Raw genomic sequence first — 144,179 nt, forward strand, 5'->3', positions numbered from 1 at the left:
TAATCTCTAGAGGTCTTGTCTCCCCGTGTGGTCATTAGGACTACTAGTGAGGAGAGAACGACCCAAGTGGTAGCGAGGAAAACCCACCTCTTCTAAACCACTACAAATAACTGTATCCATGGTGAAAGCCATGGGTAACATGTGCTAATCAGTTCATACCAACACTATGTCTCCTCATAAACCCGTTTGATCAAATTTATTTGATCAGTTGTAGGGCGTAACCCCTATCGGCTGGGAGCCTTCTGTATTTACAAAGCTGAAAGTGCCACATGTATGGCCACACAAGTGGATGCCCTTACTAGCACCTTTTTGTTTTAGAAAGCCAAAACACTTTTAGTTGTTGGGGCAGGAGGTCGGACCTCTGGAGCAACCCACACACATACGGTTCTTAGTAGAGATACAAAGTATGCCACAAAGAGTTTTCGTGGGGACTGATGCTTGGCTTCCCTGAAGAAGTGAGTGTCGAGGGTGGAGCCAGTGGGGTCAAGCATCTAAGTATCCACTCTAAATAGCGTAGCCTCAGGGGAAACCCCATGTGGGATCAACAACTATTGTCCTGGCCAGCCATAAGAATTGTATTTGTCTTCTTTTGAACATTCAAACATTCAAAACCAAACATCAAAACATTGTGTCTTCTGTGTCTTCAAGTGTATGCAAAACATTTTTACATCAAACAACACACTTTTCTTTGAGTCATTTTGAGTCTAAACACTTACAAACATTGAGTCTTCATCAACATTATGTCCTCTTGTCACGGAAAAACAGTCAAAAATTCAGATTTGGTCACAACAAACAACTTTACAAATTGGAAAAATTGCAATCAGTTTCCAGAAATGCGTTTGTGTCTGACAGAAACACGTTTGTGAAGTACAGAAACACGTTTGTGTCATCCTAAAGAAAATTGCATTCAAAAAATCTCAGAAACGTGTTTGTGCAGTGTTCAACCACGTCTGTGTCATTTAACCGCGTCTGTGAAGTATACAGGCACGTTTGTGTTCAGAATTGGAAAAATTTACAGTCCAGCAAACAAGAGCAGTCAGTTTCAGACTTATTGAGCTTCCTAGGTTATCTCTTTGTGTTTTCATCTAGAATTTAGCCTATTTCTAGGTCTCACAAAGTCCATCATTTCTTTACACCTTGCATTACATTCACATTTGTCTAAACTTGAGTCAAAAGGTCACTTGCTTGTCCTCATCTTACTTTGTCAACACAATACATACAACAACATTTTTCTAAGTGGTCCTCATCAAGGTCTATCACCTTTGGGTCCCATTTGATCTTACTTAGAGTCAAGGTCAACTTACCTCATCAAAAGAAACTATCATCTCTTTGGAAGCCACACCTACTCTACTACATACATACTTGGTCTTACACTTTGAACATTGCAAGTAAACTTCAGATTCATTTACATTCCATCCAAACTCTCGGTCTTCCATACTCTTTCCATTTTCATCAAGTCCTTGATCTAGATCTCACATACAACATATTGCTAGGACGTCCATGTATTCATGAGATGAGCACAGTACCATCTACATATCATCGATGTATCAAGTTTCCACATGATGGAGTTGAAGTGACCATCAAAGCTAACCCAAACCCATTCATATATTGCAACAATCTACGACCTAGATCAGAAATAGCAATCCCAGTCAATCGAGAAGTTATTCCTTCATCATCATATGTAGATCCATAATCATTGAAAGCCTCTACACCAAAACAAACAGAGCTCAAAGAAAAATTCAAGGTTAAAGACATGGGATGTGGTGAGTATATATTTCATGTTGATCAACTCCCACTATCTCATAAGGTATTTAGTCGACAGGAACAATCTATAAACAATTTACAAGGAATTGGGTGTGAACCACCTAGTGTTGTGGCTACTAATTTTGAATGCAAATCTCCTCTAGTGGTGCAAGAAACTCTTGATATCAATAGTCCTAAGAGTGGTTCCAATGAAGAATCTATTGAGTGTATCGCCAGCCCTCTTCAAATTTCACATAGCTTTACCATTTCATCTGCTCATTCCATTTTCACTCCACTTCCAGACTTGGATAAACAAGAATTATAAAAGCCCTTACTAATTGAGGATGAAAAATCAAAGTATGAACAGAAAAATTTAAAAGTCAAAAATAAAGAAAAGTCCTTTAGTCCAAATCAAAATCAAAAGCTATTGGACTCTGCAAAAATCAAGGTCAAGGATAAAAATCCTATGAAAGAAAAAAAGAAAGAGATGATCTCCCCTAATATCAAAATAACTGGTGGCAAAAGTTATAAAATTTCAAGCCGAAAAGTATACTTGTTGATCCTAAGTCTCCATCAAGTCATCCTACTTTCACTTCTTTTCGCAATCATAAGCCTTCATAACTCATCCACTTGTTTCACACATTCATTCTCTTTTGGCGATACACCATGGACCTTTAATGGAGCTTCCTCGAGGGACTTTGTTATCAAGGATGCCCAAACTTCTTTAGGTGACACGTATATGGGCCTACGTAGTTCACACACTAGTAATTATATCTCAGTTCCTTTATCAAGAAAGACAATCACTCAAACTACATGTCATTCATTCAAGGAACATCGAAGCTACAATCATAAGGTAAATCCTCATACATTTGAGGTGGGTGACTTATTTCTCAGAGAAATCCTAAAAATCAACAAGACAAAGAGAATAAGGGCAAGTTTGAACCAAATTGGCTTGGTCCTTACATCATCACAACAGTTTATGGATTAGGTGCATATCAGCTTTCAACCCCAGATGGCGAACCTTTGGAAGATCCTATCAACAACATGCACCTTCACAGGTTTTACACATAGCTCTTCAAAATATCCTAATTCAAAAATACAAAAAAATCAAAAAAATCAAAATTACAAAAAAATCAAAAAAATCATAAAAAATAAAAAAATAAAAAAATCATAAAAATAAAAAATCGTTACTTGGTGAAAACCTGGCAAACTGGCGCCTTGTGACACAAAAAAATTGAAAAAATCAAAAAAAGCAAAGAGAAATAAATTCGTCCAACGGTGAAAACCACTTTGGTGGCACCCTGGGCAAGTACCATGGTGAAAACTGGGTCACCAGCACCATGTGTAGAGGCATTGCTCCTCCCTCCTTCAGGATTCTCTTTCAACACTTCACTTTGCACACACTCACAACCTATCCATCCATAATAAACTTACCCATTCCCACCATGACTTGTTATTGATCTTCTCAAGATTGGTTAGCCATTCATAATAATCCCTCCTTTTCACCCCTTTCCATCTATAATAAATCGGCTCCTATATGTGGCTAAGGCAAATCCTAAGTCTAGTGATGGGTGTGGAACTGAGAGCATCACATGTTTTGAGGAGTACAATTTTTTCCAATTTTCTTCAGTCTATCCGCGTACAATCCATAATAAAGCAACATTTGCATCGCCAATCCACAATAAAGTTTTGTTTTCTCCACAATAAAGTATCAGTTTCAGATGAGACACACCAACAACAATGGGCTTTAACAAATCAAATCTTTCAATAGACTCAGGCAACATTATGGTTCAGTCCTATCTATCCTTTTGTGAAAGTAAACATTGTGACCACAATCAAATAGACTTATACAAGTGACAAGGGACACTAAACTTGAGGACTACAATAGATGTTGGTGTCGAGTCTTAGTTTTCTTTTGATTTTATCTTTTGGTGACATGTCTTTTAGCTTTTCCGGGATGTCTCTGACTAGAGATTTTATCTCCAAAATGTCTTTGACTAGAAAAGTGAGGATGGGGTATCGTCACCTATTTTTCTTTGTTGTTTGTGGATTGTCTCTTAGTAATGCTATGACTTGTCCAAGGATATGAGGACACTATGAGTCTAGTATGAATTGGGGCATTCTTTGTTTGCGACTGTCTGATCTCCATGCAAACAAGTACAATGACTTTCTGGGTCGAGCATATACCTCGATTGTCATAACCTATTTGCCATAATAAAGCTCAATGATGATAATGCACAAGAAGCTCTTTCACTTCCATATCTTCTATCTTTCATCCCCCTTTCTTGATTGACCTCCATCGTCCTTCTTGAGTCCGTGTAGCCTACTATCATATGACTGAGTATAATGACACACCAAAAACATTTGCATTTCATGTAGTTTGCACCTACATTACCACATATTAGCATTTCATACATACATATATATATCACAATTGCACCACATCCTGCACACAACACATGTTAGCACATTTTACATTCTCATCATGTAAATAGTTATTTGCATTATCATGTTCATCTGCATTTCATACATTCACATTCACATTTGCATAACATACAAAACATAAAAGAACAAAAATATTGCATTGCATCATGTACATATTTGCATTCATATTAAAAGCATCACATATAAACATGCATTAACACATAGCGACATCACATAGGTACACATGCATATAGCTGCCGCAAGGATGAATCATCTCATATATATATCAAAATCATAAGTGTCATGATACAATGATGTCAAAATACATATGGCTACAATCACCCGAAGGTGTCATCATACAAAATAGTACAAAATTGATACATAGGGAGCCCTCTAAGGCTATGATGAACTCCCTCCCTCGGAGCCGGTTGGCCTCGATGGAGTCTGAGCCCTAGAAGGACCCGCCCCAAGATCATCTCTCTTTCCCCCCCTATCTGGTGGTGGTGGAGGACCCATAACCCCATCGCTAGACGCCTGTCTCCTGTCTCTCCCTCCAAAGGTCATTGCAGTTTGTGATGGTCTCTGAAAGCTCCTAGCCCGCTGATCTGGTGGTACCACTCCATAGTACAGGTCTCTCCAGTAGGCTATCTCCTCCCCTTCCTGCATAACATAGGCATATCCGACCCTTGTGTCCTCTGCTGCCTGCCTCCCCACCCTCAGTACTGTCTTAGCCTCTGTATAGCGCTAAACAACCTAATCCCTCTCCCGCTCAGTATCCCTCAACTATCTCCTGAGCCTAGCTATCTCCCTCTCCAGATCTTGGATCTCATCTACCTGTCCCTGACAGATCTCCCTCAAGGATAATAACTCATCCTCCTCCTCTCTCCTCTCACCCTATCCCTGTCCCTGTGGCTGCTCCTGTCCCTGTCCCTGTCCCTATACCTATCTAGGAGCCTGTACCTGTCTGGGAACCTGTGTTGTTGGCACCTGTAACGGCAATCCACCTCTTCCCCTCACTACATGAGCTTGTTGAGCCTGTCTCTCCTCTCCGCCCTCTCTCCTCGGAGCCACTCTCCTCTCTACCACTGCGCCCCACCTCCGCCATCGACCTCTACCTCCACCATCTCCACTATCATCTCCATCACCTCCACCATTTCCCTGTATCGGCTCCCTGGGTCGTGGAAATTGATGCTCTCCCTAATATGCAGTGTACTCTGCATCCATCCCTGCATCCTTTATATCTTCCCATATATCCCAAGGCATGGGAACCATCTCTACCATTTGTGTCACAACATGATTATAAGAAAGCAATGGTCCCAAATACACCTGATCCCTCACTGTTTGTGCATACATCCCTAAACCCCATGGCATCCATTGTATCCTGTTGAATTGCATGCATACCCTGTCGATCAACTACCGCTCAATGATATACGGTGTCCTCCCTATCAAATACTTGCTCCAGAATACATACGACAGCTTTACTGCGTCATCGTTCCACTCCTCACAGTCTAAGTAAGGCCTCCATACCACACTGTCTATCTCATCGATAACCCTGCGCCAAACTCCAGTCTCCCAATCTGTGGCTGTGATGTAATCACATCATATAAGTGTACATAGCTACGCCCACGTCCTCTGCCCATGAAGTGTAACCGGTAGATGCTCATATGCCCATACCTGCAACAATGTCACTCTGCATCCCAATCCTGTTGATCTGTGATACACAAATTGATGCAACTCATAATACAAGTGTGCCAACAGACACAGCCCCCATTCAAACCTGGTGTGCTCAGACACCAATGTCTCCAAAGTCCTCCCCCATCCCACAGCCAACCCTCGTGTCGCTCTATCTGGATAGAGGAACCCACTGATAACTCCTGCCAGTACCGCTGGTAGCGCCAATCCTGTTGTTGTCATAGTGTCCCAAGCCACATGTCTAGCCCTCATCTCCAGTCCTGGATCCTGAAACACTCATCTTAGCACATCCCTGTCTCCATCTCGATCGTAAGGAACTAACTCCCCATTGATTGGTATCCTCAGTATCCTATATACATCCTCCAAGGTGACTATCATCTCACCCATTGACAAATGAAACTTGCAAGTCTTTGAGTGCCATCTCTCAACTAGTACAGTCAACAATCCCATGTTTGCCCGAAACTCGGGCACATATAGAATATATCGCAAGCCCATAGCCTGAACTGCTACTCTATCCTCAAATGTCAGCTCTGGTCGTAAACTCTAAGTCGAAGGGAATCTCTCCCGTGACTCCAGCATCAGTAGGTCCTCCTGCAGTCAAGCAAATCAACTGTGTCAATCCTAGTGGTACTCCCTGTTCATCACAAAGTGCTGCTTTTTATCCTAGTGCTTATATCTATCATATGTCACTCTATCCTAGTGGTACTCCTTGTTTATCACAAAGTGTTGCTTCTTATCCTAGTGGTACTCCCTGTTCATCACAAAGTGTTGCTTCCTATCCTAGTGGTACTCCCTATTCATCACAAATTGTTGCTTTGATCATATCTTTTAGGGCACCTACTTGAGTGTATCCTCTTGAGTAGCTTATCCAATTGACAACATATGTTCTATCGTAGAATTGTCAATTTTAGCCTGATCCAATTGGCAACATATGTTCTATCACAAAATTGTCAATTTCTTTGGTACTCCTTGTTCATCACAAAGTGCCTCGATCTATCCTATTCTAGGGCCTCTACTTGAGTGTATCCTCTTGAGTAGTTTTCTAATTGGCAACGTATGTTATATCACAAAATTGTCAATCCTAGCCCTATCTGCTATCCTAGTCTTCCCTAGAGGACTTGCTTGAGTGTATCCTCTCAGTAGCTTATCCAATCGACAACATATGTTTATCACAGAACTGTCGATTTGACCTTGAAGACATAAACACGCATTCATGACGTAAACGTGCTTACATGCTTCACAAACATGCCTATCCTACATAAACGCGCCTGAAAAGCACAGACACGCTCACATCTGACATAGACACTACTAGAATCGTAGACGCGCCTGACACCAACACAGAGGCGCCTAGCCTGCCCAGACGTGGCTGGCACCAACGTAGACGCACCTTAACATTTTTCCTCCGCTTGATATTTTTCTAGACCTACCTAGGGCGCATTTATTGCAATACCTAGCATGCATTTATGACAACAATTAACGCAACAAAGTACAAGGAGGTTTTCTGGTACTCACTGACTCTCCTACATCTGCTAGCCTCTGAAATCGGTGAATACGATCGAATCTATGCACCAATGCCATCGCTACTATCTGTTGACTGCTCTCTGCTCTCTCTGCACTCTAATCTCTTAGATGTGTGGATGACAATGAGGATGTTTTCCCTCGTAGTCTATCTTATATACTACCCTGGCCCTAGTCTCCCGAGTCAATCTTCTTTATCCCATGACTCTGTCACTCTATCCTATCTTGTTAGTCCTTTCTAGCCTTTCTTCTTATTGAGAGATTGTTTGCGATCTTTCCAGACATTTTCATCCAATCTCTCGAGGGGGCATATCATTCCCATCTTGGGGCAATTTTGTATCAATTTATCTTATCTTCTTTGAAACAACGCGACAAACTGCATTGTCTCAAAGAGGGGCAAAATGTAGACACCTAAAATTGTCGAGTCTAATTAAATAAATATCTTTATTTATTTAATTATTTTAAGCCTAATTCTTCTATTAATTAAATAAATCTTTATTTATTTAATTAATTCATTTATCCTCTTCTAGCCTTATTTCTCATTTAAAAAAATAAATTATTTATTTATTTAAATTGTCCTTTCCTAAATTAAATACATATTTAATTTATTTAATTGATCCCACTTCTTCTATTAATTAAATAAATCTTTATTTATTTAATTAATTCATTATCCTTTTCCACCTATGACACATGTCATTCATCTCTTAATTCCTACATTACCTACCCTCTCATTATTTTCTTATTTCCTCTACCTACCCTCTAATCCTAGCTGACCATTTATCTTTTACACCTCTTAATCTTATCCCTCCATTTCTTATAGTGTCTTCTATATAAGGAGACACTTCCTTCATTATCAACACTAATCATTCTATTCAACTAATAGCCCCAACTACGCTTTCAAACTTTCATATGCGATCAAGTCTACTTGCAACCACATTTCCGTTCTTTGTTGAACTCTTGTGCATACATAAAATCCGAGAGCAAATATATCAAGCAAGATCAATGGAGATAGGAAGAATGGAGATCCAAACCCTATTGGACATGTGATGGTATAATCTTTGTGATATCATTTGATTTGCATTGTCTTGGGTAATATTCATATGTTATGGTGGGTTTTTGTTGTTGTTAGGCTAGGGTTTTGTGGTTGAATCTATTTAGTCTTTCAATATTGTTGTTTCCATTTTTACCATAAACAATTACTGCTCTTCCTTCTTGACTCAAGACTACTCCTATTGTTGTTCCACTTGCATCACAATCCACTTGAAATACCTTATTGAAATCCGGTAAAGACAACACAGGCTGCTCAATCACTTTCTACTTCAATAGTTCAAAACTTTTGTTTTCTCTGGTGGTTCACTTGAATTCCTTTCGATCTCCCCTCATGGTCTTAGTCATAGGGTTACAAACTAAACATAAATTTATGATAAACTTCTGATAAAAACTAGCCAATCCATGAAATGATCTTACCTCTCCAATGCTTTCCAGTGTAGGCCATTCAACTATTGCTTTCACTTTCTCAAGGTCCATCTTCAAACCATACTTGGATATCACAAATCCCAAATAGACTAGCTCATCCTTCATGAAAGTACACTTCTTCATATTGATCAGTAACTTCTCCTCTCTCAACCTCTGCAAAACTTGTCTTAACTGCAACAAATGCTCCTCTCTTGTCTTACTGAAAATCATAATGTCATCCAAATACACTAACAAACTTACCCAATAATTTCTTCAATACCTCATTCATCAGCCTCATGAAAGTACATGGTGCATTAGTCAATCCAAAAGGCATCACCAACCATTCATATAGTCCTTCATTTATCTTAGATGTTGTCTTCCACTTATCACCTTCTCTGATCCTGATCTGATGATATCCACTCTTCAAATTTATCTTTGTAAAGTATTTTGCTCCACTCAAACATTCCATTATGTCATCCATCCTAGGCAAAGGAAATCGGTATTTCACTGTGATCTTGTTCATTGCTCTGGAATCCGTACAAATTCTCCACTCTCCATTCTTCTTAGGTGCTAATATTGTTGGTATTGCATAAGGGCTCAAGCTTTCCCTGATCAAACCTTTCTTCAACAACTCCTTCACTTGTCTATTCAGTTCTTCATTCTCTGTCGGTGTCAACCGGTGTGAAACGTTGTTAGGAAAACTAGCTCCGGGAACCAATTCCATGCAATGACTAATACTTCTCACAGGTGGCAATCCATCAGGTACATTATCCGAAATGATGTCCTCATATTATGTTAGCAAATCTCTTATCTCTTCCGGGTGTTCTCCTTTTGGTTGGACGGTCTCTCAGTCTTCTTAGGAATTAAGGCAAAGCACACATTCTCATGTCTTAGTCTATCCATGAATTTCGTTCCATCTACTAAATAGATTCTAGCATTCGTACAAACTTCATTCTTCAAAGGTTTCTCCAAAGGCAACAAGGTTTGCTTCATCCCATTGGCCACAATAGTGTATGTATTATTCCTCCCATCATGTACTGCCTATCTATCAAACTGCCAAGGTCTACCCAATAAAAGATGACAAATATCCATAGGCATAATATCACATGAGACTTCATCATGATAATCCCCAATTTTCAATTTCACCAAACATTGTTCACTTACTAACAACTTATGTTCATTTTGAATCCATCCTATCTGATAAGGCTTAGGGTGTTTCAATCTCTCCAATTTCAATTTATTCACCATTTCTTTTGAAACAAGATTATTTGAACTACCACTATCAATAACAACTTTACAACACTTACTGGATACCTTAAATCTAGTTTTGAAAAAAATATTCCTCTGCAAGGGCTCTTCATCTCCTCCGGTATGACACAAAGCTCTCCTCATCATCAATAGCTCTCCATCTTCCAGTTTATTGTCTGATCGGGTAGGGTTTTCTTCCACCACAACTGCTCTTCTGGTAGTTTATGTCTTCTTACACTTGAATGGATGATGTCCTTCTCCTCCACACTTAAAGCAGGTTCCTCTAAATGTCCTCTTGTCATGTCTTCCAAAATTCTCATTCCGGTAACCATCCGGTTCTCTCCTCCGAGAGAAATTTCTATCACCCTTCTAGTATAAATTACCTTATTTTCTCACTTCCTTGTCCTTGTTCTAATCTGTACTGGTTCCTCTTCCTTTGGTATATCCTCTTCCTCCTTGAAATCTTCCTCCAGTAAACCTTCCACCTCTACCTCTTTGTTTCTGCTCATGTCTTTTGTTTAACTTTTCTTCTGCCTTTAGGGCATACTAGTAAGCCTATTCATCACTCTCCAATTTGATCAAACTCAGTTCATCTTGTATAGACATCCACAATCCATTCAAATATCTTGCAAATTGTTCAACTTCATCATCAACATGTCCTGATCTGATATTCAACTTGTAAAATGCTTCAATGTACTCCTTCACACTAGATTCCTTTTATCTCAAATTCTGCAACTTCCAAAACAAATCCACTTGATAATTCGCTAGCACAAACTTTGACTTCAACTTAGCAATCATCTAATCCCATGCCTTAATCTTCTCTTTACCTTTTCTTTTTCTATCAACTTGCAAATGCTCCCACCAAAGAGATGCATGACCTTTCAACTGGGTACATGCATATTTCACCTTCCTCTCTTCTGCAATGTTTTCAAAATCAAAATACTTCTCCATCTCCAAGATCCAATCCATCAATTCATCCGCATCTAACTTCCCATCATATTCTGGTGGGGTAAATGGGGTTTAGTATTCATCCTACTCAAAACCCTCAAAAACCTTTCCTCATCCGGATAAACCGGCGGTAGGTTTGCTTGTTCTGTTGGGGCTTCTTCTCCTTCATCTTCACTTACATCTTCAATATGTCAGCCTCTTCTTTGGGTTGTCTCCATGGATTCTAACCGGGCTGCTATTCCTCGTAACATCTCCATCACAATAGGGTTTGCATTCCCACACACTCCACCATTCCTAGCTCCTCTTCCCGCTATCGTTCATGATAGTCCTTTGCAGTTGTAGGTCGTATTCGCAATCTGCCACCCTACAACAAAATTTCGGGACACGCAACCTCCGGAAAGAAACTTCGCTTTGAAACCACCTGAAGCAGTCACTGGTGAGGAGGGACCTCAAAGAGATCAATCCGGACCGGCCAACAAGAGTAAACACAACGTAAACACAAAGATATGATGGAGGCACGGCAAAATAGATTGTTTTATTGCATGAAATTTGATTACATCCAACCGGTAACAACCGGGTTACAACATACCAGCTCACAGGCTTGGTATAATAGGTCGCAACCGGGACCTTAAATCTTATGATCTATCTTCTACGCACAGTCTAGCTACTTCCTTCTCCGATTGATTACATTCTAATGCGTAATTACTGTAAAGCGGAAAATCGTTGTCGAACCCTAGTTGGTCTCCCCTCTTCTAACTCCGAGGAGAGAGAAGGGAGGTTCGCTAGGATTCGATGGGTTTTCACTTAGGGGGAAGACTTTACATTCAAAAGAGGGGTTGAAACTCATAAGATCCAATCCCACACAAGGTAAGATTGGATGCTAGATGAATTTCAAGGGTTTGGAAAGCAAAGCTACCCTCTTTTGTAAAGAATGTTGATTAAGGAAATTAAGCTAAGGATGCATAGAAAGTCATAAAGATTCGCTTATAAACTGAGTTTAGGTTATAGGATGAAGCTGCGGACCTGGAATTAGCAGTAAAATGTCGATACGGCGCTGTCCTGCAAATTTGAGAAAAAGCTGTCGGGACGATGGCGCCCGGCGCCACGGTCCTCCGAAAAATCCGCGAAACGAAGGGGGATCGGTTTGTCTCTGCACAAGGATTCCAGATCTTCAATCTCAGCCGCGTACCTGCAACCTACACACAGAAAAGCGAAGACGATGGGGGGTTAGGGATTAGGGGTTTGCCTTTAGGTCAAACCCCGGTTTTGGAATTTAACCAAGAAATGAGCAAGAGCTGTAAATGTAAATGACTGTAATGTAAAACAAGTACTAATACCTTGTTCTAAGGATGTTGGTATCCTTATGTGCGAAGGTTTAGATGTTGTATGTTGTAGTATGTAGCATGTAATAAGTGATCTCCTCTTCAATGGTTGAATCCTTGACTTGAATGCAACACTTAGCCTTGAATGGAGACTTGAAATGATCAATTGCTTGAATGCTTGAATGCTTGAGTATAGTTTCCACGCCTTTTCCATCATCATCGAATGTAAGAGGAAAATGTAGTTTATATACTTGTCAATTAGGGCTGATAGACTGATTTTCCCGACCTTAGGCCGACCAGGGAAGTATATTTCCAAATTGCAATCAAAAAGACCCGATATCACTTAGGAGACCGGGCCCAAAATAGGACCCAAGGACCCGGGCGCTGGGCGCTCTGGTCCTGAGGGACCAGGGCGCTGGGCGCTCTGGTCCCACCTCCGGGACAGCGGGGTGCAAGGAGGTTCAGGCCAATGGTGCTTGAAAAATGCAGTTTTTGGTGTCGTGAGCAAGTTTTGGGGTCTCCATTCAGGTTGCGTGTTGCGTCGCCATCGTGAAGACCGAAATGCAGTCGAAATTGCAAGTGTCGCAATTTTAGGACGCTACATTTAGCCCCCACTTTAGCGGGAGTATGTATGCTCATACTTCCGGTAAAGTACAAGGAAACAACATTGAAAGACTTTCACCACGTCAAGGAGGCAAGACACACCAAGCCCCCAGTGGACTAAGGATCTTACGACTTCGATTGACAAAGTAAAAGGGAAGATCATGAGGGAGAACCATGACTGTCAGTAGTAAGGTTCCCTCACTATGAGTCATGCAAAAGAAATACCAAAAATTTTCAAGACAAAGCTAAGTTCACCAAGAAATTTTCAAGTATCGTGAAGGGATAGACAGGGTGTATGCCCCCCTACGTTAAAGCGATCGCACACGCCTCAGCGGGGGTGATTGTTTTAACGTAGTGATACACATAGAAAATGAGAAAGGAAAGGAGCACGTTATCGCAAAGATTTAGCCCCCCAAGTATGAGATAAACCTAAGGATAATGAACACAAACACAAAGCACGAGGTGACTTTGCTTTCCTCGGGGTCAGTATGCTGTATGATAAGTCATGTATATATCATATGTATGTATGCATAATTGTTCTTCATTCCCCAATCAAGGAAGGTCACCTAGAAGAAGGGAACACATGTGTCTTTTGAGTCAACATGAGAGAGACCAAAGAGATCTCAATGCTTTGCATCGTCCTCAAGTAGACAACACTAAGGACAACAAATAGAAGAATGAGAATAACATATAGAAGAAGTAACAAAAGAGAGGGGGAGAGAATCTGCCATGCTAATGTAACTAGTCTAGCAAGTCATCTACCCCCCGATCTTGCTGATCAATGTTTCGGGAAGGCAGGGAACACGCTAGAGGAGGAACATCCAACACAGCAGATGGAGCTATCACAAGATCCAAACAAGGGCTATGTTCATGTTCCGAGCCACATTGTTCTTGTCTAGGAGCTAGGATAAGTGCTTTAGAAAATTCATTAGATAAATGGTTGTCAATATCAACAAGTTCATATTCACTATCAGAAGCAAGAGGAGTAACATTATCATCATGAATAACATCATCAAGATTTATAAAAATAGGATCTTTAACTCGCACAGGATCAAGACCATCATGCATCTTATGTTTAGGAGATTTAGGCTCAATATCCGGCTGAGGAGAAAATGGAATAATGCTTGTTGAAGGTGTTTTTGGAGATTGTAAATTTTGAGAAGCAGCTGCTTGAGCCCTAAGACGACGCTTTCGTCGGCGTTCACGTGCAGAACGATTACGTCTAGTCTTAGTAGGAAGTGGAGAAGATTGAGGAGGAGGAATGTTCTCATCCTTAGCACTTGGGTGTTTAGGTTGTGGTCTCTTCGGTTGAATAATAGGAGAAGAAGAAGGTCTCTTCTCTCTATAAAAGGCAGGAGGAGGAACTGCTCCATATAAAGGAGGAATTTTTGGTTTAGGGAGAAGACCAAGTCCATCATGACGAGGAGGTATAGATCTACTCTTAAAAGATTTATTAGGCATAGACATAGTTACATCCATGGGGACGGGTTGGGCATCTTCTTGGGGAAAGACATTAGTTTTGTCTTTCAAAGGAAGAATTTCCTTCTCAAGAATGATAGGAATGTCAAGTTTAGGTGTTCTAGGTTCACTTAGAGATAGGATCATATCTGTTTTCCACTTTTGATAAGATTTGAAAAGATGATCACTTCGCGGAGGAAGAGATTGGAATTGTTTAGGCCAAAAGTAATCAATAGGAACACTAGAGGTTCTTTCAGCTGGTTTAAAGAGACTATGATTGACAGTAACAACTTCACCATTATGGGGAAATTTCAAACACTTATGTATAGGAGAAGCAATAGCCTTCATGGAAGATAGCCAAGGATAGCCAAGCTTCACACGAAATTGTTCGGAAGAAGGAATAATAGCAAAGTTCACATCAAGAGATTTATTATGGACCTCAATAGGCAATGTAATACAACCAATTGCAGGAGAAGAAAATGCATCAAATAGTTTCACAATCACATCTGTTTTGTCATAGATCACTTGATTCAATTGCAAAGTAAAAAGAAATTCTTCAGTAATAACATTAATCATGCACGAAGGGTCAATAAGCACTCCACGACAAGGTGTATTTTTGACTTTTGCAACTATGTATAAAGGACCATCAGGTGCTCTAATGGTTTCACTAGAATTAAACGTGATGGAAGGTTCTTTAGGGATTTCTTGCTGCTCTACAAAGTTAATCACATTCGGAGTCATAGACACAAGACCATCAGATGAAAGAGAGGAGTCATTAGCCTCAATTGCATTAGAGGTATGAGAAGGCAATGGATCAGTAAAAATCTGAAGATTTTGGTTAGGAGGAGCTACAGATGTGTTGCCTTTATCATTCACTCCAGAAACAGAGATAGTATTATTATCAATCAAATCTTGAATTTTACCCTTTAAAGAAAAACATTTTTCAGTATCATGACCAGGCTGACGATGAAAATGACAAAAAGCTTTGTGATCAAAATAAGGGGAAGTAATTTTTGCAGGATCAATTTGTCTTATAGGAGGAAGAGTAAGCACATTTTGTCCCAATAACTTATTTATAATATCATGCAATGATTCATTCAAAGGAGTATACTTTCTTTCTTTCCTGAAAAATTTAGAAATAGGAGGCACACCTGATGCTGCATTCACATTGTTGTTGATGATGTTTTCATTGAATTTGATGGAATCTCTGTTCGGTTTAAACTTCCCAAATGGTTGTTGACTGCTATCACCCTTATCACTCGGAGCCATAGGATGTGATTGTTCCATTTGACTCACAGTCAGTTGATAATTGTGAAGAGTGGCACACAACTGTTGGAAAGAAGTAAACTCAGAAAACAGAAGTTTGTCTCGAATATCTTTTTGTAAATTAGAAATAAAGATTCTTTGAATATCATTATCAGGCACTGGAAAAGAAATTTGAGCACACAAATGCTTATATCTACCAATGAAATCAGTCACTTTTTCTTTAACACCTTGTTTACAATGCATTAAGTCAATCAAAGTAACTTTAGGACTTATATTGTTTTGAAATTGTTGAATGAAAGCATTTGCAAGTTGTTCGAAAGAAGTAATAGAATAAGAAGGCAACGAGCAATACCATTGTAGGGCTTTGTCTCTTAATGTTCTAGTGAATAGTTTTGCAAGCAACCTTTGGTCATAAGCAAAATCAGTACAAATTGTTTGAAAAGTCTTAACATGTGTTAGAGGATCTCCTTTACCATTATAAAGCTCCAGATGCGGGATTTCAACATGTTTAGGAGGGATAGCTCGAACAATATCAAGAGAAAGTGGGCTCGCAACATCAAATGTGGGCACACTAAACTTAGATTGATTCATAGAGGCAATTTGTTGCTGTAAAGAAGAGACAGTTTGTGCAAGATTATTAATGGTCGCTTCAGTCGAAGAGTTCATATTAGGTGTGTTAGATTGAGATGGAGGTGTGATGTTATTGAAAGAGGGTAAAGAATAAGGTGGTGGGACCCTATGATAGTCAACCATAGGGGATGATTGGATAGGAGGAACACTACAAGGAGGAATGGAATGGTTAAATGAATTGCCCCCTTGCGTCATGTTCATTTGTGAAGATGTAATAGGAACACTCATTGAAGGAATGTACGAAGAAGTTGGATTGAATGAAGGAAGAGGATTAACTAAAGAAGGAGGATTGCCCCCATGACTGGTAATCACAGGAGGAATGTCTTGTATAGAAGTAGCCATGATGTTTGATGTAAAGGTAGGTATACTAGCAATAGGAGTGGTCAAAGGAATAGAATGATTAACTTGTGTAGGAGGTTGTGTATAACCTAAAGATTCAGCACAACTCTTCATAGGCATCATATTCGAATCCACAATATGTGCGATACCACGTAAAACATCAATTCCATTCTTATCACTTTGAAGCATGCGTTTTAGACCCTCAATTAAAGGAAGAGCTTGACTATCGGGATACTCATGAGACATCCATTGGTGAAAATCGTCAAATTGGTTATCCAATTTGGAAAGTTGTTCAACGGAAACTTCATGGGGAGCTTCTTCATCATTAGGAGGATTAGAGGAATTTCCCATATCCTTGTTAAAAAGGCCACTCAAATTAGGTTCCATCTCCTCAGTAGTTAAACCTCGGAAGGACTTAATTCTACGGCTTCGTCTAACGGGAATAGTGTAAGTAGGACTTGTTGTTGTAAAACTCATGCACTAGAGAGAGAAAAGATTTTGATCTTAGAGGTAGCAATTTTCAGTAAAACCAGCCAATCTTCCAAATTTAAGCTGTTAAATGCAATCACAACAGTCTCCCGAAATTTCGGAAAAAATGTTCGGGACCGTGGCGCTCGGAGTGCAACACGGTCCTTGCAACTTTTTTCGAAATTTGCAGGGATGAAAGGTATGATGATTTTAGAGCTAATCTGAAAAAATTGAGGGATTTTACGATCTGTAGATAGGCCAAATTAAAGTTGCAATCTCAAAATTGAACCCTATCAAGATTGTCGAAAAATGCAAAATTTGAATTTTGAAAAAGAGAGGGAAACTGAAATTTTGAATTTTATGATTTTAGAGGGAATGTCAAAAGCAGTGCAAGTTTTGAATTTTAAAAATTGACTCAATTTCACACAAAATTCAATTTTGAAAGCGGAAATCAAAGTTGTTGTAATTAAGCACTTAATTTCAAAAGTCATAAATTGCAAGAATTTGAATAAAGCACTGAAATTTCGAATGAATGTAGACACACTTTTCAGATTTAAGACAGTAAGAACACAATTTTGACACAAAATTTCAATTTCAATGATTTTTGAATGATTAGAAGCCTTAAACCAAGCAATCACAAGACCAACTTTGACTGTAATTTTGAGAGTGTTATAATTGACAAAATCAGCCAAAATTCTGGATTTTAGCAGGAAAATACAGCAAGATCTCGCTCCCGAAATTTTGGAAAAAATGTCAGGGACGATGGCGCTCGGAGTGCAACACGGTCCTCACAACTTTTTTCCAAATTTTCAGGGATGAAAGATATTGTGATTTTATTACAGAATCCAAAGTTACAGCTGATTTGGAGATGTTTTGATCGGTCAAATTGTCGGACAAAGGTTGAATTAAGAGGGTTTCAAAAATTAGGGTTTTGACATTTAACCACTTAATTTTCAAAATTAAAGTACAGATATGAATTGATAATTTATAATAGAAAAGCAGATCTGAAGCAAGCATTAATAATTAAACATTTCACAAGCTTAATTTTCAAAAAGAAATTTTAGGGTTTTTATGCAATCACCTCTAAAATTTTGCAAAGATCAAACATGGAAATGTAATCAAGGAATCAATTTTCAGATCTAAGCATGAAAAATCAGAAAGGATGTTCACGTCGGGTTCACCAAAATGTAAAGCGGAAAATCACTGTCGAACCCTAGTTGGTCTCCCCTCTTCTAACTCCGAGGAGAGAGAAGGGAGGTTCGCTAGGATTCGATGGGTTTTCACTTAGGGGGAAGACTTTACATTCAAAAGAGGGGTTGAAACTCATAAGATCCAATCCCACACAAGGTAAGATTAGATGCTAGATGAATTTCAAGGGTTTGGAAAGCAAAGCTACCCTCTTTTGTAAAGAATGTTGATTAAGGAAATTAAGCTAAGGATGCATAGAAAGTCATAAAGATTCGCTTATAAACTGAGTTTAGGTTATAGGATGAAGCTGCGGACCTGGAATTAGCAGTAAAATGTCGATACGGCGCTGTCCTGCAAATTTGAGAAAAAGCTGTCGGGACGATGGCGCCTGGTGCCACGGTCCTCCGAAAAATCCGCGAAACGAAGGGGGATCGGTTTGTCTCTACACAAGGATTCCAGATCTTCAATCTCAGCCGCGTACCTGCAACCTACACACAGAAAAGTGAAGACGATGGGGGGTTAGGGATTAGGGGTTTGCCTTTAGGTCAAACCCCGGTTTTGGAATTTAACCAAGAAATGAGCAAGAGCTGTAAATGTAAATGACTGTAATGTAAAACAAGTACTAATACCTTGTTCTAAGGATGTTGGTATCCTTATGTGCGAAGGTTTAGATGTTGTATGTTGTAGTATGTAGCATGTAATAAGTGATCTCCTCTTCAATGGTTGAATCCTTGACTTGAATGCAACACTTAGCCTTGAATGGAGACTTGAAATGATCAATTGCTTGAATGCTTGAATGCTTGAGTATAGTTTCCACGCCTTTTCCATCATCATCGAATGTAAGAGGAAAATGTAGTTTATATACTTGTCAATTAGGGCTGATAGACTGATTTTCCCGACCTTAGGCCGACCAGGGAAGTATATTTCCAAATTGCAATAAAAAAGACCCGATATCACTTAGGAGACCGGGCCCAAAATAGGACCCAGGGACCAGGGCGCTGGGCGCTCTGGTCCCACCTCCGGGACAACGGGGTGCAAGGAGGTTCAGGCCAATGGTGCTTGAAAAATGCAGTTTTTGGTGTCGTGAGCAAGTTTTGGGGTCTCCATTCAGGTTGCGTGTTGCGTCGCCATCGTGAAGACCGAAATGCAGTCGAAATTGCAAGTGTCGCAATTTTAGGACGCTACAATTACATATATATATATATATATATATATATATATCGATCCAAAGGATCCAGTCGACCCAAGAGGGATCAAAACCCAAAGAACAAGACCTAATATGTAAAATAACAAGGTCGGCCTCCGCCAAGAGATTCCTCTGAAAAATCCGAAGGATGAAATGTAGATCATGGGAAAAGGTCGGCCACAAGCCAAGGAACATCGAAATCAATGCCCAAGGCTCCACAAGATTCATAATGGGTTCCAGTAGATCACCAGAATAGGTTCAGACAACCGATAACACGAAACTGTCATGGAAACCGATAGTGATATCTTGCCGAAAAATGATCCAAATGCGATGTGGTCTGGAAGAAAGAAAGATGATCAAGTATTCAAGTAGAATCCAACTCCACAAGATCCAGTGAGCCAAAATCAAGACACACATAAAAGAAAATTGAAACTGCAAACATAAAAACAAAATAGAAAGGAAAATGTTTTTGGTTGATGCAAGATTGTTGTGAACTGGGGATTCTCCTGCATCATGAACCCATGCAAAAGTTTGAGGTATTACACATGAACCTATCAATAATTTAAGACCATTTTGTGCATGCAAAACTAATACAAAAGTTCTTCATATATCATTTGGTGGAATAATTCATCTCTATTTTATATTTTTAGTATGAAACTCCTTCCCCTTTCTCATGATGAAAACATAGTAGCATAGAGTAGTTTCAATTATAGAGAATATAAATATGTAGGGAACCAACCCTTTATCTAGAGGTTGATCTCAACTTTCAAGTCCCGCAACTCAAGAGATCATGTCATGTTTCGTTGAATAGTTGAGTGTTCAACACAGGTGCATATTCTTAGTGATAACAATAACCATGCATATAATGGACCTCCAAAATAATAAAATACTTAGTAGTTGACTTATGGATGCAAAATACAAGTATCTTAGCATAATTAGGAGAGAGAATATACAAATCAATATAGATAAAAATATCATGGAACCACTCACTAGTAAATATAACACAAACCAATCAAAAAGTACCATGTATTTTTGGTTGGCAAAATATGAATAAGAAATATGAAATGAAGGTTACTATCATCCATACTTAAAGTAATATTGCATTATCCATGACATCAACATGTCTATTTTCCTTGCAAGAAATAACATAAATAGTAAATGAGTTAAAATAACAAAGTAATCTTAATGCCAACTCATGGTATACTGTACAAACATAGCACAATTAGTCATATAATGACCAATAATTATCTTGCCACTAATTATGAATCACCATGTATATTATAGATTTAATTTTCTAATAAATAGATGCACATAACCTCATAATCAATGTCGTGTACTCACCTATATTATTATTGTATGAAAAATCCAATTGAAAAAATAGAAATTTAGCTAATTGTGGTATTAATATCATGTTTACCCCTAAAATTTCCATGCCTCTAGAACCATTAAAAAACAAGGTTCAAGGGTATGAATAATCTATACGTGATATATTTAAAAAAAAAGAAGCATCTATAGGCACATGATAATGGCATAGTTTAGTGGTAAATTGATCTACTACTACTTGCACCTTAATATTTTTGTGAGAAATAAACTTGAGATTTAAATTTTAAAATAACATATTTCGTTATGTCACACGCACACACACACACGCACAACTTTATAAATCATACATTTCAAAGAACATCCTCTATCATCACACTCATCACAATGTGTAACATACAATGCCTTGAATATTGTGAATAAAATATGATGAACACAAATGATTTTATATATGAATTCCTATGACTCATAATCCAATTAAGTGTGATTGATATAATAGATAATATGTTCTTTACCCTTCTCATCATTTTGTGTCAATATCCCACCAATATGAGAACCGACAATGAAAACATATACCAATGAATGTTTACCATGAATAACAAGCATACAAACTAGTGGACTCATCAAATATTGTTTCATATCATCAAAATATTTTTGTAATTTTACATTCCATCGAAATTTAACATCTTTTTTTTTAAAATTTAGTGAAAGGTTATGTATGATCGATTTATTACAAAATAGAGTGTCAAACATCCTAGATTTTTCCTTGAGATTATTAAGTTTTTATAATTTCAAGGTGGAGGTATTTAACAATAACATTAATTTTCTTAGTATCAAATCTTATTACCTTTTCTAGGTATAATGAACCCCAAAAATAAATCACTTTCTACAACAAATATGCATTTCTCAAGATTCTAATGAAATTGATATTGTCACAATCTCTTAAAGATGACCCCCAAGTCTTATAGATGATTAATTAATTTATTTGATTTACTTAAAATCTAATCCACACAATCTTCTAAGAAATTATGCATCAAATCATGGAAAATAAAAGTCATGGCCTTTTGATACTTGTAGTATCAACATATTTCAAGCTAGAAGGCATGACTGCACAACAAAATGTAACCCACATATATTAGTGAAAACAATCTAATGTTGATCTTAGAGGTTGATATAAATTTGATTATAAATAAAAAAATGAATTCATAAATGATGAAATTACACATCTAAAGGCACAATACATTCTTATGTCAATATTATGCAATGTGAGTTATCTTTAGGCAATGCCTCTTTTAGATTTTTAAAATAATTAAATATAACGTGTCTACCAATTTTGGCCACGAGAATTATATCGAAAATCCATGGAGAGTAATTGATTGATAAATAAATACAATTTTTTTTAAAAAAAAAATTTCATCTTTAACCATCAAGGAATTTTTTGGATGCATCTTTCTAATTTTTTATTCAATAAGTTTAGGATTTGGCTCAAGAATAGTTTTGTGCATAACAATATCACTTAAAATGCTTGACATGTTTTGCTAAAAAAATAGAAGCAAATGATTGTAATCAATTGAAGTAGTGTAGAAATGTGTCATTGAAAAATGTTCATCCATTAACCAATATTGAACACTTTATCTTTCCCAACATCAAAAGCACTATGGTCCATAACAAGCATAATTCTATCCTTAACAGGTGGTCTAATGGGCAAGTCATTTAATAAATTTAATGAATCACCTAGTAAAGGAGAGGTCTCACTAAAATAAGAGAAAAAATTAAGATATTATGATATCTCTATCACGATGGAGCTAGGAAAACCGTCATAAACACTCAAGAAGTCAATACGAGATTCATCTTTGCTAAAAGTGTCTGGAGGACGAGTGGAATTTGGCACATCCATATAAATTAATTCATGATGTATCAATTGTGAGTCCAACTCTTGATTAACTATGTAATTTGACTAAAATATTATTTGATGTAAAATAGTCCAAATCAATAGTTTTGCACTTTTGTGATACCTGTAATTGAAGCCTTACTCCTTTAAAACTAAACTTTTCATAGTACAACCAAGGTTTTATGGAATAGAAAAAAATACCACATTGGTTAGCTAACTAGGAAAAAGATAAACCACAATCAAAATTACTAGTAGTTTAGAACCCTCATTTGTTGTAGTATCCTCATGAAAAGATGAAGGTGTTCAATCATATATAGTGGGATCTATACATAAAAGAATGAAATAATCTTTATCATTTTCTCTATGTTCTCGGGTCATAAAAGTGTAAAGTCAAGAGGACCCCAATCATCCTTAAGACCAATGTGAGGTGTTCACGAAAGATAAGTTTTTTATGATAATGTAGGTATAATCAATCAATTGCAAGGAACCAAAGTATTCTACTTTTTACATATATTCTTATTATTTTGAATTAATTTTAAAGTTTGATGAGATGTAGAATGTCCAACATTGATAGTTCATGATTCTAAAGACCATTTAAAATAATATTATATATTGAAGAGGTAGGCATGATGTGGAGCATAATATAAGGTGTAACAAGTCCAAGAATAATAGACAAAACCAAGAGATTCATGAACCACACTATCAAACCCTTTTATGTTGACTTTAGATTTTAGTAATTTAGTAGAATTGACTATGTCATAAACATCTTTGCTATAAATATGTAAACCCAACCCTTTATCAATTAAATCTATCTTATCTAGGTTTATATTATAGCCATAATGTGCAATGGTTGATGCTCTTGCATAATATGGGAAGATGAAATTCATGAGATAAAGATAATTTTTTTGAATTATTTTAACAAATAAGTTCAAGAATGATAACCATCCTTACAAAAATAATATTAGAAGGAATAATGAATTTAGCTGAATCTTGCCTCAAATTATTTTTCTGTCTTAAATGAATGCATCAAATATCAAAGAGATATTTAGTTGGAGTATTCTTACATTGATCAAGTTAATTGTATTCTTTGGTCATATGTTTAATTACTTATTAATTATGTGGAGTAGTTAAGGCATGAAAAGTAGGTATATTCTTAGGAGTAGATGGCCCAATATGAAAGGTAGGTCATGAATATGCATGTCATATGAATAGTAGGAAAAGAGGTATATAAATAGGACCATGAGGATAAATAGGAGTGCTCGAAGACAAAACATTAAGGAATGAGCAAAAACCTTGAAAGAAATAGTATCACACAGAGTATGAATGAATCCTTAAGGTACTTTGAAGATTCAAACCCCATAAAAAAAAAATAAAAATGAAGCAAGTTAATCTACATCAAATTAGGTCATATGCAAATGCACACATAAGAATAAACATGGAATAACATATTGTAGCATGGTACAAAGCATATAATCACACATAGGTAGCCAACAATATAATGACATGTACATGGTATGAACAATATCTATGAAAGTAGATACACACATAAATATCACGTCCTAGTTAGGATCATAAGAATATTTTCATTATGAAAACCATACACATATTAAGGAACCACAATCAAGATAACTTAGAAGGAGTCAACATAAATACACAATCATTTCCTGTGATGTCATCATGACTTGGGGGAGAAATAATAATCAAATTGTAAAGAGGAAGTCATGATAACAATAAAATCTAATATGAGGAGAAAAATTAGCAAAGATCAATCTTGAAAACCAAAGCTAAAACTCTAAATCCAAAGGGTACGAGGGTAGGTATTCAAGAGATAAATTTTAAATCTTGACAGATTGACAATGTAATAATAAATTCCAAATCCTTATCAACTATGAAATAATTAAAAAAAATAAATATTAGATCTAAAACCCTAACAAAGAATGAGTAAGCTTTGAAGATAAAACCTCAGCGAACATAAGAAAGTTTGGTTCACCAAAATTGTTGGGGAATAAATCACACACAAAAATACTTGGGCTACTTAAATTATTAAAGAAATTACATAAATGATCAAAATAGATTTATGAATTATGATTGATATTAAAATTAAATGAAGTAATTGAGATACTTGCTTGAGATTCAATGATCGAATATCTCATTTAACATGTTAGGAATGTGTTTGCCAATCCACAAAAAAAATAGAATTTATTAAGTTGATTGCATTTCCTTCTATTTGATATGTGCATCTACAAAACTAATTTTTGTGCATATGAAAGTGAGTTCACTTGTGAGCTTGAATATATGTCCATAAAACTAAATTGCTAAAAAAATGATGGATAGGAAATAGTTCTCATTTGATCTTTTAATGTTTGAATCATAGAAAGGAAACAATGTTGCTTACAAATACATTTAGACAATTTAGTGAATTGTGAAGGTCATGTTATTCCACGTTAGGCTCTTAAGTGGACTGGTTCAATGATGATGAACTAAGGTAAAATGTTAGGCTCTTAAGTGGCTAAGGTAAAATATAATAGTTGCAAGCACACAATATGCTTAGGATGATGATGCAATGCTAACGTAACGATTATTATCCTTTCTCTCTTTGAGATGCTTTAAATGAATTAGGGTTAGTCTTTAAATACATCATCATACCATGCAATTTGAAATAAGTCGCACTTTAGTTAGCTCACAATGATTAGAAAGCAAGTGGAACATTCATCCAAATTAAGATTTGCAACTTTAAAAATTCAAAATTCAAATTTGCAAACATAAAAAATGACCTAGGTCAATTCTACAATTGTGGATATGAACCAAATCAAGGTGCATAATCAAATATACATCATAAAAATGTGCAATGATGGGAACAAATTAGGATAAATTTATCTACTAACTTCTACACGAATAATTCACCTTTCACTCTGATCAATATATAAAAGACAACCCAATCATCATAAATTCAAAACTTAAAAAAAACACACATATTTATACAATTTTCAACATTATAATATTGAATCAATAAAATTCTCCATTTTAAAATCAATATTTAATATATTACATGTAGCTTGTTTAAAAAGATTCACTCAATCTAAAAATATAACAAACAAAAAGAATAACAATGAATTTTGATTATACCTATATATATATACACAATACTGAAAAATAAAAATTATAATGCATATAGCTTATATAAGAAAAATTCACACAATCTAAAAATATACAAAATAAAAGAGAATAAAGTGAATTTTGATTATACCTATATATATAAAATAAAGAACAGAAAATAAAAATTATAAGTTTAGGACGTTTGAAGAAAAAGGCCTCTTTCAACATGGAGTCTGCTACCAAGCTGGTATGCTATTGGGGTGAGTTGTTAGGGCACAAGTAGGAGCTTGCCACAGCACTGTATCATCACCCTGCAACCTCGACATACTAAACATGATGGCTGTTAAGAGAAAAGCGGAGGATGATCCCCTCGGCACTCCTCTGCAAAAGAAGCACCAAGAAGAAGAACAACAGCATGACCAGGAGGGTACTGTCACATGCCTTCATGACGTGTCTTATCCAGAAGGTTACATACCCTTGCCTAAGGTACCCACTTCTTCAAAGCCTGCCAAGGACTATTCTTTCAAGCTCGACCCCTTCCAGAGCGAAGCCATCCAGTGCTTGGAGCACGGCGAGTCTGTTCTGGTTTGCATCTTTACTATCCTCTTTTACCATTACAATTTTAAAATTATCAAAACAAGGAATTTATGTTGAAATAATCGAGTGGCAAGAATTAAAAATGATTATCATTATTGTGGCTTCCATATGATATTTGTTATTGAACTTTATGGTTCACTTTTTGTTACTTCCCAGTGAGATTATGTCATGTCGACAATAAGATTACAATTTATAGAGCATATATGATGAGTGACAGTATCCAGCAGCTAAATTTAGTGATAGATGGAAATATGCTTTATGCCTAGAGGCTGAATTTCAATTTCAAATTGTGTGCTAGATCTTATGTCAGCATTTAGTTTTTTCAATATGCTACATATTTATCAACATGTCTACGGTTGTTCTCTTTATAACAGCTTCTCCATGACTGACTCTTGGTAACAAATAGTAATTTTTTTTGAACTTCAATCATAGTCCATACCTACTATCTTGACAGTTGTACTGAGGAGATTACAACACACATGTCACTTATAATATCATGCAGTGCGGGATTGGGTACCCTAAACGGGTAGCCAATCCAGGCAGCCTTTAGAGAATATACACTCAGAATTATTGAAACCGCAAGCCCCAGAAAGATTGATTAAGTTCAGAAAACCAATTATACATAAATAGCTTCAAGCTTAGCTGTCAATACTACAAAACATGTATGCCTCATAATTCATATTTTAGGCTTGATATCACTCCAGACTTCCAGAATTTTTCAGGAAAGTTACACTTCTGAAAACCCCGTCATACATATCTGATATCTCTGCTACAGACATATAAAACTAGTGAAATCTTGCTACATACACACTCCCATATGCTTATATTTAGAAACAAACAACTAAAAACTCAAGGAATTCCAATGTAGGATTTGACAAAAACAAAAAGAAAGACTGCATACAACTATTCTTGCTCTTCCATACATGCAACGGTACAAAATTCTGCAATAATGACTCCTACGGACTGATGGCTCACAGGTCAAAACCTTTCAAAAATTGCTTTTGCATTGCCTAAGACTGGGGTCTTCCAAGAAAATCACTCTTGCCATATCCTTCACACCTATCATATGCAGAAAGTCATCCTTTTCCTTCTCTTTTTCCTCCGTGTACATATGTGCTCCTCATTAATTCTATCTGCTCCCAGTCAAACAAAAAGGCATAATTTGGCATTGTGGATATCCATGATGGTCCCAAATAGCATGAATGGTGGTAAACAAAGAAGGAATCTACTCAGATGGCAAAACCATAGCCATAACTTCAATTGCCCGCACCATATGTGGCTGAGATTTTAAGAAGAGGTTATGCCAAAGAAGGAACCTGCCACAAATCAAACAGACCAGACAAAATCACAAAATTCAGAATAAGATCTGCACTAGCAAGCATGAAAAAAAAAAGGAACAGAAAAGAAACAAAAATTGTGAGTTTGGAAGAACAATGCTCTTGCATTATGATATATATGTATTATCAATTATTGCACTACGAGCCTGCATAAATTCTTTATCCTAAGGAAGGCTGATCCTTTAACAGATGCTTTGAACCGAATACTGTACTCTCTTTTCAAGGGAATTAAATTTGTTCAATAGTTTTTAGTGAATTTCCAAACAGGATTTAGCTAACAATTGGCATGTTCAGTTATACAGGATGCTCAAAGGAGCTCTGGAATCCAGTAAAATGCCACCCAAATGAACTATTTTCAAAATCTCCTTCCCTAAATTAAATCCATCCTTTACTGAGTTCAGAAGCAACAAGATAGAGGGTTTAGTTTACATGTTATAACTCAGCTGATAAGGGGCCACTTAATGTTGTTTGTAACTATCACAGTGTATTGCTGGACGTAACGTATGACATTTTATGTAAAGCTAAACATTCATTCTTAGTCTGAATTTGTAAAGATTATTCTTGTTTCAGCTAGTGAATTTCAACTCACAGTTCAAAACCTTTTAAAAATTGCTTTTGCATCAACTAAGATTGGGGTCTCTAAGAAAATCACTCTTGCCATTCCCTTCACACCCATGATATGCAGAAACTCATCCTTTTCCTTCGCTTTCTCCTCTGTGTACATATGTGCTCCTCATTAATTCTATCTGCTCCCAGAAAAACAAAAAGGCACAACTTGGCATTGTGGGTTTCATGATGATCGCAAATAGTATGAATGGTGGTAAATAAAGAAGGAATCCACTCAGCCGCCAAATCCATAGCCACGAGTTTAATTGCCTGCACCATATGTGGATGAGATTTTAAGAAGAGGTTATGCCAAAGAAAAAACCTGCGAAAAATCAAACAGACCAGACAAAATCAGAAAATCCAGAATAAGATCTGCACCAGCAAGCACAAAAAAAAATTAGAACAGAAAAGAAACAAAAATTGTGCGGTTGGAGCCTCAATGCTCTTGCATTATAATATATATGTATGATCAATCATTGTGCTATGAGCCTGCATAAATACTTTATCTTAAGGAAGGCTGATCCTATAACAGATGCTTTGAACCATAGTTGAACTACTCGCCAAAAGAAAGAACTTGCCAAGGCCCAAAAAGAAAACTCGGCAAAAACTCAGCAACTTAAAAATTTGCTTAAATAAAATTAGAAATGCTTTTTTTTTTTGCAAAATTCAATGAGGAGATGCATCCAACGAGTCAATGAAGAGTACACAAAAAAAACAAGCCGAGTCTAGATATATTTGATTTATTTAAGTGCAAATTGGGTACAAAATGGCATCCTCTTGTGGAATGCTGATGACTAATAGACTGAAACAAAATGAAATAGCAAATTGTTTTTGTAAAACTAAAAGTAAATACTACATCAAAACATTTTACATCTTCCTTTTCCCAGCTCTAGTGAAAACTAGGGGAGAGATAGAACTAGAGGGTCTAGTCCTAGGAGTCCGATGCGGCTCCACCACTTTGCCAAAATGACGTTGAGGGTAGCACCTCTCGTGGGGGTCTGAGGGTGTGAGAGAGAGTGGTAGAGATATAGGTCTAGATCTTGGGGGAGAGAGGAGATAGTGAGATAGAGAGGGGATAGAGGAAGAGAGATAGGGAGATAGGACTAGAATTTGTGGCAGATAAAGTGAGTGAGATAGATAGAGCGAAAGAATGCTGATAGGAGCCTACTGGTTACTGAAATTTGACAATATCTGAAAATTTAAAAGATCTTTTAAAACCTAGATTTTGCATTATAACTCCTAGAGATCTGAAACCACTCTCAAACATCCTGCCAATATATACATGAAATATAACTTATTTTCCTTTTTAATACTTAAATGTTATATTTCATGTTTATATTCTGATGAAGAGAATGAAACTGACTTGAAAAAAAAATTTAGATAATTTTTTGATGTGTTTGGGCCTCTTTTTTTTACGTGGCTGAGTTTTTGCCAGAGACTTGCCAAGTTTTTGTGAAAAGTTTGCCAAACACTGGGTGATTTTTTCCCAAAAACTCTGAGTTTTTGTGTGAGTTAATGGCGTAAATACTCGCGGAGCAAAAAAACTTCTCTGCGAGTATTGCATCTATGCTTTGAACCAAATACCATTCTCTCTTTCGAGGGAATTAAACCTGTTCAATAGTTTTTAGTGAATTTCCCTACAAGGTTTAGCTAATAATTGGCATGTTTAATTATATAGAATTCTCAAAGGAGCTCTAGAATCCAGTAGAATGCCACCCAAATGAATTGGTTCTTGAATCCCCTTGCCTAAATTAAATCCGTCCTTTTCAAAAGCAACGAGATAGAGGGTTTAGTTTACATGTTATATCTCAGCTGATAAGGGGCCACTAAATGTTGTTTGTTACTATCACGGTGTATTGCTGGACGGAACGTATGACAATTTATGTAAAGTTAAACATTCATTCTTAATCTGAATTTGTAATGATTATTCTTGTTGCAGCTACTGAATTTAAATCCAAATACTTGTTTATTCTGTAAAACAATCTAACTAGATCAAGTTATAATCATAGAGTATACTTCTGCAACTAGATCAAGTTATAGTTATTGAGTATGCATAGTAGTTTCTGTAATAAGGTCAAGTTGTAACATTGACAACTTGGAACTGAGACATTTTCACTAATTCAATCTGTATTAGTATATATGTTACAAATGCACAGGTTTCAGGTACTTGCAGAATTCTTTATGGGGCATCCATTATCGATACACTGATCTCTGTGATTGGATATGTTTAATGCATCCTGAAGAACAATGTATATAAGGATTACACTTCACTGGAACTTATGTCAATTACAGCAACTTATCGGAGGCTTTCTTCATGATATAAATGATAGAATACCATACGCTACAATATTAATACTTTGGCAGCAGAGGCAATAGACTTGTTTTCAGCAAAATCTTATCACTTGTGTGGTTTTTGATTACTGACTATAGAAGCATACAACACAAACTACTGGTTTGAGCCAAATGGATACTGCCTAAAGAGAAGTCCAGAAATTTTAAATTTTGCTAGACTTTTACAGCTTATCAGATCTTGTTAATTTTTCAAGTAATTCTGTCTTAATGCCTATTATGAAATGACCAACTACATTCATAGACACATTTTTATGATATGAAAAAACCTAATGTACCTTAGTGTTAGGGGTTTTTTAGAAGTGTTAGTATTTCATTTTTGTTAGCTGGCCAAGTGTATTAAAGTTAGTGCAATTTTGTTTGTTAGAAAATAAAAAAACTTTAAGTTGCTCATCTCACATTCATAAAGTGAAAGGGCTCACAAAGGGGAAGTGACTATAAAGTAACTTTAAGATATTCCACGTGCAACAGATTAAGAGATATATCAGAGAAAATGTGATAACAAACTCTTATGTAATAGAGCAACAAAAAATGAAAAATGAAAAGCCATACAATCTGGCACAAATTTAAAGAATTCAACTACTAGATGAAAGAGCATGTGCTTATATTCTACGATTTTTTTCTTATTTTATTACTTTGATCAATATTGAAAGCCATTGTTTAGGTATAAGCTATTAACAAATAGACTTTAGTCTTGATTGACTTTTACTCTTGCTTAGGTACAACCAAATTCCCATCCTACATTTCAACCAATTGCTTTTTTAGAATCTAATAGAGTTTTGAAATGATGGGTGGGAACAGCAGTATTTATCTGAGTTTCAAGGATGAGGGATGTGGTTCTTAAGTTGAAAAAATTTTCTTAGAATTTTGAGATGGTGGGGGGAGGGCTGTTAAAACAATATATAAATCTAATATTAACTTTTTTGAATTGCAAATAAATAAAAATAACTTAAATAAACTGATAGAAAGAAAAATCTATAAAAGGTAAGTACTAATTACAATGCATTTATGTGATGACAATTTGTTGATCCCATAGTCCATTTGCTAATTATAATATCAATATGAGTTAGAAATAAGATATTGAAAATTACCAAAAAAGAGAAATAATGGTTGTATAGCTATATTGAGCAACAAGCTAATAAATTGGAATTATCATCTAATGGATATCTTGGGAATTGCCCATTACTATAACTATTAGAACTACCTCCTTCAATGAGACCCCAACCATTCCTAGCTGCACAACCCAGTCCTCATCAATTTGCATAGGCTTGCTGGGTTCGACATGTTACCGTGCTACTAGGTCCTTTTTTTTACTCTAGTGTCTTGTGGTCAAGGAGACACAAGATATTGTGTATTTTAGTATGCTTTTCTACTCATCGAAAAGTTCATTCCTCTTAGTTGAGTAGCTAAATCTATATGTTGACCAATTCCTCTTAGAGGAACTAGAAAACTATGAGAGGAGAATGACAATCACATGTAATAGTCTTGGAGGCCCTCATGGTCACTATTAACTGATTGGCTTTTCCTATGCTATAGTGAGTGTGCCTATCTTTGTTGAACTCTTGTAGTCATCGAGTTCAATAAATCTGATCTACCAAGCTTTGACTTTTGAAGCTTCCCTTGGATTTAACAATTTCTTGATGGCCTTTATTAAGCCTTTCACCTCCTTGTCATTAGTGGGGATAGCTTTTTGGCCTTTGTACATACCATTTTATATTCATTGCATATGCAACCATGTGTAAAAATGTGTTAAGCTTCTCCCACCTTTATTGAATGATGAGATCAACATACTACTAGCATTAGAAGTTAGAACTATACCAACAAAAATCTTTTTAGGGAAAAAGCGGAGAAATAAAAAAGATAAATATTTCTTTCAAAAATCTATATTGATTTAATTGGGAAAAATTAAGAAAAATTCAGGGTAGGATTTTCAAAAAGCTGCAATAGAAAAATCAGGTTAGGGTTTTCAAAAAATTGAAAAATTTGCATTATATAGTCCAGAAACCACCAAGGATTGCTAAAAATTGCGATTTTTTATGGTCAAAGGCCTTGATCCCGCCTCTATTAAAAAAATGTCTTTCTAAGTGATTTTTGATTTATTGCAAAGTGTTGTGATCTTTTAATGATGTTTGTCATCATGAACTCTAGGGTAAGGTACCCCTCATGAATGATGACCATATAATGTCCCCTTCCAAATTTGCTCTAGAATTTGCCCTAGAATCACATTTGCAACAGGTTAGGGTTAGGGTTACATCTTTACCAAGAAAGAGATCTCTTGAAACTGTGCAATCCTGGATTTGAATCCTATAACACTAACCAAGGGAACATATGCATATATATATATATATATATATCTCCAACTATTAGGGCTAGACAACAACACACAATATTCATATAATATCTATAATATTATTCAAACACGTTAGGGTTTTGGAGGAAGAGACATGATAGGTCTGCTCAAAGCAATTTCCACACTAAGCCCAAGAGAAGGCAACATGGACATCCACCGGGGTGGCCTACTTAGTGGGGTGCTTGTACCTGCTTTCCCCATCTACAGAACAAGTTGCAGCAGAAGCGACATAAAAACAACCTTCATATCTTTAGTGATTCTGCTTGAATATCAAGCACAAAAAGGGCTTTGAGCAAACCTTTGGTCCAAGCTCCTCTACCCATGTTCAATACTTGTAAAGATGAGGTCAACCCTTAGCCTAAATCTTACAAAAATCTAAATTAGACTTTACAAAAAACTATATGGGACTGCATCGTGGTAAGATCATTGCTGACTAATACTTGTAAGATGAACTCTTGTATTGTTTGGTGCATTTGTGTGTACTGCATGAAGCTGAGTGTGGAAAGTCAATATCAGAGGTTCATATCAACAATGTTGCAGGTCATTTTGGAGTTGAGAAAAAACTGTATGGAAAAATATTTTTTTGACCACATTTCAGTTTTGATGCAAAATACATCAAATTCTAGTCTTCTGCCATAGCCAAGCTGACTAACATAAACAAGGATTGTATGCTCCTTTGGTATTGAACAAACCTTGGGAATCAGCTTTCATGGTTTTTCTTTCAGTTTTACCTCTGCTTTGCATGATAATGGTTGTATCTATGTAGTAGCTGACAAATTTTTAAAGATAAATAAGTCTCATGCCTTATAAGTTTATTTCAATTTTAGATTTTTTTATATATAATGTATAGGCTCACATTGGATTAGCAACTACCATCATATCTTCTATCGACATAGCTACAACTGAGTTTTACATAGATCTACTCAGCACAGCCCTTTTTTTGGATTTCCACTCTTTGGCACTTGCCAGTGTTGCTTATCCTATGGCGCCATTTACAACCTCTACTCCTTCAGCTCAAAAAGACGATGTCAAAGCTGCTAAATTCATTGAGCATATTCAGCATATTCAACAGATTTTCTCTACTTAAACATACCTATCTTTTTTGGTTTCGCTTGGGTTTCCAACTGCTGGCACCTATTAATGTAGCTTATTGTATGCTGCCATCTGCAACATTGACTCCTTTAGCTCAAAAGGAAGTTGTAATAGCCACTAAATTATTGAACACATTTAATTGTTGGGAAATGTACAGGTTCAATACCAAATATTGTGAAGATCAATCTCTATCCAATAAACCGATCAAAGGACGAGATACATAGCTTGGACAACTACAACATGAAAATCTGAAACTTATATACAAATGTGAAGTTGCCTTTAATGTGGAAAACCATGCTTTGATCCTTCTTAATTATGCCAAAAAACAGCCTACAGATCATGCTTAATATTCCTATCTTATGCAAACTTCTAACAACAATAAATAAAGAATATCATCACCATAAAATAGCAGCAATGAGGCATGAATCAGCAACATAAGACCACTACATAACACAGGATTTGTGGGGAAACCCTTACGGGAAGAAAATCCACCAAGAAGAGAGGCCAAATATGCATTATCAACAATAAATGTGATTACAATACATTCACTTCCATTCTCCTCTTTGCCTCCAACATGGCAGCACTTGTGTACTTATGAACAACCTCCTTATGCCTCCCACCTGCCCTTGTTCCTGCAAATTACATTCAATCGTTTTTCATAATTTCTACATCGAAATAGATATATTTATAGAATTGCAAGAGCTCCAAAACCACTAAATAAGGCATCCAATGAAGACTCTTCATTCCAAACATCCCCAACCCTTGGATTGCCTCCACAGATTTGAAAGGACACCAGTTTTGGCTCCAATACTTTCCTCTAACTTGGGTGCTCAATCTTGTAAGATAAACATTACATTAAATGTTATAAATGACGAAATACCAAGAGACACTTGTTGCCTCTTCCAATCCCCCACTTGGATAAGCCCAAAGGTCATTCATTTGTCCTCTTCCTAAGTCATTAATTATCCTATATTAGGCATCCACGTGGGGAAAACAATATTAAATAATTGTGTTCACAACCCACCTTTACTGCTGCTAGTGGAACCCATCAACCCCTTATGAATGTGTTACAAACAATAGTAAGAATAAATATTACAAAATATTTTCCCAATACACCCCGGACACTTTCCAAGGATGTTGGAACCATGTCATACGATTTACAAGGTAGATGGCACCTTAATCCTAACATCAACATATTAAGTAGCAAGGGTAAGCATTTTGTAGAATTCTAATGCCAAATACAAGCAATGCCATGATCAATATCAAGATGCACAAACCTTTTAGGTTGGTGATAGAGAATGGCTTCATTTGCATAAGGAAAGACTCTTTGGACCTTTCAACATTGAGAAGCACAAACCTTTTAGGTTGGTGATAGAGAATGACTTCATCTGCATAAGGAGAGACTCTTTGGACCTTAACACAAACAAGATCTGTTCTCTTTGGTATAGCCTATACATTATCATTAAGAACGTTGGAGATAATGCCTTCAACTTTAATGTTCCAGCTTGTTTTGGTGTGCATTTAGTTTTTGATGCGGAAATTGTGCCATTACCTCAAATTCCCATCTTTGTTGGACATACCGAATGTTGCATAAGAACTTCAACTATTAGAGATCAATCTTGATTGTAGTACTCAATTTGAAGTGGATCAAGTTGATGATGCCAAGATCAAAGTTGAGATTCCTCATTATTTGATTGTCAAAGTAGGTCAAGTACCTTAATGGAAAATGGTTTACAAGCTCAAGTTGCAAACAACTTTCCACATCTTGTTTTGTGACTTGCCACAATGGGGATTGTAGCTTTTGAAGGAAGGATGGTTGATCCAAGAGGATTTATTACTTTAATTGAATCACAGTGAAAAGGCATTACTTAGCACCATATTGTCTTTCACCAATAACTTTTGGACCTCTCCTAGACTCTGGAAATATATCAAATTCATAACTCCTCTCCATTTGTTCTGCATCTCTCTGATAGTGTCAACGTTGTTGTGCACAACTGTTCTACAGTGTTCCCAAAATATGACAAAACGGAGGTGCAAGTTGATAGAAGGCAAATGTGTGCATTTCTTTTAAATGCTAAGGTGTCCCTTTGTCTGGCACTCTTATATATTATTGATCCATTCCTAGAGATGTCACACGGTTTACATCCAATCTTTTGAATTTTATTTAGAACTACTGCATAATACAAACTGTAGGTTCCTACACAAACCAGTGTCTTCTGTTGCAGAAATTGGTTTCTGCAGTGTATATAATTATAGATCTTGTTCTCAGCTACTTTGTATACTCTGAATGAAGGTCTAGGGTGAATGACATTATGTGTAGTGTCTGTACTTGTTCATGTTCTGAAATTAGAAATTCAGAAGTCAACTCAGCATGATATAATCATTTAAACCATGGTCATACCTTATTATTTCACAATGAAAGGTTCCTTATGTAAATTTTACTAGATTTTATAATTGTCCAATCACATCTAGAATGAATTGCAAAATCTTCTTGTGTTGCTTCCTAATCTTCCATTTGAGGTTTGTGAGCTTTTTTTCTTTTTCTTTTTCAAGATGCTCAATTTCAAGCTTTACAATGTAAACTCTTTATTTAGTATTAAGTTGTGCCATCTTTTTCTTGGAGATATATGTCATCATCAGATTGTTGCCTAAATCTAAGGCTGAGACTGTTGGGAATAAACATACCTTTAGAAGGGCTATATTAATTTTAAAAGACTTATGTGGAGAAATGTATACCTCAGATTAATGGGGATTAAGTGCTTATTCTCATAGCTATTCTGTAGAACAACTAATATTTTTCATATTTTATGCAGTAGCTAGGTTGCTGATGCAAGTTTTGTTTTTCTAATAAGACCTAAGACAACAGTATAGTTTTTTTGCATGCAGCCAAACATTTTTAGATTCCTGCCATTTGATGCATGGGTGTTTCAACCTTTCTTGGGACAATCTGATATCAATGATGCTGCCTAGTTTAAATTCACGAGCTTGGGAATCTGATTTGTCCACGTTACTGCCTAAAATACTAGTAATATCATACTAAAAATGCAGATTTTTGTTCGATAATTTGTCTGGTGCTGTAACTTAACAAAATATTAATTGATTGTATCCATGCTCTTGGTCTCTGTTGATTAATGAATTGCATACATATTTGCTAGAGGTAGTTTTTGTTTCTTTGTATGCATATGTAGTTGTAAACAGTGGACTACATTTAACATTGGAAAGATATATATATTATATACAGTTCAGGATTCAGTTTTTATTTTAGCAATTGTTTTTTTACTAAAGCTATTAGATTTGAATTGTTCCTTGAAATCTGATACAGGTGTCAGCTCATACATCTGCTGGAAAAACTGTTGTGGCTCTTTATGCTATAGCCATGTCGTTAAGAGATAAGCAACGAGTTATATACACTTCTCCAATTAAGGCACTTAGCAACCAAAAGTTCAGGGAATTCAGTGAGGAGTTCTCAGATGTTGGTCTGATGACTGGTGATATCACAATTGCGCCAAATGCATCTTGCCTGGTATATATATATATATTGTTGTAGCTGCATACAATGCAAATTTAGGGATTTTTTTTGAGTTTTGGATGTATGAAATTGGAATGTCAATATGCAAGAGTCATAGAGATATGTAAATGAGTGGTTGTGCTTCAGGTAATGACAACAGAGATCTTACGGAGCATGCAATACAGGGGTTCTGAGATTATGCGTGAAGTGGCTTGGATAATCTTTGATGAAGTGCATTACATGCGTGATAGAGAAAGGGGTGTGGTCTGGGAAGAAAGCATTGTTATGGCTCCAAAAAATTCTAGATTTGTGTTTCTCTCTGCAACTGTGCCAAATGCGAAGGAGTTTGCTGATTGGGTTGCAAAGGTACTTCTCTGCCCATTTTCATAAATGTCATCCTTTCTCTACCTTTGAATTTAACAGGTCAACAAGTGTGCTTGTTTGAGAACTATGCAAGGCACTTAAATTTCATTTTTATAATTTTTATTTGGACTGCATTCTTTTTGCTGCATATTCAAATATATCCTCACAACTCTAAAATGGATGGATTAGCTCATTATCTAGCATTTTGGATTTTGATTTCTGCAAATTTTTTGCGATGTTTGAGCAAACGAAAGTTTAGTTACATAGCTACAAATTGAAATGATTGTTGTCTTGATGGTTTGTCACTGCAGGTACATCAGCAACCTTGTCACATTGTTTATACAGATTTTCGACCTACGCCTTTGCAGCATTATCTCTTTCCCTCTGGTGGAGATGGCTTGTTCTTAGTAGTAGATGAGCAAGGCACTTTCCGGGAAGACAGCTTTCAGAAAGCAGTAAATGCTCTTTGTGATAATGGAAACAAGAAAACTGGGAATTGGCAAAAGGGAATGAATGCAGGTAAATCTGGCGAAGAAAGTGACATTTTCAAGATTGTTAAAATGATAATGCAACGGCAGTATGATCCAGTTATTGTATTCAGTTTCAGCAAGAGGGATTGTGAAATTCTGGCTATGCAGGTATGGTGGTTTCCATTACATTTAATTCCAAGAATACAGGGTATGTGGAGAAGAAACTGCACAATGCATTCAGTTTACCTAAATTTTGTCAGCTAATGTAATATACATGGTAATTAAATTATCTGTATTTATTATAACTAATAAAAGCTTTGCATGATAGAATAAAATCCTTTTTCTAATTTTGATTGGTAATATATGAATTTGACTCCTCATTATGTAAGAGATTAGTATTTTGGACTACCGTCATGCCATTCCCATAGTGCGCACAGTGTTTTGCTTTGTTCTTTTTTTTAAGCTAGGGAATTGCATTTCATGAAGTAGATGATTTGTGAATGCTTTTAGTGCATACCAGGTTTGAAAGTTGTCATTCTTGAGACAAAATTTCACTTTTGCTTGGTCCAATCAACTGCATGACCTTAGAGCAATGAGTTTTGTAAATATTCACAGGAGGTTTACTAAAGGCTAAATGCTGATACTTTGTTCTGGTTTTAGAAATAAGAGAAAGTCTTACATTATTATAACCAATTTTTAAGAGGTATTCTGAGAATGACTATTTTGGGGACATATGATTGTCAACAATAAGAGATGTTTTGAGAATGACTATTTACTGACATATGAGTATCCTTCAGGATACGAGTAGACAAGTACTTCATTATAAGTTCAAAAGATATCTTTTTTTGACACTAAATGTTGACAGACAGAGATAGGTAGTGGTAAACATCTTGAGTCTCAAATTTGTTTTGGTGGGGTGAGCAGAGGGGAACACTTTAGAACACCCTACAAGCCCTTTGAGGGAAATTATCTTCAGTCATTCCTGATATTGGTTGGCAGAAAATGTTTGGCTTAGCAGATGAACTTCATATACCATAGTGATGTTTATTTAATAAGAGAGATTTATTAGTCATGGATTTATTTCAAGGGTAAACTGCAAAAGTGATTTGTGAGCACATTTGCAAAAATAATGTCCATTTCAATTTTCTGCTTAAGGTAGTCACAGCTAGAGTGTCCCAAGGTCTGTCCAACTATGCAGCTTCCACAAACAAACACACACAAGCAGAAAGGAACACCACAAATAACACCAGATTTACCCTCAGAAAACCCTCATCGAGGTAAAAAGCCAGCCACCAAAGATCTCAAGTTTTTATCAATTTCACAAACTCAGTTACAATCTGCCACAATGGCTTTCCTAACATACATAAACACATAGCTACCTCCAGAGTTGCTGCTTAGGTTACAACATAACACTACAGAATCCTTACATGATCCACTCTCTTGTTTGTACATAACATCATGCTCCTTGTTGCCATGCTCACCTCTTAGTTCTCACTTAGTTGCTACTGCCTCACTGTAACTCCACTACTTCCTCTAGTCTTCTTGGCTTGCTTCCAAATGTCTCGAAATCTCATATTTATACCTTTCTCTAGCTTCCCAAATAATCTGCATCATCCTCAAGATAGTGTAAGGCCTGAAACCACATGAAATGTGTCACTGGCCTACAATAACAAAATAATGAATTTCCATGGCTCAGTGGTGGATGATCTCCACACTGTTCATCACACACCTTCCTAATGGCCTACACAACCTTCTAGAACATCTATCCTTTGTCACAAACTCAAAATAACCATCCGCAAATTAGAACAGTTTCAATTGAACATTTCTGTCAACCTGTAGACACTCATTTGCTAAATCACAGAACCAAACTCATTCAAATTATCTCTAATGTCACCTGATCACACAAAAAACTCTCCCTGAAGCCATGACACTTAGTTACCTAGTATGGTGATTGTGTCCACTTTTCTTCATCACAGATCATCAAGTATCTGTCAAACACATTGTTTAACTCAGATTATCATCTTTTCAGACGGTGTAGATTCACCAAGACACCCTCAGGATGCCTGCTACCCCAATAGTGAATTTGTGAAACATCTTAGAAAGCTTCTACTTATATTTCTTTGGAAAAAATTGAAATTATTATTGTTTCATACTTGAAGCAATCAAATAAAGACCAATCTATAGATCAAATCTCGATAATTGTGACGAAAGGATTAAAGTACTCAAATACTATTTCCATCAAGACATGGGTGAATGTATTTGTCAAAATTAACTTGTCTCTATCAAAGGTGGTTTCACTCAAGCAAAATTCAATTCGACTCAGCCAAAAATAAGAAGAAAAACAAATACTAACATATTAAATGTATTACTTTTGTATAAATATCCATGTTCTACCCTAGAGTCCACCCTAGAGTCCCTTGTATCTGTGTTGATAAGGTCCAAGTACCTCCCAAGTTATTATTCCAGGTACCTCGCATTACATATATATTTTTGGGAAGTATATTATCTGGGTCCCTAAAATGTTCTTTTTCCTTGTGCTTGGTGTATTGCTTTGAATTTATTTCTAGCATCATTTTTCTTTTTTAATTTGAAATATATTTTCTCGGATGAGTTTAGTAGTCCTGCAAGTGATCCAAGTGTGACTCAAAACTTTGATTTGGTGCAAATGCTCTTGCAACAGCTTCATGATCAACAACAATGAAAAAAGTGTAAAGAAGTTTCAGCTGTAACTCATACAACAAACAACTAGCACGCTCCTGTAATTCCTAGGTTAACAGGAGGCTTACAGATTTATTCCTTGTGCCATCTCATTTGCCTAACCTTCTCTCACGTTGGATATTAAAATAAGCATTCCTCATCTGGATGGCAAAATTGATGGGGCTTAGCTGGATTCTTGGATTTGTAGCCTAGAGACATACTTCAAGATTCAGATAAATCTCATTGAGACCCATGGCATTATGATCACCTAAGTTCATATTATTTGTCAAAGCATTCACCAGCTGCCACTTTAGCCACGAGAAATTAAGCAACCTTCAAAAAGGCGTGTCACCCTCACCCCTAGTACAATGATAACATATTTGCACACTGTTTCCATCATTATCTTTATTTTGGACTTTTGATCTGATTTTATTTTGATACATTCAGTTGTCTCTCTATCAAGCTAGCTGTATGAAACATTTGCAAAGTCCTTTGCTTCAAGTTTATTTCGAGGTTGTTTTCTTGTATTTAACAAGAGTTGGAGTTCCTCACCATTATTTCTTTAGGGCATTCTTTTCAGGTTGTTTTAAGGTGTAGGCATAGCAGAAAAAGGGATGTATAAAGGTCAAATAGTCTTTTGCATTTTACAAGATCATATCTTTTTCCCTTGCCTGCTCCTGTTATCCTTCTATCTCATCAACGAAGAATGGACAACCTGCACAAATATAACCAAACACTTATTGCAGAGAATCTCCTCGTCATTCAGTATTGAACAAAGAACAGACTGAGTGGTATTCATCATAGATTTCAGTGCTCTCAACAAAATCACTTTGAAGAATCAGCACCACTTCTTAGGATTTATGATTCTGGACTAGCTTTAGGGTGTTGAGTACTTCAGTAAACTGAACATGACCTATGGATACTACTAAACCTGAATGGAGCTTTGTGATGTCTAGAGGAATTTCAAGCTCAACTTTGGGTCCTATGAGTGGTTGCTTGTGCCTTTTAGCCTTAGCAATGCACCCGTCACATGTGTGCATTGCCGATAATTCTTGTAGGCCCCATATTGGCAAACTTTGTGTTGTCCATTCAGATGACATCTTGGTCTACAACAAGACCAGGGAGAACCACCTGGCCCATTTGTAGACAATTCTAGATCCTTGTTACCATCGTCAACTTTAATGATTAATCTAAGATGAAGTCACCCTTTTGGCAAACCTCCTACAATTTCTTGGAATTCCTCATTCATGAGCCAGAGCATATATAAATCAAGGTGCTTTGTGAGTGGTCTGTTCAATTGAACATTTGAGATCTAAAGAAATTTCTTGGGGGTTTGAAACTGGATAGGAAGTTCATTCATAACTACTCACATGTTGCTGCCCACTTCACCGACTTTCCAAATCCGAATGCTTCAGGTTTGAGTCCATGGGCCCCACTCAAGCTTCTAGCTGTTTTTGAAAAAGGTTCTTTGCTTGGCTCTGGTGCTTGCTTTCACTTGCAGCAACTTGAACCTGAGATCAACACTTCCCAGAAGCCACGGGCCCAATACATTGAGCCTCTGTTTGTTTGAAATAACTTTATTGCTTTCCTATTCTTTGGTGCTTGTTTTTGAACTTTGAGATCACCACTACCCTTATTTAGAGGGATGACATTGAGTGGCCTATCATCTAGTGTTCTTGTGAGCAGCCATCTTTAATTTAGCACATATGACAAGGAGTTCTTTGCTGTGTTTGAACAATTTTCAAGAGGTCAGTAATGATCCCCATCTCCTTCAAACTTAATTCTTAAATCTAATATTCAAGAACAATTACTTGAAGTTAGCATCCTACATTCACGAGTTTCATTTGGTGACCAAGCATAATAAGGGTATTTATATACAAAGTTAGAAATTTTCTTGCTTTGTTGAGTGCTTAGCATCTTGGATTCTTGTTGAACAACATATGATGACTGAAGACATCTCTACTACACAAATTCCTTGCTTGTCTGGTTGTTTGATATTTTGCAGTATCTTGTTGTGATCAATTGGACACCTTTCATTGACTATAGTCTGCAGACTGAATGTTTTACCAACTCATTCATGATGGAAAGTTTTGTTTGCAAAAGACCTAGCAACGTCATCAACACAGCTTCAATTGGTCTTATAAGCAGAATAAGCTGTCATACATTCGTGCTTTCTTTGCAGTCAATGAATATATTCTTTTATTATGGGGATCCATTGCTATAGGCTTTATTTGTGGTATACCATGTGCTTAAGCTTATAATGACTGCATCTTTCTGGTTGTTTGTTGGTTTTGTCTCTGTGACATGCACTAAGATGATGTTCCACAGGCTGCCAACTTGTTCAGTAGGCATACGTGGAGCAAATTTTTTGATTACAAATCAACATTCTTGAATCACATTTTGAAATCATTTTGAAAGCTCTTGGTTGTCAGATGATCTACAATGAGTAGAATAAGCTTAATGAGATTCCATTGTTTTATCTAGCTCCACATCTGTCCCCAAATCAAAAGAAGAAATGCAAAGCTAATCCCCTTATGCAAAAATTGGACAAGCTCTCATTCCCTAATGTGAAAATTGGACAAGCTTCATATCAAACAGGGTACTTTCCAATAGACCAAGATTAAAATCTGGACAGTTCATAATTGTGTTTGGTGCCTCATTTAAAAAAAATGGTGATGATGTTTTCCTTCATTTGGAGAAGTAGGTGATTTTAGAATAAACAACATCACAGGCTATGGGCCTTACACCATCCTCCAATTGTGGGCTTTACTGTTCAGTAAAATCTCTCAGCTTAGCTTGGCATCTGTGTTTATCTCAAATGGATACAGATTACATTTTGGATCCATCTCACTTGGAGGAGGTTTTCATCACTCATCCTTAGGCTACCATTCCACACTTCCAACATCTGTTGGCTGAGAACAGCTCTCCAGATATATGAATTCACACTAGTTGAACAAAGCAAACCACTAGTTACGTGGTTGTCTACAAAGGCACCTTCAAACCATAAGCTGAGTGGTTGTCTGGGGCAGCTTTTGCAGAGAAGTTCTTTCAATACATGTATGATGTAGGAGTTGGTGACCTGCTACTCAGCATCACCAAATTCTCCTCAGCAGAGAGGAAATGCGAAGAAAGATTCTTGTATCTCCTCTCATATACTTATCTACATCAGTTTAAATATCCTATGGACCCTTGTTGTAGTTTGCTGGAGCCTTATTGCCTGCATGAAGTTAAACTGAGGTAGATTGCAAATGCTCAATTCTGAGGCAGTTTGTATGTGGTTAGCCTTAGAAGGTCAGCACACATTCTACACCTTCTAATTTAAAACAGTTTAACCTGTTGTAAAAAAAGAGTGTACAACATCAGTTTTGGTGGCAATTGCCTTATTCCATTTTTGCATAAAATGGAAGTCAGGCAGTTCATCTAATCTAGTGAAATTATAGAAGACTTAAAAAAAGCATTCACTTCAAAATTTCAATGCTATAATTGCACCAACAATATGCTACTGGAGAGAAGATCTAATTTCTACATATGGTAGAAATTTTTTCATGTAAAAGAGGCACTACAGTTACCAGAATGTGTGAATTCTATATTCTTCCAATTGAGCATAAAATGCAGTAAATAGCCTAAGCAACCTTGCAGGCATTAGAGGTTATTTCCTCAATATTCTTTATATGTTAGGACTCTGAAAAATTCTATTTTATCATCTGTGAAAATATTTGTATGATCTATTTCTTATTTTTAAGAGTCTGAAGATTTTACAATTCATAATTAAGGAAGAGAATTGTACTACAAATAATTTTATTACAATTGGAACAAATTCATTTATCATTCACACCTGCTTCAACTTCCTTTGCTTACTTGACTGAGAACTGAGGAAGAGAAGAATCTGAAATTCCTCTTGTATTTCTCATGTGATATTGCCGGAGGTACTCTTTCTTTAAATGGAAGGATTGGTTGTTTTACAAAGAACTTCTTGGGCTAGGTTGCTTGTGGGGTTCGTGATAGAGAGACTAATAAGAAAAATTAATTACAAGGAAGTCCATCATGGTAACATTTGTACTTACTGAATGTTGATTAATGAGGACAGTTGTGGATATGCATCGATAAAAGTATTACAACTCATTTCCTGAGGGCTACCTTTAATTATCTATCAAATCAAACGGGTTCCAACAAGTGAACTGTTTGTAATCTTCCCATTCATTGGGATTTATGGTAACCAAGATGTCATTCTGTATACAGTTTAAACTCTCTTTTTCATGACTACTTTTGGTAAGGGGAACCAAAGAAAGATAATTTTTACTGTGTTTGGCAGGTAAAGCATTTGCTAATGTTATCATCTGTGCTATGCATGCATTATGTTAAGATTTACTCAGTTGGACAGACTTGTGAACTAATTGATTTTTATCCCATTCCTAATAGCTTGTAGCTTTCTTTGCAGATGGCAAAGTTGGATTTGAATGTTGAAGATGAGAAAAAGCTTGTGGATACCATCTTCTCTAGTGCCATGGATTCACTTTCAGACGATGACAAGAAACTCCCACAAGTGAGTATTACTTACACAACTTTTATTAGGTGATGGTAATATGTAAAACAAACTACCAGCAACAGCTGGAGGATGTAATTGGAAAAGATACTTGGTGTAATTTTCAATTGACATGACTTTCGAATTTGGATTACATAAGTAGCTTAAAATATTAATTTAATTGGCATTCCCAAACTTGAGAAGCACTAGACTGAAGCTAATTCATTGTACATTGAGGTTTTATATTATTTTGTTCCTGACATGTAATACGTGTTTTGCTTGTAGAATATTTCACCCTAGATTTATATGAAGTCCGTATGAGGTGGCTCAATTTATCGATTTTTTTGCATTGCATTTTGCAAAGTAATATCAAGGACAAGAAGTAAATTTTTAATGCTTGTTTGCTGAAATATTTTAACTAAGCATCTCTTCTTTAGGCTATCAGAAATGGTTCTTATTTGGAAGAGAACCTATATGTGCTATAGGCCTACATTTAATCTCTAATTAACAGAATTTGAGGGCATATAACCTTGATAGTAGGAATTATCATCTATCAGAAAGATTGAGAAGGCTCTAAATGCCTGGTGCTTTGGGGCTGGCTGAAAATTTTCACTGCAAATGGAGCCTTTCTCTCTCTTGGGACTTTGAGGGGATTGGTAAGGTTGAATCATCATTTGAAATAATACTCCCGTGTTACATCATTTTTTATTTTTTCTGATTATAACATAAAAAGGGGATTAGTTAGGGCCTCAATTTTTCGATAACCAACTAGTATGCCCAAAATATTTTTCACCTGGATTCCAGGGAGACCAAATTCTGATACACCTATACACAGTCACACACACACCTCGCCCCACCCACATCTGAGTAAAATGGAGTCATACTCTTAAGAATCAAATTTATATTATATATTGGTGTTTATTCAACTGGCATCGTTCCTGAAAACTGAATCTATGCAATTAGAAATTTTTTGTGTATGCTTGAACCTGAGCAAGATGGAGTCTGTGTGTCCAGAATGAGACTTATATAAGGGTTTATTCTACAAGCAGTCAGGACAACTAAGGCTGTGTACCCAAGTGCATGGTGTATTCTAAGTGGTTTAGAATCTTAGATGCTGCTTAGGAATCAATCAAACTAGAGAGCAATGAAGTTTGACAGCAACATGAGATTATGCTTGAACCACTTAAGAATACCAACTTGCTAAGTTTGAAACCACTGTTGAAATTGTTGGATTAGGACTTGCTGAGAGACATGGAGCGTAATAATTCTAAGCAAGTTGTAATTGCAGAAAGAAAATCAGAGACAAATGAAGAACTTCATACAGGATCATGATTACTGAGAACTTGATTTTTTTAGTGACTGCTTTTAATCTGTGTTATTTTTGAGTTGCTCAAAATTATGGAATCTATATTTCTGCAACTTTAGTTCTGAGTCATTCTGTTGTCTCAATTATGAATCATATATTTTTGTTTGCATTTTATTGTAGGTTTCTCGTATTTTACCCCTACTCCGGCGAGGCATAGGAGTGCATCATTCTGGTCTGCTTCCTATTCTCAAGGAAGTGATTGAGATACTCTTTCAAGAAGGATTAATCAAGGTTGGTGCTACAGTGTTCTGCCCCTCTTTTTAATATTTTTTATGTTTCTCACCTCAATAAACTATTGACATATTCATAAGTGGCAAGTTTTTAAAGTTTTTTGATTTCTTGCAAATAATGCTGAATTTTAGTGTTTGTAGAAAATGATACTATTTATTAATGCTTTCCCGAATAGAAATCTATATTTGCCACCCTTGCTTTGTAGCAGAATCCGACTCAGCTATTTAGAAGAAGGCTAGTTGCCAATAATTACAGAGAGAATTAAATAGTGTCACTTTGCATGTATTAGCATACATATTTATTCTTATTCAGAAGGAAAAATTCTGAAGTCCAACACATTATGCTGACAAGACACAAGTGGTGTTCTGAACATCTAATATTTAGCTTGTCGAATATGTAATGTTGCTTTATGGAAGGAAAATATTCTCCCAATAAAATACTAGGTAATTAAGGTTCAAGGGCAAGCAAAGTGAATGTATTTCTTTGTTGAACCTTTCACAAGTTTTATCCTTCGCTCATTTCCCAAGGTACAAAATACTTTGAGGTACCCTTGTTGAGTCCATATCCAGATATGTATACTGATACATCAACATTTGTGCATGATCTGTATAGGCAGCATTATAGGTCATATTCCAGCACATCAAAAAATTATTGACTTTAGAGTCATATAGTTGCACTTTTGGATTTCTAAGAGGCCATTGCAGTGGAATGTGATGCATCAATATAACAGCTGTCTGATGCCGAAAAATGATCAATCACTTTGGCAAGTAGGAAGCTTATTGGCAAGTATGAGTTCCTGATATAAGAGGGTCACTTGCTATCATTACTCATTGTCATAGAAATTTCTGGGCTCTTTAACTTTGAGAATTAAGACATCAATGTTTGTAGGCACTAGTTGATAAAGTGCATTCTTTATTCTAATCATTTGAAAGAAAGAATTTATATCAATGTCCATGAATGACCAAGAATAGGTCAAAGGAATCAGAACTCACGATAATTACAATAACAATGTGCTAGGGAAAAAGGGGGTTCTAGCCTCAAAGCAATTACAATAAAGTAAGAAAAGCTGGAGAAATAAAAAAAATGGACAAATGGGGGCTAACCTTAAAACCTAAAAGATAACCCCCCAAATGTAAAAGTATGAATAAATGAGTTGCGGAGGACCTTGGGAGCAGTGAAAGCAAATGAAAACGACCTAGGAAAGGAACAAAACTCATTAAGTGTTTGTATTTTGGGACATGTTGAAGGAGCCAACTATCTTTTCATCAATCACTGGACGAGTACCAATGTAGAATCCAAGAATATTCATTGGGGAAAGTCTAGGGCTAAGGGGGCTAGGCTAGACAATCGTAGGAGGTAGTTGATTATGCATGGAACCTTCCTAATACTCAAGGTTGAAGAACTCTTGGTGGTGTTGGGTCTCAAAACCACTACTGTACTTCTTAGATCATTGAGGTTTAAAGGGCAACTCTACAAGAGTGAGTTTCATCAAGCTCAGCTTAGACTCAAGAGGGTGTTCCCAAGGGTATAACTTAATAGGTTTTGAAATCACACAAAGTAGACCATCACAAATTAATGATAGCCAAATCTAGCCTATTGACTTGGCCCCAAAGATTGTCACTGAATCAAGTGCAATTAGCTGTCTCAAAACCCCTATATAGCTGATATGACTTTGCAAGCACGACCCACATAAAATTTATCAACAGCATGTTCACTCAAGAAGAATTCCTTGGTTATATTGACAGTCATAGGTGCATATGAAGCATTCACTTATCACTAACTAAACTACTGATTGATGTTTTTGTTCGAGCGATTTGAGATTGGTTAGGTGGATCAAAGACTGGTGTCTATCCTATTGGGTTATAGAGTCACATATAACAAGAAAGAAAACAATGAAAGGAAACATAGACGAATTGATCTAGGAGGCCCATGTGCCATCAAATTACAAGTATCATACACAAAGCATTCTTAGTGATCTTGAATTGAAATGCATTAATCCATATGAATTGAACAAATGATTATTACAATAGTTGTAATATTTTAAAATGTTGTCACATTTGCAAATGCCCAATACAACCATTTCAACAAATGTGGCAAGAGAACCCTTACAATTTTGAAGATTTCCCTAGAGAGATACAAACAGTCTGTAAACATTATATGCATAATAGTTGTAGCATTTTATTCTACAATTGCTTCAATGATTCATTACCTTTTTTAAATTGGATGTGGTGTGATTGAAGCCCTAGTCAGACTTTGCATCTATACTATCTCTATTTGCCACTAGAAGAACCAAGCTCCTCTCAAAATGAACAAAAATCCCCACTTTAACAATAGTAGGTTGAAAACTGATCCACAACATTGTTGCACCAACAAGATCCATGGTCTAAAGGCAATCTCGCCCAAAATGGCATTCTAGATTAAAAGGTAACATGGGCATTGATTGCACATAGCTGGGTGACCCTTAACATTTATGGCTAGTAGTTGGGACAAGACATCATCATTATGACTTGTAAATGCACAACACCATTTCATTTGGCGTCCAAATTCTCTTGAAATGTCTTCTGAAATAACAAGGGCTTTTTGGAAAGTATTTTGCCTTATTAGAAGCTTATGCTTGTGCACTTTTGGTGCACTCAGTGCTTGGTATGGACAAGGTTCACAACCATAATAAATGGCACAAGCCCTCCGACTCTCGGCACTTGGCATCAGCAATCAAACTTATATCAACAACTTGGGGTGGTTCTAGAACTATCCCCAACTGTTGTTGCAACATCTCCTTCATTTTCCTTCTTTACACGTGGGCAAAAAGATGGCTTCCCACAACCTAGTTGGCATCTGCCCAAGGTTATGGATTCATGACAAAAAGAACCCTCTAGAATCTCTATATAAACAATGGTACCTTTGATGGATTTCATAGCATATAGGATACTAAAATATATAATGCTCCTTAGCCTCAACGGCTTGGAGAGAAAAATGGGGGTATATCATGGTCTGTCTCAACTCGAAGTTGATGCGAGTGCATCTACAACTGGCCAAGGGGAATCCTTAGACATGAGACCAACAATGCTGAAGATAGTTGGCCTAAACAATGGTCTTGCCAACAACCTAGAAGAAGTGCTTAGTGTAGAAAGCTAATTTGAAGTTGAGCAAATTTAGAGGGGAGGTCCAACTAAATTGAATGTATTGATAGTGAATGTCCTTTCTGATGGATTGATTGAGCACGTCTTTCCTTGGAAGGAGATAAGGGGCACATAAGGGGAACTTGAAAGGAGGTAGCCTACTCAAAGAAGCACTAATAAACCGGAATAGCAAACTAATCTTGAAGAACTAGCATTCTCAACAATCAAAGAGACACAAGAAGCAATCTCCTCTAAAGTACAAAGCACAAAGAAATGATAGCTCGCAATGGATGGAGTGAAATCACAATGGATTTAAGCTTGTGTATGAATCAAGTGAGTTCGAAGAGATAAGTGAGTCAAAGTGTTGGTGTTGGAAATAAGCCACACCCGGACCGACGATGGACTGGTCCAAGAGGGGCCAGTAGCTCAGTGGTAGAGCACTCCAGCAGCATATGGAAGGTCCTAGGTTCGAGTCCTAGCTGGTCCATGTCTCAACATGGTATCAGAGCCAGGTCCAGGCTAGGAGCCCCAAGCACACGAGAGGTGTGGCTTAAGGGGGGGTGTTGGTGTTGTAAATAAGCCACACCTGGACCGACGATGGACTGGTCCAAGAGGGGCCAGTAGCTCAGTGGTAGAGCACTCCAGCAGCGTATGGAAGGTCCTAGGTTCGAGTCCTAGCTGGTCCATGTCTCAACACAAAGGGTGTTAGATAACAAATTTGGCTTGGTTAGTAATAAGTATGGTAAGGAATTGTTCACTTGCACCAGATCATATACCAAAGAATAATCATCTGAACCCTCTCAATCTAAAGCCTAGTCACAAGACCCCTAGCTAGGGCTGCAAACCTCAAAACCATACAACATTGTGGGCCTAATCATTGCATCAACAATGCACATATTTAAAGGGATATCTTGGAAATGTAATTGAAAGTAATGATGCTCAAAAATAGAGAATGAGGTGTGCCCCTTGCAAAGATGACAATGAGAAGTTGGCCACAAGAAAATATGGCTTAGAAATCGAATCTCTAGATAGCAATAAGTAGTGTGATCTCCACAAGCCTCCCTTTGTAGAAAAAACTAAAATCGGAAAGAATGTCCTTGGTGTTGAAGACCATAACCTTTGTTATGCTAAGGTTGAACACTATTTGACGAGGTTCACAAAACATAGAAAGGGCATCAATTTGTCTCTATAAACTGTCAAGAGAATGACAGATGACCTATTAAGAATTCTTTGGATGCTATAGTTGTGCAAGTGGACGGGGATATATCAATTAGCTAGTGATTTTTTCTATCAGCATCTTTTGAGTATCTCAATTTTCTTATGTGTGCACTATGTATCATGGGCTTATTGCTTTTCATTATAGAAGGTCAATTATTGTTCAAGTTCCCCATCCTCTTCCCACAACACACACACACAATATCTTTGAAAATGCACAATACTAATTCCCTTTCTATTTTTGAAGAATCATCAACCATGGATGATAGGAAAGACTACTAGGGACATTCCCTTTGCCTTTCGATGTTTGCTAGGTTAGGAAATTCTCACGTAGACATGATTAGATCTCGTATTTTCTTTATATCATTAGTTGATGAGGATGCCATTTCTTTTTCTCATTTGGTTCTGCACAGGGTTGGCTTTGACTTCCAACAATGGTCTTCATTAGTCTTATCTTCTTGAAAAACATGTAATATATGATTTTTTTGGACTTGTTTAGGGTTTCTAAATAATTGGAGCTTCCATAGGGTAGTATTATTTAGATATTTTAGTTTTGCAGAATTTTCATTTTGGTGTGTCTTAATACTTTATTCATTTTTTTGATGATAATTTCCATGATGGCCATTTTTTCTATAACTTTTGACTCAAGTACATTGGTAAGAAATGCAAGGAAATAAAAATCACTATGCACACAAACACCTATAAGCAATGATAATATCATAGAAGAGGAGAATGTTACCACATCCACTGGAGGACTTGCAGCCCAAAGTCTTATTTAAAGATTGACAAAGACTTTGGTGCATTAATGCTCTGTACTTCAACGTGGGATATTTTCCTAGTTCTATGGAGTTACTTGATAGGGGGACGACGGGATGGGTGCAACAACACAAATACATATAGTAGTTGAAAATTTAGTTATAAAAAGATGTATAAGGAATAAGTATGAGAATTACAAATGAAACTTTGCAGGCTAGTAAAACTACTAAAGATTAAACTTTAAAGTTATAAAGACATTGCAATGATTGCATTAAACTTTTAAATTTTGAAGTGAATATTAACAATGAAAATGTCGAATTCAAAATTTATATTAATTTTCAAACTTACATAATGACAATTACAGCGATAAATGTTCAAAAATAACTAAATGGAGTGAAGTGACGCTTCTTATTACCCTTAAACTCCTCATCACTAGAACTGTTGAACTCCACAAGCTCAAGCTCCTCCAAATCAATACAAACAAGCCATGTCTCTGTAGCGTCATCATCAACTTGTGTTGGCTCCTCTAGCTCTACATCCCATGCAATGTTGGACTCTCCTTGTATGAAAGAGTGTTGCGATCAATGAAATGCAAGGCACTATGTATAGCCACAAGCTCCTCTTACCTCCTAGAGATAAGCCTGTTCCTCTTAATGGAGTGGGTGAAGCTATAAGTAGATGTAATGTCTCCATTTGGAGGGTTACTCAGTCTATTCCTGAGACAGCAATTCCAAATCAAAATGAGAATTGTAATTATATAATTTCATTAAATCTGAAAACATTTCATTTTAAAATTTCACTTAAAGTTCGAAGACTAGTTCTGAAAATAGAACTTATCTTGATGGCCTTCTCTAATTTGACAGTGGGACTATGTAATGATGGACTCTGCTATACTCCAACATTCTTCTTAATAATCCTTCTGTTAATGTTTCCAAAGTCTGCTCATATTTCCCCTTAAATTCTGCTCATATACTCCCTTTAATGACTGATTAATAATAAACAGATCGAGGACACAATCCTCAGTTGTGTATAATTATTCTGGAACTGAAAATGTGTATCTGGTATACAGTGTATGTCTACGAATGGATGGAATCCTCCTCTGATATTTATATATACAATTATTCTGAACTGAAAATATACTTTTATATACGTATATTGGATCTCTTATGCCCTTTCAAACTGAAAGGTGGCATCATTTGGATTTGATGAGTCATCCCTATTCATAACCGACTTCTTCATAATTATTGATTTGCTTGACCCAAGAATCATAGTCATTGTCTCTGATATTTCACTATATACAAACCACCGTATTATTGTCACGGGCTCATTTGCTCCATTTCGGTGATCCAATAAAGATCCCAATAAGAAAGTAGAACTACAAAATACACATCGAACTCCAACATTTCTCATAAGAATTGACCGAGCATATTTGTATTAGTAGTTGGTTGTTGCAAAGGTAGACAATTCTGACATGCGTCAGATTTGGTCTGCCTTTATGTGTTTTTCCATTCCATAGCCAATATATTTCCCCCCTTTTTTAATCAATATTTCCTTCTTCAATAAATATTCTAGGCACCGAATGGCTGTATCTTATGGAGAATAGTCATGCCATTTAACAATGATTATTTAATAATTTAATTCTTATCCCCTCTGTTAATTGCCTGCTTATGATAGTCGATAATAATCATTGGTTTATAATTAACTGACCAATCACCGTTCTTAATATTAGTTTACTCGCTGCCATTACTAATTTAATTCGTGCCTCTTTATAGCATAACCCAATCGGTAGTAACATAGTAGCTGTCTTCCTTCGATACTTTGATGATTAATATTTATCAATTATAATTTGTATTGATCCTTTTGATTTGTCATCTTCACTTATCGCTGCCCTCAGGATAGTTGACCACTGGCAATAACACTCTTCATAATATAAATCACTGTCATAATATCGTGCTCCTTTAGGTTAGTTGCTTGATAACATTCTTCCCTTAATCGTTAATGTTTAATGTTATATAAGTTGTTGACTGCTGTTTGATAATTATCAATACTTAGTTAATCACATTTCCTCTCAGCGCTTAGTCAGTAACATATTCTCATCGTGGTTCCTTCATTCAGTATGCTTTGCTGTCTTAATAAACTTACGTCTTTATTTTCAATTAATCTGTGTTACTTACATAAGGCGTTGCTTCCAATTGTGATCATTACCAATGATCATTAATACCGTAATTGTTTCCTTTAAGCGATATCTCAGACTGTAATTACCGTGACGTCTCCTGATCACCTAATTAAGTATAACTATGATACATATTGCAGATTATTATTATTACTATTAAATTCTGCATAAGAACATTATTTAGGCTTCATAAATTAAGCATATCACCAAGAACACAGATGTTTCTGCCTGTAACTTAATAACAATTCTGAACTGATCTGATCGATGGTTCTTCATCATAATTATCGCTGCTCCTTATTATTAAGTGTTTCCTTCTTCATATATCTTTGCAAGAGTTCATTTGTGCCTTGTATTATCTTTAAAGATAATACAAGGAGCTTTCCTTTATTTATTTGGTTCCAGAGTTCTAACATATGGATGGGGACATCACAGTAGACCAGTTCCTCTTAGTAGTAGAAAAACTAGAAACCTGAGATAGCAAACAAATGGCTAGAGAGTTAGTCAAAGAAGTCGTACCATACATAGTCCACTACAAAATTGGGTCCTCTTGTGCTATAACTTCTAAGAATGGCAAATTTTGCCCACTTAGAATGAATGATGTTGGCATCTGAAGAATCATACGTCTTTTGGATAGCTTTCATGAACTCTGCCTTCACCTCAACATCCTATATGGGTTTAATTCTATGGGGCCTTTGATCATACCATTTCAACAAGTTCAATGCATAGGAAGCCATGTGCAAGGGAGTGTTGAGCTTCTCCCATCTCTGATGAATGATTGGATGAATGTGTTCATTGCAGAATTGCAAGGGGGGGTCTTTTTGTCGCACAACATCCTTCATTTTCTCAAGCATATAATTAATGCACTCATACACCTGTCCAAGTCTAGGTGCGTTGGCATCCCCATATCTAATTATTTTGAAGATTGGAGTAATAATGGAGACAATATGTTCTGCGTCACCCCAAAAAATATCGCTCTTCACCACATCCTTCATCCTCTTCCCCTGCATTGTCTTGGAGCTAGGCCATGTTGGAATATTGTCATTGATGTCAAAGGCCAGCGATTAAGATGATTATTAGAAGCAAAATTTAAAGAGCATTAACGAGTAGATATGTTATAGATAAGGAACAGATATAAATAAGGAAGATGGATAATTAACTAATGCAACATTATATAGGCAGCGTCATGGTCGACTTGTGTTGGAGATTTCAAATGCAATAAAATAAAGAAAATATGAGGGCCGACTCATGTTAAGCAAGTTAAGAGGAGAAAATATTAATTATTATGCAAAAAATAATTATTGGTGAACCCCCTTCTGGTGCCCCAAAGAGGGACGACCTCTTTAGGAAATTAATTTTTGGAGTCTCCCAAGTGGTCCAACCTCCCTAGAAGCTAGCGCCCATTCTTTTGCAAAGGAAAACAAATAAATAAAAATAAATGCTTGGTTCTTGGGCCGACCAGATTGGAGGGGTACAACTCTTGGGTAAGGGATGTCTTGGCAAGGTATAAATAGAAGTTTGTTGAGGCTCACTTCTACATCAGTTCATTGAATATCTTTCCTATACTTGAGAGCAGATATATGAGTGGTACATTGAATATTTTATACCTAGTACTGTTTATTTGTAAGTAATTTGAGTTGCCAAGTTGAGTCCAGGTCCGAATTTTCAAACTATGCTTTCAAGTGTCACTAATGTAGTTTTGTCATATGTTGGCATCAACAATTTCTCTTTCTTAGGAGGACAATATATTCAAAGTTCAAAGGCCCTCCCAACTCTATTGATGATGAGACTGTGTTCATATGGTTCCAAAGCACGTTTTGGTCACGAGAACAAATTGAGGGTAAACTGTTTACCAAAGCACCTCATTTAGTTGAATGATGTGTCCTTGGAGTATGATACGTGGAAGACTGACACTTACATCCATAGAGGATGCTATTGGAGAAGGCCAAGAATCACATTCTTTGAGGATGCTACATGGGAATGTGTAGAAGTGCTATAACATTTGGCATTCCAACTGGTTTGGGACTGAACAACTCAAGAATTGGGGACAGTTATTATATCTGAAGGCTATATAGCTTTTTGCAGCCTAGAAGAACTGCCAGCATTGGTGCTTAGCCATGAAGGAAATCAACTGGGGAAGTTAAAATTTTTGTCAAGGAATAACATAGGGTAAAATATTTAAAATTGCCATGATTAGTCCGTATGCCACAGTGCCACTTTACAAGTTTTAGAAGATAGCATATGTTTCCACTTTTTGCCCACTCATTACTGTATACTGCATTGGTGCATGCTTGGATGGCAAAACTAATCCAATTTATGATTTATGTACTGAGCTTTTTCCTTATGATACTGTCTTCACAAAATTTTGCATCTTAAATGGTGCTTATGGCTTCCTTTGGCCATATTGCTAGAACTATTTTTAGAGGGGTCTGGTAGGTGAATTTCAGTAAAGATCAATCTTTGATTGGCTAACAAATCTTTGGAATATCTAAAAAAGGATGATGAGATATTCTAGAAAGCCCACTATTGCTACTTGCATTATTGGTTTTGCCTTGGTTTTTTGTCATTCTTTTGCTTTCTATACAAAAACGCCTCATATCATACATTGGTGGTTTTGCATTAGTATTATGTGACATTTGTGCTCATCTCAGCCCCCTTGTGCACAGTTTCTCAATATTTTTTAGACTTGCAGGACAGCTTCACTTAGATTTGTCTAGACTTTGAATAGTTTTACGAAATTTTCAAGTTTTTTGTGGAACTTGCTTGTATTCTATTAAACTCGGTCGTGACTGCCATTTCTGGATGTGTGTGTGTGTGTGTGTGTGCATGCATACGCACACATATAGAGCTACTGCCATAATCATACATTTTATTAATTATAATATTTCCCTCACGCTATAGTTATTCCTTGAAAAAAATTGTGTTTATATATATGAATGTAGTTCTTAGGTCTGTTCCTTATTTGTAGTTCTTATTGTCAAATTTTGGTTTTAAATTTCTAAATAAACAAATATACAGTCCTTGTAAGTATAACATTTCAAGCTTTTTACTTGAATCTGTTCATTTTATTTTCTTATGTATAGTAATTGTTTTGGATTTTGAGATTATATTTGTTATATTTTTGTTGAATTTTTTTAATGGGAACTAGATTATGATTGAACATTTAATTAATTTCTTGAGAGATAACAGCTTCTCTATGACAGTGTTTGTTTGCGACAGAAACATTCAGCATAGGTCTGAACATGCCTGCAAAGACAGTCGTATTTACAAATGTGCGCAAATTTGATGGTGACAAGTTCCGCTGGATATCTAGTGGAGAGTATATTCAGATGAGTGGACGTGCTGGAAGGCGAGGTCTTGATGCACGTGGTATTTGCATTTTAATGATTGATGAGAAACTGGAACCGTCTACTGCAAAAATGATGGTTAAAGGTAGTGCCGATCCTCTCAACAGGTAAATATTGAAAAATATCATTGATTAATTTGTTTGCTCTTTTCAGTTGTCCTTTAATGGGAAAATTCTTACACTGTTATTGTCTTATACTTTGTCAAAAGACTTAAAACTTTGTTTTCTGGTTGGTACTTTGAGTTATCAGGAGTATCATCCATTTGTTTATGTAATTGAAAATCTGATTTTCATGTAGCATTGCTCCCATATGCTTCCAAGCAAATTGTGAAGTACTCAAGCATATCATTGTATCATGTGAATGGGTTATGGAGTAACTGTTTGTGGTGCCCATAATACATTCTAACAATGGACTCGCCACGAACTCGGCAAACCAAAAAATTGGACTCAGACTTTAGAAAAAAAACATAAAGAAATTAATGCATTTAGAGAACATAAGAGCCATAATTGAAACGTTACACTTGTCATATGATCTACAAACACTCAATATTTGAAATTTCATCATTCATACTCATAGTTTCAAACTTTAAAATGTATAATAGCAGCATAAGTTTATAATTGTTTACAAAATTACATATAGTGATATGTCCAAATGTGAAAAACAATAATGAACAAACTAAAGAGAAGACTACATCTTCCTCTTCTCAGCTCTAGTGAAAACCAAGGGGAGATAGGACAAGAGGGTCTAGTTCTAGGAGTCCGATGTGGCTTCTCCAGCTCGCCAAAATTAGGTTGAGGGTAGCACCACTTACTGGGGTTTGAGGGTGAGAGAGAGAGGGGTAGAGAGACAGGTCTAGATCTTGGGGGAGAGAGGAGAGAGTGAGATAGAGAGTGGTAGAGAGAGGGGATAGAGGAAGAGTGATAGGGAGATAGATAGGTCTAAAATTTGGGGCAGATAAAGTGAGTGAGATAGAGAGTGCGAGACAATGCTAATAGGAGCCTACTGATTACTGAAATTTGACTAAGTGTGAAAATTTAAAAGATATTCATGTATATATTCTGATGAAGAGAATGAGGCTGTATTAATCTTGATTCCTCTCCTCCTTCAAACCCTACAAACCTGTTTTCAGCAAGCAACAATGCCAAATGAGTGAAAAAAGAAAAAAAAAACCACTTTAAATCGTGGTTGGGCATGCAAACTGGGCGACGCGAGTCCATGTAAAAAACTCGCAAGTCTGAGTAAAAAACTCGTGCAAGTCAATTAGAAAGACTCACGAGTCTTTCATTTGGACTCGCCAGGACTCGGTTCACGAGTCTTTCATTTGGACTCGCCAAGACTCGGCTCACGAGTATTTGGCAAGTCGACTCGGCCCGCCAATGGACTCGCAAGTCCGTGGCGAGTCCACGAGTTTTAAAACTATGCATTCTAAGATAGAATAGGTCCAATGAATATCTTTTGTAGTGGATCAAATGGGTAACTTGGAAAATATCCTATAATTGGTATTAGTTGGCCTAGTGTTATTAGGAGAGATAAGAGCTTATCCTTCCACTAGTATTATCAGATGAGAGACTAGGAGTAAAGGCATCTAAAATTACAAAGAATAATGGAAAAATCTTATTTAATTTAGAAGCATTTTTTGGTATTGCCCTACCTTAGAGTTATTTTTAATATTGCAGTACATTGATTATGAGGGCACAATTTTACCAACTATATAGCTTGAGTTGTTTTGTTTTGTTTCTGCATCTCTACAATCAATAGTTTGGATCTCATCAAGTCTAGGACAGAAGAACTGCTGAATCTTTTAGAAACGACAAACTATAAAGCATATGGTTTTCAGGGCACCCTATTGCAACCTCTCTCCTATCATGATGCATAAGTACAGGGGGACCAATCATAAAAGGGAAGGAGAAGGTTGGCAAGATGAGGGGATAACGGAAAGTGGGCATCTCACTGGGTAGGCCACCTCATCTGGATGGCATGGGCCACATGAGGCCAAGAGGGATGGTATATCTGCTCTTGGGTCCAAGGTAGAGGGTCCGAGACACCCCATCGAGGTCACTTTCCCCTATGCTCTCCTATGGTTGAGCCTCCAAGACATTTAGAGTATTTAATGGATGAATTACTAATTCTGTTACTGATTATGATCTAAATATATATAAATTAATTCTAAATAATGCTGCTGGGAATTCACTAATCTGATCTCTGTTCTGCTAATCTGATTACTGTTCTGCTATGATTTCACAAATCTGATTTCTGAGATATTGTTGTAAGAAGTTTCTAATCTGCTGCAGGGTTTCAATTGTGTGAAAGGTATTTCCTAAATCCACTTAACCGCTTGGAAATTAAGAAATTAGGGCAAACTTAGGGCATACCCAATTAGGGGACATTACATTATGGGTCCAACCACATAACCAGAAACCTCCCACATGATATCCTTTTTGGCTTCCTTGGTAGGGTTTGGTGGAGGTAGCCTTGCTAATTGTTAGCCCTATATTTTTGCTCATGCTTAAAACCTCATGATCAGCTAAAAACCAACTATTGCTAATGTTTTAATGTTGAAAGTGTTGGTCACCTTGGTTCAAACTTTCAAAGCACCCTCTTGGACATCCCCTACCTGCCAGTCACAAAGAAGTCATTGTTTTTAAAATTCTGTGAAAGATGACATAAAATCTTTTTGCAAAGATAATTGTAACATCCTCCTCTCCAAAATGACCAGTTTTTATGGCCAAACTCCATGTCAGCTAGGAGATTTTAATTGTTTAAATTTTGGGTTACCCATATGCCCAAACGATTAAATCTCAATTTTTATGTGTCATATGCAAAAATGATTTCTGGGTTATGCTCTACTTAGCTTATTTATTCTACAGTTAAAATTTCATAAAAAACGGAACTCCCAGTAAAAAGTTATGCAAGTTTTTCTATGGCAGCCCAAAAGAACAACTGTCATTGAATTTGAATCTTGAACCTTTTCAAAGTTCAAAGTTCAGGTTCAAGTTCAAAGTTCGAATTTAACTGGAGCAGGCTTTGTAATTTTTGTTCATTGAACTTGAACTATTGAACCTTTTTGGTTCAAGCGCGCAAGTTCAAAAAGTTCATAGTTCAAATTTTGGGCTTTGTAATTTGTGGTCATTGAACTTGAACTATTGAACCTCGCAGGTTCCAGGATCAAGGTTCGAAGTTCGCAGGTTCAGAATGTGGATTTTTCTGAGACAGAAAAATTAGTCTCGGTACGGGGGGCATAACTTTTAATTGCACCGTTGGATCGGACTCAAATTTTGACAGGTTTTTTAAATCCTCACCGGAGCGATTGAACAAATAATATTCCGTTCAAAAGTTATTAATCTTTGAGTACGGGTCTATTAAAAATTTTGAGATAAAAGATTCGAAGCAGAAAAAAAAGATGAAAGATAAAAGAAAAGATTAATTAATAATCTTTTCAAGAATCAGTTATTGATAACTGAAATTCTCAGTTATATATATGTAATGAAAGAAAGGAGAGAGGGTTCTTCTTTTCTTTTCTTTTTCTTTCTGTTGTAAAAAAGGAAGAGGCAGCATTATTTTTTGGACTGCACAGTTTTGTTTTTCAGAAGTGTTGAGTCTGTGAGCTCACATTTTTTGGCATTGATAGAATAAAGAAGATTTTGTTGATCTGTGGATTTGTCAATATTTTCTTTTGATTACAATGAGCTTTGTCTCTCTCGTAATTTCCTTTCATTGTCTTTTCTGTTACATCAAACTGTGTATATGCATTTGATTCTGAAACTTTGATTTCAGAATTAATTTGTATTTGGAAAGAAATCTGTTGTTAACTCTTTGTTTGGGTATTCTGATCCCCCTTGTCCTTTGAGGCATGAGAGAGAATCGATAAGAGTCCAGAGCATTTTTACTTATTGGAAAGGGTATTTTCCTGGGTGTGGATAATTAAACTGTGTTTTAATTGTCTTCATTCACTTCATTATAAATCTGCTATTCGCATTTGTGTCATGGCTATGAGCAGATGTTAGTTGCCTTTATTGCTTTCCGGTTAAAAGCATATTCAAAAAATATACATTTTTATCCAAAGTTGGGAGCTGTACCTTCATATCCAAATTCAGAGAGCACTTGCACTCACCATTGCAAGTGACTCAACTGTTGGTTCTAGTTTTCGTCTTTCAATTTGGGCATTTGGGCATTTGGGAGTCATTGTTGAAAGGTATTTAAGAAGGACAAATCTGTTTACCAATAGATTTTTGGCAACTCTGCTAGGGAATTCGAAATCAAAAGATCAGTCATTTTTATTTTTTTTCCCCATGTTTTAAAGACATCTTTGTGTGAAAGAAGATTGGCGACTCTGTTTATGTTTGGTTGAAGAATTCCAGTCTGAAATTATGGCTTTAGTTGCAGCTTAGCCATGGGGGACTCATTTTGGTCCATTTGCTTTGCCCCAATATTCAGCCCTTCCTAAAGGATCAAGAGAATGCTTTCCAAAGTTTGCTGGAGATAAGAATCAAGATCCCGATGATCACATAAAAGTAGTCATGGTTACCTGTGGGATTCTTGGAGTGCAAGAAGAGAATGTCTTTGTGAGACTGTTTGTGGACAGCCTTGTTGGAAATGCCGCTGAATGGTTTCAGAATTTGCAAGATGGATGCATTACTAGCTGGGATGACTTAAAGGTAAAATTCCTTGGAAGATTTCAGCCTGTGGTTGATACTTATAAGTTACTGTTGAATTTCTTTCAAATTCAGATGAAAAATGATGAATCTATGAGAGGTTTTATTGATAGATTTAATAGATGTATTGGTAAAATTCTTCAAGCTTGCCAACCAACTGAAAGTAATCAGCTATGTGTTTTTATTGCTGCATTGCAAACTGAAATTAAATTTCAGTTGAAGCGTAACAAAATACAAAATTTGAAAGATGCACAAAAAGAGGCTATTGAGGTAGATGATGATATGTTGTTAAGTGGAATGAAATGCATGGATGAATGTGTTGTGAGGGAGCCACAATCTGAATTTTGTCTTTATAATCAGAATTTTTATCAAAAGAAAGAGATTTTACAAAATAAACTTGCTATGAAATCAGCAAAATCAGCACTACCTATCTCTTATTCTCAAAATTTAACAGTATTTAATGATGGACATTTCCAAGAACCTCCTATGATTGAAAATAGCTCTCCTAGCATTGCAGGGATTTGTCATTTGTATGTTGAAAATGATAATTCATTTAAAGATGAGGGTGATCAAACTGCACAATTAGAAATTTTAATGACTTGCTCAGATGCTCCTTCTATGGAGCAAGGATTTGATGATGAGCAATTAGATGGAAGTTTGCTGGAAAATGTTTCTTTTTCAGAATTTGAATCTTTTTCATTTGATACTTCTAATGCCATTTCAGCTAATGATTTTAATCAGGGAAGCATAACAGATCAGCATAAACAAGAGATGCATTATGGTGAAAAAGTAGGGGGTATCTCTCATATTGATATGCAGGCAAGGTATGAGTCTTTTCAGTTTGATTGCATGCAAGATATTGAGGAATTGTTGCAGCCCAAAACATTGCAGAATTTTGAGAATACTGAAATGCAAAATAAGGGAAACTCGATCACCTCTGTTATGATATCACACAGGCGATCTGAATTAGAGATATTCAAATTTGATTGTGAAGATGAGTTGTTTGATAGTCATCCTATGTTGGAATCATTTTGTTTTGAAGCGAATGTTTATAATGAATTCTTGGAAAATGAACGTCTAGAGAGTCAAATTTCAGATTTAGATAGAGACTTTCTCACAGATCATTCTTGCACTTTTGAAGAAGGTTGTCCTATTAAAAGCATGGCTTATTTTTCTGGAAGAATGTGGTATTTCTAGTATGAATCAGCTCACTCAAGATGGTGTTGACATGTTGCAACCAGAAGTCTATGATGCAGAGTGGCTCTTTGGACCTGATATGTTTTTGAGGAAGTTTTTACAATGGGTTGTTATTGGATCCTTCTTTACAATGGTTGCAGGTTATTTATTGGGAATGATTCTACTTACATATCAACCACTTTTCCGCATTGGCACGTACTTTTCACAACCAGTCGATGGCTTTACATGAACAACCAGTTGCATTCTTGGAGGCATGGGTTGTTTGTCCGATCTTTTGTAAATAAATTTTTGGTGTGATTTGGGTGTAGCTTATCTTAGTTTTCAGCCTTGTTTTAGTGTGGGTTTTCGCTTGTTAGTTTTGTTTTGTTGTCTCTTCCCTCGTCTGCAAGAAGATCCCTGTGCTTTGTTTGTCTTGACTCTGTTACCCAATGGCTAGGCACTATTCTTCTTCTCTAGTAGAGACATTCTGGATTCTCCTAGTCCTTTACAATCTTGCTCCCCAATCAGAGCCAATGTTAGCCCTATATTTTTGCTCGTGCTTAAAACCTCATGATCAACTAAAAACCAGCTATTGCTAATGTTTTAATGTTGAAAGTGTTGGTCACCTTTGTTCAAACTTTCAAAGCACCCTCTTGGACATCCCCTACCTGCCAGTCACAAAGAAGTCATTGTTTTTAAAATTCTGTGAAAGATGACATAAAATCCTTTTGCAAAGGTAATTTTAACATCCTCTTCTCCAAAATGACCAGTTTTTATGGCCAAACTCCATGTCAGCTAGGAGATTTTAATTGTTTAATTTTTGGGTTACCCATATGTCCAAACAATTAAATCTCAATTTTTATGTGTCATATGCAAAAATGATTTCTGGGTTATGCTCTACTCAGCTTATTTATTCTACAGTTAAAATTTAATAAAAAACGGAGCTCTCAGTAAAAAGTTATGCAAGTTTTTCTATGGTAGCCCAAAAGAACAACTGTCATTGAACTTGAACTTTGAACCTTTTCAAAGTTCAAAGTTCGGGTTCAAGTTCAAAGTTCGAATTTAATTGGAGCAGGCTTTGTAATTTTTGTTCATTGAACTTGAACTATTGAACCTTTTTGGTTCAAGCCAGCAGGTTCAAGCGCGCAGGTTCAAAAAGTTCAAAGTTCAAATTTTGGGCTTTGTAATTTGTGGTCATTGAACTTGAACTATTGAACCTCGTAGGTTCAAGGATCAAGGTTCGAAGTTCGCAGGTTCAGAATGTAGATTTTTCTGAGACAGAAAAATCAGTCTCGGTGCAGGGGGCATAACTTTTAATTGCACCGTTGGATCGGGCTCAAATTTTGACAGGTTTTAGAAAACCTAGTTTTTTAAATCCTCACCGGAGCGATTGAACAAATAATATTCCGTTCAAAAATTATTAATCTTTGAGTATGGGTCTATTAAAAATTCTGAGATAAAAGATTCGAAGCAGAAAAAAAAGATGAAAGATAAAAGAAAAGATTAATTAATAATCTTTTCAAGAATCAGTTATTGATAACTGAAATTCTCAGTTATATATATGTAATGAAAGAAAGGAGAGAGGATTCTTCTTTTCTTTTCTTTCTTTTTATGTTGTAAAAAAGGAAGAGGCAACATTATTTTCTGGACTGCACAGTTTTGTTTTTCAGAAGTGTGGAGTCTGTGAGCTCACATTTTTTGGCATTGATAGAATAAAGAAGATTTTGTTGATTTGTGGATTTGTCAATATTTTCTTTTGATTACAATGAGCTTTGTCTCTCTCGTAATTTCCTTTCATTGTCTTTTCTGTTACATCAAACTGTGTATATGCATTTGATTCTGAAACTTTGATTTCAGAATTAATTTGTATTTGGAAAGAAATCTATTGTTAACTCTTTGTCTGGGTATTGTGATCCCCCTTGTCCTTTGAGGCATGAGAGAGAATTGATTAGAGTCCAGAGCATTTTTACTTATTGGAAAGGGTATTTTCTTGGGTGTGGATAATTAAACTGTGTTTTAATTGTCTTCATTCACTTCATTATAAATCTGCTATTCGCATTTGTGTCATGGCTATGAGCAGATGTTAGTTGCCTTTATTGCTTTCTAGTTAAAAGCATATTTAGAAAATATACATTTTTATCCAACGAAGGGAGCTGTACCTTCATATCCAAATTCAGAGAGCACTTGCACTCACCATTGCAAGTGACTCAACTGTTGGTTCTAGTTTTCGTCTTTTAATTTGGGCATTCGGGAGTCATTGTTGAAAGGTATTTAAGAAGGACAAATCTGTTTACCAACACTAATGGAAGGTGAATTGGAGACATGAGGAGGCACCTATAAACTGCAAAATTCTAAGTTTTTTAGTGCACTATGATTAACACTGTTTTGGAAAAATTATGGAAACACGAAACTAATTTTCTGCCTGTAGATATAGAGGGATTGTTAAATACCTAAAGAGATTTTGATATGACTCCAAATTTTGGCAATGGTTGCCAAAATTTGGATTCATATCAAAATCTCTTTAGGTATTTAACAATGCCTCTATATAACTTGATATTATAAGAAAGAATAAACCTATGTTCCATGGAGTCTTGATATGGGGGGACGATGGCGGGGGGAGGTTCGGGGGCGAAGGCGGGGGGAGGTTCGGGGGCGAAGCCCTCAGTAGGGTCAAGGGCCTTAAAAAGTACACAAACCTTCATGGCACATGCCATTTTCACAATTTTATCAGTATGTACTTTTGCAATGACCAGGTCATTACTATTTCTGAAACTTGGGAGTGATTTAGAATAGATTGATGCTTAGATGCCTATTTATAGGATTTTGTTATTGCTTAGGGTGTGGGTGGGGTCCACAGATTATTAGGGTAAGGGTTTGTGTTTTTTTTTTTAAATTGACCTTTTCACAAATTTCCTTTGAGGGATGCTCGGGAGTCTTGGGTGTGGTCAGGAGATGATTGGGAGTATGGGGTGTGATCAGGAGATGCTTGGGAGTCTTGGGTGCGGTTAGGAGTTTCTTGGGAGTCTTGGGTGTTGTTAGGAGACAGTTGGGAGACCCTTGAGTGTCTTGACGGTGTCTCTAAACCATGCGGATGATGGTATGATGAAAGAATAAGTATCCGGTCAACTACTGAGAGGGGGGGGGGTGGTGAATTAGTAGATAGAAAAACTGATACAAACTTCACCAATCTTAGAAATCAATCTCTCAATGTAAACTTAGAACTAACAATGTAATACCACTGTCAAGATAAAAACTCATAAGATAAACCGGTTGACTGTTACAACAAATTAATAGTAAACAACTTCTTCATTTTTCAATACTTCCGGTTATCATGACTTATCAAAATAGTTAAGTAAAGTAAATCAACCATGAAAACATAACCACAAAAACATTCACCACTTGACACATATTTTTGACGTGGAAACCAAAATAGGTAAAAACCACGGTGAGATGAGACTCACAAGATAACTATTTGAACTCTTCTGAAGTTCGCCCTGTTAGGAGCCTAGCCTGTTTTAGCTTTACAAAAAGTCATGTTAAGAACTGATCCTATTAGGAATCACCCAGTTAAGGGATTGACTACAAATGCCTTGTTAGAAGCAATACCCTGTAAGGAGTAACCTCGGTAGAGGATTTGAAAATCCAATCTAGTGGACCGCCTTGTTAGAGGATTTGAATAGTACCAAGTTGTTAGAGCTTACCCGGTTAGGGGATTTCAATTTTTCTGTAATTGTTAGAAAACAACAGGAGTTTGCTGATCTGTCTGAATAGCACTACAATTGCTTGATTAGATTCATTTAATGCTCCTATTTGCCTTTACTCAAACTGCAGATACATCATCCGGTTCGGCAACCACACACTCAACTGAACTGTGTCTATCTCTTTGCCAACTCATTAAACTAAACAACTTCATCGACCTTAAGTACAAATCAATTAGGTCGATAACACAACAAAAACCTAATTCTCATAGAGATTACAAACAAATCGGTTCAAGTGTGACCGTTGGATTACATAGCAATCTTTGCACATCAATCAAGAAAACCTCGATCGCTCCTTGATCACCGCTTCATCGAACTTAAAAACTCATCACGCGCTTTGCATTAGATGCAATACATTTGCTCATTCCCTAGACAAAACCGTTACAACAACTTGCCAAAATCTCTTTGAATTGTCTTCATACAATATTCATATGTGTCATAATCATTACCACTCATCATTAGATCATAAATCAATATAACCAATTCACCAGACTTAATCGGTTAGGGTTTATCAAAAACAACAGGTAGGGTTTACCGGTTACAACAATAGATAAGGTTTACACCGGTTACCGGTTCACTCCACAAATTCTTCCTACCGGTTACAGTAACAATATTACAACAACATCAACAATATCATTACCGGTTTAATTGACATCAATGACAATATAACATTTCATTAATGCAATCTTCATGCAAATGCCAACAGCGGATGCCTTAGAAACATTCCTGGGTACGTGGTGGCAGTGGTGGAACTACAGGGAGATGTTACCCCCAAGTCTCCATGTCTCCAAAACATCCACATTCTGGAAATGCTTGGTTTTAGGGGGGGTATGCATCCATGTGGAACAAGGGACACCCACTGTTCGTTATTACCTATTGTCAACCTTTGTCTCTAGATATGTGGTGAATCTTTTCTGCAACTGAAATTTAATTTGTCAAGATAAGGAAACAATTGTGTGGGATTGATTTTAAAGCTAGTGTGCATACATCAAGTGATAAATTGGATGAGAAGCTAAGGGATATATTCTATTTTGTTTCAGTGCCTTCCATCTGAGCTACAACATGCTATTGAATCAGATGCGTTGTGAAGATGGTGATCCAGAGACGTTATTGAGACAGTCATTCTACCAGTTCCAATCTGATCGTGCACTTCCCAGTCTCCAGGTTCATTATTTACGTTACAAGCATATATTTAGTTTTGTTTTTGCATGTATTTATTGCGACAACTCGAATGCTTGTCTGCAAGGTTATTAAAAAAAACAGTCGTCGTTTTATTTGTCAAAGTTTTGTACTCTGAAAGAAACCTTTTTAAGTTAGTTAACTGGCTCTATCTTGAAAGGGCATTTCTCTTGAATCTCACATTATATGTTACACTTGTCATAATGTTCTATAACATCCCAATGGTAGAGTGGTTTATGCTCCATGGTGATATTTATTGCTTGTTTGTTTACATGGATGCAGAAACACGTGAAAGATCTGGAGGAGGAAAGAAACTCTATTGTGATTGAGGAAGAAGATAAATTAAAAGATTATTACTCTGTACTGGAACAGTTCAGGAACTTCAAAAGTGATATCCGTAAAATTGTATTTTCACCTAGGCATTGTTTGCCATTTCTGCAGCCTGGAAGGCTTGTCCGTGTACTAAGCTCAAGTGGAGAAAAAGACAACCCATCTATCTCACAGGATGAGCAGTTGACCTGGGGCATAATTGTTAACTTTGAGAAAGTCAACAATAAATTCAAAGGTACAATTCACCAAGTTTAATCATTTAATTAGTCTTAATTTTCTTTTACTTTGGGAATTATATCAATAATGATGCAATTTGTTGAATTTTATTTGCTCAGAAGCAGGTGTGTTTTTGGCTCTGTTGCCAATTTTTTTTTTCTGCAATACTGACCTTGTTTTGCAGAAGTTGATACAGCCTTACAGGACTATTCAACAGTGAAACACCATATAGTGACAATTGAGTGATCCAATAATAAAAATTGATTGAAACAATGGTTCTTTGAAATTTTCAATGTTAATTTTTCCCTCAATATAAATCATCATGTGAAAACCACTTTCCTACAAAGGGTTATTGGTGATTTCAAAACTAGATTCTGAGAAATTTGAAGAGTTTTTTTCATAGGATGGACTTATGATTAGAATCAAGTTTCATAATTCACGCCACAGAGCTCCAATAAAATGTGATTTATGGCACAGGGGCTGAAGGATCCATCACAGCTTCTTCCAAATATTCGTCATAGTCAAAATGTGTACAGACTATTAACTAAGCAGAAGGAATATTCGATTTTCATTTGCACATGACTTAAGATGAATTGAGAACAATATTCCATGTCTGACCAGGATTACAGCAGCAGAATCTTTTAAAAATGTCAAATCATCATTGTAAACACAAACATTCCAGAACGAAAGAAATTTCTGATAGATAGCCAGGAGTTTAAAAGTCTCTCAAGCATAGACATGACCTTTGTATAAGAAATCGGGAGTCCCTTAGTACTCTCAGTTTCATTAGATAGATCCAGAAGGGCATAAACATGAAGATCTTCGAGCCAAGACCAAGCAGGACAATATGGTTAAATTTTATATTAAGTATAAGAGCTTGTAGCAGCAGGTAAAAAGAGTCCTATCAGACATTAGAGGAAAATCTACAGATATTCAGACACCAAAAATGTCAATATGCAGAGAGAAATGGTTAAGAAATATTCTAAACCAAAGGACAAAGGTGTGCTTTAGAAGTTAGTAGTGAGACTCAATGATAACAACACTTTTAGAAAGGAGAACACGAGATCAGCAGATTCAGCACATCCTCTGAAATGGTCACAGCATGCTCAAATAGATCAAAGAGGTTAAAAGTAAAACAATAACAGGTTCAACAAATAGGATGTCTTTGTCTGGAAGATCTGATGTTGACTTTTTTGGCCAATCAAGATGCAAATTATTCCCATCAATTGCCAACACCAAAGTAATGTTTTTCTGTTGGGAGGAAGAAGAAATAGTCTTCTTTAGACTTTTCCAAAGACAAATAATTCTTCAATCTCTTCATACCTTAATCTCATCTAATTGATAACTAGTTTGGGGTTGGATAAAGCAACCCAGGAAGAATCTTTTGGGGTTAACATCCTCAGTTCACGCATTGTATCTTTATCTTGGTCCAGTCAATATCCTTGTATTGCCAAGGACAAATGCCTACTGGTCTTGATGCTCAATGCTTAGAATAAGGTCAGATAAATCTCTTATGAGAAGCAAGCTTTTGATTTATTTACCACTTTAGTAAGGAGAAGAGCTATTGAGTGTTTTTTTTGGTGTGTGTCTATGTGTGTTGGTAATTTGGTAAATTATCTTTGTGGGGTATCCTTCAGCTTAAATGTCATGACTGAGGGTTATCCCTTCTATCTAATTCTCCTGGGATTTCATCTGTCCTTGTCCATTGAGTTACACTACATCTAAGGAGTTCAGTATGGTATTCTACATGATCTCAACATTTTATCATGTCATATAGAAACTTGAACCTAGGCATCCATTATGAAAGCCTTGATGCTTTTACCACTAGAGCTTTCTCATTCGACTAAGTTAGTGAGCTTTTATTAGCAGCATAAGTCAGGAGCTAAGTTGCTGGCTTCGATAAGGGAATGAACATGGAATCAGGGTATGGGTATGCTGGTACAGCATTTTGCTCCCCTTGGGTATGGGTATGGCTGTATATATATGCCAAAAAATAGAAATATAGAGATTTTTTAAGGATTTATCATTTTAAAGCTTTTACTTTGCAGTTTGCTCTCTTCAATAAATCAAACTTAAAGACATAATTAACCTATCAATCAAAAGCTACTTTGATGACATACACAACGATCAAATGAGTAAAAAAGGTGATATGAGTTGAAGGAAACAACATTTTTGAAATATATAGGTATCTTAAGTTTTTAGGTGCACAAAAACCATGGATTATGATATCCATGGCATCATAAATAAAAACCACATGATGGAGTCATGAACTATTGTAGACAAGGCTTGTATCACTTTGCCTAGCATTACTTGCTCTATGTGGAGTCTTGTGCTGGTATCTTAGACAAGTTCACATATGCCACCACAGCCATAGGAGCATTACTTAGGATAGGGATTGACTCAGCAGACCAAAAGTATAAATGTAATACTAAGTTGCTGGTTTTGGTATGAGATCGGGTACGATTATGGGCTTTTGGTATTGCTGATATGACAAATTTTTTCCCTTGGGTATGAGTGTATAATAGTATATACATACACACACAGACACAAAATATTAAAACAATATACAGTATGATGCTTTATCATTGATCAATGGTAGTGATAATGATAAATGTCAATTCCTAGTTCAAATTTTCAATATTATGCCATATATCATTTATGTCTAGGACGATTCAAATGGAAATTGTTACAATTACAAATTTTGAAATAAAAGAATAAAAAGTTTGTAATAATTGCCTTTAATCTTCAATGTCTATAATTGTCTTCAAATTTGCAAATACATACAATTTAAAAAAAAAAAAATATAGAATTGTAAATATATTTGACAGTATGATACTTCATCATTGATCAATGGTAGCTGTTCATCAATGAAATCATGAAAACAGTAGTGATAAAGATAAATGTCAATTGATAGCCCAAAATTTCAATATCATGTCATATATCATATATGTCTAGGACAATTCAAATGGAAATCATTACAATTACAAATTTTGAAATAAGTACAATAATTTTTTGTCTTCAATCCTCATCAAAAGGATCTAGATTAATGTCGTCATTTGGAGTGTAAGAGTTTCTTCATCATCTATATTGACTCTAGCAAGCTTTGCAATAGATGCATTCAAGTAGGTACACTCAAGGGCTATATCCTAATGCTTTATTTGCTTATTGCAACAATTTCATACAAATCTCACTGCTTTACAAATGAGGGTGTCACCCCCTTATATAGGCCTCCAACCTTGATTACATGCAAATACTAATTAGGGTTTGACCCAAAAGATTCCACACACATGATGCAACAAGGTGGGAATAAACATTAATGACCCATTATGCCCATTATCAATTAATCACATTCCTACCAAAAATGGCATCGATTGTGCATTAAAATGCATCACTTCTTTCAAATTCGCCCAACGTGTAATAAATGCTCCATCATGCAATAAATTGCCCATTATGCTCTAAATGCTCCACCATCTCCAAAATCGGCCATATGCAATAAATGTTCCATTATCTTGCTATGCATTGACTCAGCCGCCACTTGGTCAAACACCTGCCAGTAGTAAATGTGCCATCATGCCGCCATGCAATCAATAGATTCTCGACATGCAAGTGGACCCCATCGTCATAGGAACTTCTATAATTTTCCGGGTTGTGCTTCATTAATACGGATTATTCTTTTTCCATGTCGTCAACTCATCCTTTACAAGAATCTTTCCTTTCCATGCTCAAAAATGATATTTCAGAAGATTTTTCTGCCTTGGAGGAATTTTAACAATCTTTTCCACTTTAGGAAAGAATCTAGACAGCCATTTTTTGATCAATTGTCCGCTTTTTCAACTTTCCGGATTTAGACAAATATTCTCAGGAATGTTCTGCCTTCAGTGTCAGGACCTATGCCTATGAAGAACCTGCCAAAAATAGACTTACTAAAAATAGTAAGTACTTCAAAACGTCAAAATTAGGGCAAACTGGGTTAGGATGACACTTACTAAAATTAGAAACTACTAAAAGTAGTAAGTTTGATTTGTGGCAATATAAAGACAATCAATCCGGGGAGGCAATGAAATTCCCTAAAAAATAGGAACTTTCTAAAAATAGAAAGTTGCTAAGAATTCGCACAAATTTCACTCCTAGGTTCCTTGAAGGGTCTTGACTTCATCCCAACGTTCAAATTTCCCAAAACCCTAAGGGAATGACCTCAAATTGAAGTTTGAAGGGCAAAACCCTAAAATAGACACAATAGGTTCCAAACTTAGCCAAATTCGCTCAAACGACTTGTAGATTTGATCAAATTTCATCAAAACACTTGCAAACCGGGGGGATCGAAGGGATTGTTGCGAAAAAACCCAGAGAACCAAAACCAAAAGACCAAGAGGACCTAAAAAGTAGGGGGTCCCCATTTGCAATGGGGCAATGCGTGAAAACGTCACATTTGGAGGAATTCTCAAAGGTAATCATCAATTCCTCCTCCAAGATGAAGTTTCCTCTAGGATAAACTAAAGACGAAATTCCAAGCAAGGAAGAAATCACACCCAAGGATGAAATTGAGATAGAATTCCAAACAAGGTGGAAAATTCGCCCAAGGAACAAAATTCATGAAGAAATTTTAAGATGAAGGAAAATTTGGCGAAGGAAAATTTGGCCAAGAGAAAATTTTCTCTCTTGAATTCTGGAGCCCAAAATGAAAAAATTCCTAAAAAATAGGAAAAGTAGCAAATTGATCAAAAATATCCCTCAAGGCATGATGAACACAAAAACACGGAAAAATTCTTCTCGAATAAATTTTTTCTCTCTAGGAATTTTCTCTCTCCGAATTCTAGGTGTACAGGAATCCTTTAGAAGTGGAAAAGATTGTTAAAATTCTTCCAAGGCAGGTAAATCTTTCGAAATATCTTTCGTGAGCATGGAATGGGAAGATTCTTGTAAAGGATGAGTTGGCGACATGGAAAGAGAATATTCCGTATTAATGAAGCACAACACGGAAAATTATAGAAGTCACTATGACGGCGGGGTCCACTTGCATGTCGAGAATCTATTGAATGCATGGCGGCATGATGGCACATTTATTGCTGGCGGGCATTTGACCAAGTGGCGGTTGAGTTAATGCATAGCGAGATAATGGAGCATTTATTGCATATGGCCGATTTTGGAGATGGAGTATTCAGAGCATTATGGGCTATTTATTGCATGATGGAGCATTTATTACACGTTGGGAGAATTTGAAAGAAGTGATGCATTTTAATGCACAATGGATGCCATCTTTGGCAAGAATGTAATTAATTGATAATTGGCATAATGGTTCTTTAATGTTTATTCCCACCTTGTTGCATTATGTGTGTGGAATCTATTGGGTCAAACCCTAATTAGGGTTCGCATGTAATCAAGGTTGGAGGCTTATATAAAGGGGTGACCCCTTCATTTGTAAAGCAGGGATATTTGTATGAAATTGATGCAAGAAGTTATTGAGATAATAACAGTGAAACATTATTCTCTGATAGTGTCCACTTAAGTTATTTTTCAAAACTTGCATGGTTTCACCTTCCTCACTTAGAGTAGAATTTTATTTTCCAAGCATTTAGATGAATGAGATTTATTGCATTGTGTTAAGGAGAATCGTTTGCTCATACCTTTTGTTGCTAGCTGATTGTTATCAATAGTGCAAGGTTGGACTGAGCTTTTGATGTGTGTGCTTAAATCTAAGTTATTGAATGAGTATTGTTCTCTGATGGTATTCATTAATGATTTAGAATCTTTTAAACACAACCTTTGAAGATTGCACCTACTTCATGTAGTTGTCTCAACATGGTGAAGTGAAGTTTGGTTGATCCTATCCTAGACATTGCCATCTACTAAGTTCTTAGATTTAGAATAGCTTTTTTGAACCCTTTCCCCTTTAATTTCAGTTCATTCCTGTTCAGTTCGTTTGAAGTAGAAACATCACAGAATTGGTATATCCGATGATGAAGTTCCAGCCACATCGAAGAAGTGAAAGAATGATCAGACGTAAGTCCCCTTGGATTACCAACAAACATCAAGCCAAACGAGCCTATATCCACGTAAAGTTGCTAGTACACAGTTGGAACCTTAGAGTCAATGTATGATCTTCCTGCAATCTTATCATACATCTGATTTTGATCAAGAGAGGATAAGGTGACTGTTGGGAAACTTTATTCTGTGTTGGTGTGGTCACAAAACGCACATCAACATTATCATTGTACCACTGATTTATTAAAGTAATATTGCTATAATAGTCATGTAAGTTAGTTAGTATTAGGAAACTTTCTTTTCTGTCTTTCGTTCTCGATCATTTTTGTTTTAGAAACATCGTTTGTAATCTCTATTTAAGGAGTTTTTCAAATTCGTGGTCTTTTTTCCTTGAGATTTTGTGGAAAAATTTCGAGAAGTTTTTGAACGATTTTTTGTTAATCAAAATCATGGGACTTTTTTAGTGGAAAATTGTGCAAGTATTTCTAGGAAAATCACAAGCTGATATTACATTTAAAAATTGCAATTTTTTTCACGAGAAATCACAATTTTTTCTATCAAAGAACGCAAATTTTTTCTACAAACGTCGTGGTGTTCTCTACAAAATCACAAATCTTTTTTTACAGAAAGTCGTTTTTTTATTGGTATTTTTTGCGTGAGTTTTTGTTAAAATTGTGGGCTTGTTAATCATTTTTTCGAGACGTGACTAGGGTTTTCTTGCCATTTCTCCACATAAGGTTTTTTTCACAACAAGGCTACGTGATCTTTAGGCAGTTTTGCATGATTTGCACAATTTTTCTACAAATTGTGGGTTTGTTTTTTCCACACCTAGGGTTTTCAGCTATGCCTGTGCTCGACAATCAGTTTAGAGAATTTTTTTTTCAAAATTGTGGCCTAGGGTTTTTGCCAAAATTCCACAATTTTTTAGGAGACCCGTTTTTGACTAATTTTTCACAAAATTGTGGATGATGTTTTGAGATTTTCAAATTTTCTCTAAAACTTTTCAGTCAACTGTTGTTTACCTTGTTTTTTATGACTTTGGATAGTGGGAGGGATGGCGTCATTGACCAACATCATGTTGGAAAGCAGCCTGAAATTCAATGTAAAAATTACAATACTTGGAAACAGAGGATGCTCACCATTTTTGAGTACTGATGTTTAGATCATATTGTTCTTGGTGAAGATACTTGTCCCACAACTGTGGTTAAAGACTAGGGCAAGTTCGATGAGCATAATAGTGAAGCGGTTATGTTGCTCAAGTTCTCTATCACCGATGAGATGCTTCCAAAAATACTATTTGGCAAGACCGCTACACAAATTCGGACTCACTTGAAGGATCTACATGAGACATCAGATAAAGGCAGAGCTTTCTTCCTTAAAAGTATGTTGTTCTCTATTATAATGGATGATAAGATGTCTTTGTAGGATCATTTAGTGAAGATCAAAGACATTCACAGTCAACTGGAGGCCATTGGTTGCAAGATGGAAGGAGGACATGATGGTTATCATGTTGAAAAGCTTACCACGATCCTCTAAGCACTTCATCAAAACTCCCAATATTACTTACACCAATATTGACCTAAAGTTTGATGATTTGTGCAACAACCTCTTGCATCAGGACAGGTGGAAGTAGTTTGGGAACAACAACCAGACAACAACCGTGGAACAGGCTTTTACTGCCAAAGACAAAGGCAGAGGCAAGTTTTTCTCAGCAAAAAGGACAAGGCAAATTTGAGGATAGTTCCAAGAAGAATATCACATGTCATTATTGTGGTAAGCTTGGTCATATGAAGAAGCACTGTAGAGGGCCTCAACAGAAGGCCCATATTGTAGAGCATTATGAATAGGAGTCTGCCTTCTATGCGTTTATGGCCAAAGGATCAATAGATCATGTCAAGTCTTCTATTTGGTATATTGATTCTAGAGCATCTCGCCATTTTACACAGGAGAGATTGGTTAACAAGGCTTGCTCAAATTCAGTGATCTTTGGTGGTAGTGAATAGTATATAGTTGTTGGTAAAGGCAATGTTCACACTACATCTGGTGGGAGAAATCTGATTTTTCTCAATGTATACCATGTTTTGGGCATGGAGCTTAATTTGCTCTCTGAGTCAAATTATGCAACACTGTGTGAAGTTGGATGTCACCTTTAGTGCACATAAGTGTCATATTGTTGACAAGGAGTCCAAGCAAACGATTGGAGTTGGCCTCGAAGATCATGTTTTGTATAGGTTGGTTGATACTAGAGACTCTTAGGAGCATGCAATGGTTGCAAAGAGTTCATCCATCAATATTCTTTGGCATCAACTTTATGAACATCTCAACCTATCATTCCTCTCTCAGTTAGCTCAAGAGAATTTGGTAGAAGGCTTACCTGAGATCCAATAGCTGACACACAGTGTATGCAACACTTTCCAAGCAGGGCAGCAACATCAAACTCCTTTTCTAGAAGGGCAACCTTGGAGAGTGTGAAGGTGAAAATTAGGGTTTCCACCATTAAATGTAGTAAAACCACTAATTTTACTTAGGGACCATCACATTAGGGGAAGATAGGAATTTGGTCGATCTAAGCCTAATAGACCAAGATTCTAATCAAATTCTAGGCCCTTTTGATGGGGCTATTCTTTCCCTTGAGATTGAATTGATTTTGTTGATGCTGAAATTAGGGTAAATGTGTGGATATTGAAGAGATTAGGCATAAACAGTGAGCTAAAATCGTTGCATGGAGCCACAAACCTAGATTTGAGCAATAACTGAAGGTTCAAATCTGTTCCCAAAAGGTCGACCTGAATTGTCGGGACTATGGTGGTGATTGCCCTGGTCCTCTGAAATTTTTGTCGTCCAAAAGGGAACCTGTTCGTCTATGCGATTTATGTTGATCCTGAAAATTACAACTCTGTACCTATTTCCTGCACATAGAAAGAGAGGGGAAATTGTTTGGAATAGGGGTTTGCCTAAGTCAAACCCCTGTTTAGGATTAACCTTCTATGAATAAATGCAGATACTGAAATAAATACTAGAAAGATATACCTCAGATTTGCAATTGTTGATGATGATGCTTTGTTTCTTGAATGCAATCACATGTGTTGTATGAAATGGCATGAATATGACAAAACCCTAATCACACACACATGCTTGCATATGAATGATGTAATTATGCTCCACAATGGTTGAATGAAGAATATGTAGCCTTGAAGATCTCTGAAAATGCTTGATGATCAATGCTTCACGGATGCAAGGATTTGATTGCTTGGAGATGGAGACTTCTGATGGTTGGATAGATGAAACTAGGTTGATCAAATGTCTTTATATAGGGGTATCTAGGTCATTTACTGGTTAGGCCGACCTCCAATGGTCATGTAGAGCCATGGAATTGAATTCCCACCAGAGAGATAGGACCCCTCCCCTATTTCAAAATTGGGCCCAACTAAGAGGGACCATGGTGCTGGGCGCCATGGTCATTAGAAAGGGACAACAATAAAGCCCTAGAGAGAAGAGCACCCCACCAGGGAGTCCATTAGTGGGTGTACATGGCATCGGAGTTGGAGAATACGCACAAAATGGACCTAGATAGGTGATGAGGAGGGGACACGCTAAAGTAGGGGCACAAACATGAGGTGTAAATTGTCATTGGCCCGGTGACAATTTACGACACTACAGAGGGCATCAAAAGTCTTTTAGTTGGTTTGTGCGGATGTTTGTGGACCAATTAATACTACACCAATCACTAGTGTCAGGTATTTTCTCTTGTTTGTTGATGATTTCAGTAGGAAAATGTGGGTGTGTTTTCTCAAAGAAAAATCAGATGTTTAATGAACTCTAGAAGTTTAAAGCATTAGTTGAAAATGAGTCAAGTGGTCCAATCTTCACTCTTAGGTCAGATAATGGGGTTGAGTTCTATTCAAATGAATTCATCAACTTCTGTGCTAAACATGGTATTAAGCATCAACTTACAACACCCTATATCCCTCAGCAAAATGGTGTTGTTGAGCAGAGGAATCGTACAATTCTAGATATGGCCCTATCTATGTTGGAGCATAGAAATGTTCCTAAGAAGTTTTGGGCTGAGGAAGTGTATATTATAGTGTATCTTCTTAATCGGTCTTCCACACAGGCTGTCAAGAAGATGACCTCAAAGGAAACATGATCTGGGAGGAAACTAAGCCATCTCAAGGTTTTTGGTTCGATAACATATGTTTAGATTCCAGATGCAAAGAGGACCAAGTTGGATTTCAAAAGCCATAAGTTGATGCTTACATGCTACAATGAAAATCATAAAGCCTATCCACTGATTGATGTGGACGTTGATCATCTCACATTCAGTAGATATGTTTTTGATGAAGGTGGGCCCTTTCAGCTTTGTTCTCCCATCAAGAGTCTTGAAGATCAGCCTTTGTAGGATAAAGATTTGGGTGTTAGGCTAACATTAGCTCCACCAGAAGGGAGGGATTCTGGCGATTCCGAACTTGTGGAATCTCCTAGGCATGAACCTATACCAACAGATTTCCCTCAGGACAACATGGACCAGCATCCAAATGATTTCATTCCAAGTAGCCGAAGTCATGATGGTCACATTGATTTGGAAGAAGATGCATCTACCATGTGGCTTAAGTGGTTGGAGAAGCTCATCGATAATGTTCGGGATAATGAGCTTGTTGATGGTAGATCATCTAGAGGAAAGAGCAAGAAGAGTACTATCAATTTTTCTCTTATGGCTAACTGTAGCGTCGTAAATTGTACGCACTTGCTAGGGTGGTACAATTTCACACCTAGTTTAGCACCCGCCTTGGCGCATTTTGCATCTTGCATTGCATTTCCCCTTTAGCACTTAATTAATTAAATTAATTAGGTCTAAGGTCCTATTTTATCATTTCCCACATCATAAAGTTGGGCCCTTTCATTAAAGTGTGCCCTTTTCATTTTATTCCTCCTATACATCATTTAATCAAAAACCCTAATTAGGCCCTATTTTGAACTTGGGGGCTTGATTTCGGGGGTCAAAACATCTCGAAATCACCTGTAACTTCGGGATTCTCTCTAAAATCATCATATCCGATGGCCCTGAAAATTTGGTGAAAAGTTGTCGGGACCGTGGCGCCCGGTGCACATGGTCCCGGACATTTTTCCCGAAATTTTAGGAGTGCGATCCAATCATAAAATAAAGCTTAACCCCAAGAAATTGGCGGGATATTCAATCTCTAGGTCGGCCAAAATACGAATTTACGATCTAGGGTTTCCTACATAAGAGCTCTCTTTCTTCATTTGAAGGGATCCGATTTTTTGGATTTCCAGGACCTCATATGCAGCGAAAGAGCAGATCTTTGAAGACTTCAACAACAATCAGCATCCATCCATCAAGCATTCATCAATTTCATTCATTCATTTAGGGCTTGGAAGACATTGAAGAACAATAGGAGATTACCGACTGAAGATTGGCTTGTACCCCTCCCTTGAGGGTTGGGTATGATTTCATGTTGTTTTCATGTCTTTGCATAAGCTTCAATATATCCTTTATTCATGCTTTAGATCACTTTGCATCTTGATTTAGAGCATTTACATTATCATTTACAAGCAATTAGGGTTTACTTTCTAGGTTGCTCTAGTTTGCTTTCTTGCATTTTAGGACTTTGCACACACACTAGGTCTGCACACACAATACATTTTACAATACAACTTGGCTATTCGTGGAGGTGGAAATCACCGAAGCGGGGGTTTGACTAAGGCAAAACCCTATATAGCCGCCCAAACACCTTTTCAGATATAAGTGCAGGTTTCGGGACTCGGACGACGCCGCAGGTTGCAGATCCGGGAGAAGCAGACAGAGACAGAATAACACACCAAGTTTCAGCCCAGAAGACCAGGACAGGGGCGCTGGGCGCCCTGGTCCCTGGGACAGGGGCGCTGGGCGCCCTGGTCCTCCTGACAGACATCATTTTCAGCATTTTTGACAGCTTTTCCAAAGTGCAAAACAGCAGTTTCCGGAGCAGTTTCAGGGGCAGAATCAGGACAGTGGCGCCCGCGCCCCCGTCTCGAACATTTTCAGTCAGATTTTAACTCCGGGTATGCATTTGCATTCTTGTCTTGTCCTTGTGTTTACAGCTTTCCATCATTTAAGTTCAATTCTGTAATCTTGTTATTAGTTCATACTTGCACTTTGGGGTTAGGGATTGAACTTGCATCATTTCATCTTTCAATTACAACAAAGGAATAGAAATCCTAATAGGTAGCCCGTGGCTCTCTCTTCCACAAGAAGAAGTAGCCAATTGTGTGATACCTCTAGGCTCTTTCGTATTCCACAAGTGTGTGGTTGAAAGTGAGATTAGGGCATGCTTGCTTAGTGTCACTTTTTCTCCCACACACTAACATTTAGAATGTTTATGAGCCCGAGGATTATTTAAAGGCAAGAGGTAAACCTAAATGGGAAAAGGCTTTGGAATTTAAGCATCATAGTCTTTTGGAGAACAACACTTGGGTTCTGTCAAATCTTCCACAAGGGAAGAAACCCATTGGCTGCAAATGGGTCTACAAAGTGAAATAAAAAGCTGATGGAACTCTTGATAAATACAAAGCTCGGTTGGTGGCTAAAGGCTTCTCACAAAGTTAAGACATTGACTATGAGGAAACCTTTTCTCCAACAAATATGAGCACCATTCGGTTGGTTCTAGCCTTTCCAACACAGTGTGGCTGGAAAGTTCATCAAATGGATGTGAAGAGTGCCTTCCTCAATGATGTTCTGGAGGAAGACGTATACATGATGCAACCTCAAGGTTTCAAGGTTGTTTGCAAAGAGCACCAGGTATGCAGACCGGTGAAGGCTTTTATGGCCTAAAGAAGGCCCCTAGGGTGTGGTACATCAAGATTGACAAATATTTGGATGCACAGGGCTTTCAAAGAAATCCTTCAAATCCCAACTTGTATGTCAAGAGCATTGGTAATGACGTCATTCTTCTTGTCATCTATGTGGATGATATAATCATTACTGGTAGTGGGGCACATTTTCTTGAGCAAATCAAATTGAATAGGATTTTGATATATTGTCTCGGTGTAGAGATTTGGTAGACAGGTGGTAGTATTTTCATTTCTGAATCAAAGTATGCCAAGAGCTTGTTGGACACATTTAGGATGACAAATTGTAAAGTCTCATCTACACCTATGGAGAAAGGGCTGAAACTATCAGCCAAATCAGACTCACTAGTGGTGAATGAATTTGCATTCAAGCAACTAGTTGGCAAACTCATGTATCCTATAGCCATTAGACCTAATCTAAGTTATGCTGTGAGTTACATCTCTCACTTCATGATAGCCCTTAAGGCAAAACATTGGATTGCAAAAAAACGTGTACTAAGATATGTGAAAGGGACACTTGACTTTGGCATTCTGTATAGTAGAAGCAAAGATCCTTGGCTGGTTGGTTTTATTGACTCAAATTGGGTAGGTTTTGTTGATGATAGGAAGTCTACTTCTGAGTATGTCTGTCATCTTGGCACAAGTACAGTCACATGGACTAGTAAGAAGCAACAGGCAATGACTCTTTCCTTGACCAAAGCAAAGTATTGAGGAACCGTTAAAGCAACATGTGAGGCAATATGGCTACAAAGGATGCTTTTTGACATGAAAATGTCTCAAGCAGGGTCTTCACCCTTGTTTTGTGACAACCAAGGTGTGCTCAAGCTTGCCAAAAATCCAGTCTTTCACAAGCATACAAAAATTGTCGAGCTTCATTGTCACTTCATAGGACAACTTGTTGAAGATGGATCAGTGATGTTGTAGTATGTTCCAACTGAGAGTCAGATTGCAGACATTCTTACCAAGTCCCCGAGTCTAGACAAATTTGTAAAATTTCGAGACAAACTTGGTATAGTTAGTTGAATGACCATTAAGGGAGGGTATTAAAGTAATATTATTGTAATGGTCACGTGAGTTTGTGTTTAGAAACTTTCTTTTTTGTATTTAGATAATGTATATGCATTATCTCCCAAATACTATATGCACAAAAAGAGAATGACCTTGAAGAAACATTTTTTCAAAGTGTAGAAAAAACCATTCATCACTGTTGGAACAAGATGTGTTAGTTTTTAGCAATCAGATTAGCAGTATAGAACAGAAAATCAGAATGCAAAGTAAATCATATGCATAACACACATGTACCCTGGGAAATCCTCCCTCTTGGAGGAAAAACCCAGCAACCAAAGATCTCAGATCTGATTAGATTAGATATAGTAGCAGATTACAATACTGCCCTTCTAGGGCATACAAAGAACTTATTTGAATCACAGTTCAGGTTAGACTTGAACAATCGCCCAGATTGTTGATTGTAGATCATGTGAGGGAGTTCGCTTGCCCTAGAAGTTAGAACAGATGTAGCACAACCTGAAGTAGGTTCAATAGCGTTGGAGCAGGTTCGGCAGCCTTGGGGCAGGCTCGACAGACCTACTAAGATGTTTGCCCAGCTAGAAGACAATTTCGTTGACTGAAAGAACTAGATTCGCTGCTTATCTTGTGCAAACCACAATTACATAATTCGCATATGTAGCAGAGATGTGATGCTTGATGTGTAGGTTATGTTCGTGACTTCAAGTCACTTCTTATTTATATGCCTCAAACTCCTTTGTCACTTAGGTCGGCCTTGGCGCCAAATTGCATTTACAATTTATATTATAGGGTTAGACCAATATCACAAGTTACATCGGTTAGGACCTGACCAATAACACTTTACAAGTTACGTATTAGGTGTGCCCAAATAGGGCCTGCCCTATTATAATATATTACACAATTGCACAAATAGGCCCAGTTAAACATATGCCAAATTGCTAAGGCCAAAGGCCACTTAACACTAAGGTGAACTAGGTTGGCCCTAGAAGGGATCCGACCTAGCTACTATAGCATAGAGATAAAAAAATTTCTAGGGAGAGCTACACCATATAGAGATAGTGAATTGCTAGTGGTAAAGACTTTTTTTTCTAGGGAAAGCTACACCATATAGAGATAGTGAATTGCTAGTGGTAAAGTTAGGACATCAATTGTAATGCTTAAATGAATTGTTGAAGGAGGAGGGCTCTACTTTGCATGTACAAGAGAGTTTCAATCTCTCGATGCATGCCTGTTGTCATTACTCCCTCAAAGGTTTTCTCCTTCCTACGTATTCATGCTTAGTTCCTTTGTATTTTGATTTCTTGTCATCTACCATTGTTTTTGGTGGGTGTGCTTGTCATGGTCTTTTCTTGTCATTTTTTAATTTGCTAGTTGATTACTCATGGTTAATTTTCTCTTTGGCTTATTGATTTTTCACACAAATGTGCTAACAGTTTGGGCAAGGTTGTATGGACATTAGGGCTTAGGAAGAGGGAAGGGGGGGCATTGATCCTAAAGAAGCTTCACAAACCAGGCAAGATGGAAGCATTAAAGCCAATAAAACCTCTAAAGAAGTTTTGCAAGAGAAAGAACCAGAAGAACTGCCAAAATAAGTTGCCGTCAATGTCGGAATCGAAGAAGACTATCCAGGGACCCTCGTAGGTCAAGGAGAAGGAGACAACAACAACCAAACCGAAAGAGGTAAGGATCCTCTCCTACCAAGGGTTTGAGGCTTAACCCTAATGAGGACATGGTTGATGCACTAAAGAAAGAAGGATGTAGACTTAAGAACACCTTTTTTTTTGCTTTTCTTGATAACAATGCCCTTTTGGCTAGAAGATTCTTTGACAATTGGTTAAACCATAGATGAAAAACTCGCAGCAAACTCGCAGAATTTGTGAGTACTCGTGGGGCATAGCTTTAGGGGAGTCACTAGCCGTAAAACTTGCGACCGATTTTTTAGTGAAACTCGCAGCTGTTTGTGTTGAAAAATTGCCAAAACTCACCTGTAATCGTTTGTAAACTCATTGGTAAAGACATAAAAATGATTCCAAAACCCTAGGGCACACCAAAAATCCCTTGCAATCATTCTTTTGTTTCATTTTTGACAACAATAGAGGTTTTTTAATGTAGGATGGGAACCTAGGACACATGGGAGCGGGAGTAGTAGAAGCTAGTATATATTTCTATATTGTTTGTAATTGTAACATTGTTTAATAATATATTTTATTGTGTGAAGACTTATGATAAGTTTGTTTTATGTAAAGTCTAGACTCAAAACTATATAGAAAAACTTAATTGTTTGTAATTTATATTTTGTTTTATAGTTTTTCCATATAGAAATCTTTTAATTTTAATCCATATTTTATAAAAATTTATTAATTTAATTTTATAATTTTTAGATTGTAGTTTTGTTTAGAATCTATAGATTATATTATTTATATTCGAGGTAGAGGTTATCCATACATTATAATTTTTTTACAATTATCTATTTAAAGTAATGTTTTATTGATATTAGTTTTATCCAAGCTTGAAAAACTCAGATTTTGCAATAACTCGGCAAGGCCAAAAAATTTTAAAAACTCGGGACTCGCCAAAACTCGGCAACTTTATCGAACATTTGAAAATACATTTTTTTTTTATATATAATTCAAAAACACACATTTACACCAAATTTGTATAACATATATGATTTCCATGATATATAAATCAAATTTTTTTGGTAATACATAGCAACAAATGCAAGTATCATAGCATAAACCAAAAACCAAGTGCAACATATGTATAAGAGTTCAATACATATCAACGTATCATATTGACAGTCTCATAGAGTTATAGAGTCATAGACCACAAAACAAGAACCTCTGAAATTCTGATTACATATCAAGTTCAAAGTTTGGTATCAATGAAAATAAGAAATCATAAATTGCGTCTACGACTAAAGCTCAAAACAGATTGTGGCCGCTGGGTGGGTGGTGCTGAAGTAGTGGCAACATCCTCAACACTAACAGGTGCCTCTGTTGCATGATCAACCTCCTGCTCCTCCTCACGTGCTGCCACTTCCGCATCCCATTCCTCTCCTGCCCTCTCCAACTCACTCAGCTGCTCATTAGTAAGGAATGGATCCAAATCATTATCAACATCATCAGGAGAAGCAACCCATTCTGCTGCATATGGATCAATGTCATCCAAGTCAAGTGCTTCATGTGAATCTTGCCCTAGCACCTTCTTCTCATGTAATCGAATGTTGTACCGCACATGGACAAGATCATTCAAGCGTTGTTGAGTCAACCTATTGCGCTTTTTTGTGTGGATGTTCTCAAAAACACTCCAGTTGCGCTCACAACCAGAAGCATTACAAGGCTGTGATAATATGCGGATGGCAAGCTTTTGAAGATTAGGCGTTGTGGCACCATAATCTTCCCACCACAAATCTGCAAGGATACAAAATGTGATTTATAACTTGTAAAGATTTCAATAATCTTAAAGAGAGAAATAAATGGTAAAAATTAAACATATGTTTTTTTTTACCTGGTCGTAAGGTGGCTCTCCTACGTTTGCAATCAGGTGAAGAAAACAATTCCCCTAAGGCCTTCTTATAACTCTGCAACTCATCAAGTATCAGGTCTCGAAGGATCTCATCATCAACTAATCTCCGAATGCATGTGTCAAGGCCAATTCTAACCTCTGCATCTGCTCTGAAACTCGGAGAGTAAAAAAACTTGGGATTCAAGAAGTAGGCAGCAGCATGAATATGTTGGTGGAGTTGATGGTTCCACCTCCGATCAATTATGCGCCATATGGGTTCATACTTGGTCTTGTTTGACCCATACAAGTGTTGAATCGCCTCTTTGGCCTTATCCATGGCCTCATATAGATACCCCATGGAGTTATGATCCCCATCCACCATTCGTAGCACCCTCACCAACGGTTCCGACACCTAGATATAAAAAATCTAACAAAATCAGCAGATTGAAATATTAGAAAATTAAATAATAAATCATCAATTAAAGTTTCAAAACTTACATTGATGATCTCCTCCACTATCTTGGCAAAATTAGTATCAAAAATGGCAATCACAACCTTCTCTGCTTCAGGCTTTGTAGCATAAGGACTCCCCAACCATCTTTCACTCACGAACATCCACTTCAGGTTGGGCAATGTAGCAAGTATGCTCTGCAAGGTGAGGAAATTGGTAGCAAAGCGTGTAACCCCCGACCGCACAAGATCCTTACCTTCAGTGTGCTCTCTCATAAGATTCAGGACCCATGTGTGATTGTAGATGTATTTGGTGATATTCCTTCCATCTTCAACCACTTTCTTTACCCAACTTAGTTTCCCTATGTCCTCAAGGAGCAAGTCAAGACAATGGGCAGCACAAGGGCTCCAAAATAATGTCGGATGTCTAGCCATTAGAAGTTTGCCGGCTGCCACATATGCAGCTGCATTATCAGTCACAACTTGGATGACATTCTGCACTCCCACATCCATCACCACTTCATCCAACATGTTGCACAAGGTCTCCGCATTCTTCACTTCATTGGAGGCATCAATTGATTTTAAAAATACTAACTGTCCTCCTGAAGCAACTAGAAAGTTGATGAGTGTCCTGTTCCTACCATCTGTCCATCCATCAGAAAGAATGGTGCAGCCATTCTTTTCCCAAATAGTCCTTTGCTCTTCCACTAATGCATGAGTGTTTTGGACCTCATCCTGCAATAACGGTCCACTTACCTCGTAACGGCTTGGGGATTTGAACCCCTTACCTGCCACAGTCAACGCGGTGACCAATTGGTCCCAAGATGGACTAGAAATAGCATTGAACGGAACATCGTTGTAGATAAAAAATCTAGCACACGCCACCTTGGCTTGTTGGTGAGCCTCTTTATTCCATGCAGTGCCAAGCAATCCAGGTTGTGCACCAGGAGTGTTACGTGGAATAAAGAAGTTTTCCATGTTGCTGTCCAAAGTTCCCTTTGCTCGTATCCGTGGCCCAAGGGAAGAACCAGATGTCCCCACATCTGTATGTGACCCCATGGAACTCAAATCTGCCCTTGGGGCTGCCATTGCCTCTGCTGTTCTCTTTTTTGTTGCCTTCCTTTGATCATATGCTTCAAGCGTTGCTATTGCATCTCTCGTAGCCTCTTCAGTACATTCCGTACAGCTTGTGGTATCTCGGCATTGAATTTTTGCAAGGTGATATTTGAACCTATTAATGCCACCTTTTACAATTTTTTTGCAATGGTTGCAAAAAACATCTCCTCGTTTTGGACCTGGTCTCCCATGTTTCCAACAAGGGTCTCTCTTTTTGCCACCAACTTTAACTGTAGAAGCTGAATCCATTTTCTTTCAAAAAGATGTGGAAAAGAACCTAGCAAAAGAGAGGCAACATTTAGAGATAAATAACATTGTTACCAAAAAAAATCACAAACATCCAAAAATTACAATGACTGTATAACTGTATTTTATTTACAGTCATCTATTAATAGATGACTCTCTAAAATTAAAATTTTTAGTTGGTTGTGTATTTTTTTAAGTTTTTAACTTCAAATTTAAATTTAAATGAAATACTTTAATACATATTACACATTGACATTATACAGTTGACAGTCATTTCAAATGACTATGAGTATTTCACAATTGACTGTGTAATACACAGTCATTAATTACAATGTACATTAATGATTAATGTATTACACAGTCATCAGTCATTTGAAAATGACTATGTATTACACAGTCATTTCAAAATTTCAAATGACCGTATATTACACAGTCATCAGTCATTTGAAATTTTGAAATGACTGTAATGACTGTGTATTACACAGTCATTTGAAAATGACTGTCTGTGTATTACACAGTCATTTCAAATGACTGATGACTGTGTAATACACAGTCATTTGAAATGACTGTGACTGTGTAATGATGACTGTGTAATACACAGTCATTTGAAAATTTGAAATGACTGTGTATTACACAGTCATTTGAAAATTGAAATGACTGTGACTGTGTAATACACAGTCATTTGACTGTGTAATGATGACTGTGTATTACACAGTCATTTGAAAATTGAAATGACTGTGATTGTGTAATGATGACTGTGTAATACACAGTCATTTGAAAATTTGAAATGACTGTGTATTACACAGTCATTTGAAATGACTGTGACTGTGTAATACACAGTCATTTTGAAATGACTGTGACTGTGTAATACACAGTCATTTTCAAATGACTGTATTACACAGTCATTTGAAATGACTGTGACTGTGTAATACACAGTCATTTTGAAATGACTGTGTATTACACAGTCATTTGAATTTTGAAATGACTGTGACTGTGTAATACACAGTCATTTTCAAATGACTGTGTAATACACAGTCATTTTCAAATGACTGTGTATTACACAGTCATTTCAAATGACTGATGACTGTGTAATACACAGTCATTTGAAATGACTGTAATTACTAATGATTGTGTATTACACAGTCATTTGAAATGACTGTGACTGTGTAATACAGTCATTTTCAAATGACTGTGACTGTGTAATGAATCTAATGATGACTGTGTAATACACAGTCATTTGAAATGACTAAGACTGTGTAATACACAGTCATTTTCAAATGACTGTGTATTACACAGTCTTAGTCATTCGAAATAAAACAATACAAAAAGATACCTGGTCGTGCGTGCAAATGCAAACAATACACAGTCATTTTGACTGTGTATTCGAAATAAAACAATACAAAAAGATCACGAATAAACAAGTAAAAACCTGGTTGCGCGTGCAAATGCAAACCCTACTGCAAATCGCGTGGCGTTTTTTGCCTTCCGGAGTCGCGCGAGCCGCGAAATGGAATAAAGACTTCGGTTTTTTTTTTGCCTGCGACTTAAGTCGCGTTTTTCTCGCATTTTGTGCCGCGTTTCGGGCGGGTTTTGGCCATTAACGGCGAGTATTTGCCAAAAAAATCGCGGCGAGTATATGAAAAAATCGCCCCGAGTATTTCCGCGATTAACTCGCGCGCCATTATGGATCGCGATTACTCGCGAGTTTTTGAATTGCTCGCCGAGTTTTGCAAGTATGGTTTTATCTATATGAAAACAAACACAATACATATAAAAATATATTTTTATTTTCTATTCAATTATTACACAACTTTCATTGATATTTATTAAGAATTTAAGAGGTTGTATCTGTTCTGTGTTCTAGATCAAACTCAAACTTCTACAGAGATTTTGTAATGAACCTTTGCTGTACCTGCCTTGCCTTCCTGGTAATTCGGGCCCGATCTGTCCACCGAAGGTTGGATTTAGGGCCACAAAAGGATTTACGGTTTCTTGCAACATTTAGATATTTCATTTTATATGTCAGCAGTAATATTAGATCAGTGGCATAATTATAGCAGCACAAAATACATACACGACACATTCTAGATTTTGAGGATTTTCCAGGATGGCTAGGCTACCCATCCAGATCCATCCCGTCTCTTAGGGCGAATAGGGCCACTCGAGGACGGGCCCAACATACCCCTGGCTTGTACTCATTATCTTGAATGTACTAACAAACATAGGATAACAGGAAGATAATAAATACCTACAGAAAACATAGATTCATGACTATATTACTTGGTTAACATTTATCCATTATATAAATTTGTAGGGATTAATTCATTACATTTGTGCCTAGTTGCAGAAACATGACTATCATTAATTAGTATTCCTTTTCTTTACTTATTAGTTGTGTCTGAGAATGAATGAATTATTTTTATTCTTCTGTCTGTCACTAAAGTGTATTTTAATTCAGCATACTAAACTTGATATTGCAGGTTACCTATCTGGCGTGAAGATTAAGTTCATTTTACCATTTGTACATTATAGATGTGCTTAGTTCATTTGGCAAGACATTTTGAGGCATGGAACCGATTTAGCAATTAATCTGGGCCACTAGTTAAATTATATTCATTACTGTTATATGAAGAATGAAAGCAGATTTAATACAACTTGCATAGAGACATACTTCATTGGCGATAAACACATGGGCATATTTTGACATTTAGGCGGACTTGTTTGGGGACGTACCAGCCTGCTGGTGATGGGGAGGGATGCTTACTAGGCGCTGGTTCTTCATAGTTGGGAAGAACCAACAACTAGCCCTTCACAGTTTGCTGACTGATGCGTTCACTGGGCAATCCTCATGGTTGTCTAGGCATCATAAACTATGAAAAACTGAAATAGCTGAGTAACGAAGTTACTTGTTGGACGTTTCTCCTTGTCACCTCCTCTCTCGTGCTTCCCTTGGGGTGTGGGTTTATACCTCTGGAACCCACATGATTCCTCTTGAAACATGGTGTCTATTTCGGAGGTGACATGGGAATGGACGTGCCTTTTCATCACTCACACTAGTTAAGATAAAACGCATTTTAAGTGGTAAAAATAATTTATGCATTGAAAGAATATATATTTATGTACATGTATTGTTTAATGTTTCTAATCATTTCCCGTTTTTTATATGGGAATATGACAGTCCTCCCCCCCTACATTGCTTGTCCTCAAGCGATGTGGAGATTTGGGTGGTTGAAGATCTCTTCACCCTCCCAAGTTGCATCCTCCTCCGGCAACCCTTTCCATAAGATCAAGTATTCTACAATGTTTTTACTCTTTATTCTCCTTTCTCTTACGTCTAAAAGGGCTTCTGGCTCCAGTGTTAATTTTCCCTCGTCATCTAACGGAAATAACTCCTTGCATGGGGATATCTGCTGCCCTAATGCTTATTTTAATCTAGACACATGGAATACATTGTGGATGCGGCTACCTGGAGGAAGCTCAAGTTCATATGCTATCTCCCCTACCTTCCTTGATATTGGGTAGTGTCTGTAGAACCGTGGCTTCAGCTTCTTTGCCCCACTAGATTTTAACAAAGATTGCTTGTAAGGCTGCAACTGTAGGAAGACTTAAGTCTCCTATCTCAAATGATCTTTCAATACAATTACGATCAGCGTATATCTTTTGCTGATTTTGGGCTTGATGTATGTGATTTTTTAGAGCCCTTAGGATGTCCATGCTTTCTTGAATAAAATCCTTGGCTCGTGGTACTTGACTTTCTGGAGTAATTAGTGATCCAAAAGAGGTGGGTTCATAACCATAAAGTGCTTTGAATGGGCTCATTTGGATCGACATATGATGTGTAGTGTTATAACAGTATTCTCCTAAATGTAACCATTTGATCCAAGCTTTCTGCTGCCCGGTGACATAATTTCTTAGATATCCTTCAATCCATTTGTTGACGATTTCAGTTTGTCCATCGGTTTGGGGATGATAGCTAGTACTCGGAGTGAAACTAGTCCCTGCCATCCTGAAGATTTCTTGCCAAAATTGCCCCATAAACTGGCTGTCTCGGTCACTTATGATATTTTGTGGAAGCCCATGAAGTCTGAAGACTCCCTTAAAAAACACTTCTGCTACTTGAGATGCTTGGAATTTGTTTGTTATAGCAAAGAAGTGTGCATATTTGGTGAGACGGTCCACAACCACATATATACAATCTTTTCCTTCAGCCTTGGGTAGGCCGGTGATAAAATCCATCGAAATGCTTTCCCACTTATGTTTGGGAATGGGCAATGGCTGTAGCAACCCGGCTGGGTGGTTGAGTTCTGCTTTGTTTTTCTGGCACTGTGTACGTATTTTTGGACTTCCTTCTTAAGTCCTTTCCAAGAATACTGTTCTCTGATTTGTTTTTATGTCTTGTAGAACCTTGGGTGTCCTGCCAATGGATTATCATGGTACTCTTTAACTATTACTTCCTTGAGTTTAGAGTTGGGCACCAAGTACACCCTGTCCTTACATAGGATAAGCTCCTCCACAACTTTGTATTCTGCATGACTTGATGGGTCCCTCAAGATCTCGCTAGCAAAAGGGTCTTTGGTGTATTCTGCCAAAAGATCATATTTCCAATCAGCATTTATAGAAGTTATGGTATTTATTTGTGGCTTCCTTGATAAGGCAGTTGCTACCACATTGGTTGTTCCTTTAACGTATTCAATATCAAAGTCATAAGCTTGTATCCTGCTGACCCATTTTTGTTGCCTATCATTTAGATCCCTTTGGTTTAAAAAGAATCTTAGGTTGTTATGATCTGTCTTTACATGAAATTTGGTGCAAACCAGGTATTGGCGGAATTTGGCTAGGGCATACATGATGGCTAACATCTCTTTATCATAGACGGGGTAATGCTTTTCTGTTTCTGTCAGCTTACAGCTTTCGAAGGCTATGGGGTGTTTGTTTTGCACGAGGACAACTCCAATCCCTTCTTCGAAGGCATCACATTGTAGTTCAAAAGGAAGGGAAAAATCAGGGATAGCTAGGACGGGGCATGAGCTCATAGCTTCCTTCAGACTTTCAAAAGCTCTTTGGGCTGCTTCGCTTCAAGCGAAAGCCCCTTTCTTAGTTAGATCAGTGAGAGGGGCTGCCACTTTGGAGAAACCTCGTACAAACCTTCTATAGTAACTGCATAACCCCAAGAACCCCCTTAATTGTGTGAGGGACTTAGGTCTAGGCCATTATCTGATAGTGGTTATCTTCTCCTCATCCATGCTAACTCCCTCCGCATTAATCTTATGCCCTACATATAGGATTTCCTCCATTCCAAACTCGCATTTGGACGCCTTAGCATAAAGTGACTCTTGCTCTAGGATCCTCAATGTTTCCTCAATATGTTTGAGGTGCTCCTCCCAAGTTTTGCTGTAGATCAAAATGTCGTCAAAAAATAACTAGTAGAAATTGCCTTAGTTGCTTGCGGAAAGTATGATTCATACATGACTGAAATGTTGTTGGTGCATTGGTTAGACCAAAAGGTAGAACCAAGAATTCAAAATGTCCATAGTGACACCGAAAAATTGTTTTGTGGATGTCCTCCTCCCTCATCTTGATTTGATGATATCCTGATCGAAGGTCGATCTTGGAGAAATATCTGGCTTCGTGTAGTTCATCAATCAACTCATCAATTCTTGGGATTGGGTACCTATTTTTGATGGTTTTCATATTCAGTGCTCTGTAGTCAATACACATCCTTAGAGTGCCATCTTTCTTTTTAACAAGTACTACCGATGATGCAAAAGGGATGGAACTAGGTTGGATCTGTTCCATAGCCAGTAGTTCCTTAATGGTTTTCTCAATTTCTTCCTTATATTTGTGAGGGTGGCGATAAGGGGTAGTGATGACTGGTTTTGCCCCCTCTTCCAATTCTATAGTGTGTTCAAACCCCCCGTTTTGGGAGGCAAACCTTGGGGAATTTCCCCAAACACCCTTTTATATTTCTCCACGATGGGTTTGATGTCCATATGCGTGGATTTCTCATGAGTATTGCTCTTATCTAGTATCATGCATTGGGCCACCCATTTTCCTCGCCCTTTTCTAAAAAATTGCCCCAATTTCTTACAAGAAACCACTTTAGGACTACCATCAGGTAAGCCCTTGAGAGTGACTTCCTTCCCTTAGTGCTGAAATCGGATTATTTGGTTTGGGAGATCAAACATGAAACATCCCAGTGAATAAATCCATGGAGTCCCCAATATGATATCCATGTCCAATGGTACCACGTAGAGATCTTCCCTTACCGGATGGCTACCTATTATGAACTCCAACTTAGGTATCAACTTAGTGCATTGGACCCTTGCCCCTGTGGTTGTTGTTGCTTCGAACCCCTTAAAAGTCTATGTGGGTAATTTATGCTGCTTGACAACCCTTTCATCGATGGAGTTATGGGAGGCTCCACTGTCCACAAGTGTGACTACTTTCTTCCCTTTAAGTGAACTCTCGATTCTAAACAGGTTGTGTTTAGCAGCATGGGTGATAGTGGCAACTATGGCCTGATCTTCCTCCGCAATCTCATCCTTTTGCTAGGTGGCTCATCCTCATATGGTGAGGCTTCTATTATGTGAGCTTGACCTTGACATTTATGTCTCCTTCCTTCATAGGGTTTTAGGCATGTGAAACAAAGTCCCTTCTTTTTAAGGTCCTCCAAGGCTGAACACATATGTCCCTTTTCTCTCTTTCCCTTGCAATAGGTGCAAGACCTTACAATCCCTTCTTGATTGTGTTTACTGTCCTTGGGTAGAGGTTTGGAGAAGTTGCCAAAGGGCTTGGTCTTGTCCTTGGGTGAGCTTTCTTCAAATTTCATAGCTTTTTGTATAGCCTCATCTAATGTTTGGGGTTCATGGGCACTTACTGTGCTTTTGATTGATTACCTCAACCCTTCTATGAATAGGTAAGTAAGCCTTTCTTGTGTTAGACCTGGTACCATCACTGCTAATTTTTGGAATTCTGTGGCATAGTTTTCAATAGTCCCCTGCTGCCTTAGTTGGGTGAGCTCTCGAAAGTACCACTCGGGATGCTTTTGGTCAAATCTTTTTATGAGCTTTTGGGTGAACTCCTCATATGTGTTTATAAGGTGATGTCCTTGAGTGATGAGGCCATGGTGCCACCACTCATGGGCAACTCTGGATAGATGAAGTATAGAAAATTTAATGGCATTGGATTGAGTCATGGGGCCGAGGGATAAATAGGTATCCAATTTTTGGACCCATGACCTAGCCGATACCTTTCCTTCCCCATCATAGTTGGGGATAGTAACCTTACTGAGCTTTTTTTTGAAGCTCTTTGTGGGCTGGAGAATGTCTTTCGTTACGGCTAAGTGTCTTTAGTTTGGTATCACAATAGTCTTTCAAGGTTACAAGATCTCGTAGTTCGGGATCCAACCCGCGGTAGTTTGCAAGGATCTGGTCTAGATTTCCCATGGGTCTGTCATGGTTATCATCACTTATTGGCGCTTCCTCAGGTAGGAATGAAGGTTGGGTGGGCCTTGAGCTGGTGTCCTTTGACGGGGTGGGCTGGTGGTTTTCAGAATGATTGGATTGGGCTTCTTTGGTATTATGGTTGCTTATGTTTTGGAGGGCCTAAAGGACCAGTTGGTTGTTCATCTCATTCTGTTCAATGAAGGCCTGCATGGTTCTTTCAGTTTGTTCCCTCAATGCTTGAGCGGTTTGCTCCATGAAGGCCCTAAGTTCATTACTAGCCTATTCACTCATGCTGTTGGCTCCTTTTTTCCTCTCTTTCTAAGGCGCTACAGGTTCTTTGGCTTTGTTGCATCAACTATTTCCACAAGGGGCAGGAAGGAGGCTCTGATACCACTGTAATGAACCTTTGTTGTACCTGCCTCGCCATCCTAAAAATTAGGGCTTGATCTGTCCACCGAAGGTTGGATTTAGGGCCACAAAAGGATTTATGGTTTCCTGCAACATTTAGATATTTCATTTTATATGTTAGCAGTAATATTAGATCAGTGGCATAATTATTGCAGCACATAATACATACACGACCCATTCTAGATTTTGAGGACTTTCCAGGTTAGCGGGGCTACCCATCCAGACCCATCCCGTCTCTTAGGGCTAATAGGGCCACCTAAGGACTTGCCCAACATACCCCTGGCTTGCACTCATTATCTTGAATGTACTAGCAAACAAAGGATAACAAGAAGATAATAAATGCTTACAAAAAACATAGATTCATGACTATATTACTTGGTTAACATTTATCCATTATATAAATTTGTAGGGATTAATTCATTACATTTGTGCCTAGTTGCAGAAACATGACTAACATTAATTAGTATTCCTTTTCTTTACTTATTAGTTGTGTCTGGGAATGAATGAATTATTTTTATTCTTCTGTCTGTCACTAAAGTGTATTTTAATGCAGCATACTAAACCTGATATTGCAGGTTACCTATCTGGCGTGAAGATTAAGTTCATTTTACCATTTGTACATTACAGATGTGCTTAGTTCATTTGGCAAGACATTTTTAGGCATGGAACCGATTTAGCAATTAATCTGGTCCACTAGTTAAATTATATTCATTACTGTTATATGAAGAATGAAAGCAGATTTAATACAACTTGCACAGAGACATACTTCATTGGCGATAAACACATGGGCACATTTCGACATTTAGGCGGACTGGCCTGGGGACATACCAGTCTACTGGTGATGGGGAGGGATGCTTACTAGGCGTTGGTTCTTCATCGCTGGGAAGAACCAACGACTAGCCCTTCACACCGTCTGCTGACTGATGTGTTCACTGGTCAATCTTCATGGTTGTCTAGGCATCATAAATTATGAAAAACTGAAATAAATACTATCGCTAAGTAACGAAGTTACCTGTTGGACGTTTCTCCTTGTCACCTCCTCTCCTGTGCTTCCCTTGGGGTGCGGGTTTATACCTCTTGAACCCACGCGATTCCCCTTGAAACATGGCGTCTATTCCGGAGGTGACTTGGGAATGGACGCTCCCTTTCATCACTCACACTAGTTAAGATAAAACGCATTTTAAGCGGTAAAAATAATTTATGCATTGAAAGGATATATATATTTATGTACATGTATTGTTTAATGTTTATAATCATTTCCTGCTGTCTACACGGGAATATGACAGGTTGCACTTGTTTCTGGTTTATGATATCTATTAAACTTAAACTTTTATTTATATATGATGGAAATCAGTATATCTTCGACAAATTCCGCATATATGTCTGTTTTTAAGAATATTTTAATAAATTATATATTTTCAAATGTTTGATAAATTTGCCGAGTTAGTGCCAATTTTTTCCAGAGTTTTTTGGTGAGTCCCAAGTTTATAAATTTTTGGGGCCAGCCGAGTCATTGCCAAGTCTGAGGTTTCCAACTATGGATTAGATTATTGTAACTCAGAAGCTGCCAGTGACATCATCAAGGAGTAATTAAGTGAAATATAGTTATAAACACTTTATAATGAGCACCATTAATTATGTTATCATGAGAAATTTTTGGAATTTTTAAAGGTCTGGACTCTATATTTATATATATACAAAATATTGACATTTGTGATGATTAATTTATTTTATATGGACCTCCAAAATATTTTAGCCCTGAAATTATTGTAATTAATTTTCTTAATCTTCCAGCATTACCATTGTATAAACAACAAACTACAATAACATGGCAGCTCTTTTCAGGTTTAACTCTTCCCACCTTTGGATTATTCCTGGTTATTTCTCCTTCAAGCTTAGTATGTGGAACTATTCTGTGGTTATACGTTGTTTGCTATCTCTACTGTTGAGCCTTTTTTCCCTATATGAGTTTCCTTAAATGACAACCAATTTGCCAGACATTAGTAACAATGTATTTCTAACATCAGATTTCAAGATATTTTTAAGAATTAACTGTAATGTTGAAGAGCATTGTTTTCAAGAGCTAGTCAACAGTGTTTAAATATACTGCATTTTTTTATTTGTAACGGTATTATATTGCTATGTTGTTCTCTTACACATTTGGATTTCTAGTTAAGTAAATATTCTCTGACATCCTTCTCTCTTGCATTTGAAGTTCATGGAGAAGATGTAGATGTAAGACCAGAAGATGCCCAGTATACTATTGATGTCCTGACAAAGTGCCGAACAAATAAAGATAATGGTCAGATAAAGTTCGTTAAGACTGTTCCATGGAGTGAATCAGGAGAACCACTTGTTGTGGCTTTACCACTTTCTCAGGTTTCCACTCTTGTTATTTTTCAGGAAATAGAATTACCTGTTATAACTATCTTCAGAAGGTTGCATAAGCCTTGTTAATCTATTAAGGAAGATGTTTGTATTATTTTTTAATTTTTAGATCACTCAGTTCAATTTGATTGTCTATTGACTTCATTGTATTTTATGTGCCTAACAGATTGACAGCTTGAGTGCAATTCGTGTTTACCTATCTAAGGATTTGCTTCCTGTTGAAACACGTGAAAACACATTGAAGAAGATTGAGGAGGTTCTGAAACGCTTTCCAGATGGGGTGCCACTTCTAGATCCAGAAGATGATATGCAGGTGAGAAAAAACATGGCTGGCACTTTATAATAAATAGTGTCATAGAAAACTTGATTAGAACTTTGTATTTGCCAATTTAACATGCTCTTTGTATTTGTTCAGGTGCAGAGTGGCTCATACAAGAAGGCTGTTCGCCGATTGGAAACTCTGGAGGGATTACTTGTTAACCATACTGTTTCAAAGTCTCCCATTCTTCAAAAACGCCTAAAAGTACTACAAAAGAAAGTAGAATTAACTGGAATGATCCATGCTGCTCGGAGAGAGGTCCGTGCTTCTACATCATTGGCTTTCAAAGATGAATTGAAGGCACGCAAGCGGGTACTTCGGAGATTAGGGTATGTTAAAAGAATAAGGCGTGATTCCTTGATTTGGTTATATCATATGGATTTTGTGTATTGTAGCCCTGACTTGTGAACCGCATATGCTCAGTTTCATTTCTGACATACTATAATGTTGTCAGTTTTCAGTAAAGCTGCAGGGAGTCTTCTCCCAGTTAATCTTAAACTTACTTTAATAACGGAAATGATTCCGTGTGCACATAATTACATTTAAATCAATGGTTTGTTTGTGGGGAGAATGGATTGTTTGTTTGGCCATGCTGGGAGTTCTGTGAGTGCACTGTGGTCATGGTTTTAAATCCTACAAATTCATATCACCTATATATAACATTTCTATGTAATGCTAGAAGTGGAAAACATTCAAACTTCTGAGTGTAAATTTCTATTGTTAATCAATGCAGGTATGCAACAAGTGATGATGTTGTGGAACTGAAAGGGAAGGTTGCCTGTGAAATAAGCAGTGCTGATGAGTTGGCTCTTACAGAACTCGTATTCAATGGTGTGTTCAAGGATATTCCAGTTGAGCAAATGGTTGCTCTTTTGTCATGTTTTGTTTGGCAAGAGAAATTGAAAGAAAAGAAAAAGCCAAGGGAAGATCTTGCCAGTCACTTGTCTCTGCTACAGGATACTGCCCGAAGGATAGGTCAAGTGCAGCTTGAATGCAAGGTGATCAATTAATAAATTAATTATTGGGAAATAAACTATGCTGTATATTCTTAAGTTGATGCAATTGGACAAGAAAACTGCTCTAAAGCAACCCATTTCATTTTCTGTTGCATGTAATTTGCAGGTGCAAATTGATGTTGAAGCCTATGTTGAATCTTTCCGACCAGACATTATGGAGGCAGTTTATTTGTGGGCAAAAGGTGCAAAGTTCTTTGAAATAATGGAGATTACCGAAGTCTTTGAGGGTAGTTTGATTCGTGCCATACGAAGGTTGGAAGAAGTCCTCCAACAATTAGTGCTAGCTTCAAAATCCATAGGAGAGATTCAGTTAGAAGAAAAATTTCAGGAGGCAATCACAAGAATTAAAAGAGATATTGTTTTTGCTGCATCTCTGTACTTATAGAATAAGACAGTAATATTATTTATCCAATTTTGCTAGAGGAGCTTATAAAACTATTCATATATTTTCTTATTTGTACGTGTAACAGTAATGCATAAATAAACAATTTGATCGTCTATGATTATGAGGAAGTTGCAAAATCGCATACAAGGCAACAAGCTTCCTGCTATTGCAATTTGAAGCATTTATGTATGCAATTTTTGATGAGGTTTTTTTTTCACAATTGCAAAATCCATAGGCAATGTGTCGATTATAGTATTTGCCAATCTTTTATAATGTGTTTGCAGTTGATCTATGGGTAGATTTTATGATGCCAATGTTTTGGTGCAATGTCTTATCCAAAAGCAGCAAAGGTCTATGGCTTGACTTTGCTTTGGATGGTATAATCATAATGCTATCATGCTATCATTGTGCTATAAACATAGTCTTTTGTTTTTTATTAAAGGTAAATAGGTTTTGAAGGGAACCCAAAACCCTATACAAAATGTTGTCTAACACAATAAACATTGCAGCACAACAGCAAATGGAAAACCTACAATGGCCACCAAGAAGGCAACAACAATCAGGATCAAAACACCAAAGAATTGGACAGAAGACAAGAGGGGCTTCAACAAGACTGACCCGCAGAACACCAGCAAGCCACACCAATCAGAGAGGTTTGAAGCTCACCCTGACCAAAGAGTTCTAAGGAGAAGCTTGATCTAAATGGGTCATTCTAAGATTCTTTCAAGAATCAATCTCATCCACCAAATCTTGAATAAATTATCCTTGTGGGGGGCTCCCCTCAAAAGTCTCAATAGAAAGAGTAAAAGAGGAATCATGATCCAAAGGGCTCACAACGTCTTGCTTGTCTCTTATGGGGGATCCCTTAGAAGTTTCAACAAGACTCACACCAAAGAAACCTAAAACATTTCCTTCATAACAAGTCTTCCCCAAAGAAGGGAATCTTTGAAGATCTGACATGAGTGGGAAAAATGCGCAACTCTATGGCAGTGAGAGCACACCAAAGAGGAAGGCTTGAAGTGAATAATCTACTCCCAAACACCCAACTTGGAATGAAACTTAATAGTTTTTGGTAGAAGCTTATCAATCTCAACAGAAATACAAATTTTGGCAAAAACCAAATGTTTCATGTCTTTCGTGATCCTATCTATGGGCAAAAAAGAATCAAGAGCATTAGCAATACCTTAAAAGATCTCTTCATGCCAAAATTCTAGGGGAAGTGCTAGGAGCCTCATCCAAATAGGGACCTGATTGATTTTTTCCTTGAACTCATCAAATATGTTGTCTATCTTATCAAAAAAAGGATAGATCTGCCAAGGAGCCACAACACACCAAGCATGACACCCTTGCTCTGTCCTCAAGGTTTTTGAAGGAGAAAAGAACGAACATAAAGTCTTTTGTTACAATCCCTGTTTTTATTTGATTTCATCTACCATGACATTCACTTATCTTTGGGATGTGTTGCTGGACTTTGTGAGAATATAATTTAGAAAATGGAGAGATTCTTCAGAGAGGTCCTAAATGCTCCAAGCATACATGAAAACCCCAATATGGCTGAAACCGGCAATATTAGGCATGCAGGTTGTCATGGTACTCCAATAGGGTCTATTGCACCTTTTCCCTTCGGATTGTCCTTTCTGGCTCATTATTTCACTTATATTTTTGTGTGCTCTTTGGACTAGAAACTGAATGCAAAGGATCTGGCCCTCCTTTATTGAAAAAAATACTGGTCAGTTGATTTATAAATTTAACAGATTATTATTCCCAGCATCTGACCTCCTTGATTTGTAGTGGCTCTTTGTTGTAACTTTCAAAACCAACATTTTGAAGCAAGTTATTATTTTTAAATGATAGTCTAATTTTAGGGGAAATGACGTGATTTGTTCCATGTCCTCCCCAATCATAACTGATGGAAATTTTGGGCCTGTTTCATAACACAATATGATGACTTCATCACATGTCTCATTGGACATTTGAGTTCTGATTTGGTCCACTCTAAAAAATGGAATAGTGAAATGGCTAGACATAGTAGCCAAATGATGAATTGTCACCACATGGGTATGCTTAAGTTGAATCAAAGTTGAAGACATAGTAGGCTGATTGATCGAAGTAGGAGGTTGGGACTCTCCAAAGGGGGCTAGTAGAGCAGTTTGGACAAGACATGCTAGAGACACATCAAGTGCATGAGAACTGATATCTTGTGAAGATTTGTTGTCCAGAGAGGAGCCATCAAATTGGAGTTAAGAAGCATGAATGGTCAGGTGATCTTTATAGCATTCTTTCACCATGTCACTACACCTGTGCACCAGGAGGGTGGACATCTCGCAGCTAGGTGGTCAATAGGATGGCAAATGCATGTGAAAGGGAGACCTTTGTAGTCAAGTTATTGAGCCTAAGGCCTATCCCCCACCATCAAAACATCCTCATAAAGAGGTTTGGAGATATCAATGTCCACTAGAATGTGAATGAAAGTGCAGTGTCCCATGTAAGAAGTGGTAGAGCTAATCTTCAAGAACCATCCAATAGAGTTCCTATGGCCTTAGAGCAAGAATCTTCCAAAAATAGAGAAGAAGATTTGGAAGACAAACCCACACATTTTTGGCATTTAGAGGTTCAAAAAGGGGATTGAAGGAAGCAAACCAAGGCTTGATCAAGAGGAAGTGTTCATCCCATAACCATGTGCTGTTGTAAACCACTAAATCCTTGTCTTTTGAATAAATCAACACCACAATGACAAAGCCCTTGATATAGGGGAAGAGCTCAATCTTGTCCTCAATGATAGGGTTCCAAGAACTCAAGAACCACTAGTTTAGGCCAAGAAGAGAAGGCCAAAAATTGTTGAATCTACAAACGAAGACCTTATACAGATACAAATCCTCATTTTCTAGTACATCTTGACCACATATCACCATTAGGGAAGATTTGGCACAAGTGTCATAATTTCTCCTGTAGATGGCAAGCTACATGTCCAACACTTGCAACATTAGCAAAGGATTGTAGACAACCAAAATTTATACCAACTTTGCACCACCAACAAGAAATGTGTTTGAGGAAATAATAGTTTGTAGAAAAGGGGAGAACCTAGCCCTGCAAATGTTGTCATCCCGTTGGTGCGTTTTTTATGTACGCGCAACTTAGAATAAAATACCTAGAGATATCATATTCTCTCTGAATCAAAATCTTCTATGTGCTAAATAGATGGACTGTGTGATCACAAAGACGACTCCAAGGTTCTAGATTCATGCGAATAGTCTCAGTTGGTTCGTTGTGATATGCTAGTAATCTCAAGGGGGACTTACATAATTGCTTGAGGAGTGAATCAATCAAAGGATTCTGCTAACTGCTAACACTTGTAACTCTCTCTATTTTGGAATGATTTTCAATGAACTCTTTTTGATCCTACTTCTATCCAAACTTGGAAAAAAAAGGCAAAAGGATAAGGATTTGGGAAGCTAATTCTAATTCTAAGCTAATCCTATGAACTCTGGAGACAAAAATTGCAATAGTGGAATTCAAACCAATCCTTGCTTTGCCATATTCAACTACTACATAAGAACGATGCAATCTTCTAAGGAAATCAAAAGATCTGCATATCATTGATATTCACCAACATCTTGAACAATGAATAAAGTGATAGAAGTTAAGTTTATGTTTTTGGTTCGGACGAACTTTGTACGATAACTAAAAATCATCCAATTATCAAAAGGATGAACATTCTATTCCACATTGAACAATCTCTATCAAATCCTTCATTCAATCTAATAACTTGAAAATGAAATCTATTCTATGGAGAGCCAAGAAACCATGCTAACTTGCAAAAGTAGACAAAATTCAGCAACAATTGAACATTGAATTGTGTCTTAGCACTTGAGAAGTATTATTACAACAATTTCTCAGAAATCTCTTCCTCTACAAATGAGAGGAGGAGGTTTTATATAGGTACCCCATTATAAGGCAATGGCCAAGATTAATCCAAGATCAATGACCAAGATTAAAAGATAAAAACCCTAATTATGGTTAATTGCAAAAAACATCTTCCGACAAATGAGAAAATTACAACACTTCGGATAACCAATGAGAAAATCAGAGCCACTTGTTGAGTTTGGTTCATTGCACCTAGACATGTCTGACTTGACACCCTTGGAATGGTCGATTGATGACTGGGATGCCACCTCTGCTTGCCTTGTGGATTTGATTCCTCATCATGAAGAAGTGTTGGTGCTTTAGGCGATATCTCTTGATACTCAACATTGATCCAATTGCATCATGTGATGAAACATACCCCGAAATGATTAACTCTCATGAAATTCTTTGCCTTGGACTTGGAGGGTCGATGCAAAGTCTTTCATCCTTGGATGACTTAATCTTCTTGAATGTCTTGATGAAGTGTAAGTGTTGTTCTTTCATCATCTTTTCAACTGGTTCCTTGTGTTGAATTTCATTTGTCTGGAAATCTCTTCTTGAGCTAACATTAAGTACCTGAAAATAGAGAAATTCATAGATAAGAAGAAAAAAACTTGATGTCATCTTGACAATTTTCGAAAATAACTCTGATTTTCTGATTAAATTCTTGAAATCGGACCCAAAATTAGTCTGAGTATGGTATGAGAAACAAAAATCAGAGCTAAATTGATTGAGAATTTGTGAAATTTATGTCTAGTTTTGAACTCAGAATTGAAAACCATGTCTAGGAATACTCTGGAAATATGAAATTAGACTCGAAATTTTTTAAATATCATGCAATTCAGTCTGATGAAGCTTTAAGGAACTTAACATTAGACTTAGAAAATTTTGAAATCTTGAAATTTAGTCCGATTTGAACAAAATCAAACCTTATGAACACTCTAAAAATCCAAAATCAGACTTAGAAATTGTTCGTAAACTCAAAATCAGACCTTATAAATATTCTGGAAATCCAAAATCAGATTAAAAATATGGAATTTAGTTTGATCAAACTTCATGAAAGATTCTAGAACTTGAAATTAGACTTAGCCTAAAAATTAAGAAACAAAGTTTGATTTCAAAGGTTTCTGCCCTTGAGACACAAATAGAAACTTTGCTCCGTGGATGAAACTTGAAAATTTGATGTTAAAAAACCTTGCATTGGTCTGCTAATGAGAATTTAGAAAGAAGGAAGGAATTCTGAAGTACAAAATCTCATAACTTCACCTTGAAAAAGTTTCAGACTTGTAAAAAATAAATAAAATCTCAGAGAATGCTGATGAACGCCTTGAATTCCTCTTGAAACCTACAACAAAACTCCTAAATTGCCTAAGGAAAACTTGGAGAGACTAAGAAAGTTCAAATTCCTTGAAAGAAATGTGAATAATGAAAGGCCAAGGCCTATACTTATAGGAATTGGAAGGATTGTTTTGTTTGTTTGTTTTTAATTTTTTTTAATTTTTAGGATTTCATAAAAACTCTTCTAGAAGGCTTCTTCCTTAGGCAAGTTTTTTTTAATTTTTAATTTTAAATTGTTTTAATTCACTTCCTCCTCCTTGGCTGAATTTGAACATGTGCCTTTTTAAAATAAAAAAAAATTAATTTTAATTTTTCAATTTTTTTTTATATTTTCGTTTTTTAATTTTCATAATACTTTTCTCTTAGGCAAATTACCTTGCTTTATTAACCTTGCCAAGCTCACAAAAATAAATGAATTTCTTCAAGTTAGGTGAATTTTTCCCAATGCTTGGCTTTTTCCATACTTAACCAAATTCAATCTTTTTTTTCTCTTGTGCCAACACTTATCCATCTTTCTCCATGATTTTCAATGTAACCTCTGGAACTGATCTTCTGGAACAAATTTCAGACCTGGAACCACCAAAACCCCAAAAAGCAAAAAGCAACTTTGTATTTTTAGAAAAAAAAAGCAGTCTCCCGAAATGGCCCCAAAATGCCAAAAACAAAACTTTCTAAATTTAGAAAAAAACAAAAAAAGCAAAATTCCTACAAAAAAAAACAAGTTGTCAGAATTGACCCCGAAGAATTGCAATTTTACTCCTTCGATCCATTAGAGACCGTTCATAGCATCAAATCACCCTTTTGACCATTGCTTCCCCAAATTTTACGAAACTTGATTCATTTGCAAGGCTAGAAACCCAAGACAAACCTTAAGACGCTAAGACACAACCCTAAAAAATGAAAACTAGAGGTCCCGATTTGCAATGAGGCGATGTATGATTACATTACAACACATCCCTAAGAGCGACTTGAACAAAAGGGTTTAAAATCTTGTTGGAACCTATAAGCAAGTCCTCCAAACCAACACCCAAGCACCCAACACTAGAGTCAGCAGAAAGGCAACCCAAGCCAATAGAGAGAGTCAACATTGAAGAAACCTTCATGTGATACAGTGAGATGGCAACACCAAGGCATACAACCTCTAAAACAACCCTTAAAACAACATAAGAAAGAATGGCAACAATTGTGGGAATTGGAATGTCTTAAACAATCACATAAGTGACCAAAACCATGGACAAGGTGACAAGAATAGAATGTGGGAGTGGAGCTAACAAACAAAAGTTGTGACGATTGGGAGAACAGCCATTGGGGATGCTATATGTGCTACTTGTGATGCATTGTTACTTGTCACTCTGTTTTTCAAATCTCTAATATTGAATTCCTTTTCAGCCTTTTGTGTGGTACCTTCCTACTAGTATGTTCTCTTAAGAGGTGTAAGTACATAACTACAACGGCAATAAGAATTGATTGTAACAATGTGAATGTGTCCACACAAATCTTTAATAAATTTAATATATATATATATATATATATATATATATATATATATATATATTAGTTTTACTATAATTATTTTATTTAATAAAATGATTAATGATCATTTAACATATAAATTAAAAAACAATTTATATTATATAATCGATATATTATATTGACATTTCTTGACATCTTTTTAAATACATAAATTTAAGATATCTACACTAATCAAAATGACTGGTGGAAGTCTTCCTTCCTAGATCTAATCTCAGTCAGACACCTTCAAAATGATTTCTTCTTCTTAGAATGTGTTGACTCGTCTTTGAAGAAAGCAATCACAAAAGGCAACCCTCTGTTCTTTCAAGGTTCGACCTTTCATTTTCTAGATTGGAAACCAGGCTTTGACCCGGTCCATCACAGATTCGAAAAAACTCCAGTCTGGTTGTCCTTAGTAGGCCTTCCATCTGAGTTTTGGTGTTCGGAGTCACTGTTGAAGATTGGCGATGCTCTAGGATCCTTGGTGGGGATTGAGGCGGACTTCCTGAAAGGCCTTAAAGGGGATATAGAAAACATTTATGTTGAGATTGACCTCAAGAAAGGTTTTTATAGTGAGCCATAAATCATTTTAGAAATGTGTAAATGGAACCAGAAAGTGTTGAGATTGGGAAAGGAAATCTCTGGTAAATGTATGCTTCGGAGCCAAATAGTCATAAATAGCTCATTGGCAGCTTCAATGGGAGCCCTTAACTTACCTCATCCGCCTTTAGAGCTAGCCACTACTTGTTAAGACTTTTAGAAGTTGGTCAAGGGACAAGATAACATATTGGACCCAACTATTTTGGTTGCAGCCCAGGTAGGCAAGAAGGCTTTTCGACAGCCTCAAGATGGTGCCCCTGCCTCTCCACCTATCTCTACAGTTGTTCCAGACTTACAGTTCCTTCACACTCCTAGAACTAATCAGTGTGTTGGGTCTCAAATCCACAGATTGGATAGGTTCTAAGGAAATGCCAACTCCTATGATCAAACCCTCCAATTGACTTGGCCAACTTATAGAGTGAACCTATTTGGTTACTAACTCTCTCACTTTAGGCTCTGTAGGACCTAGGTGGGTATACCTACTCACTAGTTGTTCCTTCAACTAATGCTTTTTATAGCAGATTTAGTGTCTTAATCTGATATCTCCCAGTCTCAGAATGGCATAAGGTTCTTAAACAGGCTGATTTGAAATGTGTGTATTGATCTATGTATCTTACAAAAGTATATATGTTACACTTTGGCTAAATTACCTACCATACCTACTCTACTAATCCTAATGCTTAAAAGTAAAAGGTAATTGGTATGGTTAAAGGGTTTGTTTACAAATGATCAGCTCCTTTCCTCTTATTTGGGCTACAGAGTCTTATATTCCACCAAGACTTCATGTATGCTTCTATGAGACTATTTTTAAATCTACCCCTTTGGTAAATCTGTCAATTACTTTCCCTCAAAATATTCATTAACTGTTTTATTCTATAATTTGCTTGAATGAATTTAACCCTTACTTTAAGAGACCATTCAAGGAAGAATTACTAGGAACAATTAAAATTCACAACTAAGTCTTTTATTCAAACTTATAACTATAAGAACATAAACTTCACTAAGAAGATGCAAGCAACCTTATCTTCTCCGAGATAATATCATAGAATGACTGCCTACTGAAAATATGTTAACTCTCAACTCATATGAGAAAGAAAATGCAACTAGTTATTTTTGATAAAAAGTTTAAAAGTACAAAATTGCCTCCACCTCTTGTATCTCTATTCTCCCCCTCTTTACATTTTACATCACACATATATATGTGGTTGAATGGTTTTCATACCCCTTTGGGTGAAAAGACACCCCCCTTTTAAATAAAAATAATTCCAAATCCCGAAATTGCCTTAGTTTATGTAATTAATTGTCACTTTACAAGTTGTTTAGGCATATTAGAGGTATTTTAAGGCTATTTATGGGTATATAATGGATAAATGGTCTTTAAATGATGTAAATACCCCCTTTGGTGCTTCACAATCCATTTTTTATGCCCATTATTGTGTTTATGTTATGGTTTCATATTGTGCAACAAATATAAAACATATTACTTGTAGCTATTCAATATATATATATATATAGAATTTTTCTTATTCCTTGTCTTGGATTCTGGAATTCTAAAAATTGCAAAATTTAGGGCTCCAATAGTGGCTTTGTCTGGGGATGTATGCCCCATGCGGGCATAGCAAGAATTTAGATCTACGGTGGAGCAGACCATGTGCCAAATCATCTCCCTTAGGTAGATTATGTCAAAACTGCATCTAGTGGCCCCAGGCCCCAAAAACTGAACACTAATTCTTTCCTCTATCAAACATCTGATTCTCATCATGAAGTAGTATAAAAACTTTAAAATTATTGATATCACCTGATTGACAATTCCTGTCATAAGATGCATCATCCATCCTTATTTTATAGGGATTCTTTATTTCACCTAGATTACCATTATCCCGTATTCCATAGGAAATGGTATTTATACTTTTACAAAAGTTTGCTTCTTGTGGCATCCACATATTCTTCATCTCTATTTTATTGGAATGCTGCATATTATCTAACTGGTACTTCTTTTCACCTTTTATTTTATCTCTATGTGATGTACCTTCCTTTTGTAACTCTCTTATTTTTGTGGTCCTTTTATCACGTGACTTAGTCATATTATTACCCATGTTGTCTTCACACATGTTTGTATTATCCATACTGTCTGAATTTTTTTCTTCTTCATATAACAAATTAGGAACACATAGAAGTCTCTATCAGGTACAATATGGTAGTATACCATCTCATCATCACTATTTGTATCATTATAGAGAGGGTTTGTATAAATTTTAAAATTATCTTCACATCTATATGTCCCTTCAATCTGTAGGTCATCATATGTGCTCTCGCTGTCGTTAGTATATTTATAGGAGAACTCATCATATGAATCTTTTTCCAAACTATAACGATCTTCTGTCATGTCATCACACAACTGATTTGAAAAAAATTTGAACCTATTTCCAAGAGTATGTGCATTCTCCACCCTCTGATCGTGATGCACCTCTTTCGCTTTCATCACATTTCTCTGATACTCTCTATCTAGAAGATCTGAAATTTGTTCACTATTGAGAAAGCATTCTTCCTCATTCTCTTTGTTACTAATGCATGTTTTTGTTCCTGTCAAAATATCCTCATGGTTTTCAGGTATGGATGAATCAACCATTTGTTCCCTGTCAGACAAGTATATTTCTTCACATGGAGATAATTTTGTATCAACACCATCAACAATAATCTCCTCAAGTTCTGAATCATAGTCAAAAATATCATCCATTGCTTCTTCATCATACGGGCCTTCAAAAGGGACAAGTAGTTCTTCTATACAATCATCTTCATGTTCATCTCTTGTTTTGATGTTACTCTTCTCATACATAACATGTAGTTTTTTACTCAACTCTTTAAAAATTGAACATGCTGATTCCAAACTGTCAGGCCCACATTCTCTCATGATCAGTTCCTCCAGTATAGCTGCATTAAGCTGTATATTATCAGGCATTTGAAAATAAATCACCATTATTCTGCCAATCAATTTTTCTATAGATTCACCTTCCTTTCTTCTTATGTTGTAGAGTGCATTGCTACAATCATAATCCGATTGAATCTGATTTTGGTATGGAGAACTAATTGAAGGGCTAGTGGCTGAAGTGTTGTCCTTAATTACACTGTAGAATTCTTCCATGAACCACCACTCAAGTTCTTCCCATGATGAGATACTTTGTGGGGGTAACAAGCTGAATGACTGCTCCGCAATATCCTCCAATGATAGCACAAACCATTTCATTATCGTTTCTTCCAAATAGATTTTGAAGGTCTCAATAAACCAATAAAATGATTTTAGATGCCCAATTGGTGATTCTCTTTCATCTCCATGGAACCTCGGCATATAGATCTTCAACTCACAGGGAAATGCATATGGATACTCAGGGATGTTACTGAAATCCAATGGCTTAAATCTTCTTGCAATATTCCTGTCTCTTTGTGGCTGTGGTTGCCACTGTGCATATTTCTTTTCTGAAGATGCTTCTTCATAAAAATATGGATATTGAAACATACTGAATGCTACTGATCTTTTTCATTTAATTTTCCTTTTTTTACAAAGTCGTCACCTCTTTCATAGAGGACAAAATTTCTTTTTATTTCTTCTGAGTTTCTTTTCTTGTTGAATTCCAACTGCACACTGGGATGGCCTTGTGTTAATGACCTTCTTTCGTACATAAAATTTCTTATTTCAGAGTCGCCACCTTTCTTCTTGAAAGGAAATTGTATTTTGTATATGAGTTCTTTCCCACAACAAAGTCTTTCTTAAATGAATGTGTCCCCAGCAGAGTCGCCAATCTGTTGGGTCTCAAATCAACAGATTGGATAGGTTCTAAGGAAATGCCAACTCCTATGATCAAACCCTCCAATTGACTTGGCCAACTTATAGAGTGAACCTATTTGGTTACTAACTCTCTCACTTTAGGCTCTGCAGGACCTAGGCGGGTATACCTACTCACTAGTTGTTCCTTCAACTAATGCTTTTTATAGCAAATTTAGTGTCTTAATCTGATATCTCCCAGTCTCAGAATGGCATAAGGTTCTTAAACAGGCTGATTTGAGATGTGTGTATTGATCTATGTATCTTACAAAAGTATATATGTTACACTTTGGCTAAATTACCTACTACACCTACTCTACTAATCCTAATGCTTAAAAGTAAAGGGTAATTGGTATGGTTAAAGGGTTTGTTTACAAATGATCAATGTCTTTCCTCTTATTTGGGCTGCAAAGTCTTATATTTTACCAGGACTTCATGTATGCCTCTATGAGACAATTTTTAAATCTACCCCTTTGGTAAATCTGTTAGTTACTTTCCCTAAAAAATATTCGTTAACTGTTTTATTCTATAATTTGCTTGAATGAATTTAACCCTTACTTTATGAGACCATTCAAGGAAGAATTACCGGGAACAATTACAATTCACAACTAAGTCTTTTATTCAAACTTATAACGCGATAAGAACATAAACTTCACTAAGAAGATACAAGCAACCTTATCTTCTCCGAGATAATATCATAGAACAACTGCCTACAGAAAATATGTTAACTCTCAACCCATATGAGAAAGAAAATGCAACTGGTTATTTTTGATAAAAAGTTTAAAAGTACAAAATTGCCTCCACCTCTTGTATCTCTATTCTTCCCCTCTTTACATTTTACATCACACATATATATGTGGTTGAATGGTTTTCATACCCCTTTGGGTGAAAAGACGCCCCCCTTTTAAATAAAAATAATTCCAAATCCCGAAATTGCCTTAGTTTATGTAATTAATTATCACTTTACAAGTTGTTTAGGCATATTAGAGGTATTTAAAGGCTATTTTATGGGTATATAATGGATAAATGGTCTTTAAATGATGTAAATACCCCCTTTGGTGCTTCACAATCCATTTTTTATGCCCATTATTGTGTTTATGTTATGATTTCATATTGTGCACACACATATATATATATATATATATATATATATATATATATATATATATATGTATGTATGTATATATATATATATGTATATATATATGTATTTATTTATATATATATACATATATATTTATATACATATATATATATATATATGTATATACATACATGTATATATATATATGTATATACATACATGTATATATATATATGTATATATATACATATATGTGTATGTATATATATATATTTATTTATATATATATACATATATATATATATATGTATGTATATATATATATGTATGTATATATACATACATGTATATATACATGTATACATGTATGTATATACATATATATATGTATATATATATGTATATATATATATGTATATATATATATGTATATATATATATATATAATTTTTCTTATTCCTTGTCTTGGAATCCAGAGTTCTAAAAATTGTAAAATTTAGGGTTCCAACACAATGTTCTAGAGATAAATTAGGAGATCTGAATCAATTGAATATAGGTCAGGTTCCTCAGAACTCCCTGCCTTCTCCTTCGAGTTGTCCCCCTCTCATTCTATCCCCGATTGTTAAGATTCAATCTCAAAAGGCTGTCAGGAGTTTGTTTGGTAAAAAAAAAATCCTTTCTTGAACAGAGGGGCTTTTAACATATTCTCCCAACCTCCTGTTAAGGCTTCAAAAAGAAAGAACAACTTAAGGTGTAAGAATCTAAGGGGACCCCTTCAGCTTTCAAAACCCAGTAAAAGCAAATCTTTCCACCTTGCAAAAATCTTACAGGAAGATGTCGTCATTGAAGAAGATCTTAAAGTTGATCTGGAGGAGGTTAATGAACCTCACTTGTCTGAAGGAGAGATCTCTCCTTCTTCAGATCTACCCCCTCCTAATCAACACTTTAACCTCTTGGTGGAAATCCCTTTCCCATTTTTGTTCTCTCCGCCTATAGTGCCTAATAGCCTAGACTTGACTAGAGATCAGAATGCTCAAAAGCTTCTTCAGGATTTTTTGATAGGAGATGAAGACTCAGACTCAATCTTAGATACTCCCCTTATTGTTTTGTACTCTTAGATTAAGGAAAAAAGGAAACTAGGGCTGCATCAGAATCAAGAGGGTTTGGAGAAGCTGGACTTTGGATCTTCCCCTCCCAAGAAGGGTCACAAATCACTCATTGAAGCTAGAACCAAGGATGGTGCGACAGAGAATCAATCAAAACTATCAGACCTTTGGAAAGTAGGGAAGAGAAATCCCCTTCCTGAACAATATTGAAAATCCTATCATGGAATGATAGGGGCCTCAATGCCCCTAACAAACAGAGGGTGATCAAAAGAAGGATTCTTTTGGTCAGTGCAGACATAATCCTTTTGCAAGAATCTAAACTAGAAGGCAATCAAGCAGTCTCTTTTGGAAGTGGAATTAGCCCTTTGTTTCAGACATCTCTACAATTTACAATAGCCTCAGAAGGGGCATCTGGAGGCTTAATGATAATCTGGAAGCCTTCCCAAGTCAAAGCTAAGGGTATTGCATCCAGCAAGAATTGGCTTCTTACCAAAATCACTCATCTTCAGACAAATACTTCCTTTTTTATTATTTATACTTATGGCCCAGTGTCCCCACACAAAAAGAGACTCATATGGTCTTCTTTAGATGGATTCTTGTCTTCTTTAGCTAAGGATCAAGTTTTCATTGGGGGAGACTTCAATGCCATCAAGAGTGCTTCTGACAAAAGGGGAGGAATCAACCGACTTGGTGGATCGCAACATGACTTCAATGATTGGATTGAAAGGAATGGTCTTTTGGAAATAGATTCAAGGGACACCTTCAGATGGACAAATAGAAGGAAAGGATTCAACAATATAGCAGAAAAAATAGATAGATTCTTTTGGCAAGGGGATTTGAGGCTCTTTCCCTTTACTCCCTCCTGTGCTGTTCTTCCTTGTTCAGGTTCAGACCACTACCCCATTCTGCTTTCTCTGCAAGGTATTCAAGAAATTTCCAAAACTCCATTCAGGTTTGAGAATATGTGGACGAAAGATCCAAATTTTCTAACCATGATAGAGAATTGGTGGAAGGAAGGAACATTTGAGGGATCAAAACTCTTCTGCTTTATCGCAAAGTTAAAATTAGTAAAGCAAAAATTGCTCCAATGGAATTCTCAACACTTCAAAAACATCTTCTCAACAAAAAGATCACTAGAAGAGAGTCTGGTAGCTCTTAATGACAAGATCATCTTGGTGGGAATGGATAAAAAATCCTTTCATCAGGAAAGGAACCTCCTTTTAGAGTATGAGGATATTCTTTCTAAAGAAGAAATCTTCTGGAAGCAAAAATCTAGAGTGAACTGGCTTAGAATGGGGGATAAAAATACTTTTTTCCATAACGTAACAAAGCTCATAAGAAGCAATAATTGGATATCAAAATTGGAGATTAAGCATAACCAAATCTCAGAGGACTTGGATGAGATAAAGAATGCTAAATCATAACAGACGAGCAAAATCATATGCTAAATGAGAGAATTAAGTTGGAGGAGGTATTCCAAGATCTTAATCAACTTCCCTCTGGTAAGGCTCCTGGCCCGGATGGCTTTCCTGCGGATTTTTACAAGAAGTGCTGGAATATCTTAGATCAAAATCTTTTAGAAGCTCTAGAATGCTCAAGAAGATTAGGGAGAATTCTCAAAAAAGTAATTAACACGTTTATAACGCTCATTCCAAAGAAGGAGAAGGCATAAAATCTAGGTGACTTTAGACCCATCTCCCTATGCAATACAATTTACAAAATTCTCTCAAAAGTCATGTCAAACAGAATGAAGCCTCTCATGGATAACATTATATCAAAAGAACAAACATGATTTGTCCCTGGCCACTCAATCCTAGATGGGGTGATAATAGCGCAAGAAGAAATCCACACCCTTCAAAGCACAAACAGACCAGGTATGATAATAAAACTAGACATAACAAAAGCTTATGATAGTGTAGATTGATGATTTCTCTGCAAAATCATGCAAGCCTTTGGCTTTAACAAACAATGGATCAACTGGGTGTTTGAATGCATATCAACTCCTAAATTTTCAATTTTGATAAATGGAAAGCCAACGTGTTTTTTTTCCTCCTCAAGGGGTATCAGACAAGGAGATCCTTTATCTCCTTTCCTCTATATCATAATGGGGGAGGCTTTGGGAAGGGCAATCAAAGCTAGTCATGCTAATAATCTTCTAGAGGGAATCAAAGTAACCAAGAATTTTGCAGTCACACATCAGCAATTTGCAGATGATAACCTCCTCTTGAGGGCAGCAAAAGTTAGGGAAGCAACCCACCTAAACCAGCTATTAGAATCCTATGGAAAGGCATCAGGTCAAATAAGAAATAAGGACAAAACTAAAGTTTATTTCTTCACTACCTCAAATCTATTACAGGCCAAAATTAAAGTTTATTTCTTCACTACCTCAAATCTATTACAGGCCAAAATTATTAGAATTTTGGATTGCAGAGAAGGAACTCTCCCTTGCATTCATTTAGGCATACCAATAGATCGAGGTATAAGGAGCACTAAATTCTGGGACCCCTTAAAGTTAAAAGTGGAACAAAATTCAAATTCTTGGAAGGGAAAGTGGCTATATTGGGCTGGAAGGCTAGTGATGATCCAAGCAGTGGTTTCGACCCTCCCTATTTATCTTATATCCATATTATCCCTATCATCTATTGCTAACTCCTTCATAATCAAGAAGATGATAAATTTCTTTTGGCAAAATATTGAGGAAAAACACAAAATTGCCTTAATAGCTTGGGATAAAATAATCAAGCCCAAGTCAATGGGGGGATTAGGCATTAAGGATCTTAAATTGCAAAACATAGCCCTAGGGGCCAAACTAGTCTGGAAGTTCATAAGAAACCCTAATGCCACATGGGTCAGAATGCTGGCAACCAAGTATTTACCAGATCAGGATAATCTCAACTTACTTAGAACAGGCAATTTCCCCAAGGGGTCTAGAACCTAGAACTTTATCATCTCCTGCAAAAAATTGGTTTTAGAATCGATCACATGGGATATTCATTATGGAGCATCCAATCTTTTCTGGGAGGGCTCTTGGGGTGGTTATCTACCTGTGGCAAACTCCATCGATATTCCTGCTACAAAACTCTGGTTTAAACAACATTGGGGTACTCGAGTTAGAGACTACTTGGAAGTGGATGACTCGCTGAATACTCAAAGTTGGAGGTGGAAATCAATGGAGGGTTTGCCAATCCCAGGGGAAGACATAGACCAACTCCTAGAACATCTAGAAGCAAGAAATATCAGCTCTAGAAGAGGAGTAGACTCTTTAATCTGGGCACCCTCCAAATTAGGACAGTATAACTCAAAAGATGGATACAGAGTTTTAGTCAATATTGAAGATCAAGACAAGCAGGACATCCCTTTGAAGCTTTTTTGGAGTCCCAAAATTATCCCAAAAGCAGGTTATTTGGCATGGCTAGCCTATCAAAAAAAAAACCTAACAACAGAAAAGTTTACAAAAATGGGGTATGAAGGACCATCAAGGTGCATTTTGTGTAAAGCCTAGGCAGAGATAGTGAACCACCTCCTTCTGAACTGCCCCTTTGCTTCCAAATGTTGGAGATGACTTTGTGCTAAGTTGGGGGTTGATTATTGCCCTGCCGAATGATATAAAATCTCTATTCCAAAGTTGGCCCCTCCTACTAAGGGAGAGCACCTTGAGTCAAATTATGGAAGTGTCCCCATCATGCTTAGTCTAGGAAATTTGAAAAGAAAGGAGCCGCAGATTATTTGAAGGCAAAGCTAGGAGGCAGGAATCAGTCCTTAACTCAATTGAATTGGCAATAGTGATCGCAATAAACTGCAAAATAGAATTCTCTTTGGAACAACCCAAAGTCTTCTCTTCATGGGATGAAAGTATCAGGAAAAACTGGCAAGGGATCAAGATTCCTCCATCCTTCGGGCAAAAAAAAAAACAACTCCAAAAAGGATGCTACTTGGACTCCTCCAAAGCCTGTCTGGTTAAAATTAAACTTTGATGGTGCCTCCAGAGGCAACCCAGGCCCCTCTGGACTAGGATACGTAATCAAAGACCACTCAGGAGTAATCATAGGGAAAATGGCAAAGCCGATCCCACCTGACACTAACAATATAGCTGAATCCAAAACATTGTAGCTTGGTTTGGTGGACTGCATCAAGCATGGTCTAAGAAATGTCTCAGTGGAGGGAGACTCGAAGATAGCAATAAATGCAATTAAGAGGAAACAAACTCCAAATTGGAGACTACAAGCAATTTTAGATAAAATTTTAGAAAATTTGGCTAGAATAGAGCATTTTGAAGCAAAGCATATCTACAGGGAAGCAAATTCAGCGGCAGATGCCCTATCAAAACTAGCAACTCAAGGAACTTTCATTCATTGGTGGGATCAGGGTGTTCGGTCTAGTGGTCAGGCAAATCAGAATAATCAACAGGATCATGTCTCTTAAAGTTTTATAAAATAATAATAATAAAAAAAAGATGATTTTAAAGAGGAGGGCAGAATACAGCTATAGTTGCATCCTAATTCTAAGCAACAGTCTAAATGCATATCTTTGGCGGTCTTGTGGAAATGGCTATCTTCTTTTGAATTTAAATTTCTCTTTACTTCGGGTAAGATGTGGGCCTGGATCTAGTTATGACAACCAAACACAATACCAAAATAAGCCTTTCCTTTACCCCGCTTCTTGAAGTTCTAGCTAGCAAGAGTTGACATCTCGTACTCAAGGTATGCGTTGTCCGTAGGTTAGACTTCTCAATTGGGCCAAGGAGATTTGCCTCGCCCAGGACAAATATTCTCCGCCACCTTAGATGGAGAATTTAATGCATACCCACTCCTCATTATTAGGTGTTAAAGAGCACGCCCGATGATCTTGCCTTAGCATATTCTGTAAGTCATTTTCATCACTTCCCTGCCAGAATCATCCCAAAGCTCTCTTTGTTCATTCTTTCTTGTCGGAATCCTCCTATCGCCATCCATGTTGACTGAAGCTCCGCATGGTTTCATTATGAGTGTATATCCAAGGCCTTCTTCCTGCTTTGGAGCAGACACTCCCATCTCCTTCTCGACTTCAACGTGCCAAGTATCCTTAAGAAAAATTATAGACTTGAGACTTAAGCGCCTCCTCCTCCACTCGAGGCCTCATGTCCTTCTAGCGGTAAAAATGATTCTGGGAAGTGGCCACTTGAATAGGAAGGAGTATCCCCGAGACAACACCAACATCTCTTTCAGATTCGTCGCTTCTCTGCTGGACCAAAAATTAGCTAAGCAAGTTGTATGGAGCCTCACCAAAGAGATCTTTCCAGAGGAAATCCCTCAGGAATTTCAAGAGATTCTGAACAAGGCACTCCATGAGTTAGGGGCTCCTCGGCCAAGCGAGAGGATTCTATTCAATGCCCATGGCAAGCTCATTAAGTATTACCCCTTCCCGTTGGACTTAAAAGGGAAAGACCTGGATAGACATAGAGTTTTCGCTGGAGTTGGCCTGAGGTACCTCAAGTGGCGGTTCCTAGTGGAAAATCTGGAGGTACCTCAATGGAATCCTGCCCCTGAAAGCTGATGATGAGGAGCTCCAAGCCCAACAAGAATGTCGGGGTGGTGCAAGAAGGGGTCGTCGGGGGTCTGGTCGTGGTCGTGTCCGCCCTATGGGTGGAGGTCGTGGAAGAGAGAGAAATGGATCGTCTCAATCTGAACCCTCGAGTGAAACTGCAAGCTAGGTTCCCCATTTTGGTTTTGTTTAAAAAATAAATAAAAAAATTCGATTGCTTAATCTAAGACTCTGGTTATAGTTAATTTTGGCTACATATTTATGTTTAAAATCTCTATTTTGGCAGTTGAGAATCTACCATCTAAACTCTTTATAGTTTTATTATCGTAGACTGCATAATCTTGCTAGGTTTTGAAATGAGAAATTATGGTGCTTATGGTTTTCTGCCTGCTCGGAAACCCTCTTTTTTTTTGAAATATGTTGAGAATGGTTTTTGAGGCTACACCATTCAACCATGTCAATACTGTAATTAATGCAAAATTAATATAAATCTCGGCTCTGCCTTTACTGATAAAAAAAAAAACATAAGAAAAAATCCAGTAACTACTTCTGTCTAGTTTGAATCTTAACTGTCAAAATCCCCTTCTGAAACTGCTTTTGTCCAATCTGAATCTCAGTCATGAACTCTACAACCTGACATTTGCGATGTTCTCTACCAAGTATAAGGAATTTGAACTTAGGCTTCAAATAACAATGCAACTTTATTATTTTGTTATTTGTCTCACCCAAACATTGAGTTTTGATTCAATCTTTCTTTTGAAAATGATATATTATCTCATTTTGAAGCAACACACTTCCATTGATGATGGGACCACATTCTATGTGCTAATTCTTGTACTTTCAGTTTCTTATCTTTCATGCAAACTTGTAGCACCCCTTTTCATGTCTCTTTTCAGGATAATCATCCAATTAAACAAGTCTTTTATTTGGCTAGCACATTGAATGTGAGAAGATATAGAAATGCTCATGACATGTTCTCTAGAGACAACACTGCAATTTTCTTGAGTTAATCGTAAACACTTAATTAAAAAGGATTTGTCAGGTGTTTAGATTTTGTGGTAGGAGTGGAGCTTTTTCAGAGGCACGGGAAATAGATTCAAATGTCAAAAACTCATAAAAGATTAACTTAATTATATTATTTATTACTAGCAATTGCACCTTAGTGTGCAATGGGTACGCCGAATAGGTGTGGAAGGTCAATTCTAAAAAAAATTGATCTATTTTTTTGTATACATTTGTGCAATGCATGAGGAAAATTGGTAGTTCATTTAATAAAAGTCTCAATAGAGAAGTGAGAGCTTTAAATCTGCTTACATGGATCCAAACATGACTGAAACAAAACATTTGAATTGGGAATAATAATCAAGCTCCACTACCTATGCTCATGTTTTGTTTGGAATAAGGAGAGAGGTAGATTGTGAGAGATATAGAGGGGCAATGAGATAGAGATAGAGAGGAACACATAGATGGAGATTTAGATTCATATGGAGAAGGAGAGGGATATGGAGAGAAGGAGTATATATATATATATATATATATATATATATATATATATAGAGAGAGAGAGAGAGAGAGAGAGAGAGAGAGAGAGAGAGAGAGAGAGAGAGAGAGAGAGAGAGAGAGAGAGAGAGAGAGGAAATGCTATATAGAGGGAGGGAGGGAGAGATATATGGGCAAAGAGAGATGGAGAGATAATGAGATAAAGATAAAGATAGAAGAGATATGGAAGAAACAAAGAGATAAAGCTAGAAAGGCAAATAGATATATAGGGATAAGAGGAGAGAGAAAGAGAGATATTATGACATAGAGTGATAGAGAGTTAGAGATAGATATGGGATAGGGAGGAAGATGGTGAGAGATACAAAGAGAGAGATAGGGAGATAGATGTATGAAATTCAAGTCTTTCAAGTGTGTGTGTGTGTGTGTCAAAATGCATGGACCAATTTATAACTAACATATTAACAAAGATGTTGACATAGGTTGACACCTAGTGTGGTGGGTATACCTATGATAAATATTTAGATCAATGGTAATAATTTTAATAAAATATTAAACTATTTCTAATCAACGTATAACCTCATTAAAATAAAAATCATAAAATATGGTCCATATTATTATATCTGAAAAATGTGATATATATCCTTAATTTATTTATTCACCTTTCAAAAAATTAATTTAATCAATTTATGATTAAAATAATAAAATATAAGTGTAACCCTTCTCTAGAGAAATAATGGGTTCGAGTTAAAACTACTTTTGCATTTTTTTGGATATTAAATCATCCACTTGCGCCAAAAAAAATAGTCCAAAATGCCAACCAAGTTTTTGAGAAGACATGGTATCCTTTTTTTTACTTAATTTCATCAAAGAAAAAAATGCTAAAAAATTATGCATAAAGGAAGAAAATTTGCTAACACTCTAAAATAAATTATAATTGAAGTCAAACATATAAGGAAAGTATATTATACTTGAAATAAATATGTTCCTGAAACAAATCGTGGATTTCTAAATTTTTAGGTGCAGCACAAAAATGTAGACTACAAAATGGTAGGTAGTTTTTAAAATGGCAAAAATGGTAGGTCCACGTTATTATTATGGTTCCTATGTATGACTTGTCAAATGTGGGTAGTCCCACTAGAGAGTTAACATGAAGAAAATGGGTTGAATGCATAAAGGAAGAGAGAATTAAGAGAAACTGTTATGGTTTATTAATGTGAATTCATGTTTGGAGTTGTGTAATGAGATTCGTATGTGCGCTTGTCCATATGTCATTTTTTAAAATGACAAAAATAGTTGCTTTATATTATTATTTCTATATTTATTAATGTATGATACAAATTAACAAATTAAAGAGGGGAAGAGATGGAAAGATAAAAAGTTAAATATAAATATAAGCATTTATTATTATAATATCAATATAATATTATATATTATAAATTAATTCATATATAAATAGATATAGACAGTGTGTCTATATATATATATATATATATATATAGAGAGAGAGAGAGAGAGAGAGAGAGAGAGAGAAGAGAGGAGAGAGAGAGGAGAGAGAGAGAGAGAGAGAGAGAGAGAGAGAGAGAGAGAGAGAGAGAGAGAGAGAGAGAGAGAGAGTCATCTCAAAGATCTAAAGATTAATAATTAAAATGGTTGAAAATGGTTGCCAACAAAATATCACATTAAAAAGTTAAAATATGTTATAATATAATTATAAAGAATTTCTATTTAAAGAAGAATATCTTATAAAAGAATACTCATAAAGTAAAAATAAATAAAAATAAAAAATAAATATTAGTATACATAATTAAATATATAACAATTATAAATTTATAATTGCTAAATATTATTATTTGATTTTTGCAAAAAGAAACATTAATTTTTATAACATAAATATACATAATTAAATATGTAAACTAAAAATTTATAATGATTAAATATTATTTATTATTTTTTTTGTTAAAGGAAAGGCTAATATTAAAATATATTTAACTTTGTAAAATTTAAAATATATGTAAAAAATATTATAAATCAATAATGTAAACAAATACGAAATAAACTCATATCAAAATTTAAATATTTATAAAAATTAGAAAACAATAAATAATTAAATAAAAATAATATTATTTATAAGTTAATAATAATATTATTTATAAATTCACTTTTATATCTTTATTCTAACATAATATAAATGCCACTAATTAAAAGAGTAACAATTCCCTACGATTATCTTTCCAAGTGAGATATATCTACATCACAATACTTAAATATGGCTCTTCAAATGTCAAGTAATCTTCAATTGTCAAATAGTCAATAGCAATTTCACATTTCATTGCTAACAAAATGTGTTAAATAGATGTCCTACTTTTATTGACCAATATTTATGTTTGACTATTGAACTAAGTGTGGTCTAAGAGTAATTTGTTTACATGGGCAATTGGTGTCTTAATAGTAGATTTTTGTGTTTGAAGAGTATATGGTAATTGCATCTAGTAAGACAAAACATCTTATCATTAACAATAGTCATTCATGTTGTAGATAAATTGAAAATGTAAAAAATGTGAAACACTAACTATTAGTAGTATTTCTTAGTATTTCTTACAATATATGAGTGGAGCATGTTTTGATGTTAGGCTATAGTATAATCCTTTGAGCTTAAGATATCATGTGTAAATGGTGATGCATTGGTTGTTTGACAATAGATATAAAGTTTTTTTTTTATAGTGAATGCCATTATGTTGGTTGAGTTGATTTTGTTGGTAATTAGGGGCAAATACAACACACAAAAATATTATTCTATTTTCTTCACCATGCCAAACCGTTTGAAATAATACATATGAAAAGAAAGAAGTCTTCCTTAATTTTCTCCCATATAGTTTGACTCACTCTAAGTTTGATGAGTTGTTAAAACAACTCGTAACAAATACCAAAATAAGCACTAACAAATTCCCCAACCTTCTGCCCCTTTAATGTGAAGATGGCAATACCTTCTTCTCAAACTACCGACACAAAATCTCTTCTCCAACTAGCCCTAAATACACTTTTCAGTTAGGGCAGCTACAAACCCTAATTACATTAACAAGATACAATGAATTTACATTTAGTGCAACAAAACAATCCGCCAAAATACATTACAGATCATTACGACAAATTTCTATATGATTTTCGTCGTTGAATGATCACCGCATTACAGTATTTCATTCTCATCACAGTATTTCATAAATTCTATTGATGTGAATTCTCCGCCCCAGTCAGATCTCAGGCACTTTAGGTTCTTACCGATTTCTTTCTCCACTAAGGCTTTGAATACCTTAAACTTGTTGAAAGCATCAGACTTCTTCGCAACTAGGGTTTTTGGTCTGAATGCTCTTCCACTGATTCACTTTTCCACAAATCTTCACAATCTGCTATCAACTTTGCCAAAGTAGCAATCAAATTCTCTTCTATGTTTTTGTCGCTCTCCAAATGTGCTCTCAAAAATGCTAAGTGAAAAATGAGACTATAAAACATCTTTTATTTTCCTTTTACAAATTGCATTTAATGCTAAACCGATTGAACGTACCCTAATCACCGTTCAACCCTAGAACTTGCTACCGGTTCACATATCACATCCATTTTATCGGTTACATCTCAAAATCACTTCATAACATCATTTTACATCAAAACATGTAGATTTGACTTACCGCACACCATTTAGGGGGTCCGGAAATGGTTCTGACAATATGTTCCCCCTAAGCTTCATACATAGCTTAGTTTTCGGTGAGGGATTCTCCACACCAGGTGAAGAATTGGAGTCCTCTGATGGTTTCTCCTCACTTTTCTTCCTCCATATCTTATTCATCTCACTTCTAGTTTCTTCCACATCTACCTTCTTATTTCCTTTCTGGTCAACAAACTGATTAACCGATTGGTTCATTCTAGCTCTACAAAACCTTGCAATGTGTCTCGGTTTGTGACAGTGGAAGCATGCCATTCTAGATGCTCTCCAGGGTCCAACATTGCCTCTATCAGTTCTTCTCTGGCAATTCATAGCTACATGACCATATTTGTGACAGATTGAACATGTCACATTCCATCTATACTCCATTTCATATGGACTATATCAGCTCACATAAGGTCTCTGCCAAGTAGGGTTTCTCCGGTCATTGTAAGATCTTTTCCATTCACCATTAGAATTCTGATCCATGTAAGATCTTTAATTGTTCACTCTTGACCTACACTCTACAACTCTATGCCCATACTTGTTGCAATTGAAGAAATATCTATCAAAAGTACTAGGCTTATATCCTTTATATGCATTAGGTCTATATCCATCAAAAGTATTGGATCTACTTCTACAAACATTTTCAGTATGACCTACCTTATGACAGTTAAAACATATTGGTTTGTAGGTTCTCTTACCGGTGTTCTTCTTGGTCTTTAGTGTAGATTTGGCTTTATGCATGTTGTCCTTGGTACCAGATGGCTCTCCTTGTTCAAAGGTTGTGTATCCCAAGCCATGTGTATCTCCTTTCTGCCTTTGTGTCTGAATCTGCTCATCAAGAATAACAGTGCTCTTGTTAAATTTAGCTAATAACTCATTTGCATCAGCCAACTCCTTGGTAAGCTCCTCATTCTTCTTTGTGAGACTTTCTCTAAGAGACATAGCCATGTCTAGATAAGCTTGTATTTTCTCTTTTTCCTCTTTGGTCTCATGAAGATGTGCATGCAAGGTACCAATCTCCCAGTTCAGCTTAAGGACCTCATGCTCCTTATCTCTTATTTTGTCTTCAATTGTCCTCCTAGCTTCTAACTCTTGGCTCATCCTAATGGTAAGGGATTCCAACTCTCTCCTCATATTTGTATTTTCATCATTCACCTTTTCCAACTCATTAGACAAGGCATCAATGGTTGCTTCCTCAGATGAGTTATTTTCACGGAGTTCCATCAACTGCTCAGCCAACTCTCTTCTCTTAGCCAATGAAGCTTAGTAATTGACCTTTAGTTCACTAAGGGCTTCTTCAGATTCTGCAAGCCTGTGTGAACGCTCTTTGTAACTCATTGAACCTTCCCCCATGTTAGCCTTAGAGATCCTTCCCAAGTGGTTAAGCCTTAAGGGAATTAGGCTCTGATACCAATTGATAAACTTATAAGGCACTGAGAGGGGGGGTGGGGGTGAATCAGTGCAAGAAAAAACTTAATAAATCTGATAACAACTTTCACCAACTTGAAAATCAATAAGCATGCAAGAAATATAACCACATAAGCAAACATCCAACAAAGCATGCAAACCATAACACAATGATTTTTCACGTGGAAACCCAATTGGGAAAAAACCATGGTGGGAATTAGCACCCAGAAAGTATTTGCACTCTTTTGAAATGCGCTCAGTTAAAGGCCTAGCCCGGTTAAGAGCTTACAATATGCCCGGTTAAGAGAAGACCCTGTTAGGAGTCACCCAATCAAGGAATTTTGCCTCAGCTCTATTAGGAGCTCTACCCTGTTAAGAGTAACCTTGTTAGAGGATTTCAAACTCAAGTTATTGAGCCACCCAATGAAGGGATTTACAATATAAGACTTGTTAGGATCTACCCGGTTAAGGGATTTTAGACTGTTGTAACTGTTAGGGAACAACATGGCAAATGATCTGATTACAACACTTCCTTGCTTGCTAGTACAGATCCTTTTCAGCACAACTCTGCTACACACATGCAAACACTTCAAACTAGTTCGGCAATACCTTCTTCTCAAACTACCGACACAAAATCTCTTCTCCAACTAGCCCTAAATACACTTTTTCAGTTAGGGCAGCTATAAACCATAATCACATCAACAAGATACAATGAATTTACATTAAGCGTGGAAAAACACTCCACCAAAATACATTACAAATCATTAGAACAAATTTCTATATGATTTCCGTCGTTGAATGATCACTGCACATTGATTTGATAAGCAATCAAACCCTTATTACATTCTTCTAAGCACTTTGTTGTTTCCCAAGAAATCTGATCCTCGTACGCACTCAAACACCATCTTATCATTACACATGGATTATGACACATCATCACTAAGTTATGATCATGATAAGATCCACCGCTAAACCTTAAATCATTACCGGTTAAAGATCTGATACTGATATTCATTATTCTTCACAAAGTTCATAACAGTCAATTATAAATGTACTTTCTCGTTCACCAAACTTGATGCAATTTCAATCACAGACTCATGCCAATATTATGAACATATATTTTGAACTGCAACACCTGAATCTTCTCCAATCATCCATACTAGTCACTTGATCATCGCTTTGTTCTTGTTTACCAGTTGACAACAACTTAGCAATTTTTTTGTCTAACTAATTCCACTACCGGTTGGTCTAGATGACCTAGATGACTAAACAAACATGGCTGCCATCAATGACAACACAAAAAAAGTCATCAAACATCCTATTACAATTATATCATCATCATCAAGCCAACAATCTCCCCTTGACATCATATACCTGATCATATCAACTTTACTGGTCATCTTCTCATCTCATCATCATCTCCATCAATTATGCCAACACAAGACTCATGTTTACCTTTAATAATTTAAACATCATACCAGAAATAGTCTTAGGAGAACTATAAAAAAACATTAATTGACATCATCATCCTTTAATTTCTCATTAATGTCAACTAACTAATTTAGTAAGGAGTGAAACTTATATGGTATGCCATTTTTGTACTCGTATCCGTCTTCAATCCGTACAATATTTTCTTTATTGTCCTCTTTGCATTTTTCGCTTCAGATCCAAAGAGTTTGTTTAATGACTTATGAATCTCTTTTATATACTTTGTGAAATCCACATGATGTTAGTACGTTCTTAACAAGTTGGGACCAATAGTCCCCAATGCTTTTTTTTAATTTTTGATAGTCCACTTGTCAAGTTCATCTCAATTGGAGAGATTGAGGTAGGTTTGACAACATCCCAAAGATCCATTTCTATTGGGTGTAACTATATTTATATTTGTCATGTATGAAAATATCTACCTTCAAAATTTTCAATAATACTTAATTTATCCATGGCCACCCTTTAATCAAATGTGAATTAACGATGTTAGGCTCCATCGATAATGCACCTTGGTTATAACACTTTTAACACATGGAAATTATTCAAGTCTCATTATTTGGACAATCAATTCTATAAAACCAATTTAAAAAATCCATATTTTAACAAAGACACACTTACTAGTACTTATGAATTTGACTTACATATTGACAAACTTAGACCAACTTAATAACAATATTGTTAGACTTCAACATCAAATAAATCCCCTCAGTGTCTCATGGTTTCACCAAGGGATGGAGCAATAACAAAGTCACTCTGTTTGGGCAGACTTGGAAGCTGGATGAAGACTTGGTGGTGGAGGTTGTAGGTTTACAGAAGGAAGGTACCAAATTTTATAGAGACCGCAAGTTCTCGGTGGAAGCCACTAAGAAGTTCCCTAAAAGTGATGAAGAGAGGGTTCAACTCACCAAGAAGGAAAATGTGTCCTACTATCTCCCTCAAGAGGTAAAATCTTTCTGGCAGAAGGTGTTATGAGTTTTAATGGAATACCTAACGGTTGATGGTAGGTTTTCGAAGGTTTAAAATTATCATTTTGTTATCCTAAACCATTTTCGCCATGGATTGAAGATCTCTTGGCCTTTCTATTTAGCTTCTTCTCTTAATGATAGCTTGGCCGACCATGCCAGAAAACCTAAATCCTATCCCATTGCTCACCAAGGCCTTATACTGTTAATTTATGAGCATTTGAAGGGTAAAGCTCGGGCTAATAGGGAAGATCCTTTGGTGGAAAATGCCCACATTTCTGAGGGTCATGAGGGCTCTGAGTCTGATGAAGACTCGTCTAACATTCCTCTACATAAGAAGGTGATGGTTGCTGATGAAGCTAAAGATGACACGGAAGTGAAAGCTGGTTCAAAGGAGGAACAAGGGAAGGTGGTTGATGTTGAGGCGGAGAGAGAGAAGAAAGAGGCTGAGGGAGAGGAAGAGAAGGTGCAAAGAAAAGAGTATTTTGAAGAGTCGAAAGTCTCGGATAGTAGGAATGAAGCCTATCACACTACGAAGGAGGTAAACCCTAGGTCTATGAGCTTTGCTCTGGGTATGGAGACCGCAAACTCCATTTTGAATGCTGCCAGAAATAACACTCTGGAAATTTTCAACTTCCAGAAATGGGTGATTGAAAATATCTCCAGTATTAAGAATAAACAGAGAGATTTGGATTATAAAATTCAGAATTTGATTAAGGATACCAATACTATAGGTAAAGAGGATGCGATGGTGGATACTAGTGAGGTAGAGGACGAAGAAGAAATGCAAGATTGGCCGGAAAAAGAAATGATTAAGGGAGATTTCAAGCATCTTGAAGATGTGATTAGAATCATCAAAGAAAAGGGAGAGGTTGATAATGAAATTATTATCAACCGAATTACTAAAACCGAGAAGGCCTTGAAGAAATTTATGGAGCATAGCCTTGAGGTTTTGAAGATTTCATCTCAAAACATGAACGCTTTGGTTGCTTGTTTGGAGAAGAACAAGCAGAACAAAGAGATGGTGATCACTGATGATGTGTCGGCCACCAGTTCTGCTCCTCACTCCTCCAGACAAAGAACAAGGCAAACTACCAGTGATCTGGAGATGAAGACTAAAGACACCCATCAGATGCAGGATAACAAAGACTTGAAAGAAGATGCTAATGCTATGATGATGTTGGTTAAGGATGTGGAAGAGTCTATAAATTTTTTATCTGACATGTAATCGAGTCTTTGGATGCCAGTCTCTCGCTGGCTTTTTGTTGTTCCTTTCCTTAGTTGTTGTTTTCTTTGCTGGTCTTTCACAACTTTTCTTACTATGTGCTTTTCTCTCTAGTTTCTTTTATGCTTATCTTCTTGTTATGTAAGCGGGTTTCAGGTCCCTTAAAACCTAATTTTCCTTAATCAAAAACATCAAATAAATCCCTTTATCATGAATTTAATGGATCTTACTCTTCATATAAGTTTGAATGGAGACATCTGCAAGTTTGAAACTTGAATGCTCATTCCCAATTAATCAAATACATGCAAGTCTGATATAGTGAAGTCACAATGAACACCTAACAGCTACTCAAACATCATTTTCTTCTATAAATAGCTTTCATATTTCTTTTTCTCTTGTTATTCTTTCCAACATAATTTCAATTGTCAAATTTTGTTTAGAAACAAAAAATTGTAGAGATTGGACTACTTAATGCATTCCAGTATAAAATTTTCCACCTTTAGGCACCTATTTGCAGTATAGAGTGTTTCATTAGCACCCAACTTCTTTGTTTACCTTTAAGATCATGTACTGGTATGATTACATTCCCTCATATCCAATGTGAAGGCGCCAAGACATAAAATGTGCTCAAAACTCTCTGGAATGAGTATGACATGGGGCACAAATTATCTCCCTTAAACAATTATTCTTTAAATGTTAGGCACTTTAATTGATGAGATCAAAACTTCCGCCTTTGCAAATAAATGAATGGCCTACTGGAGCACCAATACGTTGAACTCCTCATGCAACACCAATGCTTCTGCCACTTTGAGCTTTCAAAACTTGAGGAATGTGAAGTTTCTCTTCCCAAATTGAAATTAAATGAGTGAGAGAGAATGAAGGTTGGCTTTCCTTTAAAATCTAGTGCTAATACCATGTTAAACATGCAAAAACATTATTCTCTTTTCTTCACCATGCCAAACCATTTGAAATATTATATGTAAAGGAAGGAGTCTTCCTTAATTTTCTCTGGTATAGTCTGAGTCACTCCAAGTTTGATGAGTAGTTAAAACTACTTGTAAAAACAATCAAAGTAAACACTAACAAATTTCTTAAGAGAGAGTTTTTAATATTTTTAAATGAACTAAGTTCCCTAGTTATTATCTGATTGGTTGGCAGCTCATCCCTAGAATTACCAATTAAATAATATATAAATCTCTTCCTTCACTGCCCCTACCACCTTCTCCCTTACCCCCTTCCCTTAAAGAAGACTTGTTTTGTTTATGGGGCTAAGAAAATTGCTCATAATTTTGTCTTGTATCATAGAATTATTTTCCCTCCATATGTTTAATGGTTTTTGATCCATTCAATTAGCATTTAGGATTCTAATAGATTCGCACTCATAATATCTGATAAAACCTTTGAGATGCATTCCATTGTTTTTGAGTGCTTGATTGTTGGAAATATTTTCGTCACTGATGTCAAAGGAGATTCAAACATATTGTTGTTATATAGGAAGAAAATCACATTGTATAATTCCGATAAAATCATCATGATCATCTTGTTGCACCATCTAGTTTGGCCAACCCTCATCTTGTCTTGGTGCCTGATGCAATCACTAAGCACTAGAATTAATACCTTTATTGGGCTGACCCATGAGGCATTTATTTATTCAATCCAAATGCAAATTTCGCTGACACCTTTGGCAAAATTAAATTAAAATATTGTCATAGCTAGTTGCCCCCATTCGATGAAATTAATAATTAAACTAACTGGTTTATCTTGGTTAGCCCTTCTTGGAAGGATCGCGATCTTGGAGGAGTCACCCCTCTTGGGTGAAGAGGCACAAGGAGGGTATAAATGAAGCTGGGGAGAGAAAATAACTTGTAAGCAATTAAAAAAATATCTCTCAAATTTATGGCAAAGTTTCAAGAAGATATAGGGCAAACTTTCAAGGAGATTTATGGGAAATTTAGAGCAGACTTTTAATGAGATTTATAGAAGATTTTCAAGGAGAATTATGGCAGATTTATAGTAGAATTTTCAAGAAATTTATAGCAGATTTATAATAGACTTTCAAGGAGAGTTATAGTAGATTTATAAGAATATTTTATAAGGGAGATTCATGTGATGATCATGCTTTGAAGAAGTAATAATCAAGAAGATTAAAGCTTTATTCATTTGGAGATTGGTACCTTCTAATAGAAGAGATTAGTTTCTCTTTCTAAGTTGGTGGTTAGTAGTGGGGATTGGTGTCTTCAGTGGGTTGGCACCTACACAAATTTGTAAAGAGATTTATTATTCACTGGATTTGGACAATAGATCCAAGTCTTTCTCTGTGATTTTCTTCCAGAAGGGTTTCCACGTCAATCTTGTGTCTCTTGGTAGATCTTGTGTAATTGCTATTTTCATATTTATTGAATTTCAAATAAGTAAAAGATTGTCTTATATCGATTTTGTAGGAGCTGATTAGTGAATTCTCAAGTCCCCCGAAATCCCTACTAAACCAAAACAACTTCCACAAGAGAGAATGGCAAGAACAACTTTCTTAAACAATGCAAGAATGATTAATTGATTATGAAATATACAATGAGATGACCTTGCTTATAAAGACAAGGTGAGAGGTAGGATTATACAAGATTGTGGCATGTTTCTTAATCCTATACAATGAGACAATTAAAGTGTGACTAGGTAACTAAAATTAGTTGTTAAGAGGTAAGATAAGATCATGTAAGAATTAATCAATCTTCTAGAAGGACACCTAGGACCTTTCGAGCCTTACAATTCCAATTGTGATTAGACTGAACACAAGTCTTCACAACTCAGGGATATATATCCATACTAAGCAATCCTTCATGGCTCAAAGGCTGCATTTACTTGTCAAACTAGAGATCATATAACTTGAAATGGGTTAGCACTACGTGTGCATCACGAACTTGTTTTAGGTTGCTAGCCTATGTTGATTGCAAAAATTGTAGAAAAAGAGAATGCAAGAAAACAATAACTGAAAATGATTATAACTGATAAAGAAATATCAAAGAAAGAGTAGACACAATGAAAGAAAAACATTACACTAAAGAAATTTCATCTAGAGTTGAAATATATTCGTTAAGTACTACAGTTTACACTATCTAATTTGATTCGGCTAATAATTGCTACAAGAGAACAAAATGAATGATATAAACATTAACTAATTTGAATTCAAAAGATAATCTAAACCATATGCATGGAATAAAACTAAGTAAACTAAACTAAACTAAACTAAGAGTAGCTTTACCTCAAGTGGTCCCCCCTAGGTAATTACTTGCTATGAAATCATATAATCACACAACTAATTTAGAAATGCATTGTATTTCATTCACTATAGGCTCACATTCTTGCTTGCAAAAAAGAGATACTACAATAATCATAGTGTCATTAACATCTTTAGGTTATGCTAGGACTCCTATATACATTTAGACTACGACTTATTCCTCTAACTACTGCTCAATCCCAAGTATAGGGAGAGATTTATTAAAAAGATAAGGGAAAAATAAACTAACGAAGAGTCGTATTAGGATTAAATTCATAACAACTTCAAGACATAAATGTCCATTTGAATCATCACAACAAAGTAATAAATAACATGCCCTCAGGTGGTTAGGAATGTTGTGGAAGAGGTCCACATGTGTGTCTCACTCCTGGATAACTTCAACACACCTAGAACTTCTTTTGATTGGTTCAAAGTTGATTATGTCCTTGGCTGTAGGAGCTCGCATAGTGTTTGGTTGTAGGAACAATTGCTTTTGATCTGAGTGAAGTGTTGCACATCAAGTTAGTACATACAACATTGCATAACCATAACAACCATTAATTCTCATCCATAACATACATAATTATAATAATATATATGTATTATATTTAGATTCATTAAACAGTCATATTAAAAGTTCTTATAGAAAGGTTTAATGGTAAGATAAGTCAAACTATGACTAAAGTTTGCAATGTTAATGCCATAAAACTTAACTAAAGTATGAAATGCAGCTTATAAAAAGTGAACAAAACAAGGATCTGTCATCCCCCCAACTTAACTTTTGGCTTGTCCCAAAGCAGGCCCCAATAAATGATTTTGTGCAAGAGTCATTTCCCAAAAGTCTGAATGAACAACAACACCCAAATTTTCTGCTAATGGATTCCAATAGAATCCATTGGATCGTGTAATTTGGTACCATGATCTTGGTGCTTGATGAGTCTTAGTTTTATACCTTTATTTGCAGTCATTTTACCATGCTTAGGACTCTTATATACTTACTGATGGGACTTTATATTATGTTTTGACTGACTTTTAGAACCTATTTGATGATCATGTTGTCTATAGTTTGAAGCCTTTGTTTTTGACAAAACAGTGAACCTTATGAATGCAAATATAAATATTTATTGTCTTTGTATGTTGATGAATGTGTTGCAATAAATGATCATGAACTATGGATGGGAGTGCTTGTTCTGACCTTGGTAATGTAGTTGCGAGGAAGACACTTCGTGATGAAACATGGCTTTATTGATAGCAGCATGGCAATGTGGACATGATTGCACAACAACGCATGAAAAGGTCAAAGGTTGTTACAAATCGGGCACTAGTTGTTTGAGCTCATTAAGGAATCTTTAAAAGTAGTCATGACTTATTAATAATTTTGTTACTAGTCACTTTGGATGTTGGAGCATATCTAGGAAAGATTTACAAATGTTCAAAGATGGAGTAGAGTCCTATTTTCTTAGCTCTCTTAGATTTCATATTAAAAAAAAAATCCTCCACCTAGATATTAGGAAGTGGATGGATCCTATGGAAAACTATTTTAAGGATGAATGTTATAAATCCTTCTCGAGTTTCCTAGTTAGTTAGTTGTTGTTTTTTATATTAGACCATGCTATGTTGAATTGATTTTGAATAAAGGATCATATCTACTTTCTTTAATAATATCCTAGTGTTATGATATAATTATGCGAGCCTTATAGTTTAACTATTGTTTTAGCTTATAATCCAGGAGACTCACTCGAGGAGGCCCACTTGGTGAGGATTATGTCTGGTTGTTTTTATGCACTTTATCTTTCGAAGTTGTTTAATTTTGTTTTCTTATATTTCTCACTATCCATTCCTGTAGCCACTGGATTGTAACTCTATGTTTGTTCCTGCAACCACAATAGAACAAACCAGGCATTTCTGCATAAGTTAGAACTTACATTTTGTTGGTAGAAGTTACCATAGTTTCTCTAAGTTATAACTTTGAAGCAAAGTTCCTTATGAATATTTATTCAATATTTCCAGCTACTCATAATAGGATAGATTTGTTCCTTGACAATCTTGGTGCATATATTTTTTTCTCCCATTTCAAGTTATATGTCCTCAAATTGATAAGATAAATGAGCTAGGAAAGTGGGGTTTTGGATAGCTGCTCAATTAGAAACTTGTGTCTCTAAGCTGAGTATTATGCTCTGTTTAAATATCCATTGTTTTACATCAACATTTTTGGCGTCGTTGTCGGGGATGGTGACAAATTGAGAGTTTGTGGGAACATAGGATTTCATTTGTCAAGTCATTGTTAAAGTAGTACTTTACTTCCTAGATTTGATTAAGTTATTTATGTCATTCACGCAAGTCTAGTGCTAGTTTTACAATACCTGTATGCATAGAAGAAGAGATCCCCTTGGGAGATTCCTTCCTAACTTGAACCACTTTGAAGAATATCTACCCGAAGATCCAAATGATGAGCCATAAATTAATCCTTTTGCACAACTCTTTGCAGGCCTAGATAATCTCATTCCTCCACTTGACCCACCACTTGCAGAGAATCTATTTTTGCATTAGTAATTTACCAAGGGAATATGGCAGGCCTTGGCGGCGGCGGCGGAGGCAGTGGTAACAATCTAACCCCACCTCCTGACTTGACCTTTAAGTTTCCTATTCCACTACAAGGATCCAATGCCAATTTGAAGAACATTCCTCCAGCTGTTCTCCCTAACTTTTATGGCCTTGTTCCAGAAGACCTAGATACCTTCCTTTTTGAGTTTGATGTGCTATGAAGAAGTTATGACTATAACACAGATGCACACAGACTTAAGTTGTTTCCATCCACCTTGAGATATTCCTCTCTCCGTTGGTTTATGTCCTTAGGAGAAGATTCTATAATTGATTGGGACACCATGAAAGAAATGTTCATCACCAAATACAAGGACTACTACAAAGGAAGTGATATGAGGGGAGATGATATATTCTGGATACAACAAAAAGATGAGGAATCTCTTGAAGACTATGTAGAAAGGTTTCTCTTCAGTTTGAAGAAATCCAAACATAATCAGCTGAGTGGAGATTCTCAGAAATTAGTCTTCTTAAGGGGAATCAATGAGGAATGTATCGATGCTCTGAACCTCATGGGCGTTGGTTGGAGTGACATACAACAACTGTTAAAATTATTCTAGAGTTACATTAAGAAGGCTTAAAGGATACAAGTATACATCATCAGGGAATAAAACCAACTGTCGAGTCTCAAGAATGGAGTTGACTAATTTGCTCAATGATTTTCAACAAGATATTATCAATAACATGGCCACGCAAATTGACACTCTTCAAGCAAAACAAAAGCAAGATGTTGTAGAGGCAATATTGTCTAAATTTTGTCCTCATTGCAAACAAAGGAAGGAGTGTAGATGCAAGAAGCTAGCAAGCATCGACAACAAATCTCATCAACCAAAAATTTATCCAGTAGAAGATGATGAAGGCCAACTTTTCTTTGTAGCAAAAAGGAAGCCATGGGTTCCGAGACAATGTATGCTACCTAATCCCCTATCTTTTAATGGTCCATATTCTTATTCACCTAGTAATCAATGGCAACCTCAATATTCACAAAATTTTGGCAATTATGGGAATCCACAATGGAATTATCAACCAAATTCTTGGTCTGGACCTCAAGCTCAATGGAAACCACCCTAAGGAAATTGGCATCCACAACAAAACAATTGGCCACAATCACAACAAGGAGAGGACAACAACGCTCTAATCAGCCAGCTGGATATCTCCAACCCAACCAATCTGCTATCCAGCCCACGATTATACCACCTTCACCCACCAATGTCCTACTCAATTACCAACTCAGCTTGCTCATAATCCCAATAATAAAATTCAACAGCAAGCTGAGTTGGTAATCTTCGGTGAGGAAAAACCTTAACACCCCATGTTGCCCCATGAAATAAATCTACCCAGTGTGAATGAAGCTTCCATAAAGAAAATTACTAAATAGATTGAAGTAGCCCCTAGGAAGCAACTCATTGTGAACTATAATCTCTCTGCACAACAAGAGCATTCACTAAAACAATTATTACAGGAGAAAAAGATTACATGGTCATGGGACTACACTAGCATGATAGGATTGGATCCCAAACTATGTACTCATAGAATATACATACAAGAACACACTAAGCCAATCAGACAACCACAAAGATGGGTTAACCCATCTCTTAGGGAAATTGTCAAGACTGAATTATAGAAAATACTGGACGCCGGTTTTATTTACCCTATTTTAGATAGTGAATGGATCTCACCTTTGGTGATTGTTCCAAAAAAAATGGCAAATGGAGAGTATGTGTGGATTATCGAGAATTGAACAAAGCTACAAAAAAAGATCATTTTCCACTTCCCTTCATTGATCAAATTTTGGATTCTTTAGCAGGGAAGAAGTATTTTTCATTTCTTGATGGTTTTGGTGGGTAAAATCATATTCAAATAGCGCCAGAGGATCGGGACAAGACAACCTTCACTTGTCCCTAGGGAACCTATGCCTACTTTGTTCTTCCATTTGGATTGTGTAATGCTCCAACAACCTTTCAGAGGGCAGTCTTTAGCATCTTTACTGATATTTCTCACAATTGCATGGAGATCTATATGGATGATTTCACCACCTATGGAGATGAATTTCAAGAAGCACTTGATAACTCATCCAAAGTCCTACAATAGTGTGAGGATCATAATATTTCACTAAATAGTGAGAAATACTTTCTCATGATGCAAGAAGGAGTGACCTTAGATCACTACATCTTAGCTACGGGAATTCAAGTGGATCCTGCTAAGATTGAGGTAATTAAAACTCTTCTGATTCCCACAAAGCAGAAAGATGTCCTTATTTTTTGGGTCATGTTGGTTACTATAGAAGATTTATTAAAAATTTCAGCACCATAGCAAGTCCCTTGTATGGTCTATTGTTGAAAGATTTGGATTTTTAGTGGACACCAACATGTGACACAACCTTCCAGGATCTCAAAGTTGTACTTACTCAAGCTCCAGTCCTTTAAGGTCCTAAATGGAATCTACCCTTCTATATTTATACTCATGCCTCTGACCACGAAGTTGGAGCAGTTTTGGTGCGAAAAGATGGAACTATTGAGAATGCAATCTACTATATAAGCAAAAATTTACAAGGAGTAGAAATGAACTATAATGTAATAGAAAAATAAATCTTAGCAGTAATATATACCCTCAAGAACTTTAGACATTATGTAACCAGATACCAAGTATATGTTTACACTGACCATACATCAATCATGTACCTCATGAACAAACCAGTTGTTTCTGGTAGACTTGCTAGATGGCTACTTCTAATGCAGGAGTTTGATATTACTATTATAGATAAGCCAGGTAAAGAAAATGTAGTAGCTGACTTCTTATCTAGAATTATACATCAAGCTCAAGAGCCTATTATTGATGATTCTTTTCTAGATGAACATCTCTTTGCTATCACTGTTCATATACCTTGGTATGTCGATATAGCCAATTATTTGGTTATGGGTAAAGTGCCCTCATATTTCTCAACAAAGGATAGAAGGGTCCTCATTGAAAATATTTTTCCATATACCTAGGTCAATGGATGCTTATTTTACACATAATGTCATGAGGAGATGCATTCGGGAAGATGAAACATATGACATTTCGCATGCCTATCGTGATGAACCCTCTAGGGGTCATTTTGTAGCCAAAAGGAAAACAATAAAAATACTCAATATAGGATATTATTGGCCTACTCTCCATAAGAATGTGGTCCACCATACAAGGAAATGTGATAGATGCCATAGAATGGGCCGCCCAACTAGATTAGATGAGATGCCTTTGCATCCACAGGTTGTTGTCACACCTTTTGATAAATGGGGAATGGATTTCATAGTTCAAATTGATGGGTAGGCCACCTATTTAACCATCAATTAGATTTCTTGACGGTTTGTTTCTATCCCTTCTCGGGTTCCAAGTCTACTCTTCTAGACTTCTAGGTGCTTCCCTACCATTTGTTTGCTTAACACCAACCTCAAGCTCACAAAGTAAGCTTGCTCACTATATCCTTGCAGGGGTGAAGGACACACTCATTCTTGACTCTTTGCAAAACCACCCATCTTGTTTGGTTTAACAAACTTTCCTCTTGATTACTCAATGTTTCAATCTCGGGCTTGTAGCCTTCTGGATCTTCTTCCAGTTCTCACCAATTTCCTTCCCATGCAAGTTATCTCAATCAATTACTGATACCTAGTCGGACTACCATCAAGCTCGCCTAGGTTCAGTATGCAGAAATGGTGATTGCCATTTCCTGGCTTCCTCCTACTACTACTCTACTTCTACCGTATATTTTTGGCTCTTTCTGAAGAACTCCAATATCTGTGTGGATCCCACAGTGGAGGTTCAAGACAGAGTCATATTTACACAATGAGATCAAATAGAAATGAACAACAAAAAGGAACTTTAATTACAGAACTATAATGAAAAACTTAATCAAAATAAATAGTACAACGATAGAAAACCATAAAATAGACTGTATGTATTTCTTTTAGTGCTTCAACCTTCCAACATCCAACATCCAACCCTTTACAAATGCCCACTGGGTCTTTTAAATATTCCATCTATTGTGAAACACAGATGGTTTCAAACTGAAAAACAGTTACAAAACGGTCCATCACTGTAGCCACAGAACCCAACTTCCAACTGCCAATGTCGAATTTCTACGCTCCGCACTTCCTATCGGGTCATCGGGAAGTCTTCAAAACTTTACTTCCGATGATTGATGACAATGTTCACCTTTCGCACTTTTCCCATCAGGCGTTGGGATAGCAAGAAATTCCTTCATCCGATAGTCGATACCTTTCTCCGCTTGCTGGGTGTTTCTATTAGTCTTCGGGAAGATAACCGAAAAGATAATCCGATCTGCTCGATCTCTCTTTTGTGCTTCACCACATGGCATTCACTGATTGGTTCTGGGGGCTCTACCCTAACATCTCAGCACAACCTCTCTAATCGCCCGGAATGCTCTTCTTTTTCACTGGGTCCCACCATGGTCGCCAAGTCGCGACAGATAAACTTCGATCATTTTCCCATCACGGTATAGAGACAGTCGTCTGATCCTTTTGGAAGTTGCAGGACTTTCTCACTTGTTACCGGGTAGCACTTTCCTATCCGGTCTGCGGGATAGCATAAAAACATTCTCTCTTATACCCGATAACTCCCATCGGGTCATCGGTAAAGCATGCAATAACTCTCGTCGATACCCGATACAACTACTCCAACACAGGCGACCTCATCAGGATAAGACTTGCTGATCGGGGTTGGGTCTTGCCGATAAGGAAAAACTCAAAAACTACAAAGAAAAAAACCAAACAAATATCTACATGACCATAGGAGGGTCTCAAAAGTCAAAATTGGTCAAGGGCATTTCAACCCTTAGGTGCTCTTGCACCATAATCCCCAAAAAACAAAGAAGTCAAGTGATTGTGCTTGACAACAAGGAAAGATCAATTCCTGAATTCACAAAGTCTTATTCAAGGACCCAAGTCGCTTTTGAATCAGGTTTATACATCCATTTCACCAAATGTTCCATGTGTACATGTTGTCTAGTCTTCTTGAGAACGCAGGAATCTAACACTTTCTTAGCCTGAGGCATGGAAGAAGAAAGTAATGGTAGATCGGCAAGTGATTGTTAAACATCTGAAACTCATGCATCCTCCATGGGAAGTTGTCCCTTGTAGACAACTAAATTTGCAACATTGAAAATGGGAGACAAAGCAATATCAGATGGCAAATCAATCTTATAGGCATTAGAGCCATACTTGGCTAAAAATTTACATGGGCCTATTCTCCTCATTTGTAGCTTGCTAGGAATCCCATTCTGAAGTCGAGCCTTATTCAAATGTACCATCACCAAATCTTCAACTAAAAATTGCACATCTATCCGTGTGGCATCAACTCTGGCTTTAACTTTCTGTGAAGAATCTTGGAGAGTTTGTTTGACCTGGTCATGAACCTCCTTCATAGATTGAGCGACATCATCAGCTTGACCACTTTTGTGCGACAGATTACCAAGATCTCGTAATTCTATAACACCTTGTGGGTGCATACCATACACTATCTCAAAAGGACTCTTCCCAGTAGACCTGTTGACACTGTCATTGTACACAAACTCTGCCTAGTGAAGAACCTGATCCCAACTCTATCCATACTCTTTTATCAAACACCTTAAAAGGTTTCCAGGTGTCCTATTGACCACCTATGTTTGACCATCCGTTTGGGGATGATAGTCTGAACCAAAAGACAAATTAGTTCCCAGTATTTTCCAAAGAGTTTTCCAAAAATGTCCAAGGAATTTGACATCTCTATCTGAAACAATACTAACCGGCAAACCATGGATTCTAATAACCTCTTTCAAAAACAAGTGTGCAATGTGAGTAGCATCATGAGTAGTTTTACAAGGAACAAAATATGTCATTTTACTGAATCTGTCAACAACAACAAAAATGCTATCACAGCCAAGCTTAGTTTTGGGTAATCCAACCACAAAATCCATACTCACACATTCCCATGGCCTTGTAGGAATAGGTAACGGCTGATAAAGACCAGCATTAGTAGTTGTGTCTTTAGCTTCTGACAAACCATACATTGCCCAACATACCTTCTGATATCCCTCTGCATTCTGGGCCAATACTAGAACCTTTGCACAAGTTCCAATGTCTTATTAAGGCCAAAATGACCACTCAAACATCTATTATGCTTTTCTTGGATCAGATTTTCCCTCATCGATCCTTTGGGAACACACAACTGCCCACCTTTAAACAACAAACCATTCTGCAAGGTAAAGTCAGCATATTCACTATGAAAGTGATTCTGAAATTCTTGACAAACCTTGTAAATGGCTGCAAAATCTTCATCATTGGGGTACAAATCCTTGAAGTAATCAAATCCAATACTCTGAATCTACACTTCTTGCACTGTTAGTAGCCTTCTACTCAAAGCATTTGCTACTTTTTTACACTGTCCTTTCTTATGCTTAATAGAAAAAGTATATGAGTGGAGGTACTTAACCCATTTAACATGCCTATGACTCAACTTATCTTGTGAATTTAGAAAACTTAAAGCTTGATTATCTGTGTAAACAACAAACTCCTTAGGTAACAAGTAGTGCCTCCAGTTCCTAAGAGCTTGAACAAGAGCATACAGCTCGAGATCATAGGATGAATATTTCTTCTTGGTACCATTGAGATTCTCACTAAAGAAAGCTACAGGTCTATTCTCTTGACTAAAAACAACACCAACTGCTATATTACTAGCATCACATTCAATTGTGAACAACTTGTCAAAACTAGGAAGAATGAGTACTGATTGTGTAGCTACCTTTTGTTTCAAAAATTCAAACCCTTTGTTAGCTGCATTGGTCCACTGAAACTTAGTCTTAACTCCTCCTTTGATGGTATCCAACATGGGTGCACAAATCTCACTGAATCCTCTGATAAACTTCCTGTAGAACTATGCCAAACCATGAAAACTTCTTATTGCACTCGTTGTCTTTGGTGTTGGCCAATTTGTGATGGCTTCCACCTTTGATGTGTCCATCTTCAAATCTCCTCCTGGAACTACAAATCTAAGATAGACAAGTTCCTACTTCATGTTAGTGAACAAATTTGTCCTTTTTGAAATCAGGGTTAATGAGAGTAGGCGCATTTGCAACTGAACCTTTGATTCTTTCAAAAGCCTCCTTGGCCTCTTCAGTCCATTTGAAAGGATGTTGTTCGCTCAACAAGCTGATGATGTGTTTTGTGGTTTCTGCAAATTCCAGAATGAATCTCCTTAAGAAATTCACTTGACCAAAGAATGACCTTACTCTAATCCGGTTTGAAGGTAAACTGAGACGTTGAATAGCATTAACTCTCTCAGGTCAATCTTGACTCCTTCCTTTGAAACAATATGTCCTAACAATTTTTCCTCAGTGACACAGAAAACTGATTTCTTTGGGTTCAGGGAGATTCCATGCTCTCGACAACGCTGCAGAACTGCCCTCAGATCCTTGAGATGGCTCTTCCTCTCTTTAGAAAATACTATCAGGTCATCTAGGTAAACAACAATGATTCTATCTCGAAAATCCTTAAAAGAGGAATCCATAGCTCTTTGAAAGGTGGCTCCGGCATTTATTAAACCGAAAGGCATACGGTTATATGCGAATGTTCCCCATGGAGTGATGAATGTCATCTTGTGTTGTTCATGCTCTGCAACACTAATTTGATTGTAACCAAAAAAATTGTCTAACATCGACATCATCTCTGACCCAGATACCATCTGCAGAATGTGATCCATGTTGGGTAAAGCGTAGTTGTCCTTCAAACTTGCCTGATTCAAATTACGGAAATCCACACAAATACGAATCTCCCCATTCTTCTTCCTTACGGGCACAATGTTGGCTACCCAAGTAGAGTGATGAATTGGATATATGATTCTGGCTTTAAGCATTTTATCAACCTCTCTAAAAATTGCATCCACCATTATGGGGTTGAATTTCTCAATTTTTGTCTGAAGGGAGAGACGCCTGGCTTTAACGGAATCTGATGCTGAAAATGCCCATCCCTAAACTCCTTTAGATCATCGTAGGACCAAGCGAATACATCAATGTCTTGTCTCAGTAGTGTACCAAGTATTCGTTTTTCTTCTGGAGAACAACACTTGCCAATTGTTACTTCTTTTGGGTTGGACTCATCACCCAGATTTATTTTCTCACAACTTCCTTTCCCATCATCTTTGGGAACTTTCTTGCCTATGAACGCATCATCTCTGGTGAAGAACCTCTCCATAGTCACTAGCCCTTTCAGAATTTTGTTGCCTTTGAGCTGAATAAAACTATTTGTGGGATCAACATCCGGGTCTGGACTAAACTCCTTGCAGTTATCTTCAGAACCTTCAAAATATGACTGGGAGAATGACTGAACACATTCCAGAAAATCTTTGATCTGAGCATCCACATCAAATACTTGCCAATGATTTACATTATCAGGGACACTATGCCTATAAATCATTTCAATCCTATATGAATTATCTTTAAAATCTAGATGTGGTAACAAAAGTGAAGTTGAAACGGCCAACGAATCTACTCTACTATTTTGATCCCTCGGTATGGCTTCAATCGAGAAAGCATCAAATAATTCTAACTCATCCCAAACTCTATTTCTATAATGTCTCAATTGGTCATTCTTAACTGTATAAACATCTCTCACATGTCTGACAATCAACTCTGCATCACCTTTAACTTTGAGCAACTTGATACCTTTACATCTGGCCTCATTTAATCCTAATAATAATGCCTCATACTCTGTAGTATTATTAGTATTCTTAAAATCCAACTTGAAAGAAAAAGGGAAAATATTACCATTGGGTGACAG

At 36.6% G+C, this 144,179-nt stretch overlaps 1 protein-coding gene across 1 annotated transcript; it reads left to right on the forward strand.

Annotated features, from left to right (window-relative positions):
• The first annotated feature begins 25,981 nt into the window (after window positions 1–25,981).
• On the forward strand, window positions 25,982–100,539 carry LOC131035075 (DExH-box ATP-dependent RNA helicase DExH9). The gene is made up of 14 exons (XM_057966701.2): window positions 25,982–26,380; window positions 37,449–37,649; window positions 37,782–38,000; window positions 38,309–38,635; window positions 45,603–45,707; window positions 47,173–47,283; window positions 57,747–57,997; window positions 68,517–68,640; window positions 68,938–69,220; window positions 98,443–98,606; window positions 98,782–98,928; window positions 99,031–99,263; window positions 99,668–99,932; window positions 100,057–100,539. Exons 1-14 carry the CDS (start codon window positions 26,129–26,131, stop codon window positions 100,333–100,335), a joined length of 2,961 nt encoding a protein of 986 aa, XP_057822684.2. The 5' UTR covers window positions 25,982–26,128; the 3' UTR covers window positions 100,336–100,539.
• Window positions 100,540–144,179: the final 43,640 nt, after the last annotated feature.

This window comes from Cryptomeria japonica, chromosome 3 (assembly GCF_030272615.1).
Source record: "Cryptomeria japonica chromosome 3, Sugi_1.0, whole genome shotgun sequence".
In the NCBI taxonomy this organism is placed as follows: Eukaryota; Viridiplantae; Streptophyta; class Pinopsida; order Cupressales; family Cupressaceae; genus Cryptomeria; species Cryptomeria japonica.

Bases quoted from the DNA above. Each gene is read 5' to 3' on its own strand.
- LOC131035075 (XM_057966701.2), top strand. From the start codon at position 26,129: ATGATGGCTGTTAAGAGAAAAGCGGAGGATGATCCCCTCGGCACTCCT. The intron at 47,284-57,746 runs GTTGGTGCTACA...TCTCTATGACAG, and splicing joins TTCAAGAAGGATTAATCAAG to TGTTTGTTTGCGACAGAAAC. The intron at 68,641-68,937 runs GTTCATTATTTA...ACATGGATGCAG, and splicing joins GTGCACTTCCCAGTCTCCAG to AAACACGTGAAAGATCTGGA.